Consider the following 144,179-nt stretch of genomic DNA (forward strand, 5'->3'; position numbering starts at 1 on the left):
GACATTCCGGGAGAGTGGTCTAGTATGAATAAAAGCTGGAGTTTTATAGAAATGTCCCACAACCCAGAATTTAAGTACATCACTTAATCACTTCAGGAATACACACAGAAAGTAGTGGACTAGCATGTATACACTAAACAATCATAATTTTAAATATCCATTAAGTAGTATATTTAAAAGTGGTGTTTTAATCTGTTGTGTGACTTTTACCATTAAGTTTCTCTATAAGTGTATATGTAAGCCAATGTGGTACACTCTTTGGTTAGTTTGATATAGAGCCATCACTGAGGAATTTTCTTAATGATGCCACTAGTTCCTATTACAATCAATTGTTACATTCTGCTGAATATATGATCAGCCCCCATTGAAGGCTTTTTGCTAGTTTTTAATGGGAAACGCATGAAGATTTCATGTGAAAACGGTGACTGCAGTCTGCAAAATTTTGCATGTTTTAATGGGAGAATCTGGACAGTTTGAGGGCATTAATAATTAACTGCATCTCGTATGATAATGAAATATGTGATGACCGTCCTGCTGCCCCTTCATACATGATTAACTCAAAACAAAAAGGCAAAAACAAGCAATATTAAGAGAACAATGCAAACTTTAAACAAATGAAGGTGTGTTAGCAGGCTGTACTTTGCAGTGATGAGTTTGCTGTTTCCACCATGCATATTTAGAATCTGCAAAGTTTCAATAGTATTCGTAGACTTATTTTAGGCCTTCTGAAAACCAGAAAGTGGTCATGCACCTGGTTATGTGTGAGGTGGACAGTTAGTATATACCATTCAGTGACGTACGCAGGGGGGGTTTCTGAGTCTCTTCCCCCCCCCCCCCCCCCTGCGCTAACTCAGTACCCACCATATCGGCACTGTCCTATACAGTAGCCGCGGCGCTGTCAAAGAAGCCGCGGACGCTTCTTTGGCAACGCTGCGGTTGCTGTATAGGACAGCGCTGCCGAAACGGAGCCCGCACATGCGCAGCAGCTCTCTCTCGTGGTTTGTTTTTCGTTCTTTTTTTGGGTCAGGGGGGGGGTTCCTATAGAGTAGATTCTACTTATATCCATGGATGTTGGCATTAAAATGTATTTAGTTTAACAGTTATGATGTGACTGATTGCTCTGGGCTCTGCTTGCTAAAGAGTCATGTGTTCATTGAAAATTGTAGTCATTTATATTTGACTTGCTAGTTGTGGTTTTGGAGATGGCTGACCACACATGGGAACCGGGTGGTGACTAGCGGGTATAGTACAGCTTGGAGACAGGCTTCACCTAGGTTTGCATGATTGTCTGCTACTTGTGTTTTCCGTTTCTTTTAATAATATCACTTGATGTTACAACAGTTAAAGTCTGTGGTTTAATAGCCAAACAAATTTCCTTCACCACCCACGATATACAGAAAAGTTCTGGTGTATTGTTATTTGTTTGTTTGCAATCAGGGATATACAGTTTAATAGCTATAAAACATGCATAGTCACAATGTGCTGTGATTTACTGAGTATTCTTTAGTTCTGTCGTGAGCTTAAAGCTTTGAATGCTTGAATGTTATTGGTTTGGGCATGTTGGTCCTAAGAGTTTACCACTCAGGGTAAAGCTGGGTACACACTACAGGTTTTTCGTCCAATAATTAGACAAATCAGCTGACATCCAACTGTTTGGTCAGGTATCATGTGAGTCTGTATACTTACATGATAAATGAAAGTCGTCCCAAAGTGCCGATCATCCTTTCATTTGGTTGATCGTACTGTTTGATTTTTGTCGTTCCAATGACTGCCCAGAGAGAGAGAGTTATCAGCATGTGACCGTGTCTGTGCAGCCTTTCCACCGCTTATCTATCCTAACAGGTATGCAGCCTGTCACTGTGTCCATCACACAACGTTCTGTTCAGCTGAATACCCCTTCCTTGCCGGAAGATCTTCACTCCCTCAAAGGTAATTTTAGGTAACTTAGGCCAGCAATGAATGGGTTAACCGAGCTCGGAGAGGTAGTGAGAACTGTCAGGAATTACTAAATTAACAGCTAAGGCAACAGGTATTTAGAGCAGTTGATCTGAGCAGAAAGGAAGTATATAGCGCATTAGGAGAAGTTACTGTAGCGCATAAATTATACTCTTGACACAGAGAATCTGGACACAAGTCACAAGTGCAGGCATGGTTATCAGTATAAGTGGTTAAAACAAATATGAGTATGGAGCTGATGTCTGACCTGCAGTCAGCCTTTGCTGAAACACTGTTGTCTTATGTAGCAGTGTGGAAATTAACATCTTGGCTTCTGAATCTTACAAAGTTCTTTGAGCATTTTGCTTTACCCACTGGCATCCAGGGCAGCTGTCACTTGTAACCGATGGTTATGGCAGATGAAGAGCAGAGATTTGAAGGTAATTGGGTATGGTGTGTACACCTGAATCGGCAGGCTGAACGGGACTTCAGTCGTTTATACAATTGTTCGAAACAACAAATTGGTCTAAAGTTTTTGTAGTGTGTACCCAGCATAAGAGTATTGACAAATGAAGGCAGAAGGTAAGGTGAAACAATCCAGAGTGAGGAGTCAAATCAGACATCAAAGTATAAAATTGGCAGGCAAAGTCGTAGTCAGAAGGAGCAAAGGATGAAGCCTGGCAAAGATCAAAGTTGAAGGTGCAGGCAAGATCTGTACATGTGCAGGCAAGATCTGTACACGTGCAGGCAACATCTGTACACATGAACCTAGAGATACATGTGGCCAGGTACCAGAAAATGAGTAACTGTCGGAGTGCTTATTAAACGGGTGGCATTTGCCTATCGGAGAGGCAGACCAAGTTATGCTACAGAGCGTTAAGATAAATGCACGCACACCCAACAAGTCTTCTGTACCCACACAGATGCAATGCTGACAAGGTGTTTGAGTAACGGATGGGGCATGCCTACAAAAGCTCTCCTTTCTTCTCCAGCCCCGCTAATAAATTATTTACATTTAAAAATGTTGTGATCATCTGTGTTTTGGTTGGGCAGCTTGTCTCTCTCTGCCCCATGTGCAGACATCCTCTCTGAAGATGGAAAGGTTGCCACTAGTTCCACGACCACAGAATACGACAATTGATTACATAAAGTATCCACCTCTTTTTGTAAGGTACACCTAAATAAGCCCTAGAGCAAATGGTTCCTTTTGTACAAGTGGCAGCCAGCTTTCAATATGCCAGATGGTTGGTCCAGAAAAATTCTACAAAGAAGGAACAGTGCGCCCAATAGTGTAGTATGTACAAATAATGTCCAATACCCATGGCGATATGATTATGCGTACCACACAAAATAGTAAATGACGCTCATCTATGTTAAGGTCCCAAGTGCTCACACTCCAATATTAAAGAGCTCCCAAACATATGACATAAAAACCAAATTAAACAACCAGAGATATTGTCTTATTTTCCGATGTAACAATATTACCACCTCCACCGAATGTGTAAACATACCAAATAGATAGATCAAGTTTATTTTCCAAGTACTTTTTCTTTGCCTCTTGACTTCACTGTATATCTCCAGTTAGAAAAGAAAAAACTGCATATGGTGTAGTATTTTCAAATACAACAAATTTAATATAACAAATCTACAATGTAAGTACTCACAAAACATAAAATATTGTGCTTATCTGGAGCCCAAATGGTTGCCCTTTCAGTATTGAAGATGCTGAAGTTTTCTGTCCAGTCCCACAGGGAAGATTCCTATATTGCCCAAAGAGATGAAATCAAAGGCTCCGGCGAACATTACTAGACACCGTCTGTTAAACAAGTCCAATATCTGTTTAGCTCAACGCATTTCGTCCCTATAAATGAAACTACATCAGGAGGAATAGAATAAGTCTCTTAAGTGATCAGAATTAAATAACATGCTTAGTCATCTTGCTCAATACAAGCATCGGACCTCTGCGCCTGCGTGTACCGGCGAATATCGCCATTCACTGTTCCAGGCAATGGCCTGGCTAATGCACATTTGCAGCAGTATATATGTATGTGTGTGTATATATAATATATATATATATATATATATATATATATATATATATATATATATATATATATATATATATATAATTAGATCATTGAAATCGCAAAATGGGATACGAGACTAAAACATATTTTTAGAAGTGTGATGTAAGAATTATGATATAAACAATCGTTGCCACACATTTACATCTAGTTTTTAATAATCATAACATGTTTGATCATACAAACATTCATAAAAGTCCGATATAACCATATCATTATTAATTCATTAGTTCATAACATATCCTACATGCCTAGACCTAAACCCCCCTCAAAGGATTGTATATAAAATCAAAAGTGATCAAATCTAATATTGGTTCATAACTTTTATGCCTTGAAGAGTCAAAGTCCCAAATTCATAAAACCAATACATTTCTGTTTGGGAAAGTTGTTTTTTTTGGTTTTTTTTTTTTGTAAGCTCATCTAAAATAGCTATATGTGTGAAAATAAATAAAATAAGATCACATAAAATATTTGTGTTGCTCACTGAGGGTCAGATCAGGATCTAAAAATTGTTTACAAGCTTTGATGCCCTTCTTGTGTGCAATTCATGTATACAGTGATTGCACACCATTCATGACCCACATATATGCTGGGTCCCATTTAAACTCTTTTACAATTTGTAAAACATTAGTGGTGTCCTTAAGATATGACGTTAACTTGGGCACATATTTCCTCAAGAAGATATCTACATATTCTGATATGTGAGACGTAAGTGATTCAATTCCGGCCCCTATTGGTCTGCCCGGGGGATTAATCAGAGTTTTAGGAATTTTTGTCAGGAAGTAAAAAAAATAGGTATAATCAGGATATTCATCATTAGGTACTGATACTCCTCTTTGTTGATGAGTTTTTCATATAATCCTTTGAGTAAAGTTTCTCCGAGGATGGATACAAAATTATTTGTGGGGTCACCTGACAGTGATGTCTATGAGGTACCATCACTCAGTAGTCTAATCCGTCCTGTTTTGTAACACTACTCCGTCCCCTTTCTCTGCCTGTTTAATAACTATTCCCTTATTATTTTGTAAATCCTTCAAGGATTTAGTTTCATTTTTATTAAAATTCTTGTTAGAAGGATTCTTTTATTCATAATTGCATAGATCCTGTACTAATAGTTCTTGAAAAATATCAATGTGACTACTTCTAGATTCTAAAGGATAGTACTTAGACAACATTTTGAGATCCGATTTTGCGTTATTTTCAGAATTAATGAAAATAGTCTGATCTTTCTTTGCAAAATGCCTCTTCAAAGTAAACTTTCCAGTGAATGCATTAATATGTGTATATAATTGGAACTTGTTTGTTTTTTGTGATGGGGCAAAGGATAACGCTTTACGGAGTACTGCAACTTCAGTTTGAGACAATGTGTGGTTAGAGAGATTAAAAATACAATTTTTTCGCAATATATCTTCCATTAAGGCAGGTACCTTCATTTGTGGGATGATTTCCCCCCCCCCCCCCACCTGTTTTCCTCGTCTTCTGTGTATCTGCATTTGAATGAGGAGCTTACTTTAATTCTCCCTTAGTGAGTGTTTTCGATGGATTATTCTCCATGTGGTGCCTGTCCCAGGAATAAAAAAATCCTCACTATCACTCGCCTGTACTTTTCTACGGCGAAAAATAAATACACCTGTCAGTGAGAGGTCGCGCAGTTGGTTAATGCATTTCCAAACAAGAGCTTCATTGTAAAGATAATGAAAAACCATTAAAAAAGAAACAAGGTTAATAAAACTTACCAATTGTTATGGGTATGCAATTTCAAAGACGTTTAACCTTACTGTAAATTTCATCATAAAGAAATGGAACAAATATCTTAATTTCAATCTTTCAAGTGCCCATTTGAAACCTCTTCACTGTAGCTTATCATACCACCCACCCCCCACCTGATACTACTGCTTCTGAGTGATCCCTCAGTTAGTCCCAATCTTCACTTTGGCTCCTATTGTCCTCTCCCTCTGGAGTGTAAGCTCTCTGAGCAAGGTCCTCTCTACACTCTATCTCACATCAACTTGTATGTACTTGTTATGTCTTTATGTATGATTAAATATACAGACTGTCCAGCTTTACCAATAAACGATGATGGAACATGAAACCTCTGTCTCAAAAATGCCTCTCTCCAAAACTGAGCATTCTTACAAAAATAAAAAACAATAATTGCCTGGCACTTTGCAAATCTGCTCTTTTTAGGAAGGTGGTAAAAAGCTAATCATTGTTGACGAAAACCTGCATTAAATCTCACCTATTGGTCCACTAATGTTTCTTGGTATCGAAGTGTACAGGTGGCTGTACAAATTGCAGTATAGGCAGAGATGAAATGCTGTTGCAGTGTGTTTGGCTTGTAAATGAGTGAGATGCCCCATAATGATAACAACTATTAATGGTTGGATAATTATTTAGATGCCCATAAATATGATGAGAAGATGACTTCCCATCTGCCCCCGTTCACTTTCAGACTGTACTTATAGGCTTCAATTCTGCAGAATCACAGTGTTTACTATGTCTGGATAGACCGATTACCACCAGTTTATGTAGAATTTGTTCCTTGGAACACCCCTTGTGTTTTTTGTAGAACTTCAAATGATCTTTTCAGCTTATATTTTCCTTGTATTCATATTATTTATGCAGATACTACTTTACTTTTTGCTTACTTCTTTCTTCTGGCATTTATTGTACTAGATTATCTATATATAACTTGTATGCTTTCTAACTATGCAATGACTGTATTTGATACATATACTTCTACAGTTACTTCTCTACACCCAAATCTTGCAAAAAGAGAACAATCCAGATCCTCTAGCAAATCCTAGACTTAATACATCACTAATTTCCGTATCCTAATCAACATTTACCTACATAGCGCCAGCAAGTTCTGTAGCGCTTTACAAATCACAAAGAGGTAAGAAGACCCTGCTTGCAATCTATGGGACTTCACTTTTGTGTTGCCGTTAATGTTCAAATGCTCGGGTTGGCTAGGTGTTGGCCTAGCTCCTTCCTTTTCAAACTTGCCTACAAACTGAAGTACTAAGTGCATTTCAATGACAACCTGTCTGTTTGTGTGAACTTGCTGTAAAGACTGTCAATTTCTGTGATGAAAGCAATTATTGTTATTTAGACAAATGCCATAACTATATAACGTTATACAAATGTCCCATTCATTTATGGTAAGCTAAGTTCTTTCTAAATTGTCTGTTTTTGAATTTGATTATACTTTTTGTGTAAACATACTGTTATTTTGTGTTGTGTCAGTTCTTACATATATGGGCCAGGGTGACAAGTATAAGCCACCTACACGGCCTACCTTCTTCATATACAGTCTATTTTAATGTCTCATTAAGTTTCAGAGGTGTTAATTCTCTGGGGGGTTTTATGTAATGTAACTGCAACTACTTTCACTTTTTATGTGGTAAAAGATATATATAAACTGACGGGTGGAGTCATTATACCATTTTTTTCAGGAAATGGTTGTTTCTGATCCTACCATGCATCATATTCAGCAACTGTGATGTTGTGGAAAGGAAACTGTGCAAGGTTACTTATTGCTCCAAGTACAGACATTCTGGTCTTGCAGAAACCACCTCTAAAAGGCTTTATTTCAAATAAGAAGAAAAAGCCTGCACCACTAGATAGCCGTCAGATGTTACTGTTTTTATTCTGCCCTAGATCACATGCAATGTTTCAGTCTTCAGGGGTCCTTTGTCAAGTCATAACTACCATGGTGATATTCATAGCCAACTGTCTGACCAATACGGTCACATTGTTTGTGAGGGAAGCAAGGAATGTGAGATTCTGAGGTTAAGGCAGTGGTATATTCAGCCTTCAGTGACGGTATTATTGATCATATAACACCAGCCCTATATACCCTTACCAAAGACTCACAATTAATTGTACAAACTTTTTTGTATTTCTTGGACTTTATATCTTCCAATATTTTTGAATAGTATATTGAAATCTATTGTGGAAGTGATGCCATTGTATTTGTTGGATACACCTATATTGTTAAGAAGGATTGATTCAATATAGATTGTTGCTATTTCCCTTGTTTTCATTTAATATAGTTAGTTTGTATACTTGTATTGTCCATGAATGGGTTTAAGAGCTACATTCAAGGTTGTATATGCTCTACAATAGATCATTGGTCCACTTTTATATTTCCTAATCTCTTCTCTTCTTTTTCCTGTAAGGTTTAATGTTTTGTTCTGCTTCCTAAACAGATTCTGTTACTGTAGTTACAAATGATAAATTTGTAACTACAGAAGAATTTCGTATAATAAAAACTGATTGGTTTATACAATTTTGTTTGTAATATTATGGAAATGTGATTTTTTTTGTATCTTTGATTTAAGTACTTTTGTATTTTGAATTCATTCAGAGGTGATTATTATGCTAATTAGGATTGTCAATTAGTGATGGTGTATGTATATATACGCAAACTACTTATAGCTGTGAGGACCACAACATTGCCTTTTCTTTGGGCCGATATACAGTGGTGCTGTCTTATTCCTCGTCCTGGACTGTGATTTAAGGGTAATGCAAATCTCCATATTGACACACTTTATTACTAAGTGCCTTATATGCACAGCTGTTAGAGTGCTACTGGACTGTATCTTCTTGATTATTTTGTGAAATATTTACTTAATACTAAACCACTGTCCTCTTATCCCAAGCAACAATACTAAAGCAGATCGTGGAGCTCTAAAGTGAACGGACCTGCCATGACATCAGATTTTCACAAATCTGCACTTGTCATTTGAGATAAATATTTTGCATATGTGGCTTGCTTTGCAAATCTGACACATGGCAGCACTCACAATTAGCATCACTTGACAAATACATCATTTATTGTGGATTTGCAGCACTTAAAGGGAAAATATGCAAAACATTTGCAAATACTTTATGATCATTTAGAAAACTGCTGGGCCACTTATTCTGGCTTTAAAACTGAGCAGTGCTTTCGGGATTTGTGTATTGTTAAGTTGTTGTCCACTGAATTTGTGGGGCCTTTCGACAGTTGTGACTTTAAGTTTGTTTTTGCTCAGATGAATCTTACAGACTTGGCTAATTAATCTTTCTTTACATACTAAAGAAATAGACCTGTCCATTTGATGGTGTAATTCTCTTATGCATAATGGTTTTACGGTATAACTGTAGAAAACACACAAATAAATTGTATCTTCTTACGTCACTTTGTCATGAGTATGAATATAGAGTTGTTTATATTTCAAGTCTGGCTCTCTTGATTGCATACATTATTTCCTACCTTATGAAACCCATGAGTTTTCTTCTCTTTTTGAGATCATATAAAAGGATTCAGATAGAAAGAAAGGATTGTCCACACATTTCCAGGTTCTCTCATACTTGCCTACTCTTGCCTCCAGAGTTTTTCAGACTCCCGGAAAAGCAGGCATCTTCCAGGGTCCTGGGGGAGGCGGGGCTTTAATTACAGGAATTATGTCATGACACCATGCCACCTCCCACACTTGCCGGTTGACCTCCCATCCGCGAGGGGAAGTCTGCCGGAGCTGAGCTACTACTAGTTGACAACTATGGTTTTTCTCGATAGAGCATGTAGGCGATTGTCTGTTACTCTCCTGATAGACAAAGGTAAATCGGGTCAAATTTAAAGAGGTAGAAGAGGCAACCTTATAAATCGTCTTGTAGTGGGCTAACTAGCCAAGGGGTCATCTGTTAGATATACTGTAACCAGAAGGCCTGGTATACACATCTGATCTACGTATGGCAACAGTTCACCATATAACAAGATCACTATAATTCACACATACCAATATCCATTTATAGGAACTATTATATGTTTACAGCTACTTCTATATGAAAATTTTTGTGAAAGAGCCTGAAACATTGTTTCATTATTTTTCACAAAAATTCTCACGTACAAATGTGTACGAGCCTGAACACAATCATCTCCGTGTGGATGTAGCCTATAAATGGCAACTGTACATAAAGCCTGATAACTAATGTTATCATAATATACACAATCAACCTTGGATGCCTGTAATCCATCATATTTCACAGTATACTTCACCATATTATGGAGGGAATTCAATTGGAAGCGATATGCCAGCAGACACACTGGTTGCACACATTAATAAGTATTACAGTGAGGAATCCTCTCATTTCCTGCGCACCTGTGTGGGGGACATAAAATTAGTGGACATATGTCGCTCCGGAGTTCCTTCGCGGAACGTTCCAGCGACACTCTGCAGCACATCGCTTATAATTGTATTCCCCCTTATGAGTCTAGTTTTTGTTAATTGCTATAGAACACGCATGATTTTAGACTTTTTTACTGTGAATGTGGTATTATCTGTATATATTGTACTTTATGCATAATGTAAAATATATATCTTAATGGTTATCTCTCTCTGCAGACATCAACAGTTCAGAACGACCGTCCTGCACAGATAAAAGATGACTATGCAAAAATGGGGACACTCTTTGGTGAAATCAACAAAATTCTACTTGACACTGGCTTCTCCAGGATGTATTTTGGTGAAAGGACTGTGGAACCTGTACTCCTGTTATTCTTTGGGATAATGCTTTGGTTCCTTGGCATACAAGCTCTTGGACTAGTGTCTATACTCTGCCTTGTTATTATTCATATACAGTAATTAAATATGGCATGTTTCTATGTATGAATGGATTGTTTTATGTAAATTAAAATATTTAAAAAAATTACCTTTTATCTCAAAGAAAATGGCACAAGCAATATTTTAAATCCTAGAAGTTGCCTGGTAACCTACCGTTATGTAAATGTTTTGCATTGAACAATTAAAACCTATTTTTCAAAAAATGCTTAAATATAAAGGGTATTTATTTATTTGCTATTCTTTTCAATTAAAGAGTTTACACATGCTTTAACTTACTGTTTTGTTGTCCAAATTGTCTTTTTAATCTTTTTCTAAAAACTTAAAATCAATGCCCATAACTTGGAAAACCATTTGCCGAAGATTTTTTATTTTTTTTTGTAAATGGTGCCTTTTCTGCACTATGCGGCTTAGTCTAGCTGTTAGCATTGCACAATGCTAATAGCTAGTCTTGACTGGTAGAAGGGGGCACGACTCCATTTATTTACCCATTAGATAAATCATGGGAAAGCTTTAAATTATGAGATTAGTGTGATATTTAAATACCCAGGGCCCACATGTTAAATGGTTTAAGCTCTCTTGATAAGTATCATAGAGCAAAATCATAATCATCAGCTATTTATTGAGCACCACTAGTTCCACAGCGCTGTGCAGAGAACTCGCTCACATAAGTCCCTGGCCCATTGGGGCTTACAGTCTAAATTCCCTAATACACACACACACAGAATAAGGTCTATTTAAAAGTAGCTAATTAACCTACTAGTATGTTTTTGGTGTGGGAAGAAACAAGGGCACCCAGAGGAAACCCAATCACAGCACTCCTTTTGTTGTTAGTGATGATAAAGGGACGTATGTGTAAAAATGTATGTATATGTGTGTGTGTGTGTGTGTATATGTATATATGTATATGTATATATATATATATATATATATATTAGTTCAGATCTAATAGCATGGTGGCTTAGAATAAACCCCAGAACAGAGGCATGAGTTACTAGTCAGGTCAGATGTCAGAAAGAATCTGCTGTGCCACAGTTGAGCAGGAAGTGTCACGGCTATGCTTCAGGAACCAGATGAGGGATGTGAAAATGCTACCAATGCTGTGCTGGAACAAATGCAGGATGTTGGATGAGAAGGAAGAAGTCACATGTTTGGTGCAAAGTATTCTACAGATTTTAAATATGTATACAGTTTAAAATTCCATTTCCAAACACAATCTGTAAATTACCTATTTTTTAAAAGAGCCTTTCTACATACTTTCACCCTCAAAAAAACATGTCAATTGTTTTACTATAAAAGTAGCTTGTAGTGCACTTTGCAAACATCAGCTAGGCTTGCAGGTGCTCATTGTTTTCAAAGAAAAACCACATCAAACTCAATTCCGTATGTCATTATCGGTGCCTTTTCAACACTTTATTTCTGGAAAAGTGTTTCCTGCCATCACTTAAGTCAGTTGAAGTCAATTTAAATATTACTTTCTATGGGGAAACTGCTGTCATTAAACACAATGCAGAGAGAACAATCCATGTTGGCTTTATTTTTTACATTTTTATAAAAAGTAACTTTTTTAAAAAGTGGCATTGCCTAAAGTGTCCTTTTGTCCAATGATCTTGCTTTTTTTTTTTATAGAAAACGAATGCTATGTTGAATTGTCTGCTGCTTTACTCTTGATTTACTTGTTTTAAATGTACTTTGCATGATTGGGTAAGAAGAATAGTCTGTTAACACGCAACTCCACTGGTGATTTTAATGATTTCCATAAACTAGGTGGATCAGACTTCCAGTGCTTTTAAATAGGCAAAATTAGATAGGTGATTTTAGGTGCCGTAAATGAAAAATATAATTGAAAGCTGAAACTTCACTAGTTCAAATCCTTTTTAATTAGATTAAATCTTTAACAACCTATTAGGGAATTGGTTAGAACCGTTGGTATAGATCATATATTCTGTGCCACAACAGCAAACTGAAATACACATGCTACCGAACATATGGCTGCAGGGTCACACAAGATTCATTTCATAATACTGTTGAACCATAGTGAATGTCAGTATACTATATACTACTGCTGTTTATCATAAATGCTGCATTCAATTTAGATTACATCAGACTTGGATTACAAGGATGCTCTAAATGTCATACAGACAAGGACAAGGTTACTATAGCCAGATAAATGGACATTAGTAAGAGTTACTTTGATGTATGAATTATCTATGTGGATGAAAATGTTTTTTTTGGGAATAGAACACATATTCTATTGAAATGTGTTTGGAAAGATAATCCCAATAATATTAGGTCTATGGAAACTTCTATCTTTGTCCAGTGTTCACAGCTAAATAACGAAGTAAGTTGGTCATATATTCCATGCGATGTGTCTGCCAGACTCTGTTAACTATGGCTTGGAGGGATGGGGGGACTGCTGTCACCAGTCTGCTGCAATTTGGCATGTCGCTGCCGACATGATATGTCTAGCCAGTTTATGCTGGTGGTGAGCTGCCAAAGGGGCTCCCTGTGGGAGAAGAAAAATTTGGGCCCCAATGGGATATCCAGCTGGAGGATAGATAGAATCAGGTGTTTGATACTAGCCCAGAAGCTGGTAAGTTTTGGGCAGGTCCACCATATTGAATTCATTTTAACACAATACACTTACCTAAGACATGGGTTTATAATTTGCATTTACGTCAACGGTGGTCAACAGGCAGCCCTCATAGTAGCCACAAGTACTGGCCTACTTGACTAAATTCACAACTTTCATCATCATCATCACCATTTATTTATATAGCGCCACTAATTCTGCAGCGCTGTACAGAGAACTCACTCACATCAGTCCCTTGGGGCTTACAGTCTAAATTCCCTAACACACACGCACACACAGATAGACAGACTAGGGTCAATTTGATAGCAGTCAATTAACCTACCAGTATATTTTTGGAGTATGGGAGGAAACCGGAGCACCCGGAGGAAACCCACGCAAACACGGGGAGAACATACAAACTCCTCACAGATAAGACCATGGTTGGGAATTGAACTCATGACCCCAGTGCTGTAAGGCAGAAGTGCTAACCACTATGCCACCAAGCTGCCTTTCATCCACTTCCTCATGATTACAGTATCACAGATTGAGGGGCAGTGAAATCTATGTTGAAGGTTAGTCCATAATGGAGGATAATTATTTTTTTTATTAATAATTTCACATTTTTTTACTAGTTCAGCTAGTCAGTCTTAACCAAACGTTTTGTCTGTGTGAATATTTGATGGTCATTTTGATGCTTCCTCACAAAGTTATTTTGTGTCCCCCTAGTGGAACCAAGGACCACCTATGAAGTCCATGAAAAATATGATGCACACCACTATAGACATAGCATGTATATGATTACTGCCTTTTCTGATGTCCTGAAATAAATACTCACTATTTTTGGGCCTCTTATGAGTGCTGGCTTCTTGTATTCTTGTAAGTTTCCAACATGCAATATTCTTATAAAAAAAGTAGTCTAAAAATAGATTAATCACAAATGACTGTATATTTTCTGTTTTCCAAAGTCCATGAACATACATAATTGATTCGATAGTTTGCCTTCTGTAGAAGATGTACAGTTGTTTATCCAGTTGGTACTTTGTAAATACAAATAACATACCATGGGCAAACTAAATAAAGTAAAATAAGGAAACCGGTAAAGAAAAATCTTATGTAGAAAGAAAATGCGGGAGCAAAATATTGGTGAAGTTCTTTTAACAAGGTCAGCGTTGTATACATTAGTTAATGTTTTATATGAGACAAGTGTGTGCAAACAAATAATAGTCTGTAGTATATGTTGTTCTTGAATAGGTACATGCAAAAAATGTTAACATCCGTGGAATGAATATTCATAGATTGGACAAAGTAAGGGAATAAGCCAGAAATATATTAAAACTCTTTTGTATATTAAAGAATAAGTTGTTTGGACACAATTTCCATAGTTAAACATATACAGTTTACTGTTTCATTTTTTTTATTATTTTTTTTTTATTTTATTTTTTTTAAAAGAGATTGAGGGTGGTAATTTTCTATTTTTCTTCACTCTAGGGCAGCGCAAAATCAGAGCTTGTGTGATTTACTTGTAGTCTGCTAGGTAACTAAATCATTGTACAGATTGGAGAAGTCTTACACATGAGTAGGGCAAGTGCTGTCACTAAGTATAACTGTCAAGTAGTATATTAACGATGGAGATTTTTGTACTATATATGATGCAGTTTGTTAATTGTCTAATAGTTACCGGGGGACTAATTGCCATTTCTGATGAATTTTTAGAGAGTTGCAGGGGAATGTCAAGATAAGGCTTAATATTGTATTTCATCTTCATATATGAAAAGTTCAGATGTGGTGTTTGGTTATCATTTAAGTCGCCACCAAAGTGTATGGCGAACTTTATGCCAAACAAGACAACCCAATTTTCCAAACCATTTTTTATCTATACAGAGAAACCATCATCTTAAATACTGATGAACTAAGAACTGCCTAAACTATAACAATTATTTTTAGACAAAAATATTCTCAAGTTCGTTTGTAGGACAAATTGGAAAACGAATATAGTTGAAGAAACAAATTTTCAGTTGTGCTAGATGTATCTATAGCACTATTGTCATATTTTGTTTATATTGCTATGTAAGTGGCAATTTATCCCACTTTCCATTTGAGATATTTTTGCTTTCGAGATATTTACCCTTGTCAAACTAAATACTAAATATCACTAAAATACAAGCATATTTTCATCAAATCCATGTGTTTAAATGTAACCTTTCAAACCATATACACTATAACACGATATCAGTGTGTGTGTGTGTGTGTGTGTGTGTATATAAATGATCCAGTGCTCATGCAATTACTTAAAGATGATATGAACCAAACTTACTTGTTAATTAATATAATAAATTATATTCTAGTGTTTCCAGGACAGCCATAGATACTTGCACCTGCATTGTTTTGATGTCATAGTAATATCTGGTATTACAGGAAGAGCGAGCTCTGCTAATATTTTTAACCTTCTATACAGGGCTGGTTAAAGCCAGCTGACATTTATTGGGTATTCATCAGATATCGTTCTAAACATTCCACAATTAACAAGAGCAAATAAAATCTGGCCAGTAATTAACCTTTGATCATAAAACAGATCCATGCTGCACAGAACATGGATGACTTACTAATCTAGTTTAATCAATAGTGACTGCTTTATACTTTTCCTGTTGGTGGGAGCAGAACAAGCATATTTATTTAATTTAACAAATATCACACAGGTTACTTGCTATTCTAGGTTACCCTTAAAATTGTGCACATGTGTTTGTACAGCCTTCACTAAGTCAAACAACTTGGGCACATTTAACCATGCATCCCATGTGGATTGACCAATAACACCCACTTATACAGGCTCGGGACCCCACCATTTTGGAGATGCCCATACCTTCCAATACACATATGTAGTAGTAAACTGGTATCCTATCACAGACGACTGGAGAGATGTTAATTTACACTCTTATAGTCAAGTGTCTGTCATAGTTGTGGGAATGACAGCAACACATTATAGCAGCTGGGAGGTGGGGGGGGGGGGGGGAATTCAGGCTCCCATCATTTTGATAATAGAGGTTTGTGGAGTGTAACAGTCAGACCTTCAGACTAGATCTTTATGGACTTATCCATTAGCTGATTAGCCTATAGTTGCACGTAAAAGAAAATTCTTACAAGGGACACCCTCAACCCAGAGCCGTAACTAGGGCTGTGCGATAGGGGCGAACGCCGACAGGGGGCGCAGTTTAGGAATATTTTTGGTTCATTTGGTTAAAATTGAGGGCTATGGGGGCAGCATTTGTCTTTCTCGGCCCGGGCGCTAGAATTATAAGTTACGGCTCTGCCTCAACCAAACCGTCCACAATCGTAGTAGCTTCTGCCTGGTGCACACAGTATTTAGTTACATGTGTGATAATAAAAGTGGACATTTATGGTTAAAATAGCTATACTGGTGTTGGAATTATGCAACATGTTAAGTATTTTCAGCACATGAAATAAGTGAATATATAGTAAAAAATAAATTACCTGCTCAAACCCCCAAAAAAGTATGCGGTAACCATACAAAAACAAGAGATACATGAAATTGTGGTAATAGGCCCAAGAAAAAAGGAGGGTTTACTAAACCAATCTAAAAAAAATAATCAATCAATCTTGATTCAATATAAAGTACAACTTTATATAAAAAAAAGGGCTAATTCAATCAATAAGTGCCACTATTAATTACATATAAACTACCAATATCAACTGAATATATAATGACTTCCAGTTGAAACCATTGACATCAAAACTCACAAGCAGTCAATATGACTCAAAATAAAATGGAGGTCTATATAGACTGATACCAGTCCAACATTATTGCCAGTTATTTATATAGCACTATCACACAGCTCTGTCCGGAAAACATTTAATAATTCACAACAGCCCTGTCCCATTGGATTTTAGAGTCTGAATTCTCTCCCACACAAACACATTCACACTAGGGTCCATCTTTGTCAGCAGCCAATATATTTTTGGAGTGTGCGAGGAAATCAATTCACCCAGAAGAAATAAGAATAGACTTTTATGAACCTCTCAGCATGTGGTCTTACACAGGGAGACCACACGATGGCTGGCTGTATTTTATATAGGCAAATATAATTGTATGTCCAAAATACCAATTACAATAAATATAATTAGTGATCCACCACATATTTATAAATAGTATGGTCGAGGGCAGCCCATATGTCAAACCTGACTTATGTCTCCTGGAAAGATTTGTTACATGAGGAAGCTCAAGATTCGATCAAAACGTAGCTCCAGAAAGTCCTGACTGAGCTAATGTATAAGCTTGAGGCCTACATGTGCTTCCCGGTATGCCAAAGGGGAACCCAGTGTATGTACTAATCTGTGTAGATAATGTTTATAATGCAATTCATGTTTATTGTGATGTACAGATTAAAGGAGGTAAAGTAGGTACAAAAACCAAGCACAACCCCCTAGTAATCACAAGAATGTTTGTATCTGTGTTATATAGATTTATTTTTTTTACCAGCTTTATATGAGCTTGTTACTATGGAGATGCCTGAGTGCTACGCCATCTTGTCTACACAGTGATTCTCCCTCCATAGAAGACTTAAGCTACAGCTACATCTCTTACACTTGTGCCCCAGTTAATTTACACCCACAGGGCAACGTTTTGGTTCAAAATGAATGGCAGCATGGTGGCTTAGTGGTTAGCACTTCTGCGTCACAGCACTGGGGTCAGAAGTTCAATTCCCGCCTTACCTGTGTGGAGTTTGTATGTTGTCACACAAGCTGGGGAAGCTGGCTGGTGTTTGTCTAGCTCGTGTTTAGGGTCACAACAAACGGTGTGGAATCTGTATGGTGTCAAATACCTTTACCACCCTGACATTAAAACTAACTAAAAAGCAAAAAGTTGTCCACGTGTGTTTCACCAGAAGTGTGTGTCTGCTCTTGTCCCAGTATTCTTGAACAAATAACCTTTTTTTTTTTTTATAGCTCTTGTGATTTCTTTGAGGCTTCTAAAAATTGAAAATAAACTGCATACGAACGCCAGAGTCATAGCTAAGTGTGCATGCCATCAGAAAAGATGAATTATTCATTGGAGGATGAGTTCCTAAGGGTTTTGTAAGTATTTATGATGTACAAAGGATAAGATGAGCCTATATTAAATATGTGAATGGTGGTTAATCCATACTAGATTGAAAGTTAGCAAATGAGAGGCTGAAAATGTGCCTCTAACTTGCTTCCTTCTTATATCTGTTATTAAAGTTCCATTAGTGTTGATAGGACTTTAAAAGATTGGTTATATATATTTTAGGGTAATATTTATATTTTAATGAAATATGTTAGTGGATTAATATAGTAGGCGAGTAGCAAAATATATACGGAGAATTAATTATATGCAAATGTCATATATATATATATATATATATATATATATATATTATATTCTTATATATATATTATATTATGGAGTCTTCCAACTCCATAATATCGCCCGCATCTGGCCCTTCCTTTCTCAGGATGCCACCAAAACCATCATCCATTCTCTCATCATCTCCCGTATTGACTACTGTAACCTTCTTCACACTGCCCTTCCCCTCTCCCACCTCACCCCCCTCAGGTCTGTACTTAACGAGGCTGCGAGACTCATCTTTCTCTCCCGCCGGTCCTCTTCTGCCTCGCCCTTTACTGGCTCCCCTTCCCCTACAGAATCCTTTTCAAACTCCTCACCCTCACCTACAAGGACCTCTCCCACTCCACTGCCTCTTTCCCCCGTTCCCTACAGTCAGCCAATGACCGTCGCCTCTCCTCCACCCTGATCACCTCAACCCACTCCAGAATCCAAGACTTCTGCCGAGCTGCCCCTCTCCATTATAATGACCTCCCGAGCTCTATCCGACAGTCCCCTAATTTGGGCTCCTTCGAACGGGCACTCAAAACTCATCTTTTCCTCAAAGCCTACCAGCCATCCACATAATCTTCTATCCATACTTGACTACCTTACCCACACTCTTCCCCCTCTCTTGCGCTCGATACCCTCCTCAAACTCCCTTTGTGCCTCCTGTCTGTTTTCCCTACCTCTAGGATGTAAGCACTTATGAGCAGGGCCTTCTTCCCTCTTGTTTCTCTTCCTATTCTTCAGCTCCTAGTCACTGTACAAGCTATGTTTGGAGTGTTTGAAGTCCTGGTAGTATTTGTTTAATGTTCGGTACTGTATCTACCTTGTATGGTCTTTTGTCTGTCTCTGTACGGCGCTGTAGACATTTTGTGGTGACCTATAAATAAAGGCTAATAATAATAATAATAATAATAATAATAATAATATACAAGGTAGCAGAGAAACCTTAGATCCGCAACTGCTGGATACTTAGCTGAGATTGATGCAGCTTCAATAGCCTCGATCCAACCACCTTTGTTATAAACATCATTTTATATTGAAATTATCACATTACCCTCTACAGAAATCGCTGATGGGCAATGAAATCCGTCAGAAAGCTTTGAAGTTTTATAACCTGACTGGTGCTTAATGTAAAGTATTCTTGGAAAGCATTTTAAACTTTTAATGGATTTATTCCTACAGTGAAGAGCAAGATAAAAACAATACTGTCCTAGACTCCAGAATACTCATTGGATCCCCCACTACAATCAGCTGAGGCTGGCACCAGACCTATACAATCTTTCAGAAAGGAGAGAGAGAGAGAGAAAAAAAACTAAAGTAATTTCTAAAAAGTGTTTCTTATCTGCTGTAATGATTGTGAAGTACAAACTGAATATTCCAAGGTAGAGGATCCGGTAACAAGATTAACATGTTATTTGTAGTTTCCCTTATCCAAATTTACAATAATATATTTGCAATTTTTTAGAGCATCTGTGAATTAAACTATAAAAAGTGAATTACATACTAATATTTATGAGCTACAGAATAACATTAGCTTTTATGAAGGATATATTGTGATTCCTTGTGTGAGGATAGAAAGAGCTGATGAGATTATACACCAGTTGATTAAGATTTCTGTGTATTAATGTTTGATTTTTATTCCAATATATTTTTCAACACGTTTATTTTTCCAAATATATTTTATTGATTTATTCATCCACTTGGCAAATCCTCTAGCTGTATACTTTCTTTTATTAGGTAATACAACTTTCTGGAAAAGCTCCTATAACTACAGATAGAACTTCAGCCTGAAAACACCTGTTAAAATAGAGAAACACACTGCTTCTTCCATCTATACAGCTAGGCTGTGTATAACTTTTCTTATCAGTATCCTTAACCATAGAAACATCAACAGTACTGTTTGTTTCATTGGTTGCAGGTGTTGCTAAGATGTATTAGTTTTTTTTAAAAAACTGTCAGGTCATTAACAATATGTCAGTTTTAAACTGGTGATTTCAGCATAAGTCCTATTTCAAGTCCCAGTGGTTATTTCAATAGACCATAGTATAGTGATTTTAATTAGGCAACATCATGCTTAAGTAGACATATTCTTTACCTACTTGTACTTGGGAAAATCTAATTTCTGTTACTGTTCTATATTTTTTTTTATTAACACACAATACTGTGATCACATCACACAAGTGAACAGAATGTGAAGAAAGTTAAGTTGGTTTTATACTCCTATAAGCATATTTACATGTTAATAAGATAGACATTGTCATACTTATTAAAGGAAATAATAAACATTTGGTGTAAATGATACTTTGGTTGTTAATATCTTTGTAAAGTGAAATAGTATAGTATATTGTAATATGCTTAAAAATTGATGATTGATGCTCATGTATCGACATTTTTTAACTGTTTTTTTGTGTGGCAGTAATGGAACTAAGGTCATTTAACAGTCTAAGTGCCTAACTGAATTACTGTAAACAAAGGCCCATTAAATGGAAAATGTCACAAAATACCAGGCACAAATAACACTAAAACAATCAGTCTCTGTGTCAGCATCAATTCACTAAGCATTGTGGGAAATGGCATTTCCTCATAAAAGAAAAAATATTATAATTCAAAAGCTACCCCATCTGAGGTAACGGCAAGGTGGGACAAGTGTGCTCATAATTCCTTTGAGCATACATTGTTTGCAAAATTTATGATTTATTACTGTCCCTAGAAAACGTGTATTTTTTAAGGTAAAAGATGTAATTATTACGTAGTCTCAAATACACAGTAGAATAAATAAAATGACTGAAATGTTTCTTAAACTGCCAAATTATTTACAAGCAATAGATCGACCACAAGAATATTTCAGAGGAGTGGCCAAATCATATCAGACATTTTCAGTACCACTAACTGGAGGTCAATTATGGCGCACAGAATAGCTTGAGCACAGTTCAAAACCATGTTTTCATTAAAATGCATAGGTTAGTGGAGCAAGATGACCGTGCCTGCAGAGGGGCAGAAGCTTCCACTGACCTGGCACTAAGAGTTGGTAGAAGTGAAGGCGTTCCATGAAGTAATAACACTGCTGCATCTAGCTCTGTGAGGTAGTACAAAAATAAGATTTCAGATGTTTAACTGGATTTCTTGCTGTGCGGGTGTGCGCAAAGCCACCACTGAATTCCACTTGAATTTTGCGCCTTTTCCAACTATTCACAGACTGTCACGAGCCGCGGCGGTACGCCGCATTCTGGCGTGATCTAGCAGCCGGGCGCATGCTCTAGTTTCTATTCTTTGGGATTATCCTTGTTGCATAGATGTAGGAGGGTGTAGGAACAACCTCCAACTCCAGGGGGAGCTCTCATATGATTTAAACTGGTTCATTTATATTTTTATACATGCTTCATGGTTATGTTATTACCTATGCCAGTTCTAGCTAGTAATTAATTAGCAGCCTCCTGAGGCTGATTGTCTGCCCTGTTCTCCTCTGTCCTGATTGGCTCTCAGTACTATTTAAGGCAGTGAGGTCTGAGCTTCACTGTCGGTTATAGCTTCCAGTTCTCTGACTGCTAACCTGCTCCTGTGCTGTTTGGTGTAAATCTTCTGGATTGAACTACTGTGTATGACCTTTGCCTGTTTCTGAACCTTGAACCTCTGCTTCTAACCCCGACCTATTGCTTGAACCTGGATTTTAAACCTATGCTTGTGACCCCGATCTTACGCCTGTCTCTGGACTCAGAACCTGTGCCTTTGGCCCCTGACCTTGGTTTGTTCCCTGGATACGTTGTCTGCTGTCGGCTGACCCTTGCCTGGACCCCATGCTGCTGTCTGCAATAGCACTCTCTTCCTGGGTTCTCCTTGGCCAGTACACATCTCACGACCCTCTGTTTGTCTGCAGCCAAGTCTGTCCCCACCACTAGGGGCAACAGTGAACACCAGACTACAGAGCAGACCGCGGGTTTTGCTGTACTGGCTGGAGGGGTTCCTAACATTATAACTGGCCTACATTCTTGGGATTTACTCCCATGGATCCTACTCCTCCTTCCCTTGCACAAGTGCTGGCTAATCAACTGCAGGCTCAATTTCAGATTGTTCAAGACATTTTTACCAGATTGTCCGTACAGGAACAAGCCTCCAGGATTACCTCTTCTCAGGAGGTTGAAGTTCAAGAACCCAAGCTTCATCTTCCAGACAGATTTTCTGGCAACCGAAGGGATTTCCACAACTTTAGGGAAAGTTGCAAATTATATTTCAAGTTACGTCCACTGTCTTCTGGTTCGGAACAGCAGCGAGTGGGTATTGTTATATCACTGTTGCAAGGAGATCCACAAACCTGGGCATTTGGATTGTGCCCTGACAGTCCGGAATTGTTATCTGTAGATTCCTTTTTCCAAGCCTTGGGTCTCCTGTATGACGATCCTGACAAAGTCGCTACTGCTGAGTCTAAACTTAGATCTTTGAAACAGGGGCGTCGTTCTGCTGAAGAATATTGTACTGAATTTCGCAGGTGGGCTTCAGATTGCGAATGGAATATTCCAGCTCTCTGCAGTCAGTTTCGTTTGGGCCTTACAGAACTAATAAAGGACATATTGGTGCAATATCCAGCTCCTGATTCTCTGGAGTTCTTTATGTGTTTGGCAATTCGCATTGATCGGCCAATAAATGAAAGAAGACTGGAAAAGGAATTTCATCCTCAGAACTTTTTCCCTATCTCCAACTCAGTTAATACCAGGGCTACTAGAAAAGTTCATCTAGGTGTTTACCTTGTACAGAATAAAAATTCCCTCCAGTTACCTGCCCAGATTTCCCTGGTCTCTGGGAGTGTTGATGTCCTAGCTTTCGTGGACAGCAGAGCAGCTGGAAATTTTCTGGATATTTCTCTGGCATGGCAGTTTGCTGTTTCTACCCAACCATTAAAAGTTCCAGTATCTGTTTGTGGTTTGTATGGCCACCTAATTAAGAGCAGAAGCATGCTAGAGAGTACCAGCTCTCTTACCCTGACAGTGGGAGCACTCCATAAGGAAATGCTGTCATTCTACCTTATCCATTCGCCCACATACCTTGTGGTTCTGGTGTACCCATGGCTTATCAAGCACAACCCAGTCCTTGATTGGTCCACAGGAGAACTGGTGGCATGGGGGGAAAAACTGCCAAGGGACATGCCTAGCAACACCTGTTAAGGTTGCTACTGCTTCAGTCAAATCAGGTCTCACACTCCCGTTGCAATATCAAGATTTTGCTGATGTTTTCACCAAGCAAGCTGCAGATACATTACCACCACATCGCCTGTATGATTGCACTATTGAAATTCAGCCTGGGAGTAAATTTCCCAAGACTCGTTTATATTCTCTTTCCGTGGAAGAGACCAAAGCCATGGAGAACTATATTTCTGAGGACCTGAAAAAAGGGTTCATTAGACCTTCTCGTTCACCCCTGGGTGCCGGATTTTTCTTTGTACAAAAGAAAGACGGAGATTTACGACCTTGCATTGATTACAGAGGTCTGAATCAGATCACCATTAAAAACAAATATCCTCTGCCACTGATTTCTCAGTTGTTCGACCAGTTAAGAGGTGCTTCTGTATTTTCTAAAATTGATTTACGTGGAGCATACAATTTGATACGCATACGGAAGGGCGATGAATGGAAGACCGCTTTTAACACTCATTCTGGACATTACGAGTATTGTGTTATGCCGTTTGGTCTTTCTAATGCGCCAGCCGTGTTCCAGGATTTGATCAATGATGTACTACGCGATTATCTGTGTAAATTTGTCATTGTGTATCTGGATGACATCTTGATCTATTCCTCATCCTTGCCCCAACACTGTGAACAAGTCCGTTTGGTACTACAGAAACTTAGAGACAATCATCTATTTGCCAAATTAGGGAAATGTGAGTTTGAAGTCTCCACTGTGGCATTCTTGGGGTATTTCATTTCTGCCAACGGATTTACGATGGATCCAGCCAAAGTCCGAGTCATCACTGATTGGAGCCTTCCCAGTAACCTAAAAGCCATCCAAAGGTTCCTCGGGTTTGCAAATTACTACAGGAGATTCATTCGCAATTTCTCAGTAATTGTGGCACCTATCACTCAATTAACTAAGAAAGGAGCTGATCCAGCAGTATGGCCACCAGAAGCTGTCAAAGCGTTTGATACCCTAAAGAAGGCCTTTGTTTCTGCTCCTATCCTCAAACATCCTGATACAGAGCTACCTTTCATTGTTGAAGTGGATGCTTCTGAGGTTGGGGTGGTGGCAGTTCTGCCACAAGTGTCCAGTGCTGATGAAAAGTTACACCCATGCACATTCTTATCTAAGAAATTCTCAGCAGCAGAGATAAATTATGATGTAGGAAATCGTGAGTTGCTGGCCATTAAATGGGCATTCGAAGAATGGAGACATTGGCTGGAGGGAGCTAAGCATAACATCACGGTGTACACGGATCACAAAAATCTGCCATAGCACTCTCTTCCTGGGTTCTCCTTGGCCAGTACACATCTCACGACCCTCTGTTTGTCTGCAGCCAAGTCTGTCCCCACCACTAGGGGCTCCAGTGAACACCAGACTTCAGAGCAGACTCCGGGTTTTGCTGTACTGGCTGGAGGGGTTCCTAACACAGGCTTTAACTTATACAAAGGGTATTTTCCTATAAACACTTCAGGGCAATATCCCTGAGTTTCTGGAGCCGATCAGACTTTGGCACCAATGCTGGAATAATGGAAGAATCTTAACCCTAGATATCCCTACCATGATATTCCAGGCCTTCAGATTTTCATGTGTTAGGCGGCCAGGTCCCCCATGTCTTCACTGCGTGTGGAACTTAGGAGTGAGTCACCGGACCGTAGATAGAAGGTGGCTGTAGGATGCCAAACTCTAGTGTGCTCCAACGCGTTTCATCCGGCTTGCAGACTTTGTCAAGTATAGGTTGAACAGTTTATGTAGGGCTGTATATAGTGCACCTTCACACCTGATTGGGCAACAGTTACATTATTGATTAAAATCTTTAAAAACATTAAAATTCAGTTAAAAAACAAAGTGCTCAGTGGCAATAATGTGTCTAGGGGAGTATAAATAGCAACTCAAAAAATGAATAAAAAATGTAAATAAATGAAAAGGAACAGATATAAAAGAATATGAATAAAAATAAATAAAAATAAGAAAGAAATAGGAATATAAATGTATATAAAGTAAAATGAAACTAATAATAATAAAAATAGCATTGAAGTAGCATAATAATATCGAATCCCTTCCTGCTAGTTAAACTAGTTAAACTAGAGAAGGCCTATATTGTGCAGATACTATTGGGAAATCCTATGTCCTTAGCTGAAGAACTTTTGACACGCTGGATATAAACAAACCTGTGGCCTCTTATAGGAACAGCAGAATGACAGCTCACTCCTCCTGTCCTCCTTTCCCAGCATTCTATGCACCTGCATCTGTAAGCCATCATGAAGGTCAGCCATCAGCAGATTCACTGGAGCCCACTCCCTATATTCAGCAAGGAGCATGAGTTGGTGGTGCATGATGGTGGTATTTATGGAAGAGCATAGGGTCGAGAGGAGGAGCTGAAAGAGATAAGTATGAAGTAGGTGCACTGATGCTTCTCATTGGGCAGAGCAGTGGAAAAATATGGATTTAATTTTGTGAAGTGAGAAATGAAATGAAATAGAGGGTTTATTTTTAGACTCTGCAGAGGGATGTAGGACTATTTTTTATTCACAAAATGACTTGATGTTTTGCACCAGCTCTAATCATGCCTATACCGTGCATCTCCAGTTATGGAGCTTTTCCCCGAAAGCGGAGAGAGTGGGTGCACACATTGATGTGTCGCTGGATGACCATCTATGCGCACTTTTGAAAAATCAAGGTGTTTTGGGGTACAAATCAATGCAACACGTAAACTATCTCCATTGTAAACTTGTTTTTAGTTGTAGTAATTGCTTGTCGACATCCCAGCAGGTAAATAAAACAGAGAAAAGTACAAACATATTACATTCAATTGTTGCTTTGAGTCATTTTTATTTGCTGTGTGAGGAGTTGCAAGTGTAGTTTATATCCTCTTTTAATGCTTGCAGGATGTCACTAAGTTGTTATTAAATCACCGGTTGTAATTTCTGAATTTTAACTGAGCTGTGTTTCATTTTTATTTTAATTTTATAGAAGCATTTGTGTTGCTACAGCGATCTGGAGGGAAAGAAGCACCAAAATCACCGCCAGTTATCGCTCCCAACGTTTTGTGCCGTGGGAGAGAGCCCCGAAATCAGAACTGTTCTGCCTAAAATGGGACAGTTGGGAGGTATGACCTCTTCTTGTCATCAGGCATTGGGCAGTGTAATAACAAAGCTGCCCCGTAGATACTATTTTCACTGCAACATGGTTTATCCATGAGCAATTTTTGGGGGCTTGCTCTAAATCAAGCCCTAACAAAAACATACTATACTTGCTATACCATAATATTTTGTAATTTTTATGTGGTACACCTACGTGTCTGCCAACTTTTTATTTTTCAACGGACACAAGCAAGTTACAAATGCTATAATTATACAATGGTAGAAAAGAATGCAAAGTACAAGGTCCACTTTTTTGTTCAAGCAATAAATAGGGGAGGGGGCAGCACGGTGGCGTAGTGGTTAGCACTTCTGCCTTACAGCACTGGGGTCATGAGTTCAATTCCCGACCATGGAATTCTCTGTGAGTAATTTGTATACTCTCCCCGTGTTTGCGTGGGTTTCCTCTGGGTGTACCGGTTTCCTCCCACACTCCATAAATATACTAGTAGGTTAATTGGCTGCTAACAAATTGACCCTAGTCTGTGTCTGTCTGTCTGTGTGTGTGTATGTTTAACGGCTAATCGGAATTAGTGGCGCTATATAAATAAATGGTGATGATGATGATGATGATAGAGTGGGTTTGGAACACAGGGAGAAGGAGATTGTGGATATTTAGTGAATGCAAATGGAAAGGCGGACCAGAAGAAGATACGCTAAGCAAACAAGCTTATGGCCTACTCTGCATCAGCCCCATTATATAGGAAGTAAATTTCCTGAGCTTCCAAAACACTAGGGTCCTCTTAAATTTACCATATAGAATACTAGTGCTCCAGGTGAGGATCCTAAGGGCCCTATTGCTAGTTGTATTTGGTGCCATGTATAATGTATTGCCTTGAACCTATGTGAAGCTGCGAAACTTATGCCATAGTTGCCAACATTAGCAACTTGTGTCCTGGCAGTTCCGGGAGGCATTTGGGGGCGAGGATCAAAGAATCGCTTTGTTAGCCCCGCGCCCCAAAGCCGTCATCCCTTTTTTGGCCAATAAAAATAGGGCGCGGGGCCACAGTGCCACGTACACGGCGCCACTAAGCACCATCCCCTCCGTTTAATTTGTAGAGCCTGCCGGGAATCAGAAGAATTGTCTGCTCTCCCGGGAGTCCGTGAGACCAACCCGGATTTTGCGAGTCTCCCGGGCATTCAGGGAGAGTTGGCAAGTATGACTTATGCCTTCTCTTGAGCTACATAGGGGAGTGGGAGGCCAACCACACAAATAACTAGAAACATGTTAATGATAGATAAGTGCAGGTATATGCAATTAAAATTAAAGTTAAAATTTTCAAACAGTGGTATGCAGAATGGTGTCGAAATACCACTTTTATAACCTCTGACAGAGGTCCCCAATATAGCAAACTGCTGCAAGCTGTCAGTGACACACTGACACACACACACACACACATCAGAAGAGCTTACAATCCTAAACAGCCAAGTCCAGCAGGCATATTCCTTCCCATGTTCAGATCAGGCTTTGATATATCCTCTGTGACCATCAAATACTTCATTAGCTGTTCTGGAACAAACAACTGTCGGGAGAAAAATCTGGGAACACCTTTAGCTGCACATATCATGACTGCAGATATGAAGTATGACCCATCTATGCCTAAAACGAATGAGTTTGGAAATGTGAGATTTTAGGTGGGCACCTGGTGGAGGAGACTGCGTGAAATGTGGTCGGCTCTCCACAGCAAATTCAATAGAAGAGGTTTCCATTATATATATATACATACACACATACATATACATTATATATATATATATATATATATATATATATATATATATATACACACACACACATATATACATTCAGTAGCCATTTCTCTAAAAAAACTCCAAAAGCTTGTTGCCCTCCACTTTCTCTGGCGGCCCCACTTAATGTACATTATTTAAATTGCAGCATTTGAGTGGAAATGTAATTTAACTCGCCTTTGTAAGAAACAATGGAGCCATCGATTGATGTGACTCTCCGTTCCAGCTCTCCAACATTTCCTGAACATCTGCTTTCAAAAGGAATTGGTTGATTTGTTATTTTTACCTCACCTGTATTCTCTGTGACATGTTATTCTGAGGCAATGATGGCTTGTTATATCATTATTGAGAGTTAATTTCTCTCCATAGAGGCATCGGAGTTGACAGCAGGGACCTTTTATCTGAATGCTATATATAAATGGATGGACAGTACTAATTATTAGTATGAGTGATTTTTTTTTTCTTTTAACAATCTCAGTAGTATTGCTTATTATTATATTTTAAAATTGAGACAGAAAGTGACTTTTATTATTAATACCATTGTTTTAAAGGATATGCAAAGATTTATAGAAAGGTGTATACCTCCATCTGTTGGTCACCATGTAACCTAGTTAAACAGTGATAAAATTGTAATAGAGCATGGTTTCCACCAATCTTCACCTGTGCCAAAGTACAAAAACACAATAGATTACTGACATAAAAATGTCTTAGATTTTCCTTTGGCAAATATACTTTCCTGCAGCTGGTATCATGACTTTGGTACCACTTTGCTGGTCAATTGCTGATAGGGCAAAAGATACTGAGCATATAGACAGTGACACACTTCAACAGACACTCAATAATACATAACACAACTGGGGTATAACTAGCCTGAATCTAATTTTATTTTTCAGGTTGCAGTTTACAAAACAAAATAAATTAAAAATAAAATACTATGCTTCTGGTGTTGTACTATAAAAATAGGGGTTCACTCTTTACTGAGGTGGGCATAGGGCCCAGACCACACAAACAATAATCACTTTTGTCAAACTCACAATTAAGCATTTTCTCACAGACAATATTGCATTTCCATATTTCTCCCAGGCAGTTGTGACGCCTCTGATTGGCAGTCTCATTATTTTTAACAGCTGGATCGTGACAACCAGACTACTAACTGGACCAGGTACCCTAAAGCTAGGAGTAGCCTAATGGAATGGAGGTCCCACCCAAAATCCTTCATTCAATAAATGGACCCTATAAACCAGATTTTACTTAAAGCTAGATAAAGTGGACACCTTTCCACTGACACACTAAATTTCCCTGGAGTTTAAAATAAATATGCAGAGCATGAACCAGAAGACAACACCTTCAATCCATTTTCCAATATTTCTTCTGGAAAAGGATAAATATAGTGGGGGTATGAAGATCCAGTTAATTATGAAAATAAATGTGAACACTAATGGGGTGGCTAAAATGAGCTACAGACATAAAAATGAACAGAGCCATAAATGGAGGGTACTGTATATAAATGGACTGAGGCACAGGTTAAGTAACAATCCCAAATTGCAGATTCTTCAGATCATCTTGAGAAATTAATTATTCCAGTAATTGCCCAATACTCTAATAAACAAAAAACATTAATTAATGCCTTTCAGTTCAAGTTTGAATGTTGGGCAGACTGGCCGACTTCCAGCATATTTAATTTTCTCAGCTATCATCATTGAAATGATGCTTGGTTTGCTCGACTTATGGGGAGAATGCAGGAATTCCAATCCTGCTCTAGGACTTTAGTTATTTGCATGGGGGGGGGGGGGGGGGGGGGAAGAGACAGTTCCTCCTGTGTTGTTTTCCAGCTGGTCCAGGGTCCCAGGTTTCTAAATAAATGGAATAGATTTTGCTGTTAGTTATTAATAACTAATTGTGCTGCCTTACATGCACATTGAACCTTAGCAAAAAATTGGGATAAAAGTGAGGCTATATGAAAAAAAAAAAAAAATTATATATATATAAATATATATATATAAATATATATATATATATATATATATGTATATATATATATATATAAATATATATATATAAATATATATATATATCACATACAAGTTAACCCGTGCATGATACTCATGCATTCTAGTCAAATCAAGCTACTTAAGGTGTTAAAAAGGCTCTTGTCATGCATTTGGGCCATAGCCCAGGCCTCAACCACCAACCACTCCCCACTGTCACCCCTGGCAACCACCCACTCCCAACTGTCACTTCTCCTTCAAGAAATATATATATATATTTTTTTAAAATTTTTATAAACACTTTTAACAATTAACAAATTAAATTAACAAATTAAAAACATCTTAGTATACCAAATTTCAGCCCTTTTTTAAAAAAAAATTTCCACACACACTAAGAATTTAGTAGGTCAGTGTATAACTCCGCCCAGCAGGTGGCGCTGCAGCTTGGTTTTATTTTTTACACACACACACACACACACACACACACACACACACACAGACTAACACACGCCACTAGATATTTATATTCTAGATAAATAGAAATAAATAAATATATATATATATATATATATATATATATATATATATATATATATATATATATATATATATTTCTAACTACCCTACATTTTATGTGTTTTTCTATGCCTGCATGTACTCTCTCTGCATTTTATCTATATACAGCAGCAGGGTGTGATTCACTTGATCGATGTTTATATGGACGACACCATAACAGACAGGATTGGAAAGTTGACAATAATAATATTGACCGCATTGTTAGGTCGACAGGACTGTTAAGTCTGCAATACAAATGCAGACAGTATTATTAGGTCACCAATAATATTGCTATCCCTAACCATATAATACTGTCTACATTTTAACTGCCGACCTCACAATACTGTGGACCTTGTGAAATGTCTATCTAATAATATGGTTGACATTTGAATTGTTGACCTAATGTAATCTACTTTCAGAATGTCGACCAAATGAATGTCTAGCAGCAGACTGCATACCTCTGCAGTATAATATATGTTCCTGCATTTATTACTCTGCCTGCATTCTATGTATATACTGCACTATATAATACAATGTACTTATTCCTGAAATCAACTTCTAAATCTACAATATCTGTTAACCCTGTACTATAAGTCAAAGGCATTTGTATCATTACTATTGCGTAACACAGTTTCTTACTACAAGTGTCAAAACACCCAAACTGCTTTAATTGTGATCTTCAATAGTCAAGATGACCCATTTTTTTTGTTTCGGTGGACTAGGGATTGAGTGTTTTATAGTAGCAGGTTGATTGTGTACTAACTTGAGAATTTTTAGGAAGTGCAATATTTCTGTTTAAATGGATATGTGTTTATCTTCTGTAGAGTACAATACTCTGTAATTTTGTTCTATATTTTAGGATAACAACATATTGACCCTGCATAGCACAGAATCCATTAAAGGTTCCTCATCAGAAACTTATCTTCGAAAGTTGTCTAGCAGGTATGTGCTTCCGCGATGCTTTGGAACTGTGAGTGGACAGCGTGTGCTGGTTACCCAGGTAAAGCCAATGTTCGCTATTTTGGCTAGGAAAACTCAGGTCTACAAGACGAGTCCATTGTCTCCATTTCCACGCAAAAGTCAGAGGATGTATTCACACAAGTCGCTAACCCAGTCAAAAAAGATCAAACAGGTAGCTATGATCTTCGTTAACATCACTAAACTCGCAGAAGGTATGTTCAATCCTGTCATACCAACTATTTATACATCTGTAGAAAATGTATAGGCACAACTCCCTGATGTACAATCATGACAAATGTTTTTTTTTATAAAGTGGGGTGTGTTTAAAAAAACCAAAAACATAAGACTCCAAATGTTGGTTACATTAGTCTAGGTTTATGAGGGCAAAAGGACTAAGAAAGTTAACATAATAAATGGGATGGCTTCTACTGAACACCTTATAGCACAATTACAACAGCAATTAGAGGTTGAGACAAAATTATTATGCAGGGTTTAATAACGAATCTCTCAAATTCAATTAGCGCTATCTAAATATAATCTTCGGGTGGAGATAGCTGGGTACCAAGCAGATTTACCTGGCTTGCAATTCAATGCACCACCACATGATCAGCAGTAAGATCCCCTGTGAGTTACCCAGTGCTACGTGCAAGGCAGGGGCGGATCTAGACTTTATGTTTAGGCGGGGCGATTTTGCATAATCACGCCCCTCCTTTGCTCTGATTGGCTGGCCTGCGTTAACCCCGCCTTCCGCCCGCGATTGTCCCCGCCCCCTCCAGTTGTGGTCACCAGCTGGGACCACTCTGATTGGCTGGCCCACATTTAGCCCCGCCCCCCGCTCGCACTTAGCCCCGCCCCTCCCGTTTTAATCGGCGGCTTGGACCTAGCTTTTTGCTGCTAGGGGGGGCGAATGCCCCGATCGCCCCCCCCTGGATCCGCCACTGATGCAAGGAGGAATCCCATTTTTGGAATCCCACCCAGAGACACAAAATTTATCAAAAGATAGTAGAAAACTTTTATTAGTGCTCTCGGCAGCTTAGAGGAAAAGTGTGCTCCAGGTATGGGTACAGAACACTCCCCCGACTCCTTTGTTGGTTCGGAAAACATTTTTCCATGTATTTCGTATGAACTGGGTGGAGGCCTCCTTACTAAAGAAAAACCACACAAACGTTATCCAATACCTGGAAAGGCTTCATTGATACCCTCTCAAACACAAACAAGCCAGTGGATGCTTTCCTAAAACCATATGGTATGAAACCCGCTTATGTTCTAATGATGCACCGATTCATTTACAATTAAAAGAGAGTATGATTACAGTTCTAGGGGTGGCTCCCACGTGCTTCACGATAAGTGACAATGTCCTGAAATACACTTTAATATTTTAACCAATGATTAAAATCATAAAAGGCACTTGTTTGTTTACTTGAACTATTACATGGTATGTTAGAAAAGGTTTTCCGTTATTTTAACATTGTAACCAACTATAGTAACAGGCACTGATCAGTTAATGTAGACTATTATCTTGTATGTTGAACAATTATTTTGACAGATAGGTTTGTAAACTTTGACATGCTTTAATTTTTATAAGCTATTGATTGCTCTCTGTAACATGTACCTGTGAACTCCCTCTCCTCCCTAAAGCCCCAACCATTCTTGAGTAGAAATTACATTTTCATATTGGTTTTTTTTTTTTTGTTTGTTTCTTTAATAAATAAAACGTTTATAAAAAAACATTGGCCTGAGTCATGAAGGAGAGCAAAGCATAAAAAAGGAGTAACTTTGAACCTGGGCAAAACTATGTTGCACTGGAGGGTGAGGTACATTTAAAATGTGGTGACAGATTTATAGTTGGGGTAGGGGGTGTATCAGATCAACTTTAAATTTCAGTGTAAAAATAAAGCTATCAAGTATTTGTGTGCTAGATGAAAAAACAGCCTGTATTTAATTTACCGGTATGTTCAAAATAATAAACTCATTTACATCCCTTGCATTTTAACATGGTTTGTTCCAGAGAACATTTACCCCTTTTTTTTTTGCCTTACTTTCCTTAATGACTCAGGCCCAGGATGCCTTGTACATTCCATGGGGATCTATGCTGGTGTGAAAGCTCTATGTGCTGCAACCAGATAAATAAAAGAAAAGGGACTTATGGGACTCACTTTTTTGAAGCCTCTAGATCTCATTTTTTTTATACAGTCTGTGGGTGTGTATTAGCTAATCATTGATTCATTTAAGTTCTTAAAGCTGGTTATTGAGTTGCACATGAAGGAATCCTTAATTACTGGAAGGCACAATAATTTGCAAAAGTAATTTCCAGGACACCATAAACGCTTTACTACAGCCCAGTTTATACAGATGCAGAATAAGAGCAGGTTGAGAATTGCACATGGCACACAAAAAGAAAGTGGGACTAAAAAAATGAGCTTTATTAAAATGGTGGGGGGGGCATCAAGCTCTCTTTTTTAAAGGTTGCAATTGGTCCTCCTGCTCCTCACTTTTAAAACAGACTAAATTGGTTCTAAACAAATGACCTATGTGCTGTGTGTAATTCTCAGTCCTCACCTGTTCACACACCCACACAAGCTTCTCCTGGCTCTCATGCCTGAAGTAGTATCAATGCCGGGTGCTAGAGATCTGAGCAGCTCCTGGGATCCCAGAATAGTTTGCTGGGAGGGAGTTGTCTACTTGACAAAACGTATTATTTTCATGGTGTCTGCCTTTAAAATCAACGCTCATGGAAATTCTATTAGTCAAAGGCAGAAAACAAACTACAAAGGGGGCTCTGTTCAGCAGGGCTCAAAGTATGTTAAGAGAAATTAGTTCATGGTCCCATTATAATTTTGTTTATTAAATTCTAAGATGATCAGTACACTTTTCATGATTTAGCCTTTATAATTCCTTTAAAAGGTTTCCAGAAGCACTCTTTTCTGTAGCCCAATAGTCAAAAGTTGTTTGAAAACAAAAGAAAACAGGTTCACCATGAAAATAAACATAAACCATGCCTCTATGTGACCTTGTTATGGGTGTCTTTTTAATTGCAATTTGAAATGTGGGTAGAGGCTGGATAAGTTGTCATTTTATAGAGAATACTTGCACCCAGCGCCAATACTTTCCTGACATGGGTGGACTGGCCGTTAAACTCAGAGACTCAATATGAGTTTTCTGGAGAGTCTGGCAGATCTGATTACATATTATCTTGTAAAGGAAGCTGTGCTGTGATGACCCAAGTAGAGTGACTGGTTCTGCAGTGCAAGGAATTGTGTGTGCTTGAAGGTATTCATTTAATGTGTAACTGTATTAATGTAATGTCGGGTTGGTAGTACCTATTATGTGTAGCAGGGGCTATTAATGCAATGTGATGTTTTTGTACTAAGATCTCATTAGTGGAAATAAACTTATTCATTAATGTGAATGCTATGAATTTGATGTATGGGCTGATTGGGGGCGATAGATATATTTGTTAAATGTGAAGGTTATCAGTTTAATGTTGGGCAATGTTTAATGTTTAATTAAGTCGACCTATTAATTAAATGTTAAAGTAGTCATTTAATGTTGGGGCTGATATGGGAAATAGGTCTATTTATTAAATGTGTATGCTATTAATTTAATTTAATGCAGGGAATTAGAATGAGAAGACAGCCTATTAAATGTGAATGCTATTGATTGGTCCCAACATTCTGGGATTCAGACATAGAGAAACTGATCTTAAGACACTAGTAGCAGTAGGTATGAAAGCTGCAAAAACAGGTAGGAAACAGATGGTCTCCCAACTGTCCCATTTCAGTGGGACAATCTCAATTATGCGTTATTGTCCTGGGCAAGCAGGACTTTGTTCCAACTGCAGGAACAGCCAGAAAATTTAACCCACATCTCACTGCCTTGCTGGTGAGGGGTGCGAGCCTCATGCATGTAACAAAGATGTGTGTTACATTACCGATACTTTTAAAGAGGAAGGAGCTAGAGGGCGGTCTAACACGGTCTACAGCTACAGTCACATCCCTTGTATACTGCCCATGCCTAGTGGCATGGTGGCACATGCATTGCCCCATCTCTTGTTGATTTGATCCCATCTACTTAGAATTTGGCCCTGCCTGTTACATGAGGCCACGTTCAAGCTATTTTCAAAGACCACTTTAAAATTCCTCATCCCCTGCTTCCAGTGCTGGAAGGGATATCGGGAACAACAACATAGCTGTAGGGGGAGACAAGGTTGGTTTCCTGTATACCTGTTGCCCTACAGTTCAATCATCCTTTCCCAAAGATGATTAGGGTCAAGCCCCTAAACAATGTAGATGTTTGGGGTCCTCCTTCAATCTCTCAGTGCTCCCCACCACACATTTAAATAAGCCATGCCCTCCCACAGTAATTAACTTAACAGTCCTCCCACTCATTGATTACACCATCAACACTAAATCACACTACCCATTCAACCTGGCACTCCATCAGTGCTCATAAACATGAAGCCCACCTCCTAATAAATCCCTCCCATTGTTCTTCATCTACTAAAAGGGACACAAAAAAAAGTCCTCACTCAGGAGCACCATGGAGTTCAGTACCGAACACTAATATAAATCCCCATTTCATAACACAAAACTCCACTCAGAGCTCCTAATTATGCTGATTATCCTTACCTGTCCTAAGGGGCACTCTTCTACACTTAAATTATTACCTCCCATACACATGTACACAAATAAATAGCCTCCACTGCCCCTACTACCCAAAGGTCATGTCACAGTTTCCACCTATCTTGTGGTGGACATTTCACCTTCCCCTGGCATCAATTTGACCTCATCACCTTGCTTTGTACAAGACCTGCAACACAACATGGATCAATAAGTAAATGGATACAGAAATAGTACTGCTACTGGCTGTGCTGAACAACATACCAGGGAGAGCTAGGCCTAGACATACCTGACTGGCCCTAAATGAGAGCATGGCTTCCTTGTGGGTAACTTGCTCTGTCATTTCTCAAATCTACATGTGCAGAACAAAAATGACCATTCCATCTAGTTAATAAGCCATTAGAAGCTCAGCAATTGCCTTAATGATATGAATATAACCTAGAATTACTCCTTGGAAGCTGGCATCTAAATAAATGCTACAAAAATAAATATCACATGACAATCACATCATCTTTATGGTTTATTGTAATATCTGTACGTATGACTCGAAATGATCTATTTTACAAAATTATGTAAAACATGAAAAATGATTTTGAATAAAAAAGAAAAATTAAACTATTCTCCCTCAGGCAATTGCTCAATCGGCAGCTTCAATCGTAGAGGATTTCTCAGACGTCTCAAGCTTCCTTCAATCTGGGAGAAAAGAGAAAAAAATGATGTGAAACTACATCAGCAAACATTGACTGCATACGGTGTGAGGCAAAAAGAGGACTGTACAACACTACTGAACATGTTCATCATGGCAAAGCTGCATGTTATGAGCTTGCAAGAAAGTAGCTTTTTTTTTTTTATCATAAAACTTAAGTAAAATACATTCCCATTACTTCATAGCATGAAATAGTACAATCTTCATGCATCATTCTTGAGCTTAGGGCTAAAAGGAAGTACCGACCCCATAGGCAAACCAAGAGGGGTGGGGGGGGGGTGTTTCCTAGTGCCTGGAAACCCCCCTCCAAGCCTGGGGCACTATATAATTGAGGTGGCTGGACCCTGCACCCGCTTCACACAGCTCTGCTTGAAAAGGGAGAGCTGTGTGCACCTAACAGTAGTGCACGCAGCATTGCCCATGTATATTATAGGGATAGGAAGAGTTGGAGAGCAGCTAAGCACTGTCTAATATTATAGCAATGCCCCTATGCATGCTGGTCACGCCCCCTGGTGGCGTGATGTGGAAACCCCCCCTCTACAAATCCTGCGTTTGCCCTTGCACCCATATATTACAACACATTCTAGCTATGCTGATCAGTAAACAAATCAGTATTTCAAGTAAGTGTGATTAGTTTCCTGCAGTCCCCAGCAAACACCGACAAACATTGTTCCACAAGAATTAACAGAATTTGAGGAGCTCCATTTTATCCACAGATGATCTCTTGGCTTTAGAAGAAAAGTACGGATGATGTAGTTTACAAACCTTTCGATAAAGGTGGTAATTAGAGATTCCCTCTGAGGATTAATATAGTAAAGAAGCCTTGAAATAACCAAGATACGTCAATTATTATGAATGACTGGATTACAATCCAAGGTGAATCACAAAAACGTGATCTGAAGAATATTCTGGACATCTGGAGAGCCACAGGTTGGCCAGGCCTGAGGTTTTAATCTTTACATATTCCCATGGTAAAGGTTGAAGACAATAAATCATTCTTGGGAAGGCGCCTGAGGATAAGCGAGGAGAGACAAGGACGGCGACAGGCTGAGGTGTGACAGCTCCCTCCACCTTCACCCTCAGTAGCACTCGTTCATGCCTCTATTCTGTTATACAGTTTTGATTGTAATGAAAAGGAAATAAGTGACAAAGATTCCAGTGACCCTTTTAATAAACCAAGTGCAGTTTCAAAAACACAGGAACATAAATATAGGGAGCTGAATTTAAAATTAAAGGACGACCTTGTTTTTACCTTTTACATATTAGTCTGGCCTGGAAAACAAGGAGCGCTATGAGCCAATTAGCCTATGGTGGCCGGAACCCGTATTTAGACCCTGCTGGGAGCCATCCTGATGTCTGTGTATTATTACACTATGTAAGTGCACATCCTTCTCCTGTGAAGAACAGTCTCCCTGTGTGACACTGTGGTTAATATCCATCTGCTGCACATGGTTGGCATTTCAGCAGCAAAATGTTTAGAAGCAAAAAATTGATTGTGTGTGTATTAGAGCCTATAATACAATAGAAAATAATCAATCTGTGGGCCCCACAAAAGTAAAGATTAACTCAGCATAACAACAATAAATGTGGGTTTTTTTTAAATTACAATCCACATGCAAATGATCACATTTCTATTACCTTCTGTTTAAGCTGGTGTCACACAGGTGCTTTGAATGCTAATGTTATCCCAATTATAAAAGCGCTGGCATTCAAAGGGGGAATTCAATTCCCCACAGAGTGAAGGCATTCTGTGGCAAAGAATCCGCAGACTGTAGTAAGCACCCACATTTAATAAATAGAGGTGTGCAGGAAAATGAGCGATGCTCGGTTACTATAGTGTCCAGAAATGAGCAATGCCGGACTTCGCTGTGATAACTGACAGCACATATCAGGGAATGGGGCTCAAATCTCTCTGCTGACCCGCTTAGGTCAATGCTTGCTCTCCCTGTCACATGGGAGTGGCTAAGTTCTGAAAATGTTGCATGTAAGACAGCTACAGTAATTTGGTTACTACATGAACATAAGCTTTGTGCAAGTTTCAGTGTAAAGTAGTTATAATGTATTGCAATAATATGTTCGTTCAAATGCATTATAATTTTTATTCAGCAGCAGCATCATCATATGGTTTTGTTTCCCTGCAACATGAATATAGAGGGAACGAAGAAGCTTCCATATAAAGTAATAGTAAGTGTAAATTTCAGGCTGGCAATACCTCAGCAACTTCATTTCTCAATTTATTGTACTTCTCTACATCAAAACGCTGCTTCTTGGCTCTTTTGTAGAAGATATGTAGGAACTGGCGGTCTTGAATATCTGGATACACATAGTCCTGCAACAGAGGCATGTAGGTTATTGGTTAGAATGCTCATGCAGTCATTAATTCGAGATTGTAAAACATTTGAAAAATGAAATTATGATGAAACAGATATGGATGCTTTGACTTTAATTTAACTGACAGAAAGAAAGGTGTACACAAATTCTTACATGCAGGGCTGGACTGGCCAGCTGGCACTTCTGGCAAATGCCAGAAGTGCCAGATGGCCGATCCAGCCGTCCGCATGCCCGCCCGAGCAGCAGCACCTCCCTGTGCACTGCTTGGTGGACGGAGAGTCAGTGACGTGTGGCCTATGCAAGTAATCACATGGCGCCTGTAATGTGGTGCGCGTCTCATGTGATTACTTGCATTGGACGCAAGTCACTGAATTCCCTGTCCACCGAGCAGCACGCAGGGAGGAGGTGCTGCTCGGATGGGCATGTGGACGGCTGGATAATGAAGTGAAGCAGACTGTGCGCGCACGTATGTAACAAGGTGTGTGTACGGTATTTTAATATAGTGTGTGCGCATGTGTGTGTGCAGTATGTTAATATAGTGTGGTGTGTGTGTGGGCACAGTCTGTTAATATAGTGTGTGTGTGTGGGTGCAGTATTTTAATATAATATGTGAGGGAAGGGAGGATCTTAATATAGTGTGGGAGGTAGGCTCTTTAATGGTGGAGTGTAGGTGGGGGCTAATTATTTAAGATGAGGTGATGGAACCTTTAATTTAATACTGGGGTGGTTTGGGGCTATTATTTGAACATGGGGCTGATTTTGGGGAGGAGGGCTATTTATTAAATGTGAATATGAATTATTTAATGTCAGGGATGGTTATGGAAAATGATTATATTTATTAATCGCAAATGCTATTTAATTTATTGCTGGGACTGTTTGGATGGAGGGAAATAGTATACCAATTTAATCAAAACCTGTTAATTTAATGTTGGGGCTGGTTGGAGGGAAAAAGGTTTACTTATTAAATGTGAATATTATGATTGTTGGGTATGGAGGGATGCCTAATTATAAAACGTAAGTGCTATTTATTTAACACCGGGGCTGGTTGGCGTTTTCCAAATCTCATGTACCCATATTTTTTTTTCAAAATAGGGCATCCAAAATTCCAGGATCAAGACAAGAAGAAACTGAGCTAAAGGAACCAGCTGCCACAAGTAGTGAAAGTGACAAGACAGGTAGGAGAGAGCAGGAAAGTCTGCCAACTGTCCTGAATATGGTGGGGCAGTCCTGAATTTGGGTGACTGTCTCGCTTAGTCAGGATTTGGTCTAACTACAAGGACAGATGGGAGGTATGTTGGGCAGCACGGTGGCTAAGGGGTTAGCACATCTTACAGCACTGGGGTCACGAGTTTAATTCCTGACCATGGCCTTATCTGTGTGGAGTTTGTATGTTCTCTTGTGTTTGTGTGGGTTTCCTCCGGGTGATCCGGTTTCCTCCCACACGCCAAAAACATACTGGTAGATTAATTGGCTGCTAATAAATTGACTCTAGTCTGTGTGTGCTGCAGAATCAGTGGCGCTATATAAAATAGATGATGATATGTCCCGCTGCACAGCGTAGTGATTGTGAAGGCAGAGCTTTGTACAACAGTAGTACACACAGTATTGCCTGTGTATTTGTCTAACAATTTTCTAAAATAATAACCATGTTACATAATAGGGGCCCTGCTGTCTTAAATACCCTGCCCCCCCCCCCCCCCAGAGTCTTAATCCATCACTGGTTAGCAGGAGGGAGCTGATAGCTGGTCCCGGTCCTTAGACAGGACACAGCCTTGGACAGGACACAGGAGCTCTAAGTATCACAAGATTTGGTAATCTTGTGAGACTAAGAGCTTCCCTGCTCACTCTACAGAAAGTTCCCACCCTGATGGATGTCAGCAGCACCAGGAGCATAGATAAGTACAGTGGGCTGGGGGTGTCAATGTGGCTGGAAGGGCGTAATAAATGTAATGTTTATTTGCTGCTTGTGTGTGGAGGGGGCCCCAAAAGTTCACTGTACCCAGGCCCCAAGTTTCTCTTGCCGGTCCTGTACATACCATTATCTGATACTGGTAAGCCCTATGCTGCAAATAGAGAGTGAAATTGCTCGTAACACATTTGTATCTCACGGGACACCGTATAACAATTACCTTTGCAAGAAGCACTGTAATATTATTATTATCTGGAACAGAGGTGGGCCTGTGTGTTTTAAATACCAATGCTGATTTTTAGTCCCAGTCCAGCCCTGCTTCCATGAATGTATTACCCACTCATTTACCAACTTGCCTCATATTTATATAAAAAAAAAAAAAGAATTGGAGATTATTGGAGATAAAGTTATAATGGGGAACACACATCAAACTAACTGTCTATAACCCTATTGAAGACCACTGCAGATATCAGCTATTTCAGGCTCACAGAGGTTAACATATAAATAACTTGTCTTCAGCTGTAAAACAAATGTAGACACAATGCAAGACATCAAGTGCTTTACACATATATATTTGTGAACGTTATTAGTAGCTCTATGAAGTAATGAAACTTGGATTCTTGGTGTAGCTTGTCCTTTCATTCTGATGCTTTAGCATAAGCATGACTGCACAGTGACTATATTTAGAAAGAAGTGACTTTAGTAGTCTTACACATTTTATGTTCCGATTGTTTTCAACACAAACTGATTTTTGTGACACATTCTAGTGCACTTAGGGGGGAATTCAATTAGCCACGATGTTCCTCAGAACACCACGGCTGCACACTACTGTAAATATCTCTGCTCCGTTTTCCTCGCACCTCTATGGGGCGTGAGGGAAAAATGAGCAGAGACTTCTGTTTAAATCTCCGCTGTGAAGTGTCCCCCCCTTAGTTTCTTACCAACATGCTAAACATTCATTGCGGGCTTTCCTGCATATTACTGTAATAAGCTATTGTTTGCAATCTATTTGAGGTATATTTTCCTTTTTTTTATGAATTCCTTTTAGCCAAGACCTTTCTAATTGTGTAATAAGCATGTTGTGAAATAAAATGGACTCACCACTTGGGTTAGAAGGAAGTATGTGTAGAAGGCAATGGCACTTCCATATGTAATGAAATATGTAACAGGTTCCATGATATCCCAGGAGTAGACCCACCAGGTCAGCCAGGCCAGAGCCCCGCCCTGTGTAGACAGATATGCTAGACCAATCCATTTGAGATGCTTAGTTCTGGCATCTGACATTGCCATTATATTCATCTTCACCTAGAGGAAAGTTAATGGAAAGACACTTTGATGGCATGTAATCAATATAGTCATTTTTCTACCAGATTCACCATTTGATAATAGAAGCTAGCTTGTATTGCAACAGGTTTATCAATTGATCCTTTTTTTTTTGTTAAACTTTGTTTATTGAAAGCATATAGCTAAAGATCTAGCAATGTAACAATATAATGCATAGATTACAAGGCTTTCCATTTTCAATACAAAGGTACAAAAGAACAAAAACAAGAGGATAAATATATGGTAAAAGAAGAACTAAAAAGAAGAGGGTAGAAAAAGGGGCAGGGGTGGGGGGATATGGGATGATGTAGGGAGGAGGACCACAAACGTCTCACATACGGTCAATACCCTTGAAGATTGGAGGCATCAGTAAAGAGAGATGAAGAAAAATAGGGTGATGATATGGCAACCCAACACCAACATTTTCCAATAAATATTCAATCATGGGACTCCATCTGCTGCGAACATGTCGGAGCCTTGCATGAGACTCTACAGGGTGTCAGGGCGTTAAAACATCTCAGATGTGAGAGTAAAAATGAGGGTTGGTTTAGATACCGTAATTCTGGGAAACGGGATTTCACTCAGATTTCAATTTCCCCATACAATAGGGTCTTTGAGAGATTTAAAATAGAAGTATTGTAACTTGTGTAGCATTCTTTGACAGTTTGCATTAAAAACAAACAAGTAACAATGAAATTAAAATTAGCTGCACAGTGTCTTATTATGTCTGTAATGAGTAGTAGAAAAGATTTCACACACCTCTGGTATACACCGATAATCCACAACATTAAAACCACTGACAAGTGAAGTGAAAAAAAACATTAATTATCTCATTACAATGGCACCTGTCAAGGGATGGGATATATTAGACAGCGAAGTGAACAGTCAGTTATTGAAGTTGATGTGTTGGAAGCAGGAAAAGTGGGCAAGCGTAAGGATCTGAGCAACTTTGACAAGGGCCAAATTGTGATTGCTAGATGACTAGGTCAGGACATCTCCAAAACGGCAGGTCTTGTGGGATGTTCCCAGTATGCAGTGGATAGTAGCTACTAGAAGTGGGTCCAAGAAAGGATAACCTGTAAACAGGTGACAGGGTCAAGGGCGCAACAAGGCTCATTGATGCGTGTGGGGAGCAAAGGCTAGTCCGTCTGGTACAATTCCACAGAAGAGCTACTTTAGCCGCAGACCGGACAGAACGCTCAGGCTGACCCTTGTCTACCGACGAAAGCGTTTACAATGGGCAAGTGAGTGCTAGAACTGAACCATGAAGCAATGGAAGAAGGCAGCCTGGTCAGATGAATCACGGTCTCGTTTACATCATGTGGATGGCCGGGTGCATCGTTTACTTGCGGAAGTGATGGTATAATAAATCACTATGGGAAAAGGGCAAGTCGGCAGAGGCAGTGTGATGCTCTGGGCAATGTTCTGTTGCGAAACCTTGGGTCCTGGCATTCAAGTAGATGTTACTTTGACATATGCCACCTGCATGCCTTCATGGCAACGGTATTCCCTGATGCAGTGGCCTCTTTCAGCAGGATAATGCACACTAATAATGCAGGATAATGCACTGCAAAAATTGCTCAGGAATGGTTTGAGGAACATGACAAAGAGTTCAAGGGGTTGACTTGGTCTCAAACATTTCCCACATCTCAAGCTAATCGAGCATCTGTGGGATGTGCTGGAAAAACAAGTCTGAGCCATGGAGGCCCCACCTCACAACTTACAGGACTTAAAGGATCTGCTGCTAATGTCTTGGTGCAAGATACTGCAGGACACCTTCAGAGGTCTTGTGGAGTCCCTGCCTTGCCGGGCCAGAGCTGTTTTCATGGCACAAGGGGACCTACACAATATTAGGCAGGTGATTTTAATGTTGTGGCCGATCAGTGTATACGGCTTAAATAAAATAAATAATTGTTGGATGCTAATCCATGTGTTGAAATTTCCCCCTTTCCCTCTCGGCATTTATGTACCCCCATGTTAATATTCACCAATAAAAACATGTTTAAAGAAACAAAAAACAAAACTTTATTGTAATAGTAGATGATTAGTAGTGATGTATTAGATTGTCTTTTAGGAGAAATAACTACATGCGGCTCACTCCTTTCATAAACAGCACAACAGACGCCCAGACATTAACACCTGACCATTAGCTGACCTGTTGTAGGGGCTGCAACTCCTCCTTCACGGTTTCCAACCTCTGTAGTAGCGCCTGCTCTTTCTTGAGCAAATATTGTTCCGAGTGCAAAGCTGAATAAAAGCTGTGAACCAAGGATTTAATGGTGTCCATTTGATCAGATTCTTTAGTCTGCAGTGTTTCTGAAACGAAAGCAGTGGAAAATAGTTCACCGTATGCTTAATTTCTAGCATATTGTTTAATGTAAATAAATTGGTTCTATAGGGTTAAGTCAATGGATATTCTCTGTGATTTCAACAATACTTCTGTAGCATTAGGCTAGTAAATATGATTTTTTAATGCACAGGGAATCGTTTAATGCAAAATTGAACATCTAATTTTGTTTCTGTGGTGCAGCCCTTTCAGGTTTAAATATCAATCAGCTATGAAAAAGAAACTTGACACAATATTTTTTAAAAAATAATTAATTCCTCCAGCTGATAAGATAATATATACATTGGTGTTATTAATGTTTCTGTTGCCTTCTAAATAAGGTTGTCTAGTCTACTTGTGAGCTAGAATCTGACCTTACGTAATAATACTGTATCTTCTTACCTCGGGGAGGTGATTGAACTTGATGTGTTGTGTTGTTTAGGACTAGCTGGAAATCATTCGTTAGCAACGTATTCATCAGAGTTGAAGCAGAGAACTTGGTACCATCTGAATGGGGGGGGGGGGGGGAGAGGGTTTTAGAACATGAATACAAAATGTAAATGATTATGTAAATAAAAGTATATTTTGTCCAACCAATAATCAGTGAACCACATATACTAAAAATACAAATTCATTATGAAAGGGCATACTGTAACAATGGCAAACCATAGTGTAACTAGAAGCCCAATGACCTCAGTGCAAACTTTGGGCAAGTAATTTACATTAGGTCCATTCTTCCAAAAGAAGAAACAACATATTTGGAATTACTGTGGAAAGGGGAGCTTCACTCTGTGCTTGAGAGAACTGAACAAACCAGCACCTGCTGATATGGCAGCAACTCTATCAATGCCTTGGTCCTCCTTCTGGATATCCTGTAAGAATTTTCCCACTGTCGTCGTCAATGGTTTGATGGTGAACTGGCAACGCTCATTCCGAGAGGGCAAGGTGAGTGTGATCACAGGGAGCCCATGCCTGTAATTAACAGTCACATCTGAAAGCACAAAAAACAAATTAGAATAAAAAATGTAATAGTCCAGCGATCATATAGGACTGAGAGAGTGAGAGAGTCTCATTGTATAATCAAAGTGAATTATTGGCATGTATTCCAGACCCGGGTAAATTGTTCTCCCTTGACTATAATATATATATATATATATTTATTCTATACATCTGTAATCACACAATCTAGCTATAATGAATCTTCACGAATCAACTCTCTTCTAAGCACCACCAATGAAATTGTTTTCTACCCTAACATAATAAGACAATGCTAAATCAATAGTCAGAATTCAGAAACACATTACATTAGACAGTAGCAGTAATGGTAAAATAATTCAATAATCATGCTAGACATTTTGCATAAGAGAGTTGTATACAAGCTGCAATAGACGAAGCGGTTAAATTCCTCTGTTGCAGATATTTCTTTCCTCCTAAATTATTTAGTGTGGTTGAGCTGATGTTTTGTTTTAGGAAATGAAGTTCAAAAACTACACTAAACAATTCTGGTGAAACTTTTCTTTATTCCCAGAACCTGTAGCTACAAAATGCAAGATCATACAAAATACAGGTTACTGTAATTCATTCCTAAATCTAATACTAGCAACCAGGACCATTGAAGTGTTCTATCGTGTGGCCTATCGTGATTAGTAAACACAATGTACTGCATACATTTAATGGATCAGACTATGAAAGAGAAGAGATGAGGCGATGTCTTGATGACAGCTAGTTCAAAAGGCGATATTTTTCTGTAATACAGGCAATTCAATTAGTGATACTCCAAATATTCCTGTATCCCCCTACAACCTCTAGAGCAGTGATGGGTGACCTAATAGGCTTCGGGACCAGCATGCTGTGTAAAGGGCCGTCTGCTGCCCACTACTGCTTTAGAGCCAGTAATTATTACTTTTTTCCACAACAATCTAGCCTATGTATTTGTGGGCAGCACGGTGGCTTAGTGGTTAGCACTTCTGCCTCACAGCGCTGGGGTCGTGAGTTCAATTCCCGACCATGGCCTTATCTGTGTGGAGTTTGTATGTTCTCCCCGTGTTTGCGTGGGTTTCCTCCGGGTGCTCCGGTTTCCTCACACACTCCAAAAAAAACATACTGGTAGGTAAATTGGCTGCTAACAAAATTGACCCTAGTCTCTCTCTCTTTGTATGTGTATATTAGGGAATTTAGACTGTAAGCTCCTATGGGGCAGGGACTGATGTGAAGGAGTTCTCTGTACAGCGCTGCGGAATCAGTGGCGCTATATAAATAAATGGTGATGATGATAAGCAACACAAAACAATGTGGTATCATTTATAACATTAACAACAACTTACCACTAGAGGGCGGTTGCGTGCTGCAAAAAACCACAGTGCTCAGCTGGAATGTTTGTCTTAAATTTCTAAACTAAAAAAAAAACAGAAAAAAGAAAATAAATTGAAGATATGACATAGAGGGACTTAAGTGAAGAAAACAACAACATCATCATCAACATACTACTACAAAACACTCCTGTTGATGTTCAAGTTTATAGGTCAATACTTTCAGTGGCTATTCAAAATGAGAAAATATTTCTAGAACAAGAAGATATATGAACAGCTTTGTTTAAACACACACTTGCTACAGGATTCATAGAATTTGAAGGGGAAATGCTCTTTCATATGTAAGGATAAGCGCTCCTTAATTTTTTTATATCAAAATCTGAACACGGACACACAAAGAAACATAGTAAGTAAAATATGTCAAATTAAGACAAAAATACACTTACACTAAAATCAAAGTAAAGTAGGTGTGCTGTGTAAAACAAAACTAACCCAAAGTATCACATGCTGTTCTTTTTGTTTAATGGGTTTTTTTTTCCTAATGGCATAACAGATCTCTACCATAGTTCATTGATAACCAAGCCATTTCGTACCATGGTTTCATTCCATTTTGCTTTGGCTGATTAAGCAACTCGGCAGCCCCCGTTCATATGAAGAAATCCAAATGTACAGATTAAATAAATATTTTCCTTTATGACAATTTATTAAGTATGTTTGCTCATAAGTGAATAAAATTTGTAATTTATCTTGTACCCGAAATACATTTTAAGGTACTCTATTCTCAAGTAGCAAATGTTTTTCCAGAACACTGCGCTGTGTTAATCTACTTTATCCGATCGTGACAAAAGCTGCAGGGTTTTACAAAAGTGCCAAATGGTCACTTTAAGTAGGTCATTTGCAACAATCTATTTACCAGTCCCTTAACTTCATACTAGCTAGAAGGAGAACTTTGAAGTTCCTTGAAAACAAAACACTTTTTCCTGGCTCCTAGTACATTACAGCATTACAGGTCAGTGTACCAGTACCATAAATTACACTTTTGCATTTGAATGGATACTCACTAAGACACCCCAAGTAAAAATCCTTCTGTTATCTACTCAGCTAAATTTAAAGACCAGCAATGGCTTATTGAAAAGGTGTCATGAATAGCTATCTCATTCTATATATATGACTTGGGTGGGTTATTTGGAACGGAGGAAACTGGCATACAACAACCATTGCAAATCTCATGAAAATTAATAATAGAGCAGACCACACTCTACTGGGGCTGTCAAAGAAAGCACTGCAGCCATGTAAGCAATCACGGGCAGGGCCTGATCAACCACTAGGCTGACCAGGCTGCAGCCTGGGGCGCTGGGTCCCGGGGGGCGCGGCACTGTGGGTATTTTTTTATTTTTTATTTTATTTTTTTTTCTTCATTCATTTTTTTTTTCGGGGTGGGGGAGGGGGGGGGGTCACCGCTGGGGGTCGCCGGGGGGGGGGGGGGTCGCTGCGGGGGGGTGGAGGGCTCGACGATCAAAAGCATTGGTGGTCAGTGGTTAGCAACACACAGCCAATCGCCAGGCTGCCTGTTGCTGTGCAGCAGACAGGAAGCAGGACGTCTTCACTTCCTATCTGCTGATCTGAGGAGAGGAGCGACGCTGGCACAACTACAGGTAAGTGAAGGGGGGAACTGCCCTGCATATCTATAGGGAGGGGGGGGGGGAACTGCCCTGCGTATCTATAGGGAGGGGGGGGGGGAACTGCCCTGCATATCTATAGGGAAAGGGGGGGGAACTGCCCTGCATATCTATAGGGAAAGGGGGGGGGAACTGCCCTGCATATCTATAGGGAAAGGGGGGGGGGACTGCCCTGCATATCTATAGGGAGGGGGGGGGAACTGCCCTGCATATCTATAGGGAGGGGGGGGGAACTGCCCTGCATATCTATAGGGAAAGGGGGGGGGGAACTGCCCTGCATATCTATAGGGAGGGGGGGGGGGAACTGCCCTGCATATCTATAGGGAGGGGGGGGGGAACTGCCCTGCATATCTATAGGGAGGTGGGGGGGAACTGCCCTGCATATCTATAGGGAGGGGGGGGGGGAACTGCCCTGCATATCTATAGGGAGGGGGGGGGGGAACTGCCCTGCATATCTATAGGGAGGGGGGGGGAACTGCCCTGCATATCTATAGGGAGGGGGGGGGACTGCCCTGCATATCTATAGGGAGGGGGGGGGGGGAACTGCCCTGCATATCTATAGGGAGGGGGGGGGGAACTGCCCTGCATATCTATAGGGAGGGGGGGGGAACTGCCCTGCATATCTATAGGGAGGGGGGGAACTGCCCTGCATATCTATAGGGAGGGGGGGAACTGCCCTGCATATCTATAGGGAGGGGGGGGGGGAACTGCCCTGCATATCTATAGGGAGGGGGGGGGGGAACTGCCCTGCATATCTATAGGGAGGGGGGGGGAACTGCCCTGCATATCTATAGGGAGGGGGGGGAACTGCCCTGCATATCTATAGGGAGGGGGGGGGGAACTGCCCTGCATATCTATAAGGAGGAGGGGAACTGCCCTGCATATCTATAGGGAGGGGGAGAACTGCCCTGCATATCTATAGGGAGGGGGAACTGCCCTGCATATCTATAGGAAGGGGGGGGGACTACCCTGCATATCTATAGGGAGGGGGGGAACTACCCTGCATATCTATAGGGAGGGGGAACTGCCCTGCATATCTATAGGAAGGGGGGGGGGACTACCCTGCATATCTATAGGGAGGGGGGGGGGAACTACCCTGCATATCTATAGGGAGGGGGGGGGGAACTACCCTGCATATCTATAGGGGGGGGGACTACCCTGCATATCTATAGGGAGGGAGAGGGGGGACTGTCATGCATATGTATAGGGAGGGAGAGGGGGACTGTCATACAAATCTATAGGGTGGGAGGGGGGGGGGGGCTGCCATGAAAATCTATAGGGAGGTAGAGAGGTTGATATGTATGAAGGAGGGCAGAGGAGGGGGGCTGATATATGTGACTGGGGGAGTTTTGATGTGATGGGGGGGATAGCTAGCTAGCAGAGTGGAGGTAAGGAAAATAGCTGCAAGGGGGATGGATGCAGGGTGGGAGGTAAAGAAAATGGCTGCAGCAGGGGTTAAGGAAAATGGCTGTGGGGGGGGGGTTGTGGTTAAGGAAAATGGCTGTGGGGGGGGGGTTGTGGTTAAGGAAAATGGCTGCAGGGGGTATTTAAAAAAAAGAGCAGCTTTGGGGGGCAGAATCTCATGATTGTGTGGTGGTCACATGGGTGGTCTCAGCAATCACTAGAATACTAAATATTAGTGAGATGGGGCTGGTAGAGGTTTGTATTTGATTGACAACAAATATTCAGATATTGCTTATATATGCCTGTCCAATGGGATACTTTTAGCTGGCCATAATGGAGTGTTTTGTTTTAACTAAAGGGCCTAATCATTCAGGGTTTGCATTATAATACATTTTTGCATTTTCAAAAAAGGACGCCAACTTTCCAGAAGCCAGCGAGAGGATAACAAAGTTGCAAGAGAGAAGAGCAAGAACAGGTAAGAGACAATGGCACAATCTGTCTAAATTTGAATGCTGGAGAATACACCTGAACATTCATATTCAGGAGTGTTCCTATACACCTATATATTCGGAGGGGGGGGGGGGAGCGCTGCGGCCGTATTAGCCTAGGGCGGCCAGAACCCTTAATCAGGCCCTGATCACGGGTAAGAACTGTAGATTACTACAGTGTGTTGATAATGCTGAAATTTACATTTTTTTTTACTCCCTGTATTTTCAAAATGCTTATATTAAAATAAGACAACTATAAAAGCATTACAGGACCCATGACACCTATTTTTATTTCTAGTATGAGCATCTTGTTGAGGTTTAATATATTATTGAACTGGATACTGCAAGAGAATACACCTTATAAAGACCTACAGGTGATATATATGCATAGGTAAGATACAGAATGACACGTGATGTATAATATAATTATACTACAGGATTGAAGTGTGAAGACTTTCCTTTTTCTTATGAACAACAGAGTTGCTATATAAACAGAGTTTTGGAGGGTTCCTCTCTCAACTTCTAGTTATATTGAGGCCACAATGAATGCAGAACTTAAGAGTTTGTTTGTAAGTACATAATAATGCAATAAATATATTCTAAATTATATTCACAATTTCATAAGATCACAGCAAACCTATATTTAGGAATGGTTTCAACAGGAAACCTCTGAATGCAAATCTCACTTTAGGAGCAATCCAGTCACATTGAGAAGGATGTGTTGAGGAAGTGCCAGTAACATGGTGGCTAATTCAGATGATTTATAAGTTTCTGGAACCTATTGGTTCCACTCAGGACTGGCAGAACATGGCAATCTCGGTGAGCGCAGCAGGAGGTCACCTCAAACAGGCGCTGGCACTGGTCCCACTGATAGCCGAGCGCTCCGTCAAATAAATCACAGCACAGCACCACAATCCCAGCCTGATGCAGCACAGCGCCAACCTACCACCACTCCACACACAGCGCCTAAGGGAGGGTGTGCCTAGGACACCCAGAGGACTATAGGTTTCCCCCTCCAGAGATTTGAAATGATGGAAGTATGTGTATGTAAAAATCAAAAACTACCCCTTGAAATTTTAATACACTATATAGATAAAATTAATCGGACACTTGACCATTACACCAACAGGGACTGTAATGACATTGTATTCAAATACATATATACTTAAAAAAGGAGTTGGTTCCCCTTTTGCAGTGATAACACCTTCCACTCTTCTTGGAAGGCTTTCCACAAGATGTTCAGGTGTTTCTGTGGGAATTTGTGCCCAGTCATTTTATAAAACAATTATGGAGGTCAGGCACTGATGTTGGACGAGAAGGCCTGGCTCACAATCTCTGTTCCAGTTTTTCCACACCAAAAACTCATCAACCCATGTCTTTGTAGTCCTTGCTTTGTGCACAGTCATGTTGGAACAGAAAAGGGCCTTCTCCAAACTGTTGCCACAAAGTTGGAATCATAGCATTGTCCAAAATGACTTGGTATGCTGAAGCATTAAGATTGCCCTTCACATGAAATTTGAAAAACAGGCTCTTATCATTATCCCTCCTCCACCAAACTTCACAGTTGGCATAATGTCGTCAAGCAGGTAACGTTCTTTCGGCATCTGCCAAACTCGCCCATCAGGCTGCCAAACAGAGAAGGATCATTCGTCACTCCATAGAACACGTTTACACTGCTCCACAGTTCAATGTCGGTGTGCTTTACACCACTCCATTCGATGCTTGCCATTGGTCTTGGTGATGTGAACCTTGCATGCAGCTGCTCAGTCATGAAAACCCATTCCATTAAGCTCCTGCCGCACAGTTTTTTTGCTTACATTAATGCCAGTGGAAATTCTGAACTCTCAAACTTTGGAATCAGCAGAGCGTTGGCGACTTTTATGCACCATGCACTAAGCAGTCGTTGACCTCGCTCTGTGATTTTACGTAGTCTTTCGCTTCGTAGCGGAGTTGCTGTTGTTCCTAAAAGCTTCCACTTTCTTATAATATCACTTACAGTTGATCCTAGAATATCCAGCAGGGATGAAATTTCATGCATTATCTTATTTCAAAGGTAACATCCTATCACAGTATCACATTTGAAGTCACAGATTTTCAGAACCGATTTTGTATCACAAATGTTTGCAAATGGTGACTGGATGGCTAGGTGCTTGATTTTATACACCTCTGGCAACGGGTCTGATTGAAACATCTCAATTCAATAATTAACAGGTGTGGTCAAATACTTTTGTCCATATAGAGTATATAAAGACTAAACTGTTGATCCAGTTTGATCTCAAACTGGAGCACACGCAGCAGTCTGATGTTAACAAACATTAAACTGCAAGAACCTCTCTGCCCTTTCTCCCGCCACTAGCCCAACCTGTTTTTGTATGTGTAACCGATGTGGAGTACATACAACTGCTCAGCTCCCCAATTTGTCAGACACATTAAGCAATTATTAGAGTACCGTGCATTGTATGCGACATCTGGGTAGGTAACACATGGCACTCTGCCAAAGACAGTGTATCCCAGCGAGTTTCTGTATATCTATGCAATACTGGAGTGCATGGTTTATTTAATTCCAGCATCCTCAGGACACAGCCTCTATTAGAAGCTATTTATCAAATTCACAGATGTTCAACCCAAAGCACATTCAGCTAAACTGAAACTACAGATACAGCTTCATTAGCTTAAGAAACGGCACACTCAGACACAACAAATAACAGAGGAGAAATCAATAGCAACCTGAAACACAATTTCCTTTGGCTATGACTTATCGTAGAATAAAAAAAATTGTCAGCTATTTTCTTAGCATGACAGAACAATATGCAGCAGGCTCGGGGCATGTCAATGTTTACCATGGGCAACGCTATAATAAATATGTGGTCTATAACCTGTATAGAACGAAAGTACAAAACTCCCCTGTTACTGCTAGTGGCTGAGGGATACAAGTGACTGAGCTGGATACAATCTGTGTATCAGAGAGATTTCTAACCCAAATCATAGACAGGTTTCTGCCACCAACATTTATTTAAAAATAACTGCAGCAAATCATGTGATCTGTAGAGATTTTGATATATTTAACACGATTTCAACATTGTGGTTTTAAAATCTCAGAGCTTTTCTCATTTATTTGAATGAAGTTTCCAGCATTATCACTAGATGTAGAAACTACACTGAGATGGATGGGAACAGCTCCGTCTTTTTACTAGCCTAGTGGGTTCAGCTATGGAATATTGTGACATTTTGTTCCCCTGATGAAATTGCCAGGTGTATTCCAAATGATCCTGCATTTGTTCCATGTGCCTGGAGCTCCCAGGTAGTATTAAATGAGTATTTATCATATACATAGAGATCTGCAAGTCTTTAATTATTAAACTTCCTTGGTTCCTCTCCCACATAAACATTGACCCCCATGATGAAAATAAGATGTCCCAAAGACTCCCCTTCCCCACCAACCAATCACAAATGGCCAGTGTAAAAGAACACTTATGATTGGCTGCCAGCGATGTGAAGTTCCAGGCACTCCCCAATTTGATTATTTAACAGCAGTCAGCGATAGTGCGGAGATTGGTGGAAGTTTTTTAATTGAGAATAGTTCAGGGTTGCACTCCCAATTAGGACTACGGAGGATCGAGAGCAAAGAAAGAACAGATTTCCAACTTGGACTAGGAGAGGTCAAGAATGAAGATTTTGAGTGTTTTGGGGAGTCTTAAATAATTCATGTTTATTTTAATATTGCGTGTACTTATTTTTTCTCTTCTGGTATCACTTGCAGCAATCTAAGGGTCCTATGTCCATTATACTGAGACCAGTGGGGTAGCAAAGTTGCCAGTTGTACCAATCTTGTTCATTACCACAGCCGCCACAGCTCAAAGGGTCGGAATAAGCCAAATGCCCATTTATTTGCAGCTACTCCCAGAGGAACCAGTCCTGCTCTGACCAAACTGGAGCTTGATATAGCAGAGGGATCCCACACAAGAGGTCCCCCTGTCAGGGCTGCCATCAGAAACTGTAGGGCCTAGTAATAATTAATCTGGCAGGGCCCCCCTCCCTTTTAACCATACATGCGCCCCCTATCCCTCAATACAGTACATTCCTCCCCCCCCCCACCAATCACAGTTAAGGTCCCTCTCTCCCCCCCACAAAAAATGAATACCCAATTAATTTACCTTCTCCTGCTGCAGCTCTCGGTCACTGATACACTAGGAGCGCAGCGATGTCACCGCGCAGCGCTCCCAGCATATCAGAGTCTGGGAGGAGGAGCTGCAGCATCGTGGAGAAGGTAGGAAGAAGAAGGGGCAGCACGGTCGGTCATACTGAGGGGACCGGACAGTCCAGGGAGCCCGGACAGAAGGAGAGGTCTGCCCGTACCCCCCTGATGGCGGCCCTGCCCCCTGTTATAGGGGAAACAAGTACAAGGCTGTATAGCGTTTAGACTGAATGAGAATTTGGGGGCACGCTTCCTGTTTATTACTTCAAACTACGCTAGCTTGTAAAATGGACTGCGGTTTTCACTTTCACTTCAATATTTGTGGATACATAAAAAGAGTTTTCCCCTACATCTCACAATATTGAAACAAGTGAGAACATTTTTGGTGATTACAGCAGAGATTTACCTTTCATATATCCATTTGCCCTGTTCAATTTTTAACATTGAGAAATTTGTGATTTCAGCGATTTTTCAGTGTGATTTTTGTCGTTGAGGTTTAGAAAACTGGCGATATATAGATTGGGGATTAGCAAATCAACCTTTAAGTTACTTAAAAAAAAAAAAAAAAAAGATTACAAAAAATAAAATATTTTTATCATTCCAAAGTGACAATGATTTATCATTAGAATAAAATTTATCCTGGTACAATTAGTAATAAAGGAATACAGGCTGAATGATTTCAGTTAGACATGGGAAACAATAGGGCCTCATTTAGAATTAGTAAATCCAGCCAAAAAGCACACATTTGTACCTCGAAAATTCATGTTGGGTTGCAAGCGTTGCAAAAGCATTTTTTGCTGGTAGGGAAAATACTGACTGATTATCCATGTAGCAACAAACAGTGGGCAGCTTTATTTTTACATTGCAATTTGGAGTTGAGCTAGAATGCATACCATCCTCAATTCTACATCTGTCTGCACTTTTTACATTTGTCCCCCTTCCTCTCCCCAGTGTCACTTGCACTTTATAGCTGTATTTAAATAAAGCCCAATGAGGTTTGAATACCTGCAATGATGAGAGTCTCAGAGGGTCATTTGCGAAAATGCAAAGTACAGTGCATAAGCTGTTTTGTTAAGTCATATGCTTGCTGTGGCACAAATGCCCATATTTTTACAGGCAAGTCATACTTGCCAACTCTCCCTGAATGTCAGGGAGACTCCCTGAAATAGGAGTGATCTCCCTCACTCCCTGAAGAGTCTGGCATCCTCCCTGATGCTGAGCCAGTACAAGACATGGTTGGCTTCGTCATCTGTGGCATGATGACACAGGAACATAAAGGGAATCAATTGATGGTAGACATCAACTGAAAAAGGTAGTGTGTGGGGCACTCCTGTCCATAAGGGTTTTATAAAATCAACTTTATTAATACATTTTATTAAAAATTAGGCAAATATCGGATATCAGACTAGGCGAATTTATTAAAATAAAGAGGTGATGAAAAATAAAGACAAGTGATAAAGATGGTTAAAAATACCCTTCCGGGAAGCCGGTGGTCACAAAGTTGTGACACTTATAATTAACTGGGGAAAATACCCATAAATATAGACATTGTATCAGTTAGGTTCAAAATAGCACAGTTTATTAAGATTAAATTTCATACGTTCATTGATACATTGTGTTTCACATATAGCCAGCAAATGTGTCCACTCTGAATTAAGTAACAGCAGTTCTTATAGAAATGCGCTTCTAAGGGTTATAATTATTAAAACCACTAGGGTGTTATAGTCTAACACAGATATTCAGGGAAACTTAGGTCTGTATATATATAGTTCCAAAAGTCAGGATTAATAGCCTGACTAATGTAGATTCTTAGAAAATTAGGGATCTATACATATAGTCCCAACGATTTGACGCATGATGACAGTTAAGAAATTGTGTCCTATTTCCATGTATTGATGCCTATGAAGGTGGCCATTTTCATGGAGACCAAGATTTAATCGAAGACTGATAGGTAAGATAACATGACTTCAGTAATGGAGACAGAAATGTAAAAGACACTCCAGTCTCTAGAGATTCATTACCTGCTTTTCTTTAATGCAACGCATTTCTGGGAGACCTCCCGGGCTCCCAGGAGAGCAGGGCAACCTTCCGGTTCTCGCCGCCGCAATAGATGGGGGCGTGGCTTACTGAAGCAAGTATTGCGTCATCTTAGCCCCACCCCCTGCTGTAATTGGCCAAAATTGTAAGCCAAATCGTTGGTATTTGACGAGGGCAAAAGATTTGTCTGATGGATAAGTGAGGCCGATCTGAAGTGCGATCTGAAGTGCGATCTGAAGTGCAAACTGCGGGTTAGGCACACATTTTGCGGCAAGTAAAAAAAAATTATTTTTTATAACAATCTTACACTCCAAACATATTACAGTTCAACATAGATGATGCAATATCTGTGTGTAGGTAACTTACTAATCTCTTCCTGTGTCTTCCATACAGTTCATATCACCATGTGTTTATGTACAATGCCCATGCTGCTTAGTGTCATTTCAGCATTACAATCTCAGCTCACTTTTCCAAATCATAAAACTCAGCATGTACTCACAGCACTAGCTTAATACGACAATTTAGCAGTGCAATATAACAATACAGTGCAACATTATCTTAGCATTCTATTCACCACACATCTTTCCATAGATCATTCCCAATGTTTTCCTTTATTATAATATCCAAGTCCCAGTATAATCTTGCTCAATAATGCAATCACTTTCCATATAATCATATATTCTTGGCTGACGTACAATGTCACTGCTGACAATAATATTGCTTATAATATGCTCCCAAATAGGAAGAAGTAGGGAAAGATGGAACGGGGGTGGTATTTGCGTTTCCAGGGGTTGCAGTCTGAGCAAGTGAGAATACAGTCCAGCGATCCCATCATAAATGTGATGGCAGCATTAAACACATTGGTACACGTGCACAGATTTATATATGGTATGTGCACGCACAACATGCACAGATGGCAGTCTGCACTTTTTAGGTGCCAGCGACAAGCTGCACAGGTGCTGAGTCCGCAGTGAATGCTCATGTGCCGGCACAAAGTTGTTGCAGATAGAAGCAGGACCACTCCTTCAGTTTCCACCCAGTGCATATTCCTGAGCATCTATCAACCCATAAACCTAGACGCAGACCGATATTCCAGGGACACTTCCAAGAAGCATGAAATTAGTCTGCACCTTGGAATGCGCTAGACGGACACTTGGGCACAGAAAGCAACATTTTGGCTGCCCTATTTTCCAATGGCCATTATTGTCTAACTTTATATGGATAAGAGTTACTGCCAATGAAGCATAAATCTTAAATACAATGTTACTGAAAAAAACGTCAGTTCATCTTGTATATTTGTTTTATATGGATTATCAACTGTGTAAGATTTATTTAATGGCCATCAGTAGTTATATACTACATGCAACAGTTTGCCTGACCCTGTGGATTCATTAGCCCCAGAATGGGGAATGCTAGTTAGATAAATGGCATTTCACAAACCATCTATTGCTCAATAATTAAGTACAGAATGCTGCCAAGCATGAAGGCTTTAGCTCACTCCTTTGACAGTACTTGAAAAGGACCAGACAAATCGATAATGTTAATATATGTTGCTTTCAAAGCTTGCATGTATAAATCAGCCCAATGTCACAGCACTCCTGAATTATTATAATACAAGTAGGCATCCACAAACCACTAGTACCAGAGGCATTTCATTTACAATGTGCTCAATTCCAACCCATACAGTAGGTGAAAGACATGCTTAATGATAATTGTTATGTTGCTGAAATACTCATGTTCTAAAAGCAGGAAAGTCAGAGGTACTTAGCAGAAATCCAAAGCAGTTTCATTAACGCTTTTAGAGAACTAAATGTACCTGCCTGTTGGAGGCAAAGGAGACTGCCAATAATTTAATGAAGGTTTCTTCTTTTTTTCAACCAAACCTTGCAGTGTGTCACAAGTACTACTTGGGTATGTGTGACAGGAGGTGGGTGAAAGGGTTAATCAAAGCAAAAACCACCTGGTTTGTCTAAAAAGTACTATAATTCCTTAAAGATGTATCTCACAGTCATTATTACCAGTAAGATTTCATTCAAGAGCTGACACTTTTCGAAAGTCTTCAGTCACTACCTGACTAGTCCCAAGAAAGAATTACAACATAATTACAGTAATTCTGTAATTACTATATAAAAATCTGTTTTATAATATCTTCTAATCAGTAATAAGACACCAATAAATAATGCAGCATTGAAAATTAAAGGATATCTTAATTTAAAAATAAACATAATCATAGTCAATTACAATCATTATGCTTGGTATTACAATTCCAGCAACTACTTATACTTCAAATAGGGCTTTGACCTGAAAATTACCAGTTGGAAAAATAGAACCACCATAACAGAGCAACAGTCATATTTCAAGTTCAAGTAGTACCCAACGTAACAACTTGAGGATTTTAATTAGATAAAGGCATTCCTGCATGGAAATAGCCTTAAAGAGCGGACAATCTACAAGCTACAAAGACCTAAGGCAAAAAGATACCAGTGGTCCTGTCAAACAAGAATAAAACCAATAATAACACACAATATATAATATATATATATATATATATATATATATATATATATATATATACACACACACACACACACATACATATACCCACATACATACACACACACACATACATATACCCACATACATACACACACACACATACTCTAATTGACCATTTTCATCATATCACTTGTCTCTTCTAGAAAACATGTCTGGTTATACAGTGCAATGCTATTATACAGCATCTTGGAAGGCCATCTCAAAGTATCTTTAATTATTATGACCACTGTTTTTGGTGATAGGGCATACAAGATATATCGAACGATACCACCAGCTGGTGTTTGTGTACAGAACAGAGGGGTGAAAATAAACATCAATGATTACATTTTCTGAGCAAGGAATTTTGAGTTGTCTGTCTAGTCAGCCAGAGAGAGAGAGGAATGGGTGTAGGCACATAGAAAGCAGTCACATAGAGCTCAGCTGGGGTACATGGACTGTGAAAGACAAGAAGCATGCAGGTCCAAGCGTGAGGAAAAGGCAGTGTCATAGATAAAGAACTCCAAAGTGTGATTTTGTATTTTTAATAACTTCTACACACATACATGCACACACAATGGCCACTGCCATAGTAAACAAAAACTGGATGCTATATATTTGGAAATCAAAAAAAGTCTTAATGAGAATCTAGATCAAAAGGCAAAGGAAAAACATACAACCAACTGTTGTTAGTTTTGTCATCTTCTTAGCAATTTGATTAAAAAAAAATGTGAAATGGCTACTTATGGGAAGCTACAGCAAAAATGCATACCTTGTTCTTAAAAGTTTATTTGACATAACTTGAAATGTGCAATCAGAGATGTTCTTTGGGGGTATTCAATTGTTAGCGAGTTTGGAAGTTCGAGCGTGCAAAGTCATTTTTTTGCTATTTTACCTTATTTTCGAGCGCAAAAACTTCTCACGCAATTCTAATCTTTTTTTTTTTTTTTTTTACCGAAACGGTGTTATCGCGCTCCAAGCGTTTGTCAATGTTAAAGTATAGGCTGACTGCGAACCCTTAGCGGAAAAAGCTATTCACTTGTTTTTTAACGCAGAGTGTGAAAAAGGCAAATATGCTGTTTTATCTCGCACCTCCATGGTCTGCTCAAAGAAATTTTTTTTTTATTAAGTTAAGAAAAATATACATTAAACTGAGAAAATAGGTGTAAAAGTTCATAAAAGTAACCTAAAAAAATAAAAGTACTAAAATAAGTGTATAATAATAATTAATTTTTGGAAATTTCCCCCTTTAGAAAAAACCATAGTGGTGCATGTATTTAAACTTTTTTATATTATTTTTTTGTAACCAGCACTAGGCAAACCAGCCGGGGTGATAGGCACTATAGCCAGGGGGGGGGGGGGGAAGGGAAACGCAGTTTGGGTCCCACGGCCATAATGACTAAACACCCACAGACTGTTCAGCGCTGGCCTGGATTCCCTAGGGATTGTGGTCCGCTGAAAAATGTAAGCGGGCCACCCCCTTAGGGACACCCAGCCCAGTGCCGATAGCACTAGGGCTCTTCCTACTACCCCTGGGCTGTGGGTAGTAGGGTAATAAATGGGGATTTTGTATGAAAAAAAACAAAAAAAAAATAATAATTTTGATTTGTGGAACTACATGTCCCAGCCAGCCATGTTGGCCTAAATAGTGTGGGCATGCTGCTACTTGTCTAACTACAAGCACCAGCCTACCCATAGCACCCAGGGCATGTTTGCACTTGTAGTAGAACCACAAGTGCCAACATGCTCTTACACCCACGGCTGGCTGTGATCTGTAGTTCCACAAAGCAAAATGTTAAATAAAAGCACAACACCCTCATTCCAACCACAAATCTTTATTAAAAATAATAAAACCCCAAGAAATACAGTAAACACCCTCATGTACACCATAGATTTTAATTAAAAAAAAAAATAAAAAAATACTCACCATGGACGAAATCCTCAGTTTTATGATGCTTTACTTACACACACTCATTTACGCAAAGTCCCAACAAAAATTTTTACCTTCGAAGAAAGGTCCGGCTTGCCCACTGTCCCACAAATATTTGTACCTTACAAATGTCCATGCTTGGCCAGTGTTCAAATGTTTGTAAATTTCAAAAAATGTACCTCCTTGTAAAATCTTTAATTCTGCTGTACAGGGGGGGCCATTGTTGCTTGCAGTGCTGGGGCCCTTCTTGATTGCAGTGTAGGGGCCCAATCTCCTTTGCAGTGCTGGGGCCATTCTTGATTGCATTAATTTACTTTTATTTTTTTATAGTAAAATGAGTGCCTTAACCATTTCAAACTCGCTAGGACCAATAATAGAGCGCGAGGGGGTGCATGCAAAAAAACAATTGAATTGAGGGGTGTTTTTTTTTTTTTAAACGCGCGCTCGAACAGGAAAAAACGAGCGCGGTTTTTTGGGTTTTTTTTCGAGCACGAAATTTTAACGCATCTCGCTAACAATTGAATACCCCCCTTAAAGAGAGAATTGCCTTTTTCTGAAACAAAGGTTGGTAAAAAAAATACAATATCCCCCATTACACTTTTTATACAACAGACAGAAGCATCAAATAACGTTTTTATTTTGTTTTGTTCAAAATTGTTACAAATGTTGGTATTGCAGAAATATGACAAAATTGTGACCATCAATACATTTCTGGGAAATTGTGAGTGCTCTATCCCAAAATGTTTAGTGCATTTTAAATGCAAGTTAATAAATAAGTTAATAACACAAGTTTTCCCTATTTTCTTGAACTTTATGTGAAGCTGTTCTAATTGAATCAGAGTTAAAATCTAAAAAAATGAATTGTTGTAACTCACTATGGACAAGTACAGAAGAGATTAATTTAATTTTAATCAACTTCATTTGCCCTGCTTTATCTAAGCTGGTCTTAGCACATCAAATTAAACTTTTGATAAACTCATATCTGAGAAGGTCTCTAAACATATTTAGAATTAGTGAACAAGGAACATCACATATATGTTATCTGCAAGCCTATGGAGAGGACAAAGAAAGGAAGATTGCTCCAAATAATAATATTTCATGATCTTATTTTATATGTATCTGTGGGTAATTTATGCGCCTGTTGATTGAATGTTTCATCATTTTTCAATGATGTTCTGGTTAAAAAAAAAATAAAAAATTTCACCATTAACAATTCCATACTAAACCTGTGTGAGTAGGGGCTGTCATAAAAGTTGCTGTTAACTGCAATCAGCATAAACACATAGCCCTCCTCTAGTTACGTCCAAGGACAGGAGCTCTGAGCCAGAAACATGCTTTAAAGGTCACTGTGTATGATTAATTAGTGTTCATTTACCTGGGTACCAGTATAAATTGGGGTTATATGATCCATATTCTGGCAATCTCCTGCAGATAGGAGAAGAAATTTTATGTTTCCCTCTCAGTATTTTCTCCCTTTTATTTTCTGTAACTGTTTGCATAATATTACTGTAGGTCTTCTTGTTATCTTATTTTTGTGTACTGGGCATTGTATTTTCTCATATTAAATTTCATTTAATTTGTTTCTGTCTTCGTGTTCTTATCAGTCTCGGTCAGAAGGCATGGCTATTGTAGCTGCTGCACAACTGTAAGACAGGCTATTATTTGGGTTAATGATAAATGTGGGTGACTTAAAGTTTAATTGTAATGGCATACAGTGGGTGAAATAAGTATTGAACACATCAACATTTTTCTCAGTAAATATATATTTCATGTGGCTATTGTAATGAAATTTACACCAAATGTCAGCAATAACCCTTGCAATCCACACATACAAAGAAATCAAACCACAGATGTCCACAATTTAAGTTTTGTGTAATAATGTGAAATGACACAGGGAAAAAGTATTGACCAAGGTTCCTGAAATGTATTCAATACTTTGTACAAAAGCCTTTGTTGGTAATGACAGCTTCAAGACGCCTCCTGTATGGAGAAACTAGTCGCATGCGTTGCTCAGGTGTGATTTTGCCCCATTCTTCAATGCAAATAGACTTCAAGTCTTGAAGGTTTCGTGAGCTTCTTCTATGGACTCTGATCTTTAGCTCTTTCCATAGCCACATGAAATATATATTTACTGACAAAAATGTTGATGTGGTCAATACTTATTTCACCCGCTGTATACTTCGTGATGGTAGTTAGAGTGAGAGGAGTAACCTAGTGTTAGGAAATCACAGAGGTTATGAGGTATGTTGTACTTACAAAACAATATGGAGTTTATTGTTGAGTTCATTCGTAGACAGGAAATCAACACAATTTCTGAAGTAATGCTGGAATAATAAATAAGGCACAAGGTAACACTGTAATCATTCAGTATATGACAGTCCGAGGTAATGTAAAAGATGAACTAGAACCTTGAAGATATTTGTGGTGAAAGGTTAGAAAGTCAAAATATTAATAGTAATGTGGCATATAAAATCATTGCTAGATAGTCCAGGTGGGATTGCTGTGATTAACCCTTTGTGACAGGCTCAGGTGAGTGAGTGTTCTTGACATGATGTAACTTTAATCCTTTTTAAATAATTTGTGTTATAGTATATATTTAACATATATTGTGAACTATTTAAACCCTCCCCATATATTAAGGTTTATTCCACTTCCTGACCAGACCACTTTTTTATGAGTTGCCATAAAGTAGTAACAATTTTTTTTTTTAGTTAAGTGACACAAATAGTAAACACATTGTTTAAACTAGTTATTTTAAATATAGAGCAGTCAATGTTATTTACTTTATGCAAGACAGTACATGATACCAACCATTCATACTTTACACAAGGGTGGGGTGCAGAAACATGAGGAGCACATACATGCTCATCATTACTACTTATATGTTTTCAGTGGCAGTAATAAAGTGGTTAAAATATGCATGCTGAACAACAAGAGCAACCATGTACTTAACTTAGACAGAAAGTAAACATTATTTACATACATTTGCATGAAACCCTAGATAAAGAACAAATGCAAATACTGTGTAGATAACAGAGGATATTATTTGATCCTGCTCACAGAGTTGATTACAATTCTGTCATGAACAATGATCGACACAAAGGAATGTTAGTGTTCGCTTGTCTGGGTGAAATTTTTAGAATAATTAAAGCCACCTAATGAAATACAGATCATATCGGACTAGAATAATTTTTATTGGGATAGCAAATCCCGCTCCCCTCCAAAAAAAAATACATGCACTAAATTTATTCAAACCTGCAGATACTCAACTGCATTACAAAGGGAATAGAATATGTTATTGCTACCCCATGATTGCATTATTAACAAAGCAGCAAGGTCAGAACTATTAATTGATATTTATAGCAGTCAGATGTATTAAATGAATAAATTGATCATCTTCTGTGCAAAAGGGTTCCTGCATCTTATAAATCAGACCATTATTTATGACAAATTATACCAATTACTTATTGAGCCTGAAAGCTCCTGGCAAGGATAAGGAAGAGCTTGGCCACACTGTTAGGAAATGAGCCAAAACAACAATCATGCAAACACTAACATTTACTGGTTAGAACGGTCATATTATAAATGTGATCCTTACTAGGGAAAGGACTTGAAATGGATCTAAACCCAAAAATGTAAAAAGCAATGTAAAGCCAGGTTTACATTTAGGAAATACTGTGTATTACAGAGCTGAACAATATCATTTATAGAATATGTCCATCAACTATGTGGTCACATTAGGCGTTATTCCAAGTTACTGCTGCTAATAGTGGTTCTACAAGGTACTGAGCCATCGGGGGCTGACTTTTCCATATGTAGCTTCTCCACATTGCCTTAATTTTGTTAAATAACGAATGGCACAATAAAATCTGTTATAGGATATTTGTCACATGAGATTGGATTACTTGTTGAGAACTAGAATGACTGTTAATCATGTTTGGGTATGTAAAAATATAGATTTGGAAGAGTTTATTTTCTTTTTTACCTAATATAAATCAAACAAGCCTGCTGATCAGATTCCATTCACAACACACTAAAAGAAAGCCGAAGATTAATAGAACTTCTGCCCCACCTCCTCATGTGCATCCTCCTATCTCCAGTAAGTCATCAGGACTACATAACTAATAGTAAGCTCTAGGGAACAGATGAGAGAAAGCAGCAGAAGATAATGGTCTCTGGACAGCAATATGATCGACAGGAACATTTGTATGAGCACTTTCATGTTTGCATATTGTAGATATATTTCTTTGCTCTAAGTTTTTTTCTTTTTTTTCTTCCAAAAGTGACAAGAACGAAGACCACAAAACAAGAAACTAGCAGGGGGTATTCAGGTGATGTACACAAAATGCTACAAGCATTTATGAGAAAAATCAAAGTGCAGCACAGTATTATTATTTATTTATAAGGCGCCACAAATACCGTAATGTAATAATTCAATAGATTATTAAATAATTCAAAGTACACAAATATATACTAGAACTGCTTAGTTAGAAAACAATCCTGATGCAATTATTCATGTAAAGCCATGTTGGATATAGGAAGCCTCGCTACTATATTTAGATGATCGCTTTATGGTACTTAACATGCATTAAAAAGCTGCCAAAGGGGAGGGGGATTATTCACAAAATGTAAAGGTTATATTTGTCTAAAGGACAAACACTGTTCATTTCATAAGAGATCTTATAAATCTAATGCATGGGTTTTAGCACACATACAAAAAAAAAGCTTTGCAATTTGAGTATATTTACCATCATTTATACAGTTCTACAGCCACCCAAACAAGTATACTATATTTTTGATGAAAGTTTAAAGTACCTCAAAATAAACCTCTGCTTGCAAAGATTTTCTGCGAGACCAAAGTGGAGGAATCTTAATGCAGATCACCATATTTGGCAAAAACCAAAACGGAGTATCATCACAAGAACCTAATACCAACTGTGATGCAGAGGTGATAATTTGGAATTGTCTGTATTCCATTTTTTTTTAGTCACTTTGGATTAGTTTCACCAAATTTTAGGAATTTGCGAGGACTGTGTGACTCAATTTCATCCTTATATGTAAAAAAAAAAACACAGATTTCAAAGACGTTGATCACCTCCCAGAATATTATAATATAATCAAGGGTTGGCTCAAGAGGCAAATGCCTAAGCCTCCACATTTGGAAGAGCCTTTCTGAACATAAAATAACCGGTCACCCTTGTATAGAATTAAGAAGCTCTTGTCTAAAAGCAGAATCCTTTAAATAATTACCTTCACCAAATATTCAATCACACAGCCCTGGATATAAGAATTACATTTTTTATAAGTTCAGAAAATGAACATTACATTGGGTCAATTTTGAAAAATAAGTATATATCCAGAAACAAACCTTCCAATGCATAAAACTTGGGACTATCTTTGGAACTTAAGGGCAGTTGGAAACAATTTCCAAATCAGTAAAGAATAGATCATTTCACAGGCATTTCCCTTAAGAAATACATTTGTCTGTTTATCATTAGAACCCTGTTTGGATGAAAAGTATGATTTTTTTTATAGCCACATATAGATACAGAAAATTAATGTATAATGTAGTGTCGTAATTTAAAAAAAAAATTCTTGCACAAGTACCCGAGCGCTATTCAGCGACGATACTATATTCCGTTATACTGGCCTGGAGCTTCGCCAGTTCCACCAACCTTTAAAAATAATAAATAAATATATAAAAGATAGATGATAAAAATGTGATTTGTTATTGCCATCCTGAAATACTTGTTAAATCTTACCGCCAGAGATTATAATGCTATCGCCGGCATGTGCCCTTTTTATATTGAAACATGGGATAACAAGTGCCATCATCTAGGGCTTTTTGTAACAACCAAAAATGATCAGTAAGCAATACATAAACAGGGGTACTCCCCTCTTTCTATGTGCCTGGGATGGAGGCTCTAACAGAGCAGTCCCCTATCCTTGGAATTATCCATTGACTTCAACAGACTGTGCACGTACATGGCGTGCACGCATGTTTCTAATACAGGAAATATTCCAGTATCAGTATATTCACAGATAATGGTGGGAAATGATCTGTGGGTTCTTAACCCCTTAAATGCTAAAGATGAGTTGCACTCGCCCTTAGCACTTTAGGGGGTCATGTATAGGAAGAGTCTCATTAACCTTAGCACTCAAAGGGTTTAAAATGCTGAAACATTCGCTTTCACAACGTCTATCATGTATCTGTACTACATCTACTGAAGTTGGAGACACACGTTTTGGATTAAAAACGCAGATGTTAATGTTTAGTGTGACCCTTATGACTGGTTAATTGGCCACACCCACATGACAAATTGACAATGTCACAAAAATTGGCCAGACCACACCCTAACCCCACCCATATGACATCATAAGTAGTCTCAGGGTATAAAAGTGGGGGCTGGGAGCCCACAAGTCATCTGCTCCTGGCTGAAGGCAAATAGGCTACAACAATGGCCTATCAAAGAAAACAAAAGAAGGGCAACCTGCCCAAAACTCGGGCAGTGACTTCCCGGAAGAGGAGACGGTACACAAGGCAGAAGAAGCATGTGACCACTACTAAAGGCACACGGAGAGGTAAATATATATGTTCCAGCTAATGTATAAATTACAGTCTAGACCAAATTCTGTCTACCATGAAAAAGTGAATCTTTAACTTAATAAGCTGTTATTTTTCATTGTTACAGGTTACAGACGTAATCGTCTGACGTTTTAGAGGCATAAGACGTGACGATGACGGTGACCTGCTCCACCTGCCGGAGTCACTTCATCCTAAAGAGCATTCAGAAAATGCAAAAAAAAAAAGAAAAAAAGAAGAAAAGGAAAAACAAATAAGTTAGGTTTAGACAAGGTGCAAGGTTTAGACACACTGACAATGGTAATGGTCCCATGCAGAAGAATTAAGGTTAATCTAAGTGCCAAATTGTAATGGTCCCATGCAGAAGAATTAAGGTTAATCTAAGTGCAAAATGGTAATGGTCCCATGCAGAAGAATTAAGGTTAATCTAAGTGCAAAATGGTAATGGTCCCAATGCAGAAGAATTAAGGTTAATCTAAGTGTAATTAAGAAGCATGGAATAAAAAAATAAGACGAATTTGGTCTCCTGTGATCTTTTAAGTATTAAGGGGATGAATGTACATGTTACATGCACGCTGCACAAATGGTGCAGAATTAACACACCTTTAAAAGCCTTAAGGCAAGAAGACTAAAGTTTAAAGATAAATAAGGAATACATAAAATATATAATTATACTGCCTGGCCAATAAATTTTAAAGGAGCGTCACAAAGCCAGATCAGTTTGTAATCTGAAAGAGAGCAGAGGAAACTTTTCCTGGTATACTTGGGAAGATCTAATGACTGCCGGTAAGGGTTCAATAACCAGAGTGAAGATCATGGACGACAGCCGACATCTTTGTCTAGTATCGTTTCGGATAATAACCCTATTGGATGGTGTCCCATTGATCACTATCATTGCTGATGGGTCTGAATAGAGAGCAAATAAAATACACAAACAAACGTGATGAAAAACATTTAGAGAACGAACTGTTCCACAGGCTCTAAAGGAACATTGCTGGGCTGATTAAGCACACAGGGTGAATGCTAATGAGTTTTCAACTTCATTCAGAAGAAGCTTTTGACATTTTGAAACCCAAAATGTTACAATTTAATGTCTGTAACACAAAACAATTACTACACATAAGGCATTACAGTTTTAAGATTTAAAAACAACACATATTTCTAGAGCAGTAGTTACATCTCTGAAGAGAAACCCGAAAAGGGCACATGCTATGAAAATCTCAAGTAAAGAAAATATTATACTAGCATTACTGCTTTCTATAGAAGAAAGCCTGTCTGTGATAATTTGTCCAATATGTTCCAGATTAGTTAATTTACCCCAACAGATTCATCAATATTGCTCTCACTAATACTTGATAATCAATTAACCCTGCACTCTGTGGGCTCCTTCACATAGTCATACTATCATTACCAGAACACTGATGCATTTACATGGGTAGTACGTTCAGTAAAGAACAACCCTGTTTTCTTAAAATTCTCAACTGGCATGATTTCTGATAGAACAGCAGTGTGTATGTAAATGTGGGCATTGCATTTAAAAAGAGATACAAGGATAAGGCAGTTTTGTAAAACTTTCGCCAAATTCAGCCTACAAATTTAGTTGAGATTTACAACTTGACACATGTTTGTAATATTGCATCCCCTACTCATGCAGATTAAATCTTCTTTTGCCCTTTTGAAAAGCTAGTGTGGCATACAATAGTGGTGCCCAGAATTAATATATATTTCAAGACCTGCTGAGGGCACATTTATTTATAATGATCAAGCCCATAATCAATACTGTTGGAGCTTAGAAGACAAATTATTTTAACACTCTGCTTCCTGCCTCAGGAACACACAAATTGATTAATTTCATGCTCTGAAGTATTTTTCTAATCATGATCTTAATGCAGTTTGCCATTTGTGTATTAACCCATGTGCTAACTACAGCACACTGAGAAGCAAGAGACTGATCACAAAAAACAATCCCAATACTTTTGTGGGCAAAGGTACAAGAGATAAAAAGAACCAGCAATCTCTGTGGGTAAACATGTGTAATGGTCCAACAGGACCGGCAGAGAGTGAGGCAGCCATCTTGGGCGTGCTCAGCTGCTATTCTATGGAATCATTAACATCAGTCCCTGCCCCAATGGAGCTTACACACTAAATTCCCAAACACACACATCCATTATTTTCAGAAGCCAATTAACTTACCGGTATGTTTCTGGACTATGTAGTGGGAAATTGAAGCATCAGGAGGACACCCACGCAAAAACGGGGAGAACATGCAAACCTCACACAAATAGGCTTGATTGCTATCATGGCTCTATCATCACCCAAGCTCTGTGAGGTAGCAAAGCCAACTACTGAGCTGCATTATTAAAAGGATATACTATGATTATGCTTTCTGCTGCATTTTACCTGAGGCTAAAGCAAATTATTGAGTAAAATTAAAAGTAGCATGAATAATAACAGAAAGCTGTTCCCATCTCTGGTATCCCAAAAAGAAAGTAAAAATTGCATGTATTAACCAATATATTTGTAACTTAAAGAAAAACCACACAAATAACATTAATTGGTTCCAAGCTTATTTCTGGGGCATTATCTAGCTTAATTTCCAAAAAGCTATACCCTATCCTCACCCTTCTGACCTCACAGAGTTAGGACCTCAGGAGAGCTGGTCTCCAAGCTCATGAGCATGCTCTCTGGTGTATTGTTTTCACATCAGATTATCAGTCAGTAGGTAGGTGTTATAGAAGTAGTATAAAGAGGATCAGTGAAGACAAGCTACTAATCCGCAGGACCGGTTAATTATTGACAGTCAGACATACGGTTCACAGGAAAAGGATAACGGGCACATCCGATTGTACCCATCTACATATGGTAATTTTTTCCAGTGTGAAACTTTACACAGCAATGTCAAGTTCTCGGGCATGGCAATGCACATTTGGATACAATTGTATAGTGGTGATGTTATGCAATAATTATCTTTGCTATACATAAACAGGAATATGCTAAAAAAATATGTATGATGTACATGCCACATAATGTTACATTATATGTGCACTCAAGAATTAGAAACAGATAGACTGCTATGATGGTTCTTAGAAGCAGAGCAGCTGGTGGACATAAATAGATAAAGGTTACATTTACACATGAGTTTTCATCTAGAGGCTGAAAGTGGTGGGTCAATTACTATACCCCAATTATCTCAGTCAAATTTTTTTTGGATTGAGTTTCATACATGTACACAGAGCGTGAGGTAATCTACATAAGAGACAGCAACATTTTAACAATAATTTCTGGAAACTACCTGTCATTTAAAGTTGCCATCTACTTTACAATTTTGCTGTGGGAGTAACTGCTCTTATATTACATCATTACATTAACATACGCTACAGAATTTCTTGACGACTCATACTTTGACCAAGCCACAAAACTTATAGTTCAGAAATCTACATTGCATAGGCTTAGGGTTGAACACATTGTTAGCATGTCATGCACAGACTTTGAGGAACATTTACTATTTTATTGGTTTACTGCTGCTAACTGGCAATCACCACTAGAATTGCTGTTACAATAATATTATACTATGTTTCTATGATAAGACCTGTTGGTTAATTAAGTGTTTGCTGTTCAAGCAGAATGATAAAGCAATCAATTTGCGGCACCCACCCAATCGACATGATATTGGATCACCATGCCGGACCTCCACAGGTTTTCTTGGTTCTTCCTGATTCCTATTGAAATGTAACTAATAAATATGTTATTGGTGACCTTGTAGTCTTGTTAATATTTTTTTTATCCCTTCTGGAATGAAATGGTATTTAGACAAAGCAAATACTACCAAAAACGGATAAAAATACACAAACCCAAACTAGTTCTCAAAACACAATAAAGCAATCCATCCTCCAAGTGTCCCCATATCTAACTCCTAGAGGAGAAGACCATCCACCCATACTTGCTGACTGGTTGCTCCCTCCACCACAAATGCGATGAGAGAAATGTCTCTTATTATTATGCCCATATTGGAACAAAAGCCTAGGTAAATACAAGCTTCCGTAGCCTCTGTACAAACATCTATAGCCTCCAGCCTAGATATAATAAGCGTTTGAACAGCCTTGAACAAGGGGTTAGTGATACTGAAGATTCCCATACCAAGGCCCAAAATATTATACTTTCTCGATAAAGTCGATGACGTAGAAAACAGTCACAGACTGAATAACCTAAAGTTTATTTTTACAAGCTGAGCTACCAGAAGCATTGGGCATTAATAAGACCAATACCATAATTGTCAAAAGAGCTCATTGGTTGGGCCCTGACCGGGATTAAAGCCAGTGATAAGCCCAGGGTGGTAATTGCCAAATTCCTGATTTTGAGAGATAAATGGAGTATGTTACAATCCTACAGAAAGAGGAATAACGTTGTGGCCTGGAGCCATAAAAACTTTTGATTTTCAAGGATTTCTCTATGTAAGTCTCGCAGAAATGAAGTGTTTCCCTATTATGTAAATTCTTACATGAGAGTCACATACGCTTTGCTCTGGACAAAGTTAAGATCACACGAGGGTTAAAATGTATATTTTGATGATGTGAGAAAACCTAGAGATTTTACCCAACGCCTAAATCCAGATGACGGATAAATTAGGTCACCAATTCCACTGGTATTATGGGTTCTATAACCTTATGTTCTTTGTTGTGTTTATTGTATTTATATTTTATTCAACTACTCCGGTTCCCTCTTAAAATACCAGGAGGAAATTTTGAAAATATGTTTGTTCTGAATAATATTATGTATATTTTTTGGGTATATCTTATTGCAAATCGTGTTTACAAATTTATATTCGGACGAGATTCTTGGGAGTTCCAGGAATGGCCACATAGGAAAACTGACTATAACCAGCTCCTACGACAGCAATCATGGGTGTCTCCGATGCATCCATCATGTTCAGCAAATGTATAGGATGACTGCACACCCACATTCTTCCCATACTATGAAAAAAACATTTATCAGCTTCTAATCTTTGCATAGCCTCCTAGAAAGTAGGAGGTCTAAATAGCCGAATTAAAAGGAGAAAAATATCTACATATTTTAAATCTCTCAAGCCTGACGTCAGGATTATCCTGGAAACTCACTGGAGCATTTCACAAGATGTAGTCATTAGGGATTGTTGGATCAATGAATGCATTTCAGCACCCTGCGCACACGAAAAAAAAAATGTAGCCATCTTGAGGACCCCAGTGGTAGATTTCTCCTATTAGCTGTTCAGATTGACATAAAAAAATGTACCTTTTGAATGTTTAGGCTCCAAATTGAGACTTTTATGCCTCACTTTCTAGACTTCTGCTCCAAAGATACACACCAAATCTAATTATAGAAGGCAATTTCAATACTGTTGATAACCACAAACTAGACAAATCACATCCACCACATAACTTTACTTGCTCCCAATGGGAAAATATACATCTCCTGAAAATAGACATAACCTTACAGACATTTGGAAGATATGTAACCCCACTGGCAGGACATATACATTTCACTCCCATGTTCATACTACCTACTCAAGAATCAGTAATTTCCTGGTTGATATCTACCCGATTCCCAGGCTCAATTCTACTAATATTAATAGCATACCGATATCTGATCGTGCTCCTATCTACATTACAGTTCAAACTCAAACGCATTCTCCTGGCCAGATTACCTGTAGATTTCCTTCTTATGTATACCAATCAAGATTTTTCACAAATTCTTAAACTTCAAATGACTTAAGTGCGTTCATGACAAATTTAGTTCATTGGGATAATACCAATCTATTAAGGTACACTGCTAAGACAGTTATGAGAGGTCACGTCATATAGTACCTGGCCAACAGAAAAAGAGAATATCACGAAAAATTGACAACTTACATGAAGCCATGACTACTGCTTTCACATACTCTAATATTACAGCTGGGGCAATAAGGTGGGTAAACTTCTATCAAATATGGTCAAAACACAAGAAGAATGTCAATGGATATTGTCCATAAAGAATCCAATTACAGGTTCTAGAGATATACAATAGATGATATTGCATTAGCATTTAAAAACTATTAAGAACACCTTTATACAACCACACCAGCTGATCCTGCTGTACATCTTAAAATGCTAAATGAGGCTAGACTACCGCCACTCATCTCAGCTCAGAGAGTTGCTAAACTCTGATATCGCTGAAGATGATGTAAAACGTACTATTTCCTCATTACAAAATAATAAATCTCCGGGACCAGATGGGTTCAGTGCTGAATTTTACAAAATCCTATGTACAAATACAACCCCATTTCCAAAAACTTTATATCAAATCTGCATAAAGAACGCCCCTCTTATCCCGCCTTTAACGAGGCCCATACAATCTTTATATTAAAACCTAAGAAGAATCCATAGATTATATTCTCATACAGACCAATTACCTTACTTTAAAATTTAAAATCATGGCTAAATTATAGCTAATAGGATTATAATCCTTTTTACCTAGTCTCCTGACTATTCACCTTCACACATGGCAGATATTCTGTAACAGCTAGTTAGAACAGTTATAGCCCCTATTGCAGCAGGACCTCAGAACAAATCCCGCTTCTCTATAGAAACGTTAAGGCTTCACGCTGAAAAAGCGCCCTACAAGGTCTCATGGATGCACTTCCAGAAAATATTTGAACGCCGCGCCTTTGGCCATATGTTGTCACGGTTTGTACGATTTATGTACACCATAAATTCATAACATGCTTACATTTTAATATCATTGGCATAAAGGCATAAAAAGCTTTCCATACACTGCGAGCAGAGGAACGTTTCAAGATTGCCCACTATCACCATTACTACTTAACTTAGCATTAGATCCCTTACTTAGAATTTTGGACTCTCCGGCTGCCAGCCAGGCAGCTGCAATAAGTCAGCAACACGGAACAGCTGCAGATTTGGTTGGATTTACTTGGACCAAGAGCTGCCTCATATGAGAGGGCAGCAATACTGGGAACAGCGCTGGGTAGACCGCTCAAGGTACCTGCAATGGCATCAGTTTCAGTTTTGGAAGGAAGACAGAAGCTGCGATTGGGATATCACGATGTACCACGCTTTGTGGAATCAGCCACGGATATTTACACTCAGTTATTTGATTCCATGATGGCAATGCATCATATACCTGTGGCGGAGTGGTCAAAATATTTGATACCTAGTTTGATGTTCTGAGCCCAGGAGGCATACCATGCCCTGAGCCCAGAGCAAGGAAAAGACTACCAGGAGATTCGGAAAGTATTGTTGGCTCGATATGCGGTCATCCCTGCAGTTCAGAACTATGGCAAGAAGCAGTGACTTTTCTTATATGGAATTTAGCAGTTTATTGCAAATAAACTGTAATCGGTGGCTGCAAGGGAAGCAAGCCCCAACCATAATGGACATTAAAAACATTTTTATATAGGAGCAGCTAATGAATAAAATGGCTCCAGAAATTAGAGAGTGGGTGTTGGACAGAAATCCCACTACCCCAGAGAAAGCAGCAGCATTAGCCAATGAATTCCTGGCAAACCGTCCCCAATGGAGGGGACCTAGCGGAGGTGAATGGGCGACTATTCAAAAGGACCCCAACTGATCGAGATACACCACCGGCTACATCAGGCCCCATGTCGCCACATACCCCAGCTGCACACTCTAATGCGCCCAGACCCCGTGGCCCAGCAATATCCGACCCTAGGAGGTGCTACACCTCCCACAGGGAGGAAGATCGTTCTCTCGATTGAGACCAGCTGTGACCCGAGTTTCATTGTGCCAAGGAACATTAATTGAGGGTGGGGAGGGGTACTACGATCCTGATGCGCCAGAGGCGGAGGAAGTAGTCTATCAGGTGGAGGTTGTAGGGGCAATCGGGAAGGCTACTCCTTCAAATATGAAGGGACACCTGCAGTGTGTAAAAGTGAATGACCAGGAACTGCAGGGACTCCGATATGGCCCAGTTTAGTCCCACCTAATCAATGACTAAAGAATCGGAAAATCAAAATTTCGATAGCGGGAGTCCAGATTACAGTTATCCCCATGACCAGAGTTAATTTGGATTGGGGACAGGGTTCGGGGGAGGTGAATGTGGGACTTTTGGATGGATTACCTACCCACGTTATTCTGGAGAATGATCTGGGGGGTGGATTGGCCAGTTACTTTGTGGGAGCTATCACACGTAGTCGAGCATGGGCTTTGGAGACAGCTCCCGAGGACCCACCCTTATCAGCACCAGAAGTTCCTGTTGAATCAGCTGCCACAACGCCTGATCCACTGTCGGTTAGTAATGCTGTACCAGACTTACCTGACATTGACATGAATCTGGGGGAGGTAGATAAAACTGCAATTAGGGAAGCCCAACAGATTGACCCACCTTTAGATGGTCTCCTCCATGCAGTGGAAAGGACAGATTGGGGACCTCAGGAGGATAGGACCACAATAGGCTCATGACCATATTTTGGGGGCACAGGAACTGCAGCGCCATTATTACAACCAAGGGAATCGAGAAAAGGAGTTAGAAGTTGGCCAGAAAGTGATGGTGCTAGTACCTGCCAGAAAGCACAAAAGTTACATGCGACCTGGGCAGGGCCCTATACCGTAGTGGACAGACAGGGCCAGGTAATTATGTTATTGCACTAGATCGAACCGGGAGGGTACCTATCACATTAGTAGGTTAAAGCAGTACATCACCAGCGAAATAGGGACCGTGGCACTCTGCCCACCTATGGACGACCCAGAGACTGACCCCATACCCGACATTCTCGCAGCAATCAAAAAGGACCTAGGGGTGGAGGCGGTGCCTATAAGCCAGCAGTTAACAGGAGCCCAGACTCAACAGATGAAGGGAGTATCGGAGGTAGAGCGGCCTCAGTTCACCAGCAGGCCTGGGCGAATTCATGCAGTGGCCCATCATGCTGACACCGTGGAGGCTCGGCCTATTCAAGAACTCACGTATCGAGTGAGTCCTGAGGTGCCTGACATGATCAAAAAATAGGTCAATGAAATGCTGGAACTGGGGGTCATTATACCATCCAATAGTCCCTGGGCGGCCAGTGTGGTGTTAGTGCCCAAGAAAGACCGGAGTACACGCTTCTGCGTGGATTATAGGAAACTGAACAAAGGGACGGTGACAGTAGCGTATCCCATGCCCCGGGTAGATGAGCTGTTAGACAAGCTGGGGGTGGCTCGCTATGTGTCCACGCTGGACCTTAGTAAGTGGGTATTGGAAGATACCCCTTACCAGGGAGGCACAAGAGCGGCCCGCATTCACCACTCCGTTTGGACTATTTTGAGTTTATTGCCATGCCTTTCGGAATGAAGAATGCCCCGGCCACCTTTCAGCGTACAGTAGACCATTTGCTGACAGGGTGTGAGGAGTTTCCCCAGGTATACCTGGACGATATAGCAATTTTTAGTGAGACCTGGGAGGACCACCTGCAACATGTGGCCCAAGTATTAGCCAGGCAGAATTGACAATCAAACCAGACAAATGTCAGATGGGGATGGCAGAGGTGTTGTACAGGATTGGTGGAGAAAATATTCGACCTGAGCTGTCAAAAATTGATGCCTTCCTGAATTGGCCTCACCCCACCAACCAAAAACAGGTACGCGCCTTCCTTGGGACGGCGGCATACTATCGCAAGTTCGTGCCCCAATACAGCACCATTGCCAAGCTGCTGACTGATTTGACGATTTGTGAGCAAGCATTTTCCCAGCTTAAGGATATCTTGACCCGGTCCCCAGTATCAGAAGCCCCTGACTTCTGACGGCGGTTCATTGTGCAAACAGATGCCTCGGGCTTTGGAATAGGAGCTGTCTTGAGCCAAGTAGGCAAGGATGGTTGTGAACACCCAGTGGCCTACCTTTTCCTGTGCCTGGCCATAAAACGGGCCCTCAAAAAGTTGCAGCCGTACTTATATGGGCGCGAGTTTCCGGTGGTCACAGATCATAATCCCCTTAGTTAACTACAACGCACCGCAGGGGACAATGGACGGTTGCTGAGATTGAGCTTGGCCCTACAACTGTATAACTTTTCCATCTCTCACAAAAAGGGTAAAGATCACGGGAATGTGGATGGCCTGTCCCGTCAGTAGGAATCAGACTCCAAGCCTTGTCACGCCCCTGGAGCTGTCCAGCCAGCCTCTCTCATCACGAGGTACACGGACTAAAAAGTGGGGGGAGGAATGTAAAAAAAACGGGCATGGTGTATGGAACCAGTGTTACAACCCCTTAATCTAATCCATACCCGGACTGCACATTTTAGCCATGTTGTTATCAGGAAGTATCAGTGATGGAACTATAACATCTCCTTAAAAAAAGTACTTCAGATGTTAAATTCCACCTCCACAGGGAACACTCAGAAGTTGAGTGAATTAAGCTACCATTATTATTTCAGTTTGCTCGCTATTGTCCACTAGTGAGCTCTACAGACAGCCAGGAGCCGGACCAAGCAGGGGACACCTGAGGGAAGACACCTGGGGAGATAGGGGCGGGGGCTGGATAGTGTGAGAAGCCCACCAATCGAGACCCTGGGAAGGCAGTTCCATAGATGGGATTATGAGGTGATAAAAGAGGCTACCTTGGGAGCTGGACACGTGTGTGACTGACTTTGGCCAAGTGATGCTCTGACTGAGATGCGCTAATTTGATTTATTTGAATTGATTTCCTCACTTGTTGGATCTGGTATTTTTTTTATTTTTTTTTTAAAGTTTTATTTTTGCAAGATCATGAAAACAACAGAGAACGATTGACAGAGTGAGTACTGTTAGCAATAATAGTCCGACAATAACACAGTCAATGACCAGCGTAGAACATATAAGACGAACTTTCAAATTTAGTAGTAACGAGTGACCCAAAGTTTTTATAAGAAGGACAGAGAGTGTATAGAGGAAGAAAGGAGTGTGAAATGAAGGAGAAAAGGAAAGAAGGGAAGGAGTGACTAGATCCATTGTTAATTGGAGAGAAGTCCAAGAAAGAAATGAGATTTTAGAACTGGGTTAAGTAAAGGGTGGGCACGTCTGAAAGAAGGATAACCATGGGTCCCAAACCTTGGTGAAAGCTCTCGAGGAATTCCGGATAATACTGGTCATATACTCCATCCGCTGAGTCTGCCAGACTGTATGGAAGAAGGGGATTGTGAACGCCAATCTGTCACTATTTGGCAGGTAGCTGCCGAGACAATGTGCCTAAGCAGTTTATTCTGGTGTTGGGATGCCGAGGGAGCCCCCATAGGGAGTAGAAAAAATTTGGGCTCCAAGGGAATGTCCACCTGGAGGATTGAATTAATCAGGCTTCTAATCTGAACCCAGAAGCCTGACAGTTTTGGGCACGACCACCATATGTGGAGGAAGCACCAATCAGTTGAGTCAGGAAGAATTTTGCAGAGACGCGAAGGCACATAGTACCATCGATATAGCACCTTATAAAAACTTTCTACTTAATTCTTACGCAGATGGAGCTAGAGGCAGCGTTCTCGTGTATCTCAGACCATTCCTTGTCTAGTAGCTCCTCACCAAGGTCCCGTTCCCAGGCTAGTTCATGGGGGGCTCTAAGAGATGAAGAGGAGGGAGCAAGTTCATAGTAAAGTGTTGATATTAGACCTTTAGTTGAAGAGTGCCGTAGACAGAGGGCATTGAAGGTGGAAAGAGGTCGGGAAAACAGGCGATCTTTAACAGTACTATTAAAGTGGCAAAGTTGTAAAAACTGGTAAAAGTGCTTTGAGGAGATGTGGATATGTGATTGAATTTCGGAAAACTGAGGAAAAGTTGCAGAGGTGGATAGATGATTGGATCTCGTATTGTTAAGGGGGCCGTGCTGTACATATTCCACTGGATTTATCTGAACTGAATTCCTTACTTGTTGGACCTGCTATCGTTAAGGGGGTCGTGCTGAATTAAATCGAGTATTGGAGGAAATGCACAGCTGAAACAAACTTCCATTGCCATATTTAGGCCAGATTAACTTGTTGAAAATGATTAGCTTCCTAAAACTCATACCCCTTTCAAATTTTACCTATAACCCTAACAACTGCTGAAGAGAAACTTATTAGTAGCAAGTTTTGCAAAATTTATATGGCAAAACAAGCTCCCATGCATTTGTCTAGTCATACGTCAGCAGAGTCAATCAAAAGGGGAAGCCAATCTCCCACATCTTAAATTATTCAATTATGCTAGTACTCTAAGAGTCATTAGGGACTCCATGGCATTCTACACCAATACTCCGTGGACTGTTCTTTTCTATCTGAGATGGATCTAATTTCTTTTGTATACACACATATATCAAAACTATCCCAGGACATTTTAGAAAATCCATTATTGATGTTTTCATGAATAACATGGAAATCAGTTTGGGAAAAAATTATCTCAGTAGCTACCAATCATTCTTTTTGGCATTAATAAAAAACTTTAAATTTTACAAAGTTACCTATCCTTTGTACTCCTGGAACAGAATAGGAATAAACAATATACGATCTCTAGTGGACAACATCTCTAACAGCAGTTCAGTTAGTGGAAAAATATAGACTAAGGCTAGGTACACACTGAAGAATTCTCCAACCGATTTGTTATCTCAAACAATTGTACCTACGACAGAGTCCAATCAGTCTGGCAATTTATGCATACACACTGACACGATTTACCTTCAGATCTGTGCTCTTCATCTGGTCCTCTAATTGTTTAGAGAATGACAGCACAATATTCATTCATTCATTATTGTCACACTGATTAAAACCACCTTGTTACAGCTATCTACATGTCCGAAGGAATTTTGTTAGCTTCTGTGACTCTCAAACAAAACATTCTGTCTCAGAACGAACAAATTAATTATTCTTTTAACAGCACTCTACATTTATTCACCGGGACTTGTTAAACCTGCTATCGTTAAGGGGATCGTGCTGAATTAAATCCTGTTCTGCAGAATAAATCATTTTTCCTCTAATACCATGTCTGAGTGATTTGGGAACCATGTATCTTCACACTATTAATGAGGTTACTCATAAGAGTATTGGAGGAAATGCACAGCTGAAACATACTTCCATTGCCCTATTTAGCCAGATTAACTTGTTGAATATAATTAGCTTCCTAAAGGGCACAGCTGAAACAAGAGGAGTAAATGTGTTTCACAGTGGAGATTGTCAATTGTTATTCTGGGAATGTCCCTGAATAAAACATTTTTGGAGACAGGTTCAGCTTTATACCTTAAACAATCTACTAAATTTCGTTTTACTTTCTCCTGAATCTAAAAAGGTGGTAGCAAACTACTGTTGTTTGGGCAGTGCCTCAGAAATGTATCTTACAATCATGGATACAAGAACCACCACCTGATATAAATTTATTCAAGAACACACTTTTCTTTATTTTTTTGGAAGGATCGGTTGACGGCATCACTGAATAAAAAGAAATAAATCACACACTAAAACACTTTTTGAAACATGGGAAAGTTTCAGTGAATCGCAACATTTTTATAATTGCTTTAAAACAAACTACACGATATGGGATGAAACTATTACTGGAAGATCCCCCAATCTTGATGGAAAAATAGGAATAGTGTGGAGATTACTATGCAAGACAGCTAAAATAATGGTCATCTTAATATTAGACATATACCCCTTATACAAATTATAGTCTCAAGCTTATTATTTACTATATATACATTTTAGAAGGTTATTTGTGTTATCAAATTTTGGCCACGCCTGTAAAAAAAAAAACAACAACCTATTCAATCTAACACAATGCCGACCAATTATATTTTAAAGTCTATTTAATCTATTAATATTTTGAATATGGTTGATAATGTTGTGTTCATCCATTTATTTTGGACATTGTTTATAGTTGCTTCTTCATTAATGCTTTGTAATGCACCCAGATTCATCATCTGTCTTTTTACTATAAGATATGTTTTAAGATTTGTATTCTGATAAAAAGTTTTGTTTTTTGCTCTTTTTTTTTTTTTTTTTTATATATAAAGAGACAAAAACATGTTCTGAAAAGACAACACAAGATACCTATAACCAATGTCACCTTGGACTGCTTATACAATAGCAGTAATGCAAGAGTTACCTGCAAACGCATTATTAGGCAAGAATGTGTCTAGACTTCAATGCTACATTACGGAGGCCAATTCCACTACCGAATCTTGTGCCCACTTTGGAGCCAGCGATAACAAGTCACTAAAAAAAAAAGTAACAGAATGGCACAAGCAGTGTAGTATTCTTGAAACTCTGATAAATGGACGACATGTCCAGACTGACAATGCTAGAACAGAAACATCAAGTAACTATAGCAGCAAGCAAATGGAGATTGCAGATGTGAAGGCAGAAGAAGCAGCTTTGCATAGAGAGGGATAAAGATTAAGGTTAGCAAGTGATGACGCAATAAGGCTGAGGAACAGATATATCAGATACTAGCAGAAGAAGAAATTGTGACACTGACCGAAAAGCATAAGCACCAATATGATAAAATAGTTGAAGCAGATGCAGAATTTGGTCAATTGAAAGTAAGAGCATGAAATCTACTTCTACAACGACTTTAAATAGGAAATGATCTAACAAACTAAATAAAAAAATGTCATGATTGGAAAGCAAGAAGAAAAATAAAAAAAAGTTTAAAGTCGAAAATGTGTTTAAAAAGAATACGATGCACAAGTTAGCTCACACTATTTTCACAGACTCTCCAAACCATTCTACATAGAAAATATAGAGCATTTTTCATCTTAATCTAGAAAAACAAAGCTAACAAAGATGCCTAAAGTCAAATACACAATCTTTGAAGACTCCACCAAAGTATGAAGCATACATTTAAAATACACCCACAAGACTCCGCAAAGAAAAGAGGATTTAGAATTTGACTTATATAGTCAGGAATGTACTGTAATTACCAATCCTAACCCTTTAAGATAGCTCCAACTAGTGTCTTGGGATAATGGAAGGTTACTGTGCTGAAGTTTGGCTCTACAGCAATATACATTTACTACTTAACTCTGCGATGTTTCACCCAATAACAGGGGTGTGGCCCCATATAAAATATATGGGAGTGAGGGGTGACGTATAGGTGAGCATGTGGACACGGAGTACATTTTACCTAAATTATGTAGTGCAAGGCAAAGTGTTTACTGTATTACTATAATTATGATTTATTTATACAGTACCTGCATACTCCACACCGCTTTACAATAGGGAATAAAACAGTAATAAAAGAAGACATAGTATAACAAAGAGAAAAATAGGTACGAGGACCCTGCTCTCAAGATATATAATAAAAAAAAGAAAATAAAGATAACCAACATTAAAAAATAAAAAATTAGAATTGATATATGAAGCTAACTGTCACATATTGCATATTGGTCCAGCCACATTGTAATGGAAAAGGTGCTTGATGGGACTATATGATCCAGTCACAAAGCAATGTTGGTTTGGGGGGTCAGTAAGTTGTGTAAATACAGAAAGAGAAGAAATGCAAGTTTTGAGTGAACTATGGTAAGGGTGGCAATCAGGTAGAGTAGTCTAGGGAGATTAAGAAAATTGTCTGTGAATTTTATAAACTTGAATGAAGAGGTGTGTTTTCAGGGAATGGTTGGAGGGTAGGGAAAAGGTCAAATATATGAGGGAGGGAATTCTACAGGGTGGGTGCAGGCCAAAAAACAAAGTCCCGCAACCAGGAATCGTGTAAGTAAAGACAAGAGTAATTGTTTTAATAGTGTGTATTAGTGTGATGTGTTGCTGTGGTTATAATTCTCTGTATCGTGACTGCAGAGCTTATTATACTGGAGGGCCATCATGTGTTCTGATACAGGGTGTCGGAGACATAGCCCTTCTGGAGGGGTGTCAGCTATAGCAACTCTGCAGTTAAGCGGCTGGAGAAGGCTGCTCAGAGCAACGCTTCAGAGATGGATGGTACGTCTGAAGCACCTGTGAAACAATAAAGTAGATCTATTCCTTCAGAGACCCTCAGCCTCTGTTTAATGCCTAGAGACCCTACTAGTGACTATCAAGTTTTGGATCCCATCTAAGGCTGGGTACTCAATACAGGTTTTTCAGCCAACTATCAGGCCAAATATCCAATAAACGACTGTTCAGGCCAATATCGCAATAGTGTGTGTACTTGCACAATGAACGACAGTCGTTTCAAAGTACTAATCGTTGTTTCATTTGATTGTTCAGCAGAACTTAAAATCTCGTTCCAACCGCCTTCTGATCCTGCAGTGTGTATGCACTCACACAACTGTAGGCCAAGAGAGAGAGTAGGAACCTGTCACGGTGTTTGTGTTAAATGTAGAGTGCGCTGTAGGTGGAATAATTTGTCCGTTCGTTCTGAGACTGAATATTTTGTTTCATAGTCACAGAAGCTATCAAAATTTATAATGACATTGTAGAAAAATCAAAGTTTATTTTGTGTGTAAATCAGAGTGACAGGAATGAACAACTACACTGCTTTTGGACCAGATGAAGAGCACAGATCTGAATGTAAATCATGTATAGTGTGTACACATGAATTGTCAGACTGATTGGAGCTTCAGTCATTATAAAAATGTTAGTGATAACAAATTGGTCGAAAGATTTTGTAGTGTGTATCCAGCCTAAAGAGGTCATCAGATTGTTCATAAATTACAAGTTATTTGTTTTGCAAGGCCTTCTTACCTCCCAGTCTTGTGTGACTGTGTTTGCTCCCCAGTCTGTGTTAGCTGGTGCTATATAAATGTTAATAATCATGTACCCATAGACACCACATCAGAAGAGAAATTGTAGGCACTAATCTAAAATTACTGCAATTAACCAGTAAACTGAAGTGTTGGTAAAGTCTAGTACATTAAAATTTAAAAGTTATTCAGGAATAGATACTGTGACGCAATGTAGTATATCTAATGACTCATTGCTATTTTCTGTTGAATTTATGTATCACACTGTGAATATTTTATGCAACCTTTCAAAGTGTATTTGGTTAACTGACCTGAGTCGGACCTAGGCAAGTATCAATGGACTTTTGAAAGTAGCCAGGCCCAGAGACAGATAAACTCTGAGTAGTTTGTGTATGCAGAGGAGTTAGACTTAGCCAGGTAGAAAGAGCAGAGGTGATTCCCCGAGGTGCCCAAACATATATCCTAGTGATAGATAATTTACTTCAGGGGAAAGGGGGGGGGGGGGGGAACTACGTGTAATTTTGGTAATCAATCTGAATTAATTAAAAGCAAAATCCCTAAGGGGGGGGGGGTGAAGAAATAACAAGAAATGGTTTAAAATCCCTTGTATCTGTAGTACAGTGTTTATTTCTTTGAGGAGATCTATCAAGACTAAAAAAGTGCCATTCTACTCAATGTGTACTCCTCACATGCCAATTCCTGAACTTGTAAGTACGGACTCTGGTTATTATTTCCTATTTTATTTTCTGAAACTCATTTGTGCAACATATTGTATGTCTTTGTTATTATTTTTTGTAAATAAGCCTTGGAAACATTTTTCAGATTAAATAAATATAACCTAGTGTGCTCTCCATGATTCTTTGTGAACTTATGAAGCCCAGGGAGGCTCATGCTACAAGTGTGTGCGATTTAGGTGTGAAACAGTAATAAGTGATTCTGGTGAACGCAAGGACACCATAATAAATCCTTTGTGGTGGCAGAAAAGGTTTATTCATTGTTAATTAACAAAGGTAACACCAGTCATGACCAGTTGTTCAGATTGCTGTATCAAAAACTGGCTGGGGTGTTCGTGACAGATACATTTTCTCAATGCACTATGGAGCTGTAGTAAAACGAACATGGTGATTAGTTAGGCTAGGTACACGGTGAAGAATTTTCCGACTGACGTGTTATCTCAAATGATTGTACCTACGACTGAATATCCGATCAGTCTGACGATTCATGCGTACACACCGACACGATTTACCTTTAGATCTGTGCTCTTCATCTGGTCCTCTTGCCTTCAGATAATGACAGCACAGTATTCATTCATTATTGTCTCACCAATTAAAACCACCTTGTTATAGCTACCCACATGTTCTAACAAATTTTGTTAGCTTCTGTGACTCTCAAACGAAACATTCGGTCTCAGAACGAACAAATTAATTATTCCTTCTTCAGCGCACTCTACATTTATTCACCGGAACATTCATTGCTAGAATCGGCTGAAAAGAGCCAGACTCTGTAAACTCTGTGGAGATCATGAGAATGAGTGCACACACACCACATGGTAGGTCGGTGATTGGTCGGAAAATATTAAACAGTACGACCAACCAAATGAAACGATGATCGACACTTTGGGACGACTTTTGACCTTCGTGTCACTATACATACTAACCCGAATTGTGACCAAACGGTCGTATGTCGACTGATTTACTCGATTATTGGACGAAAACGCTCAAGTGTGTATCTAGCCTAAGCTCTGTAGACTAACAAATGCAAACTTGTATTTGATTACAAGCATTTTAATGGAATCTGTTAAGTACCTGTTTGCCCAGTAAGAGACAACAGATGTAGATTGGGAACATGTGGATTAAATGCTTCATAAAACTTCTAGGGTTAATTCAAAGTCAAATTAAAGTAAACTTAAATTTAGCTGTGAACAGTCTTTCAGCTTCAATTTAATTAGAAATCTATCATGACACATAGTACACCGTATTTTAAAATATATAAATCTATTTCTGTATATTATGCATTCAAGGGGTTTTGACCAGACTATTACACAGGTGGGGCCTTTCCCTGGGACCTGTGCCATTTTTGTTAAATTGAATTAGGTAGCTGTATGGAGGCAGAACCGCTTGGGAGCAACGTGTCTGTAAAAGTCAGGACTCCAAGCACCGTTACAAATGACAGCTGGCTCCTGAATACATGGCTGCTGCTCATGTAGTCAGGAGCCTGCTGTGCTTCAAATCTTGGCACTTACAGAAGCACTCCATGCAGCAACACAACTCATAATGGTTTGTGAAAACAATGGGAAGGGACCCTAATTTGTGTGGGGGATGTTGACACCGCCAGGTCTGCATACTGTTCATGTACTTTCAAAAAAAAATAAAAAAAAATTACGGCATGAGAACTGAAAAAAATAAATAAAAAAATAATCTAAAAATGGTTATTTTATAATGGTATTGGAATGCACACGTTTTGCACTGTGAATGAAATGTATAATTACACATACTGCAATTTAAAGTGTTACTTATTTTAGGCACCAAGATAAATAATGCTTAAAAAGATATAAAAATACAGCCATATTAAAGAAGTATTTATCAGCTGTTCTGATTTGCTGGCAGAACATTTCCATTGCATAATTTTAGAGACTTTAGTCCAAGGTTACTATATCAATTGGGTGTGTGTGCAATAAAGTTTTCTATGTTCATACATACACAAATTCATTTGTCAATTAAGAAATAAAATCTTCTACTATCAAGTAACCCCTATTTTGCCAAATAGACAAACTAAATATCACCAGGAAGCAATCTTTGACAGGGTCCATTTGACAATGGTAGATAACTATTGAAGATACCTCAATCCACACATGCTCAATGCGATCCTTAAGATGAAAACCCCAGGGAGACAACAAGTGCAACAAGTTAAAGCCATTCCAAGACATTACAGGATGCACATATTTGTAGAAAACATCACATCACTACTTGTATTGCCAATGCCTGACAGAAAAAAAATATATAAATTTATTCATTTTACTTTTGCCATATAATAGCATCAAAAAATAGCAAGGGTTTGTGTTTCCGACCCCACTACACTTTACAGCTTGTTCTTAGCTGGCAGAAGTGGAATGTGGATTGGTCATCAGCTGCCAAGCACAATAAGCTTTAAACTCTGATTTTGTGTGTGTTTTCCTATACTTGTGGGGACATTAACCTGTTTACACACCCACACTGTGGGATCTTCAGCCATAGTAGGGACACAAAATGAAGTCCCCATGAAAAGGACTATGCCGGTCAACGCAAGAGGCCTTGCTAATCTACCCAGCATGAAAATGTGGCACGTCACACCCAAGTCACTTTGTTCGGACAAAAAGTGTGTGTATCAAAACAGTAGAAATGGGAGAAATTGCGCTTCCTAATAAGGGGGTATGCAGGCAGGGGAAAATAAGGATACTTGGAGGAGAAAGGGCCCAATCTCCGCAGTGTAAAGACATGAATATAAATGTATTGGTAAAGTAATATTATAATAGCAAAATGCAGTATATATAATGCACAAGCAAATCTTAATGAGTGATCACTCAGGTTTAAAACAAAGCATAAAAAAACATGACAAAATTCAACCACAAAACAAAATATGTGATCGCATTGAAGCTTGACACTCTAATTATGCAAGAGATATAGATCCTAAGTAGGAAGGTATATGAAGTCCACTTGCATGTCCTAGTATGTAAATAATCCAACGACACCTTGTGTAAAAGCACAGAGTCCTTATTTCCAGAAAGAACAAAGTGGTAGTCTGGTCTCTCTGAAGTACAGAATGAAAGTCTGAACCACAGCCCACAAATAGTGTAATAAGTGGCGTCTCTCCGCGGTCTGAGAGGTGGGTCAAAAACTTACCCCTATCTTCCAGATCGGTAAATTCCACGGAAACTATGGTCATCAGATCCTCCCTGTGCTGGACTACAGCGACGTCTTGCCTTGCTCGATGTTGCTTAAAGTTCCCGGCTGTGCAAGATGATCTGTGCGCATACACATGCGTATGACGGACGTCTGCCTTTCTTGATTCCGTCGGCCGGCTTAATGGGAGTCCGTGCTGATCAATATCCATAGCAATAAAGTCCGTAATGAATATGAAATATAATGAACGCGTTTTGCCCCAAAGGGGCTTCCTCAGGGATATAAAGCAACAATATGCAGGACTGGTCTCATCTGTCCCTAGATATAGGAGTTCTGATTTGCATATCTCCCTTGTGATTGGTGCACTCTCTGAGTGATAAATGAGGGAAGCCAACTCCTGAATGACCTTAAGTCAGAGTAAGATCAGTAGAGGGGCAGCCCACAAAGTCATTGACCCATTGAAAGAGGTCCTGAGAACAATATTATATCTATATAGATAAACAGTGTAAACATGTTGCCACTATTAAAAAACAATTGACAGTTTCTATCAATCTGTAAAAGAAGGGATATTGAATGGAAGGCATGGTAAGAAAAACAACAACATTAATGGTATATAATGTAAATGGATTATCACGAACAATATAAGCTGAATGTGCAGGTACTACCCTAAACTAGTTAAATGAGACTGAATGTTTCAAGTATCAAAAAAAAATGTTCAAAGGGGTCTCAATGTAGATTTTGATCTGGGGGTAAATGTATCATACTCCGGTTTCTCCAACCTGCGGGAGTTCGGCGAGATGACAGCTAAAATTTAAATCGGCGCTGCCTTGTAAAGGCAAGTTTCCCTTTACAAGGCAGCGCCGCTTTAAATTTTAGCTGTCATCTCGCCGAACTCCCGCAGGTTGGAGAAACCGGAGTATGATACATTTACCCCCTGGTGTCAGGGTTTTGAAGGTGTACATGAACCTAGTCTCTTCTTGTGAGATAAGTCTCACATAACCCTCCCCCCTCCACTCCATGATTTTACCACCTTATGTATCCCAATAAATTTGAGCAGAGTTGGGTCATGAGTATGGTAAATTGAAAAGTGTTCTGGAACGCTGTGCGATTTAACCGTATTTCTGATATTTCTTTGACAACTTTCTACTAGTCCTCCCCACATACTGTTTTCCGCATGAGCATTCCAATACATACATTATGCCTACTGTGTCACAGGTCAGTCTTTTGATCTCATACTTCTCCCCGGTAACAGATGAAGTGAAGGACGTCACTGCTCTGGTATCATGAGCTTAACTAGTTTTGCAAGCTGAACATCTATTGCAATAATAGAAATCTGCTGTTTTTTTCATTCAGCCATGTACCTCCTTTATTTGCTTTTTCAGGGGGAATTGTACTTTTAACTAGTCTAGATTTGAGATTCCCAGACTTCTTGTACACAAATTTAGGTCTTGGAGGAAGAATCTTACTCAGCTGTAAAATGTGTGTGTATGTTTATGACCTGGATGGGGAACGTGTGTGCACTCCACCACCAGCTGTCAGTGGAACTGCAGGCACATACACACATTTGATTGTGGATCCTCTGCCATGTTATAGAACTACCAGGGTCCTCATTCCACCGGAAGAAAAGGGGATTGCCTCTTCTTTTTACACGTAACGGGAATCAGCTAGAGAGACAGTCACAGCATTCTTTTGCCAAAAGAAAGGAACAGTGGGCTATGACATAGCTGGTTGGTAGTGGCTCTGATTATAGCTTGGAGAGCAGTGGAGACAAGTATGTGCCTGACCTTTCAGAGTAGAATGGTTCAAACACCAGCAATTATATACCATTGCAAGGTAGCAGAACAATAAAGAAATAACAGACTCTCTACCGATGTCTGCCCAAACATTCCATAAAAAGCAATGGATCCAGAGAGTACAACAAAAAGCAGTAGTGTCTGTACTGTGAGAAACTGGTCTCAAAAATAGCCGCCCAGTACATCAAGCATGTTCACTGTAATGAGACTGAAGTTACATGAGCACTTACATATCCCAAACAGTCAAAGGAAAGGCACATGCAATTTGAACATCTCCGGAATAGAGGCCACTTTGCACACAACTCTTGAGATAATAAGGACAGGACACAGTGTCCCGATTCCATGCAAACCACCAGAAAAATATATGGTTCCCAAAGGTTTCATGCACTCTGCTGCTTGCCAAGGCTTGTTTGCAAGAAAATACAATTATTCTTGTGTCGAAAAAGGTAAGCTAAACCAAAGTATATTTTATTTACCATTAAAAAGAACAGATGCATCATGCAGATGTGGCAGCATCTCTACAACAGGGATGGTTCAAATGTTAGCAAACAGGAGTATATCCGTCAGAAACTTTGAGACATGGGAAGACTATTGTTACATGCCAGAAGAGCTACCCCTATGAAGAAGATGGAAGACTTTACCATTCCATCAAATTTTCTGCATGTAGTACTGAAGCCGGTAGCCTGCTACAACGATAAAACCAGTACATTCAAGCCCTCTTGCTGGCAATGAGGGTCGGCCATGGAGTGCAAAAGATAGGGAGCATTGTGGAGTGCCGAGCAAAGTTGGAGGGATTTACTGCTATTGTGGAGAATGCAGGTAACTTTAGGAAGATCAATGAGGCATGATCTCATTGGCTGTTTTGAAAACTCTTAAGGAGTCAAAGTGGATCATGCCTCAGCTCTTACCGTTCATGAAGATGTGAAAATATATCAAGACTGCTGATCCTGAATTCATCCAATCGGAAAGCAGTCTGCTCATGACAGCATCTGACCATATATGCGGCCATCTTCCATACCTGGCAGACAATTAGTCTGTGGTACTTCAATAAAGTTTTCAAGGGAGAAGTCCATATAGCTTATAAACAAATGGTCAACAACCTGGATCTTTAAAAGTAAGGTCATACAATAGATTGGACATATACAGAGAGGCAGTGGGCCATTATGAAGGCTGTGCAAGTCATCAGGCCTTATCTATATACATATCTATACAGACCATTTTAGGGGAAAATTGTATTAGTAAATGAGAGGACTTAACAATTTTAAATTTTTCCTTTACTTCTGTAAGTGTCCATTGCAAACACATCGTTCAGCCACCCCGTTCCAGTTCACATTGGCACTTCCTGTCATAATAGTACATGCATCTATAATAGACACTTAAAGAATAGGAGAGACTGCTGATGTTCTGAGCCTGCCAAGTACCTGTTTTGCCTATAAAATTTACATGTGTCAATGATATACAGCATGTTCATAAAGAACACACTGTTATTCACAAGAAATACATTCTGCAGCAGCAAACAGTCTCTTAAATGTCAAAATAAGAAAATATGTTACATGTATAACCATAAATTACAGCAAATTATCACAGATAAAGAGGTATTAAGATCTAAGGTTTATGTATATTACTCAATTGTTGTTTTTTTGTTATGTTAACACTCATGGTAGTTTAAAGTAAGTTTAGTCTAAGATGGTTGTGTTGTGCACCTCTCTTCAAAAATCTTCCTTCCTTTTCCTTCTCCTTTCCTCTTCATGTAGCATATCATTATTTTACTTTTTTTTTTAGAAAGGGAGGCCTTTTTAAAATTGTTCGTTGTTATCCATTTATATGTTTTTTTCAATAAATAAACAAAACAAACAAACAGGAAAACATGTATGGGATCTACTGTTTGGTGTACTTCAGACTAGTTTTATGGATAAATGTTTTTTCTTTAAATTTAGAGAACCATGCCTAAAATTATCCTTAGGTACTGCAAAAAAAAATATATACTGTTTATCAGTGCTCCTCACAGTGATTATGGGAAGGAGTACTTTATGATCAAAATTTGCTTTGTATGGGTCTACAGTGGTCCCATTTGGAGAGGCAGCGTTTAACTTCTTTTTCCTTTTAGATATCTTGATCTGCCTAGAAAATTTATCAAAGTTTTTTTTAATTATTAATTTTTTGATTATTGTTTTAGCACCCAGTTTTCTTTTTGCCGCTTGTGGTTCCCATGGCTTTATGTGAAATCCTACCCTTTTAATTGTATTTGCTGTGTCCACCCCGGTATCCAGTGTGAAAATAATTCTGTCAGTTTCTGTCGGGTCTACCACCAAGCACGATTATGCCCCAGGTTGCAGCAAAGAAATTGCAGTTTCAATGGTTTTGCAAGTTAGGATTAAAATTGTCCAGTTAACAAAAATCTTGTCTGCAAAACCCCTAAAACAATTCAACCTTTAGCCGGGAGGTTTTAAGCTACCTTGGATACATTTTCAATAAAAAAATTGTAAGTGCTTCTAAAGAATGTTTCCAATTATCCAAGTATTTGCACTGCGGATTGCTTAAAAACACAGAGGCTTGTATTGTTTTTGTCAACTGTTTAAAAATGATTTCACATTACAAAAAAATATTTGAACAAAATATTCCATAGGTCATTTACTCGTGGGAGGTTAATCATCCATCTGAGCTCCGTGCTACAGAATTCTATAGCAAGTTTAAATGGAGCGCTATGTAGAGATTGCACCTGGAGGAATTATCAACTCTCATATAATAAAACATAAGTGCATACCATGGTAGACTAATCCTGAACACCGTGTCACCTTCTCTGTGAGTACACTGCAGATTGTAGTAGGGATCATTAATCCCTCTTTAAATTGGGTCAGCTCTCCATGCGTCATGCTATAAATAGAGTAACATTGTACAGGCAGATGACTAAATGCCCATGCTTACATACCCAACCCTCAAGAATGTAAAACACCAGTGAAGTCCTATAGATGCAAATAGCTACACTTATATGGTCACAGAAGCCAGATATGGCTTGTCAACCATTCACTATGTCACATTACAATTAGAATGTTCTATTTTTCTCACTTTGAGAATACAGACATACAAAACAAAATGTAATGATTTAAACACTCACACAAAATCAAAGAACCATAATTAAACTGTATGACTATTTTCTACATCTTCCGCCACAAAAAAAAGCATCTGGTGGGTATTTTGTTTAGTTCTTGGACTTTCTCCAGTCACAGTGTGTGCTCCTTGTCTGGTTTTCTAAAATAATAGCTGTCTAGATGGAAGCACTTGACAATTCTAAATCAACAGTGTATGAAAAACCTATAACTAAATGCCTTACCTGCTGGGAGACACTTCTAGCATATAATGTATTCTTGTCATACTTGCTTGAACACCCTCTGTTATCTCACACTTCCAGTTATTGTATATAAACATGCAATATGTCATATACCCAAAAATCTATTTTTCTTAGTTTGCAACATATGCATCTAAACACGTCAAGACTCGTGGTGTTTAGATGGACTTGAAGGTTGAAGTACTGATACCCCCCTTTCATGATAGTCTCTGATCTTGTTATAATGAAATTCTATTATATTACATTTTAAGTATTTCTGAAATTGAATTAGCCACGATATTTCCCAGAACTGCACATTTTTACTGTTACTATGGTAAAATATAAATTTTCCCTCGCACTTCTATGGGGCGCGAAGAAATATTAGCAGAGATTTCTGTAAAAATCTTGCAACCACGATGTTCTGAGGAACATCGGGCTAATTGAATCTGCCCTCTATATGTAATAAATATTAATTTATGAAGGATAGATTAGAACACATGCGCATTAACATGATCAGTACTGCACATATTTTCAATGATGGAAAATAGGGATAACGCCAGGGTCAAAACTGTCCATGGAAATAAGAGGCAGTAAGCAGCAATGCTGAAACTTTGTAAAATAGTCTTCCATGTGAGGCCAGAACAAAGGTAGGTAACAACTACAGGAACTTGCTGCAGAGGTGATTTCTGTTCCGATATTACCAATGACTGAAAATGCAGATGAGCATACAGATTTATGTACACACCTATGTGATTTACCTTCAAATCTGTGCTCTTCATCTCTCAACTATCTGTTGAAAAGATTGTGACTCTCTATAGAGATCTGCCTACATTGCTGGTCGGGAGTACGTACACACTTCTACATTTGCCCGATATCGATCAATCGTTGATCGTGATTTTTAGGAAGATTATAAAATCTAACAATACGAAGTGCTTTGGTACAATAAAATATAATCGTTGGCGCATATACACTAGTGCAATATCTGACCAAACGGTCGTTAATCCTGTGACTGGCACAATGATTAGATGAAAAACCTGTATTGTGTACCAAATGCATTCCAGTAACACTAAAGAGTTGACTTAAGAATTCATATGCCAATGGAGGTCATCGGCAAGCCCAGTTTTCCATCCTGCTCAATAAAAGCAGATTTCAGTGGTTATACACTTCAAAAAAATCTGACCTGTGCGGATAGCGTTATTCAGGTCAAATATGATATTATGTGGACATTTTAAATGAAAATTATAAAGATGGTGATATGAACATTACTCTATAATCAGTATTTTTAAACTCAATTGGTCATTAGAAGCTAGCACATAGTCTCAAAATCTATCCCACTGGGTGTGAAAAATAGAATTACTGGTTTAATGAATAGTGTACTGCTTTCAAATTGCTCTCTCACTTGAATAGATACCAGGGGTCCCCCAGTTCCTGCTTGAGGTGTTCACTAGGGCCAGGTAACTCTCTTTAAAATCTGTTTTAAAGAATCTTAACATGGTCACCAAAAGAGTGATTCCCACTAGATGGAGATCCTTCTCTCCTCTAACAGTGTTGGACTTGTTCTCCAAATTGGAATTTTATATGGCCTACCTAGGTTGAGATTTGGTGACTAAGGAGGCCACAACATATGGATAACATCAGTATGATGCTCTATGTGTGGGGGCATTGTGACTCTAGAGCACACCCCTCCTGCTGTAACATGTATAGAGATGATCATTCATTACCAAATTCTTCCCACAATATTGTGGAACTGCCAGAACTCGATGCCAAACTATCATGGCTGTAGAGTTGCCTGACCAAACCTTTTCCCCCACCTACTTGTCATTAGCCCAGTCCAGATCTCTGATCTCCGATAAAGTGATTGCTGATATAGTATGCCAAGACACAGGCAGACTATTTCTCATCTTAATTTGCCTCATTTTCCAAACATCTATGAATCAATGACTGTAAATATTCCCAATGAAAAATGTTTGATATGGTGCATGAGTACTGGCTTGGCTTCTCATTCCCACACAACTTTGAGTGTTTGTGTAGTGTGGGTTATTTGACAATTTTGGATGCAGAGTGTGAGGAAAAAGTGGGTAGGAATATGTTGCAGAAAAGTAAAGTGTGTAATGGGAAAGCATATAGTACATTTATAAACTTTAAAAACAAACAAACCAATAGAACTATACCACCCTCTTCTTACCACTCAACCGGTTTCAAAACATGGAATGGGCGACAATGCCACTCCCTCATGAACTTTCCACTTCTATCCATAATCATCATCAGCTATTTATATAGCGCAACCAATTTTGCAGCACTGTACTCACTTGCATTATTCCCTGCCCCATTGGAGCTTAGTCTAAATTCCCTAACATACATACACACACACACCGAGAGACTAAGGTCAATTTAATAGCAGACAATTAACCTATTAGTATGTTTTTGGAGTGTGGGAGGAAACTGGAGCACCCAGAAGAAACCCACGCAAACACGGGGAGAACATACAAACTCCACACAGATAAGGTCATGGTCAGGAATTGAACTCATGACCCCAGTGCTGTGAGACATAAGTGCTAACCACTAAGCCAACGTGCTGTCCATTGCAGACCAACCAGCGAGAGGTGAGAAATGAGCAGTGTAGAGCGTGTATACAGCTACGGGGGACTGGTGACTTGTAAATCGTTCAACTCCTTGAACCCCATCATAAATTAATTTATTATTATTTAGTGGAGCTCTTTAAATTTATGGAGAGAAAGAAGAATGAATTCAGTACATGGAATACAAGACTACAAAACAGAGGTTCTTAAAAAAATAAATAACAAAAATAAAGAAATTAGTCACAGTTTTACATAACTGCATATGAAAGGTGTGTTTTACTAAGCTAAATAATATCTGTTTAAATGTGTAACTAAATGTGTTTATCTTGCGGTCATTTCACACCCTTCAGCAAGTTGAGTATGAGTGACAGACTTGCTCTGCGAGGATTGGTAATATGTTCAGTAAAGTGCTGTGACTTTGTCTGTGTAATAATGAACAATGTATTTTACCATCCTGCTTTCGGTTTTGAGGTCTAGTGACTTCCTTTTATTTTAGGGATTTTGTTTTGATTAATTGTTTAAAAGAAAGCTATATGCCCTCTCCTCTTACCTCTTTGTCTGTTTTACCCAGTATTGATTATTTATTGTTAGTCCCCAATTATAAAGTGCTACCGAATCTGCCGGCGCTATATAAATAAATGTTGATTATGATATTGTAATTACAAATATAATGACAAGAAAAAGCACAATTATTGACCCAATTCATAATTCATACATTATATTCCTGCATATTCAGGTATGTTATACGTAAAAAATATAAATTCCAAAGAGCTGCACAATCAGCTAAAGAAATCCCCATCATCCCCATTGCAGAGGCGGAAAGATATTTTTAGATACTTTTTATATTATACCATATATATTACAGGCTAGTAAGAGGAACATAGCAGAGCGTTTTTCTCAGCAAACGCCGCTCATCACTAAACATTGGACTTAAATTTTCAACTGATTATATTGAAGAATGGAGTCTCACTGTCGCTTTAATAGCTCTTACTTTCCGCTAAGATAAGTTCCAGCATTCATAACTCTCAGATCTCCACATGCTGTCACAATAAAGAGAACAGAGAACATTCATCCCGTCACCGGGCAGCGCCTACACACAGAAAACGTTGCATGCAGTGTCTTCAGTGCCTCCGTGTGACAATGGATAAGCATTCCCCATTCACTTCAAGGAGCAATTTAAGTTGAGAGACAACACTCTGCCAAACTAAGAAATAAATAGGTTTTTAAAAGTTGCCAAACCACCTGCTAATTAGGGAGTGGCCAACCCAAAAACCTAGAAAATGCACAAGAGGTCAGGCACAAATAAAGATAAGCAGACTGTAATCAAAAGTAAACACAAATCAGAGTAAAGAGTTATATCAACCAATTCATTTATAGATCTTGGGGAACCCCCTGGTATCTTAGGTATGTGATTGACAACCTACTGCAGTTTTCGTTTTAAAAAAAGTGTTTGCTATATCTGCACATCAAAATCCTATTAGGTATAAGTAGTGCCTGAAAACAAATAGATCACTGCTTCACAACAAAGCTGGAGTTATTAGTCCCAAATGTAATGTGTTCAAAATGTATCTAGTCCAAATACAATGTAAAAGCACTCCTCGTTACCCTTACAGTGCACGTGTCCACGACCATACGCGTTTTGCTGAGGATCGACTTTTTTAGGGGCACTTCAACTCAAGCTCTATCCCAGTACTTTCTAGCTGGATAAACAGTAGTATTTAAAGTGCCTGTATGACACCACCCTTGGAAAACTACCCCAGCAGAGAGTAGCTACTTAGTAAAGTTAATGTTACAGATATAATATTTATTCTATGTTTATCTCCCCTGTTCCCCAACTCTGCTGCCTAGGTGTCATCCTCGACTCCTCTCTCTCCTTTGCCCCTCACATTCACTCTCTCACAAAATCCTGCCGTTTCCAGCTTCGCAACATTGCCCGCATTCGGCCCTTCCTCTCCCAGGATGCCACCAAATCTCTCGTCCACTCTCTGATTATCTCCGGCTCGGACTACTGCAACCTTCTTCTTATCGGCCTCCCCCTCTCTCATCTCGCTCCCCTTAGATCTGTACTTAACGCCGCTGCTAGGCTTATTTTCCTCTCTCGCCGTTCCACCTCTGTATCCCCACTCTACCAAGCCCTTCACTGGCTCCCCTTCCCCTACAGAATCCTTTTCAAGCTCCTCACTCTGACTTACAAGGCCCTCGCCAACTCCACTGCTCCCTACATCTCTAACCTTATCTCTATTCACACTCCCTCCCGCTCACTGCGATCGTCTAACGATCGTCGCCTCTCTTCCCCTCTGATTACCTCCTCTCACGCACGTATCCAAGACTTCTCCCGTGCCGCTCCCCTCCATTGGAACAAGCTCCCCCGCTCCATCAGAACTTCCCCTAATCTGTCCTCTTTCAAACGAACATTAAAAACCCACCTTTTCCTTAAAGCCTTCCAGTCTCATGCCTAAACTCCCACCGGTCAGCTACCTCTCTTTCTCATCCCTTCTCCCCCTTCCTCGACTCAGTCTCGGTTTCTCCCGTCTCTCCTTCTCATCCATGTGTCTGTCTGTCTTCCCCTCCCTTTAGATTGTTCGCTCCTTTGAGCAGGGCTCTCCTACCTTCTGTTTCCATCACTTTAACTGCGCTCTCCAGCTACTCAGCTCACCTCCTCTCAGTCCCTCTGACCTCTGTCTCCTCTCGCTTCTCTCCGCTCACCTCAGTGACTCTCAACCTGTCATCCGTGCCCACCCTCTTGGGCCATAGTTACCTGCCTATACTCACTTTTCCCCTCCCTCCCTCTCTTTCATGCTGTGCCTGAGCCCCCAGAGTTATAGTGCTTACTGTTACTTGTACTGTGCTGTTTCACCTTGTACTGTGCCATTGTTTGTCCTTGTACGGCGCTACAGATACTTTGTGGCGCCCTATAAATAAAAATTAATAATAATAATATCTCATGTTCTGGCAGAATCTACTGTTTTTGAGGCACTTCCTCTATGTGGCTGATCTTTTTGCGACAATCTGCAAGAAGTTTTATCTTATATCATGCTTAGATTATTTTCTCAATACTGTCATTTGTGTTAATAGTACTACACTGGAATTAAACTTTACTTAGGCTATTCTATTTAAGTTAGATTCTCTAATCTCACAAGACAGGTACACTTTCACAATGGAAGCTTCTAAAAGTCATCAGTAGCTTGTTTTGCCAGAGGGTGAATAAGCTAAGTTTACACACCCAACCCTGGCCTGCGAGAAGGATTAACCGTGAATTGCCACATAACTGTAATTTACCGTATGTTTTTCAAAAATTCTAGCAATACAAATTGGCAAAAAGTTATCATATACATGGCTACAACAGGTCTTTGCATATCTAGAGATTAGTTTTATTAGCTTATCTGGAATTTAAACCCCACAAAGTATAACAATAAATTTCACTAGAATTTCTACCTGAAACACTGTACATAATAGGTCTGAAATAATCATTCATGGATTATTCAGAAGAGAATGTATAGGCTGTATAATACTCACAAATTCAAAACAAACCCACACTTGTAATTATGGAAAATCCAGCTTCTGAATCTCCTGCCAATATCTTCCCATTGCAGAGAATGTTGTAGCAACAATGTCAAATATATTATTAACTGAGCAAAAAGTCACTGGTGTTATATATAAACAGGACAATAATAAAAACAATCACATTATTGGCAAAATCCAAGGACTGAAAGTAGTACAAAATGGTTATAGCTAAATGCCTCTGGCCGCTACTTGGGAATGCTCTTTCATCCAAATGCTGACAACACTTGATGAGTGCTCAACCATTAAGCAACTATACAAGTGGATTCCAAATTCTTTCATTTCAAGGCACCCTTAGGGCCTCCATAATTTTTTCACGGCACCCCTAAACCAAGATAATTACCAAGTAGTTCCCCGCCTTGCTTACCACTAGCCGAGGCACCCCTGTGTGATCGCCGAGGCACCCCAGGGAGCCTAGGCACAGAGTTTGGGGGTCACTGAACTATACATTTTATTGCTCTATTTTCTACCTGAACTTACTACATGTGTTTCTATGCTTAACTATGATCAATACTTATCAGTATGTATGCTAGATATAGATGTATTTTATGGCCGGGTACAAGCTATGCACAATCTTAGGGACTTGTGTCTATCTTCCCTTTACATTCCTTCTGTCTTAGGTTTGGTGTGGCCAAAATCCAAATTGTGTGTCACACACCTGTTATCATAAGGGTCTATTTATTGTAAGATAATTTACACATTAGACTGAGAGGAAGGGTTTGGTGGATGACAAAGGGGTTTCAACAAACAATGTCTCTCTCTCCTTTTATATTACACAAATACAAAGGAGAAGAGAGATTAAAAACTCATGACCTCATGCAATTACTACAGTTGTCATAATTGTGCATGACTCAGCTACGAAGACTCTAAGCAGGGGCAAACGCAGGATTTCTGGAGGGGGGTTTCTGAATGTTTGCATGGTTGTGCCTAATTAACAAGTATCACAGCGGTACTCATGCTGCCGTAATACCTGCTCTGCTATTGCCATTTACTTATTTAACCCTTTATTTATTTCCACATTAGTGGAACTGAAAGCCAAAATCTAGACCTTAAGTTCCACTGTGCATGCGCACACCTGCAAAAACAAGTGCTGACAAACGAAAAAAATCAGTGTGTGCCAAGCAGGCATATTTTAAATGAAACTTCTTTGCCTTTTGTGATGGCTTGTCACTGAGTGCCAGCAGAGAAGTTGCACTTCACAAAATTGTGCACTGCTACAGATAAATCTACTGGTCTTATACATGTCATAATATCTGAACCACAGACCCAAACACCACATTCCAAACACCACATTCCAAACACCACATTCCAAATTTCTCTGGCTGTGCAGTCAATTTTATTAATTTACAGCATCCACATTCCACCTACAACCTACTAAGTGGCAGCATACCACTTAGAGCAATTACTCTACATACAATTAGATTAACGTCAGTACACAACAGTTTGCACTACCCAGGTGCCTAGGGCTCGTGTCTGATATATATGGCTCTTATTTGTATTGTTTATAGTTCTGATGCAGTATGTTTCAAGCTCTTGCTTTGCTGTATTATTATTGGCCTGTTTGAAAACCAACTCTATACTGAGACTCTTTGTTAATTTGGTGTGTGCTAATGTTTGTTTGTGTTCAGTATGTGTGTGAATGGTGTTAATATAAGGGGTTGCGGTCCTTTATTTCTGTGTGCTGCTGGCTAATTAGTGCGGGTGAATGGAATAGGTTTGTTGTGCTCTGATAAGAGCAGTTTTCTTACCTGTTTTGCCTTGTTGTTGGGCGCGAGGGCGTCTTGTAGACTTTATCCGGTCTTCCTTGTTGTTTGGAAGGCACTGTGCGTTCCAAAAGCCCGAACTTCCTGTTTCGGTTCAGAGTGTGGAACACATCGTCGAAGACCGGATAAACCCTACAAGACGCCCTCGCACAACAGGCTGGGTGTTTGCAGGCAGAATCGTTTCTCTTTGAGGGGCGATTAGGTGGAGAGCGATGTGTTCACTGCTTCTGATAGGCAGTGGTGAACCGAGTACAAGGAGGGGTTTCTGGAGAACTGGAAACCCCCCTGCGTGCGCGCCTGCTAAGGAGTAGAATCCATAAGCATTCAACATACTACATGTTTTACTGTAACTGAACCATCCTACTCAGACAACTGAACAGCTGAGAATTCTACTGAAGAGCAAATATCAGTCACATTTACATCCAACTAAAGATTAATTATATAGAAAGTAACAATATTGTTTTAGTTTTAGAACAGAAAATGTATACTAACAGTTTTAACAGCTTTTTTTTTTAATAAAGGAATTTAATACTCCCTTTTTTCAAAATAAAATCACTGGTGTAAAATGTCAATTGTGGATTAACTTGATGAAAAATAAAAAAAATAAAACAGGTTCAGCAACATTTCAACAACAAAAAAAGTCCTGCACAGTTTAATGAAATAATGGCTGTGTGTATCCTCCACACCTGCCGGCAATTGCACCACAGAGTTCAAAAGAAAAAAAATGAGAACTATAGTTGGAACATCCTTGAGTAAATATTGTAATATAAACAATGTAATCTAATTACAAATAGCAACAGCTGCAGTTTATAACCCACTGATTCCAATTCTTTCGTCCTCTAAGCATGCTGGACTGTCTGTTTAGTAAACTTTCACACACTTTAAAAATGTAGAATTAATTTTACAAGATTACAACATGGTGGCAGCCAAGGAACCAGTAGTAGTACAAGTGTATCCACAAGCTACTTACACTGTAATTACGTTCTGCTAGCTCTGTGCCCACTACTCCTGTGATGGCATTGTATTACTTCCATTTGTACAGCATGATTTATATCATATATACTGGTTAAATATAATGTGACATTGTGCCCATCTGTCTCATTATCATTTTTCTGGAAAACACTGTAGCCAAATATATAATTGTACGCTCTCTTTATTCCACATGTCCTGACATACCAGACAACTAAATTGGCTTGGCCATGTTCAAGAGTCATGGTGCGATTGTCATTACACCACTGAAAGTAAAGACTAGTCCAACTGAAAAGGAGCATTGGAAAGTATCTCCACCCAACTTTCCTATTGTGAAGCGCTACGGAATTTGCTGGCGCTACATAAAAAAATGTTGATTGTGATGATGAACTTTCCAGCTTGGTCTCTATGAAAACTTTGCTGGTGACTAAGCAAGAGCTTCAGTAAAATCATAGACTTCATATTCTCAACTGGAATTCCCACCTCCAAAATGTTGAAATCAAATTTTAACAGCACTCAATACATTAAACATGAATGTCCTTACTTGAGAACGAATCTAAATACAGCCTAATAGGGGAAACAAGCACATGTATACTTTATAATACAATTCCCAATATGACCTCGACAATATTTTAGAACAGGAAAATCCGTTTGCAATTCGGCAAAAAGTCATATTCATTACTATTATCAACATCAATATTATTATTATTATTAATATAACCTGCTGGAGGTTATATCCATATTTCTTCATCAGCATGCTCACGCCACATTCTACATTCTCAGCAGCTGCAGTAGCAGTGGCTAGATTCCACAACTTAGATTTAATTGTTTAATAAAACTATATTTGATAATGAGAAAAATATCAGTTTTATTAGATCTCTCCAATGTCTTCCAGACAATTTGGGAAGCCTGGATCACTTAGTAAAATTATTCCTTTCAGAAACTATAGCTTTCAAGCAGACGGTATATAAAGGTTTATATATTTCCTCTCACCTGAAAAATGAGCTGAGATTTCTACCGTAGCATCAGAAGAAGTGTGTGGCTGCGATGTCTGACACATGCATAACGCATTGATACATCAAGGTAAAGCATGGTGACCAGATAGCCATGACTCTTAGGGTATATTTACTAAACTGCGGGTTTGAAAAAGTGGGGATGTTGCCTATAGCAACCAATCAGATTCTAACTGTCATTTTGTAGAATGTACTAAATAAATGATACCTGGAATCTGATTGTAAATATACCCCTAGGGCTCTTTTCTTACAGTTGTGTTTGTGCTCCGGAATCATATGTAGGTAACAACTCTGGGACGTAATGGTGCAATGGAAACTTTAGATCAAATTAGCAGAAACTTGCTAGACTACTGCAAGACAAAACTATAAAAGTACCTCATCAAATAATACGGAATAGTAGGTTGCTGGTATTTCAAAGCAAGTAGAGGTTTTTACTCTATGGGGGGTGTTTAACGGTGCCACCAAACATTGCAGCTGCGCACATTTCCAGGCACTGCAGTACCCCAACATCGAGGACTTTATTATGCAGGAGAAATCTGTGATGTAACATCGCTGCGGAGTGCCCTTACTACCGATCCGGAGGCACTCTACGGACAATTGCATTTACCCCTATATAGGCATAGATTTTATTAATACATAGTAATCATACAATACAGAGATCAGCGATTTCTAATTGGACACAAGACCAGATAAATGAGCTAGCAATTACTACTTGTGTTTAAATAGACGCACCCCTGTGGTAGCACCTGTCTGCAGTCATTGGATTTTATAGCCATGGTGCATAGCAACAAGCCATTTTCATCATTTAATTATTGAATTTGTGATACAAAGAGGATATAAAGTATTTTTAGACTCAATATTTGGCAGTTCAAAGTAGAATTACTCATAATTTTAAAATCACATGATGATTCATCAGCCCATCTGAGGGAAATCTAATTAGGAACAGCTAGTATACATTCCTTGCCCAAGCTTTTAGTCCCCTCTGCTTTCTGATGCAGCTGTCCTTTTACAAGACAGAGAGTACACAGCTTGAGACCTAGGTCCCGGGGATATTATTCAGTGTCTCCACAAACTGCAAGAATACATCTCAGCCTCCTGTAGATGCAAAGGTCACTTTGAATGTTGATGTATTGCTTCATTTTATAAACAAACTTAAAGATACTGTAATGTAAAGATCTCTCTATCTCCACACACAAAGGGGCATATTTAATTAGCTTGGCGGTCCTCGATTACGCGCCGGAACGGGCAGCAACAGTAATATGCGGTACCGCAATAAAGCGGATTCTCCTTCGCACCCCATAGGGTTGCAAAGGGAAATCCGCGGCATTGAGCAAAGCACAGCGGCTGCGTAATCGCGGACCGTCCAGCTAATTGAATATGCCCCAAAAAGTTAAATCCAGTATCTTGATTAGGTACTTTATTACCATAAATAAATAACTAAAATTCCTTGGATCACAGTTATAGCAACACAAGCATTTAAGAAGTTTGCTATAAATCTGCCTGATTAGACTACTTACATGCAGAGAGAGTATTGGAGTAGAGAACTTCAACCTGTAGGATACAAGGTTATATTTGTTGTGTCCTAAAAAAAAAATCTAGAATTATATGTTCACACAATGATTCAAACATTTTATTTGTTTTGAATGAACCCCAAATATTTCTTTGTGTTTGCACGTGCTGGTTCTTTGACTACCAAACACATCTGCAGCTAACAATAAAGTCTAAATATAAATCAGAATACTTGCTTCAAAGCACTGTTCATTATTTTTAGCTTCATGAACTGTATACCTATCTACAGGTAGTAGACAAAAAATAGAAACATCAATATAAAGTTACTTAACAGTGCATTGGGACACATTATTTGGCTAGTGCAGACTGTATGTGTTGGAGCACGGACTCTACCAATGTCTGGAACTGAGCAGGAGAGATGCAGCACTGCATGGTCATCCCACAGGAAAGTCACTCAATAGACATCTATGTCTCAGGTGTCATTTCACAATGTCTTATAAATGCTTGATTACAGTCACAATAGGATACTGAGGAGGTAATGACATGAGCATGACACCGATCTTATCCATATCAAACCAGTGGGAAAACACCTGTGTTCTGTGGACGGGAGCATAATCATCCTGGAAAACAATTCTCCCTTCAGGAAAGAAACACGGGGTGAAATGTATCACACTGTACCATTAAGCAGCTATCAGCATTAACCTTCTCATTTAGAGAAATGGCTGCTAAAAAACCATGAGAAGAAAATGTGCCCCATAACAATATAGAACCACCAAAACTATTCAATGTTTAAAGCAAGAACTCAGGACTGCTGAGTACATGTGTGGCGCCAACCTAAAGAACTCATCTGCTTGTCGAGAAGTTGGTGGAGGATGATTCATCTTGCCAAGCCACCTTGTGTTATTTTGTTTTGTTCTTTAACAAACTGACTGCTCAAGCCACAGGATGTAAGCCACAGCTGTAAGCCACAAGCTGTAAGCCACAGGATGTAAGCCACAAGCTGCTCTTCTGTTTTGTCTTGCAGTAAGAATTCTTGGGAATCACATTATTGGATATTGCGCTCCCACCAGAGCTGGATTAAGGCTTTGGGGGGCCCGGGGCACTTAAGACAGGGGGGGCCCCTAGGATCTCAAATTAAGAGCATAGTGTCTTCATTGGGTATAAGGCTGTAAGTATTGACATATCCTGCATTACAACACCTATAGCCAGCAGTACAACATTTACAGATCTCACCAGAGGGCTCGCCTAGGTTGTCTGCACAAGAAAGTCATTACTTACACAAACTAAAATACTTTACATTAAAACAATCATCAAAACCCCACATTAAAATGGGCATTGACACCACACATTAAAACCAGCAATGATACCACTGATAACGCACATTAAAACTAGCAATGATACTGCACATTAAAAATGCCATTGATAACACACGCTATCTATCTATTTATATAGTGCCACTAATTCCGCAGCGATGTACAGAGAATCCCCATTGGAGCTTACAGTCTAAATTCCCTAACACACACACACACACACACAGACAGACACACAAACAGAGAGACTAGGGTCAATTTAATAGCAGCCAATTAACCTACCAGAATGTTATTGGTGTGTGGGAGGAAACCCACGCAAACACGGGGAGAACATACAAACTCCGCACAGATAAGGCCTTGATAGGGAATCTAAATCATGACCCCAGTGCTGTGAGACAGAAGTGCTAACCACTAAGCCACCATGCTGCCCATAAAACCAAGATGTTTTTTTGTTCCCATTTACATAAGGCAGTGTAAATAAATCCTTCACTGCTATGGAGAGTAGCACTGAATAAAAAAGGAAAAGACAAAACTCTGCATACGCCACCATCTTTAAAAATATCACAAAAAACCCTGCTTCTTATTCCTGTCAAATATATATATATTTGTGCACTGTTGTAACAATAATATCAAAACTAGGCTCTCTGAATTCTAAGTGATATTAAAGGTTCGATGGAACTGACTATTCTCACTGACAAGGCAGGAATGGTTAGGTAAGCAAATGACAACAGACAAATCCTTGTTCCACCTAAGGCCTGTTAACCAATGGTGTAAAAAAAACGCAGGTTTAAAATGCATATAAACGATATGCATCATCATTCAGTTCACATTTTGCATATTAAGGGTTTTCTTGATATCTACTTATATATGATTTATTTGTTTTTCCACAGTTTAAATATGTGCCCAGCAGGGCCGGACTGGGAGTAAAAATCAGCCCTGGCATTTCAAGCATACAGGCCCATCTCTGTTGATGAGCAGGACAAAATCGTGTGCCGCTGGGCAGCAAATCCTGACTAAGCGGGACAGTCACCCACCAAATTCAGGACAGTTGGCAGACTGTCCTCGTCTCTCCTACCTGTCTTGTCATTGTCCGCACTTGTGGCTGCTGGTGTCTTTAGATCAGTTGCTGCTTGTCTGGATCCTAGAATGTTGGAGGCCCTATTAGGAAAAAAAAAAATGGGTACATGAAATTTAGAAAACTCCAACCAGCACCGGTGTTCAATCAATATAGCACCCACGTTTTAAATTTAGGCCTCACTCCAGCCCCAACATTAAAATAATAGTATTCACATTTGATAAATACATCTATTTCCCTCCAACTAGCCCTGACATTAAATAGTATATACATTTAATAAATATACCTATTTCCCTACAACCAGCCCCAAACATTAAATTAATAGTATTCCCATTTAATAAGTTAACCTATTTCCCTCCCTCCAAACAACCCCAGCAAGAAATTAAATAGCATTTATGTTTAATAAAAATAACCATTTCCCACAACCATCTCAGGCATTAAATAATTCATAATCACATTCAATAAATATACCTCATTTTCCCCAAACAGCCCCACATTCACTTAATAGTACACATTACAGTCATATACTGTCCCCCACACACATTACAGTCATATACTGTCCCCCACACACATTACAGTCATATACTGTCCCCCACACACATTACACAGTCGTATACTGTCCCCCCACACACATTACAGTCATATACTGTCCCCCCACACACATTACAGTCATATACTGTCCCCCACACACATTACAGTCATATATTGTCCCCCACACACATTACAATCATATACTGTCCCCCACACACATTACAGTCATATACTGTCCCCCACACACATTACAGTCATATACTGTCCCCCACACACATTACACAGTCGTATACTGTCCCCCCACACACATTACAGTCATATACTGTCCCCAACACACATTACAGTCATATACTGTGTCCCCCCCCCCCCGCACATTGGCCATTTTTATTGTCCCCCTCCTACAGTCATTGCCCCTGCATACATTGTCACTCACTCCCCTTTCCCATGCATACATTGTCACCCACTCCCCCCCCCCCTTCCCCCTGCAGACATTTTCCTCCCCCTGCAGACATCACTTCTCACGTGCAGTAATTTTTAGTTATTGCCACCCCAGCCCCTGTCACTATCCCCTGGACGGATTAGAAAAAAAAACAGCGCACCAACTTACCGAAGGCGGCTGCGTCGGCGCGATGTGACGTCATCGCGTGGCCGCGCGGAAGTTTAAAAAAAAAAGAGAGAAACTATGACGACTCACCTGCTTACTTTCTTGGTGCTTAGGAGGAGCTGCTGCACATGCGCAGCAGCTCAATTTCGGACATTTTTGACAGTACAGCAGCTGCGGTGCTGCTGTACTACTGGCAAATGTTTTTCGAGATCATCCAAGGGTTAAGGAGTGCTCGCATTTGTCAGGGGGCCCCCGCAGTCGTATTTCCCAGCAACTGGCAGGTGAGGTGATGCGGGGGGCCCTCGGAGAGAGGGGGGCCCGGGGCACGTGCCCCCTGTGCCCCCCCCCCTTAATCCGGCTATGGCTCCCACCCACTAATGCCCTCTTCCCCTCAGAGTTCTATGCTAACATCACCTTAAACACCGGTGCTTGTGAAACATTACCAAGTTGAGCTGTCTTGGTCACTGAAGCTTCTGCTAAACATGCCCCAACATTCACACTGCTTTCAAAGCCACTAAGTTCTCCTAAAGCTGTGTTAGCCATTGTGACAGGATGGACGCCTATGCCACCCTGTCTGTTGTTGCTGGCAACCAGCTCATCTTACTTTGCTACCGTCCCATTTTGTTATTCCTAATACGCCCCTCCTGCCGCAGTAGGAGGAGCCTGCTGCCACCACTGGACTCCTTTATTGCCCACAGAACCACGTTCCTTCTGGGTAACTGTTGCTGCTAGTGTATTCCCATGCTGGTACACTTGGGCTGGTACCCCTGACTGCTTACTATGGATCAGGGTGCTGTGGATGGATTCCCTCTGGCCTATCACACTGGCCAGAGCTGCTGGGTAGCGGCAGAGCGATGGTACTGGAGAGCTGAGTCCAAACTTCAGAAACAGCCGTAGGACGGATTAGATTTAGTGTCTAACCTGTAGGTCACAGGATTACAGCAATATTGAATAAGTTGTCAAGCAGGGTCTAGAAGCAAAGAGTGATGTTTATTTCGCTCAAGTGCCCTGACAAGGACAGTTCCACTGATTAAAGGTATCAGTGGTCAGGTCAGATGGAACATCAGAATGATACATTTCCGTTTATAAGGGCTCCCGCTTTTTATACTATTTTAGACACAGCCTTACAGGCTATTTTTAGAATCAGGATGTAACCTGTTTACCAAAACATAGAATTACATGCATTGCAAAGCTAACAATATTTACGCTTATCTGTGATATCTTAAAACCTAAAGTCTAATCTCCCTATGTCTTCAGGTGCTAGACCCTCAAACATCAAAAGGTCCAATTAGCATGGGTCCTTTCTTCAAACAGTTGCAGAATACACATTTACTCAAAAGAAAAGAATTCCCAAGAAAAGTTGAAAACCCAAGCAAGGCATTTCCTTACACCAAGATATACAAAAGGCTTTCTAGACAAAGGCTTATTGTGTCAGATATATACATCAAAGTAAGGCATTTCCTCCTGCAAGGTTAAACAGAAAAAACTAATTTTCTCCCCTGGTCTCAGAAATAAAGATTTCCTATATCAAAATATTCACAATATCAAAAATAAGTACATTGGCAATTGTCTAAATTAGCACCCTGCGCTATTTCATTTAAATAAATGTATACCATAAGTTATTTATAAGTGATCCAGTCACAGCCATAATAATAGACAACCATGGCAGGAGTGACTAATGTAAAATGCTCTGGCAATTATTATTATATTATGTTTCAGGTGGAATGAAAGAACATGTACTTGGTGGAGTTAAGGATTGGTGGGGATATGGCAACAGAACAAACCTGGAAGGCTGCCTATTATCCAAACCACCAAATAACAGTGTTATTTCAGCAAAAAAAGAAAATTTAAAGCTGATGTAGTGATTACTATCTTTATGGGAAACACCTGTAGTGAATAGCTGCTATCAACTTGATTTATATGGATATTTAATTACGGCGATCAATGCTTTACTTTTAATGTTCTACTGAATTGATTCAGATCATTCAAGGCAGTAAAGTCTTACAAAACGCAAATTCAGGCATTACCATCATAATCTCAAACAGAAAACCTGTGTATAGCTTGAAAGGGTTGCAGGCTGTGTCACACAGTGAAAAGGAACTAGGCATATATAATTAACTAACACACTTGTCTAGTCAAAAATCAATCGTATCACCAATCTAGGGGTTATTTACAAAGGCCCGCAACCCCTGGTCAGTTCTAAAATATATAGCTCAGATAATATGAAGAAAAGGAAAGTTGTTAGATAACTGCACTGCAGAAAACATTGCACTGGCTCCTCTTTGCAGGGCAGTGTGTACATTCATTTTTCCAGGACACGGTACAAAAAATACCAATCCTGTCTTAGAAATTATCTTCCTTTACCCACCTGTTCATTGTAAGCTGCCAATATTGTGGCTTTAGGATTGTTAAATATGCTGTATCCCTTTCATTGCCTCTAACACGAAATTGTAACAGATTGAACATTAAGTGTGGTGTAACAAAGGTGTTTTTCCAGCTGGAAAAGTGCGGTGTTCAATATCTCCCACGATGATAGCTTGTGATGCAACTAAAGCTGGTCTTTTATCAGTAGTGACTGACCGGATCTCTGTCACAATTAATCACACATGTACCCAAGAAAAGCCACAGTGACGTTGACAATGACCACATCTACTGACATCTAATAGATTCTGATGGTCAACCTTTTGGCAGATACACACGGTAATTTACAGCCAATTACGTTGAAGACTGCCTAATTAATTGCCAAAATCATTTCATGAATGGGCAGATTTATAGCAAAGAAAACTGAATAATAATAATAATACTGATGATAATAATAATAATCTCTGCTTGTTTATTTTTTAAAGTGTGACATGTAAAACCAGGAAAGAGGTAACAGAAAAAAATAAATAGAAATTATCAATGACAAGAGCATTTACTTAAGGAAATTTTACCTTCTGTGGAGTTTATGTTGAGGAAATTAAAAAAAAAAAAAAATCAAAAGGGAAGGAAAAGCCAATCGGGTTCCCGGAGACAGTAGGAAGTAACTTAGAGGCAAAAATACATTAGTTAGGAACTAAGGAAACTCAGAAGAATGAAGTTAAAGTAGCAAATCTGGTTAGGCAGAGAGAGGCTAAGAAAGTAATCAGAAGTGCAAAGGTTCAGGCTGAGGAAAAGACTGCAGAGTCAGCAAATAAAACATTTTTTACATTTCTCTATATCAAAAGACTAAAGATAGAGTGAAAAATGGGTATAACAAACAGAATTAATTATTTCTGTTCAGTATTTACACTAGAAGGAACAGGACCTCAGTTAAGTGTTAAATTTACTGATGCAAAAATGAGTCCATTTACAGAGAAGGGAATACTGACAGAATTCTTAAAACTGAAAGTAGACAAGATAAGAGGGCCGGATGAGATACTAAAAGATTATACAGGAGCTGGTTATGCCATTAACTCAATTATTCAACCAGTCACTATTAACGGAAGTAGCCAAGAAGACTGTTAAAATCAAGCGTAGTCCTGTTTCACAAAAGTAGAAGTAAAGAAGTGTTTGGCAACTACAGACCAGTGAGCTCTACACTGGCAATAAAGAAATTAGTAGAAACACTACTGGAGGAACAAAAACAAAACTTTACTATATCTGAATCCAGCAAGAACCCTAGTAGCATGGATTTACTGGTGGAGAGCACGTCAAACAAATGTGATTGGGCAACTAAGATAACAGATCAAGAAAAAGCAGTAGATGCAGGTTACCTACTATTAAGAGATCATTCCAGTGAAGGGGCAGCCCAGGAGAAATCTTGAATTCTGGCGTGGCATGTGGTGATCAGAGTGGAAAGGCGACGGTCATTCAGGGAACGGGTGAGAATGTGAATGGAGAGGAGGTTGGAGGTATACGGGGCAGTGGAGTGGGAGAGGAGAGGGCCTTGTGGGTGCGGGTGAGGAGTTTGAATAGGATTGTGTTGGGGAAGGGGAACCAGTGAATGACAAGGTAGAGAGGGGAGGCAGAGGAAGAGCGGCATGAAAGGAAGATAAGTCTCACAGCCACGTTGAGTACTGAACAAAGGGTGGTAAGGTGGGAACAGTAGAGGCCAGTTAGGAGAAGGTTACAGTAATCAAGATGGGAAATGATGAATGATGGTTCTGGTGGCGTCCTGAGAGAGGAAGGGTCGGATGTAGGCGATGCTGCATAGTTGGAAATGACAGGATTGAGCAAGAGATTGGATGTGTAGGGTAAAAGAGAGGGAGGAGCCAAGGGTGACACCTAGACAGTGCTAGAACTTAATATGGACTGACAGTGCCCCACTTTGAAGATTGAAATATATTGAATATATTAATTGAAAGACAGACGTTGAGTTTTAGTGAATAAAATGGGTTCGGAAGAGGGAGAGTTTAACTGTGTAGTGACCCAGGTATTTGTACTTGTATCTCTTTAATTCTTTTTTTGCAGACGAACCAAAGATGTAACAGCTTAGATAGACTGAGGAGGGACAAAATGATGATTTAGGAAGATTAGAGAAATGGACAATAGTGTGGAAACTGCAGTTCAATGCCTAAAAATGCAAGATTATGCAATGGCTGGCTGTAGTAGCAAAGACAACTATATCAAATAGGACATAAATAAATTAAGGATCTTACTAGGTATAACAGCTTGGAGCACAGAAGAGAGAAGTGGATATGAAAGTAGTTTTAAAATATATCAAGAACCCTAACATGGTACAGGAAGAAAGCATTCTTCAGAAAGAGAGAAGAATTAGGACAAGACTTGATATCAGTTTATTTTATTTTGCGATGCTTCTAACAGTATGTGCATGTGAAAAATGATATATTTTCATAGGAAGATTGCCTGTATATGCTCTCCTCTGCCAAAACCTGCCCCCCCCCCCCCCACCCCCCACCAGTGCTGAATCATCTTGTTCAGCGTCAGCGGTTTAAAAAATTCCCAGTACAAATAGCTTTTAGCGCTGAGGATTTCATAACCATTGATGCTGGCAGATGATGCAGTAGTTGGAGCTAAATGGACAATCCTTGATATACACAAAAATCGTTCACACAGTAAAAATGTATTGGAATTCAAGAAGTTGAGTTTGCAAAATGTTTGCATGCTGAACTTTAATTCACCCCATTAGCAAATATATAGAAATATATATTGAAAGGGAAATGTCTATAGACTGTCACATGGGAATGATTAAGTTCTGTAGATGGTGGAAAAAAACGCTAGTATTTTCCGCAGATGTTTACGACCACCCTTAGAACTCATACACATAAGAGTTAAAATCAGGCAATCAACAAAACCTTGAAAATGCTTTCTGAGGCTAGTTTAAAAAAAAGGTAAGCAAATTAACCCATATATAATCGCTTTCACACAAGCATCTGCTTCAATTTCACAGTGGCCTGCAGCATTCACATTTGCTAATGCTCAGTAGAATATAAAGGAGTTGTATGGGAACGGCAGTCACAGCACTATGTATAGGGACATAATAATTATGCTGCAGATCAACCTTCAAAGCCATTAATGTCCTGTTTCAACAAGTGGTTTTTCCCCAGGATTGTGTTCACAAAATCATACACACAAAAAGGAATGTGTATATTTTACTCTATTTTAATTAATATACAGTACTGAATATTTACAAAAATATTAACTATTAAAAATCAAATATTTTAACTCACACAAGAAAAACAGACCATTAACTCTACAACGACATCTTGGCAATGTGATGCTGAAGAAAATGTACAGTTGACAGAGATATGTTTTCCAGAGTCTCTGGTTCTCTCTCTCTTTGAACAACACTGGTTCTCTATGAAAAAATAATCACTTTTCTCTTCACTGCTGCCAAGAGATTAAATCCTACTCAAAAGATACTAGCAGGTAGCTGAAAAGCTGCAAATCTGTTTATGGAGTTTAGTTATATCAAAGCAGTTGATCCCCAGTCCTTAAGGTTACATACCCACTGGCATGGGGGGCTGGCTGGCAAATGTTAGCCTGGGGGCAAGACGCGGCTCAACAGACTATTAGGACCATTTTAAAATGGAAAAAAATGCTGGTAGCCCAGTGAGCCAGTCAAAGGTAGCACACTATGGGACTGGCCAAGGTGGCCCGCTGGCATATTATATGCATTTTTAGCACTGGTAAAAAATGCCAAATGATATGCCTTTTGTTTTGTTTTTTTACTAGAGTCTGTATGTTTTCCAATGTCTTGAAAAACATAAATAGACGGAATTTACTCTACGACAGCGTAAATGGGTATAGTACATGTAGGTTGATTCCTACGGTCACATGCTATTACTTGCATTTAACAAGCATTAGAAACAAATTTGTATAAAACCAAGATATATATACTGCATTTTGCAATGGTACGTACTTGTTTATGGAATAGACTTATTTTTCACATATTCAGTTCCCCGTTTCTGTTGCAATGACCCATTTTAATGGAGATCAGAAAGATGCAAATTTGCAGTTAAAAAAAAAAGCCAACCATTGACAGAACAGCATTAATATAGCCGCAGTCAACTGGATTAGTCATATAATAGGGCTGCTGGGAGAAATCAACAACAGATTATAGGGATGGCACAGAGTGGACTGTGACAGCAATGGAAGGAATATAAAGAGACATTCTTCATACATAGGGAATAGAGAGGAATAAGTAACGAAGAAATGAATCTAGGTACTACAGGGAGATTAAACAGGGCTAAAGAGCTGGTGCATGACACAAAAAGAAAGTTAGAACACAAACAAAAAAGTCTGTGTGAACCTGAAGGGACTTTACTATGCTTCCTGCAAGTCTCATACGTCTCTCACCTGGGAGCCAGCAACCAGAGGAAGTCTCCTCCACAGCTCTGCAAACACAGTCATCCTTCAGACACAAGACAGCTTCTTCACCGACCTTTGCACGATCCCCCCGCTGCTCATAGCACGAGTTCAGGCCAGCTTCCCCTCAACCTCAACTCACAGATCCCCGGGTGCCGCTCGTGAACGTCTGTGCCTGAGAATCTCTTCACTTCCTCCCTGCCGCCTCCCTCACCACTCACAGCTGCGCGGCACATTCTGCCCACTAGAGGGAGAAACAACATACGCTGTGTTTACACGTTTATAACATGTGTCTTGAAAGTTTTACTGTTAGTGCAATACATAAAATATGTCAGGAGTGTGCTGATCCTGAGAAGAATGTTACAAAGGACAGAAAAATGTAGGCATATCGTTCTTGTAGCCATAGTCAAGTGGATGGTAATTTTGTCAGTGCTGAAATACTAATCTACAAGTTCTTGCAGGCTTTTTTTCTGAATTTACACTAATAAGTGTAGAGTCTAATATACACCCAAAGAGAAGAGCTGCGTTGGTAATTTTGTAATTGCTAAAATACTAATCTACAAGTCCTTGCAGGCTTTTTTCCTGAATGTGCACCAGTAAGTGTACGGTGTTATCAAATTGGATTCATAGCAGTACACAGAAGAGCAGGAACAGCAAGCAGCTGCTGCCACCAGTCCAGATTATAGTTATCCTTGTACGTCATCTGGTAAAGCCTATGTAAAAGTACATAATCTTTTGAAGTCAGGGAAAAAAAACACCTTTTACCATGTTGAAGAAAAAAAGAGCTGTAATCCAGGAAAAATTAACTGCCGCTAAAAAATTTTTGGGCAACATGCCATTCTACACACGCAGATCTAAAATTGTTACTGAGGCTTCTTCTTGTAAGGTCACTCGTGACCAAGCAATACCAAGTAATTCGGAGTCCAAAAGTGGTGCACAACTACTGTTACGTGTAAAAGCCGAGCTGGGAGAAAACAGTAAGGCATTAGAGGAAAATGTATGCTCAGATTCAGAAATGACACCAATCCCTGAGGAGAGTCCATACACGAGTGCTATGTGTAATCGTGACCATTCTGATAGTGTACCCATAAAGAAGGCCCCTTTCAGAATTTCTGCAGATGTGTGCCTGAACAGCCCAAGTATAGCCGGTAATACAACAATTGAGGGTGCCACTTTGGAATTGGAAGAGGATGAGGGGGATATTTGTGTAGTCGACGAGGGCGCTAATGAGGATGTTGATGAGGATGATGTTGTTTGTGTAAGTCCTGCACCAGTGGAAGCAGTTCTGGCACGTGATAAGAAGAAGGCCATTGTCATGCCTGTACATAAGACCAAAAAAGCCACTACTTATGTGGGGAATTATTTCTACCCAAATCCTGACAACAGTTGTCTAGCCATTTGTAATGTATGTAAACCCACAGTCAGTCGAGGGAGGGACCTTAAGAATCTTGGAACCACATCCTTGTTACGCCATTTGACGCAAGTACATGGCAAGGTGTTGGGAACAGCTGAAAGTTATGGTAAAAAAATAACAACAAGCACTCTATCATCAGCTAGGACCCTTCTCTCACCTACATCCCGATGCCTGCAATCTACACCCACACCACCGTCCTCATCAATATCCTCAGTAGAGATCGGAGTTAGCCCTGCATCCAAGTTGCTAAAGCTAGATGACTCTTGCACTATCCTTGATTCCTCTGAAGAATTCTTGAGCGTTAGTCCCACTGCTGCTGCTGTTGCTGCTGCTGGGGGTGAATCTTCCTCCCATAAGCAGACCAAGAAGAAGACCACTAGTACTTTACAACAATTAACTGTGAAACAATCTATTGCTAGAGGTATGACAGCAGTCACCCAGTCGCAAAGTGGATCACAGACGCCATGGCGACTATGCTAGTGCTAGATCTGCGTCCAATATCCACTATAAACGCAGCTGGTTTATCACAGTTAAATGAGGTTTTGTGTCCCCGTTACAAAATTCCATCGCAACACCATTTTTCAAGAAAAGCTGTTGCTCAACTGTACCAGAACGTTCGTAAAATAATAATTGGGCTCAAAAACGCCATTCTACCCACTGTACACTTAACCACAGATATGTGGACAAGTGGAAGTGGGCAAACAAAAGATTATATGACTGTGACAGCCCACTGGGTTGGACATTCGCCTTCACCAGCAGGAACAGCAGCAGCATGTACACCACTACGTAACATTTCTCACAGGCAGGCCACTCTTTATATCACCGGCTTCACTAACAGGCATACAGCTGATAATTTGTTACGAAAACGAAGGGATATCATTGATACATGGCTTATACCACTTGGACTCTCCCCAGGATATGTCATTTCTGATAACGCCACCAATATTGTGCTAGCATTACAGCTGGGTGAATTCCCTCATATTCCCTATTTTGCTCACACAATAAACTTGGTGGTGCAGAGCTTTTTGAAAAATAACCGTGAGGTGGAGGAGATGCTTTCGGTGGCCCGTAAAATTTCGGGACATTTCTGGCATTCTGCCACAGCATGTAGGAGATTACAGCAGCTCCAAGAACAATTTAATTTGCCCTGCCACCAACTTAAGCAAGATGTGTTAACAAGATGGAATTCCACCCTGTACATGCTTCAGAGGATGGAGGAACAGCGCAAAGCCATACAAGCTTATTGCACAAGCCATGACATTGGGAAAGGAGGTGAAATGTATTTCAGTATTACACAGTGGGAAATCCTTTCTGTGCTGTGCAAGGTGCTGAAACCATTTGAAGTTGTGACGTGTGAAGTGAGTTCAGACTCTGCTAGCTTGAGCCAAGTCATTCCCTTAATTCGACTTTTGGAAAAGCAGCTTGACAAACTGAAGGAGGAGATGAAAGAAAGCAATTCCGCAAAGTATGTTGGCCTTGTAGATCAAGTACTTAATTCGCTTTGCAATGATTCAAGAGTTATTAAAATCTTGAAGTCGGATCACTATGTTTTGGCGACTATGCTTGATCCCAGATTTAAGACCAAAGTAGATTCTTTGCTTCCAACTGACTGAGATCTGAAGAGATGCAAGGAGCTCCTGGTTAGCAAGTTGACCGCTGAACTGGTCCTTGGCTTGACGATGTCTCCTCCAGTTTCTCAGGTAGCTGGTGCTCGTACGGAATTGCACTTTCCAAAGAGAAGCAGGGATGACGCAGGTGGCAGACCACAACAGTTTGACATCTGGGGGTAAATGTATGAAAGTCCGTTTTTTTCAACTCGCCGGAAATCGGCGACTTTGCAGCTAAAATTTAAAGCGGCGCTGGCTTGTAAAGGCAAACTTGCCTTTACAAGCCAGCGCCGCTTTAAATTTTAGCTGTAAACTCTTTGATTTCTGGCGAGTTGAAAAAAAACGGACTTTCATACATTTACCCCCTGGTCTGGTTTGAAAGAATTTAGCAAAGAAGGTGTGACCTCGGCCATAACTCCATCCGATCCTACTATTAACATGCAAAGGATGGTGGAGGATTATTTTCAAGAGTTTATTGAAATCGAAATGTCAGACAGTCCCTTTCCATACTGGGAGGAAACACAAGCTATTTGGAAACCCATGTACAAACTCGCTTTGCAATACCTAAGCTGCCCACCCTCCAGTGTGTACTCAGAAAGAGTTTTCAGCACAGGCGGGAACTTTGTCAGTGATCGACGAAGGAGGTTACTTCCTAAAAATGTGGAAAAGATGATGTTCATCAAAATGAACTACATCTTCCACAACGAAGGTCTTTACCGGCAAATACATCCAAGTACTGACACTTCTGTAATGGCAGATTTCAGCGGAGAGGAATTAATAGTCTGTGATGATGATGTACACACTGATGAGGGTGAGGATGGTGCTGAAGATGATGACGACAACATCTTGACAGTGTAGAATTCATTTGACAGCACTGTTGGTCTAACCTGCCTTTAGGGCATTGATAGCTGGTTTAGTGGGGGCCCAAACAAACCAAGCACTTCATCCACAAAAATGGCAGCTCTTGTCGCTGAAGTGCTTGGTTTGTTAAAGTGTGCATGTCCTTTGTAAGATCCAACATATGGGTGGCTGGGAGGGCCCAAGGACAATTCCATCTTGCACCATTAATCTTTCCTGGCACTGATGTGTGTTTCTGCCATTACTCTAACAAGCCCATTGTTAGCTTGTTAGGAAGGGCCATGTTGGACTTGCATTTCAGCCACAAAAGTGGCACTCCTTGTGGATGAACTGCTTGGCTTGATAAATTGTACATGCTACCTCTCCTAATTGTGGGTGACATTGTTATCTTGTTTATTGAGGGCCGAAAGAAAATAAGCACTTCAGCCACAAAAGTGGCATTCCTTGTGGATGAACTGCTTGGCTTGTTATAGTGTGTATGTCCTTTTTAAGATCCAACATAAGGGTGGGTGGGAGGTCACAAGGACAATTCCATCTTGTATTACTTTTCTATTGTGAGTTTGTGACAGTGGTGTGTGCCAATGTTTTCTAGATGTGATATAAACTGAAGTGTGTTTGTGTCGTTGCTCTGTCGCTTAACATCCAGCCAGTTCGCTGCAGTATTTGGTTGAAAGTGTATGAAAAGCTTATTGTGACCTGTGAGATGGTAAAAATTAAATCGAAATCACTGGAAGTTAGTGTTAGTGAAGTTAATCATAATGTAGGTACAAAATAATACCTAAATTATGTGATTTTAGGCCAAAAAATTGAATTTTGTAAAAAAATAGCTAAACAAAACCAAAACACGCAAGGGCGGTTTTGGCAAAACCAAAACCCGAAGCTTATCCAGATCCAAAACCAAAACACGGGGTCAGTGAGCATCTCTAATTAGAATGGAATGTTATCTACACACATTCAAGTTTCTTTTAGAGGCTTTCAGGACTTTTGCTTTAACAATCAGACGACAGAGCCATAACTAGGCAGGTGCGGGAGGGGCCGTCGCCCAGGGCGCAAGCCCAAGGGTGCGCAGCGGCCGCCCGCTACCTGCCTTTTTTACGTACAGCTAACAGACCTCAGAATCATACTGCCGACCACCTGGCGCATTCAGAATGGCTGCCGGCACCCAGCTCCTCCCTTATGAATTAACTGTGGGGCTGAGTTTGGGGAGGAGGGCTATTTATTAAATGTGAATATAAATTATTTAATTCCGGGGATGGTTGTGGGAAATGGTTATATTTATTAAACGTAAATGTTATTTAATTTATTGCTGGGGCTGTTTGGAGGGAGGAAAATAGGTTTATTTATTAAATAGGAATACTATTATTTTAATGTTGGGGCTAATTATTAGTTTTCTAAATTGCATGCACCAATTTTTTTTTCAAAATAGGGCCCCCATCATTCCAGTATCCAGATACTTCCTATCCACTGAAGCATGCTGTGCTGTCCCTGGACATCTTAGGGTAAGTAATTTTTCAGAAACTACAGTTACACACACTGAGCACGCACACACAGGTGTTTGACCACGCCCACTCGACAATTGCCACTCCCACTTAGATGGGGCGCCAATGCCCTGTCTCGCCCAGGGCACTAAAATGTCTAGTTACAGCACTGTCAGACTAAGTTCCAGTATAACAGCTGCTTTTTGCTTTGTTTTTTTTTTAGTCAGAAATAGCATTTTCAAGAATAAAATAAATAAGTGAATTATATAATAAATGCTTCTTTACTTATCAAAAAGAGCCAAGGTCTGGGCCTCCTCCAGATCCCTGGACTGGGTGTGGTTCACTGTGGGTAAAAATCTCGTTCCTGCTGATGTTTTATCTTTAATTGTATGGGACGGTTGTCCCTGAACGTGTTGTACATGGTGTTCTTAGTATTATTTTGATGCTGTTAGTGCCTTTCCTACTTCCCTCTCCCCCTCCTCCCCTGATCCTTCTACCCTCCCCACTTCCCATAGATATAACACACAAAACTTAGAGAAAACATCTTATATATTAATAATGTTTTTCTGTGTACTGTGCTGTTTGCATTCTCTATGTTGTTTCCTCTTTAAATAAAGAATTTAATATATATTAAAAAAGGAGGTAAGGTCTAGAGCAACCTGCGGCCCCCCAGATGTTGTGAAACTACAAGTGCCAGCATGCCCTTCCAGCTATCAACTGGTTGTCTACTGGCAAAGCATGCTGGGGCTTGTAGTTTCACAACATCTGGGGGGCCGCAGGTTGGACAGGCCTGGTCTAGAGGGTATTGGCCACAAAACCATTTATACACTTTATCCCTCATGAATATATGCAATCATTTACAGAAAGCAAATAAATGCAAGTTAGTGATAAGGGTTACATATTCTTTTTGTAGCGGTGCATGAACAGTGCTAAAAGTACCATTGGTTAACATAAATATCAGCACCAGGTGAGTAATGTGTAATTCTATTTAATTCACTTTTTATGCACAGGTTTTATATGTGAGATCATGAATACACTAAAGAGAAGAACAGAACAAAAGAAGTCTCATCTCTCAGACTCCACTCCTTATCCTTCTGTATTTTCCCTTGCCCTTCGCTTTGTTGTCTGCACAATAACATTTTTGAGTCTGTATATAAATTACTTCATCATGTTAAATCAACAGAGCAACTAGCTTTCGCTACACTTTAAAGTCATATAACATTCACAATTCAGAGTACAGACACAATAAAACTATACAATTTTATTGCTACTGTGTTTAGACATTTACAATATGGGATTCAACAATAAGTTGCACTGCAGTTTGTATTTTCATTGTAAATTATGTTTCCAAGTCTTGAGCATTGTACATTTTAAATAATAGACTTTTTTTTAGGACTGGAGCTGGCTGCACATGAGGAGATCTGGTAGTTTGGCCTGAATGCAGAAGAATCAGATCCGTGGCCAATTTAGTGATGGACCAAACTGCTTAAATATGGCAGGGACAATGTGCATGCCCACAAACACCTTGATTTAGATTACGTTTTTAGTTTTGGGTGGGGGCGGGCCCGCGCTCCACACATGCAGTGATTAGGTCTAAAAGTTAAAAATATTTTGTTTTTAAGTAACAGAATGTTGACAAACTTAATAAAGTTTTCAATAAGACAAGAAAAAAGTTTAGATTCTTGTTTTTTCATCAGATCAGACCCGTCTCCAGTTATGTATGTGCTGGATGTTCATTCATTTTTGGAGAGCGTGACCTTGTAATTTTATCTTTGGGGGGAGATGAAGGTAAATAATCACTACATGCCCAATAAAAAGTGTTTTTTATTAGCTTAAAGCAATTTTATGCTGGGGGTGAGGGTGTGTTCCTTTCCCTTCGTGTACATGTTTAGTACAAAACTTTCAATAAAAAGAATTTTAAAAAGGGGCGTGGCTTGGCTGACAAAATGGAAGTTCAGCTTTTCTAACTGCTCCGTCCTGAGCCATGTGTTTTCCTACGACATCCAGCTTGCATTTGTCCTTGGCTAAATACCACCAGTGGAAAGACGGTGCCTTATTCTACACATAGCTGTCGTTATTTCCAGGTTCGCTGCTCCTAGAGGCCCGCAATCTACTTTATATCGCTGCCCAGGGAATTTTGCCCACAAATAGTTGGCAGGGTGTGCTGCCCCGGAGGATTGGGCTGGAGCTCATCAGGCTACCCTGAACCTACAGACCCTCAATATAACTAATGTGTGTGCAGAGACCCGGAGGAGCGTGGAGGCAGGGGTTAAGCATGCTGTCTGAATTCTGTGATTGCGGTGGTCCTCTGAGGCGCTTGTTACTCGCTAGATTTCCACACTGCGTCTTACTTGTCATAGCTGTGGAGCTCGAGTGAGACACAGCTCTGCTGCCTGATATCTGGACGCTGTACCTGTTGCTCCCCTGCCAGTCGGACCTCACAGCCTTGTTTATCATCGGGGACGACAGCCTGTCGGGGCTGCGGAAGACTTACCACCCAATACCCTGCTCCTGCACCGCTCCTGCCTCTTTGGATCTGCAGATCTGCTCCCCCTCCGTGTGCTGCTTGATGAGAATCTGGTCACTACTTATCAAGTAAGCACACATTTGCATCGGTCCCACCTGCTGGACACCGTGGGGGTGAAGAGCTCTGGGTCTAAACTATCAAGGTGAGAGTTTTCCGGCGGGTTTGAAAAGTGGAGATGTTACCTATTGCAACCAATCAGATTCTAGCTATCATTTTGTAAAATGTACTAAATAAATGATAGCTAGAAGCTTGATTACATTTACCCCCTGGTCTCTGAGCACCACTAACTAGTGTTAGCAGGTTGGATGCTAAAAACTCCTGCTTTACCTACATTCTTTAAAACTAGCTGGACAGCTCATTGCTGATTTCTGTCACCACTTCTGCTCGTTGGCACCCCTAGGGGTTTATCACCATTTAGCTCCTTCCCAGTATCTATACAGTTAAGGGCTAAGACCAACATAAATCTTTCTCGAATACCTCTCACTCCTGTGCACAAGGAACCCAGGCTTGGTGTGTAAATCTCTGCTCATGGATTGCCTCTCATAGGCAGTTACATACTGTATGTGTATTACCCATCTACATAAGAGAATATATCTTATGTAAAACTGTCATTGGCTGTGCACCCAAATCATCACTAGATGGTGCCTCAATCCTAAGACATATATTCAGCTTCCAACTTGTCATAACATATTCACACACCTGTGCACTGAATACTCTTACAAATTTTCCTATCGTGGACAATCTCCTTCAGCCCTCATGTTGGTCCCCTGATACTGCCATTACCTCGTAAGCTTGTATTCCTGACTTATCTGCTTTTGGTTGTTCGAATAAGTACGATGTGGTACTTCATATAGCCCAGTGCGTGGACCACTCTTTATTGGAACACTCTTTATTGGAACATCATGTGTGCGCCTAACTGGTCGTGTATACTCCTAATTTCTCCCCACTTCTTATGAGAATGCCCCAAAATAAGAAATCAGGCTCTCAATCACTTGTGAAATACCTTACCCTGAGCCACAATGCTTTGTCCAGACAGACGTCCTCACCATCTTTACATGATGCATTACTATTTTGTCTATTTTATGCTTTGGTCCTCTCAAGCACCATGGACCTGTGAGGTTTCCACACCTCTGTATTCCATCTGGCGGATGTCAGAGCCACACTACCCCCCTCTGGTCCTTAGGACCAGCCTCGGACATCTTCGGTTACTAAGCCGTCTTCTTTCCCAGGTCCGATCTCTCGACTACTCATTTTCGTGACCCTAGCCCTCACTTTCTTACCTTACCTTCTTCTACCCTTTCCTGACCCTGTTTCGCCCCTTCCCTTGAGACCGTCATTCTGGGCTCCCGGTGGCCCAATCACCTTTCATTTCTTTCTTTAAGCTTTAGCAGTTTAACTCCATACCCATGGCTATCAAAATCTTAATGCTTAATGTAAAAGGGCTGAACTGCCCATGGAAGAGGTCCACCTTGTTTAATACTTATAAGACAACTGAAGGGCGACAGAGTTCTTACAAGAGACCGAATTCTCTGGCGCCCGCCATCCTGAACTCAAATCCAGACACTATCCCTGCTCTTTTCATGCTTGTGATCTTGTTCGAAAGAAGAAGGGGGTCGCTATTCTTATAGCTAAACATCTTACATTCACAGTCTCTAAGGAGATTAGGTGTCCAGAGGGGCGCTCTATTCTCTTGATAGGTGACCTTAACAATATCCCTTACACACTCCTAAATGTTTATGCTCCCAACACGATCGAAGCTCAATTCTTCCGTTCCATAAGTGATCTCTTATCCCTGCACCGAGCGGGTAGAGTAGTCCTGGCGGGTAACATAATATTACCCTAGACAACAATCTGGACAGATCCTCAACTCCCCCCCCAATCAATGCGCCGTACCATTGATACTAACTCTAAGGCCCTGGGTCCTCTTTTTTCTCAACACCCTTTATTTAATGCATGGAGAGTCAGGGAGCCCACCGCAAAAAATGTTACTTTCTTTTCACCAGTTCATGACGTGCACACGCACTTGGACATAGTCTTCCTGTGCGTGGATTTAGCTCAACATATACTTGATGTTGATATTTTCCCTAGCACTTGGTTGGACCATGGCCAGCCGACGGTGGACGTCGTCAGCCCTCAGATGGGACGGAAACAGTTTTTGTGGTGCCTCAAATCACAAATAGGCACAGAAATCCGCCACTACTATGAGACAAATGTTGACACTTCTCTCTCTCCCCCCCTCCTCTGGGAAGCCCACAAGGTTGTAATCCGGGGTAGTCTGATTCAAACAGCTGTGTAGCAAGGACCCAGAAATTCCTGGAGGTTGCTAGACGTGTAGCCAGCCTTGTTAGGTTCATAAAACTTTGGGCCTGTCAGAGGACCACCATACTAAACTTGTATCAGCTAGAGGAGAGCTAAATATTTAATTCTCCACCAGAGCAAAGAATTCTCTTAAAAGCCTAAATCAAACCTTTTATGAAAAAGGTGATATAGCGGATAGATTAACTGTATCTAGGCGAAGATCTAAACTTTCCCAAAGCAATGTACTTCATATAAAACCTCGCTCAGGTAGAAGTACTCAGGATCCAAAACAATAGAGGAGTTTAGGAGATTCTATAGTAAACTTTATAACATCTCACTGTCACATGGCCCCTCTCCAACCTCAGCAGAGGCCTCTAAGCATTTTCTTTCCCAATGCTGCCTGCCCAGACTTCTACCAGAGGCAATCCAGCAATTAGAGGCTGACTTTACAATACAAGAAATCTCTGGTGTTATCAAAAACATGAAATCTAACAAAGCGCCAGGTCCTGATGGTTTCACAGCTACTTATTATAAAACCTATAATAAGCTTCTTTTCGCCTTATCTTGCTTACTTGTTTAACAGTGTACTAAAGGGTGGCTCGTTTTCAAAGGAAGCTCTTGAAGCACGTATCATTGTCATCCCAAGAGGGCAAAGATCCGTCGGATTGTGCCAATTACAGACCCATATCACTCGAACACAGACATCAAGATATACACGAAAATCCTTGTTGATCGCCTTAATGCGGTAGTACCACTTCTGATACACAAAGATCAGGTGGGCTTCATACCAGGCCGTCAGGCAGGTGATAACACCAGAAGAATTGTGAGTCTCATTCACTACATTACCAAAACCCTGGCTGTAGTGCTTTCTCTGGACGCAGAGAAAGCCTTCGACCGAATCAGCTAGCCCGTCATGTTGGAAACCCTTAGGACATTTGGTTTTGAGGGCACTTTTCTTCAAGGTATCCAAGCTCTATACTCAAACCCATCTGCTAGGATTTCAGTAAATGGGGTGGTCTCATCCCCGAATTCAATTACCAATAGCACTCGTCAAGGGTGCCCTCTCTCCCCTCTGATCTTTACTCTTCTGATTGGCAGCCATGGTCCGCTTTTCCACAGATATCAAAGAGGTTACGGTCGGTTCCAAGGAATATAAACTTAGCCTATTTGCGGACAACATCCTTGTTACGTTAACTTCTCCCCACAGCTCGCTCCCAAATCTGTTTTCCACTCTTGCAGCTTATGGCTCTGCTTCTGGTTATAAAATTAACCTATCCAAAACGGAGTCCTTCGCTCTCCATGTATCATCTCCCACCCTGGGTCTTCTTAAAAATAGCTTTAACTTTTCTTGGCAGCATACAAAACTAAAATACCTTGGGGTCTATATTACTGCCCAATATGAATCCTTATATGCAGAAAACTTCCCCTCTAAAATTAAAGCAATTAGATTAGATCTGCTTAGGTGGCAAAAAATAAGATTTTTACTCACCGTAAAATCCATTTCTCTGACTCCATTGGGGGACACTGCGAGACATTGGGGTATAGTAGTGGGCTCAGGAGTTCTTGTCACTAACTGTTAAGTCTTTGGACTCCTTCCCTGCTATGCCCCTCCTCTCCAGAGAGATCCTCAGTTTTGACTAACAAAGAGTGAACTTAAGGAGGTAACATAACCTAGACAGGTCTTAATAATAAAGAACCATAATCAAAACTTCCACACACAGAACTATATACAGAGCAAGGGAGGGTGCGCAGTGTCCACCAATGGAGTCAGAGAAATGGATTTTACGGTGAGTAAAAATCTTATTTTCTCTTCCCTGCCATTGGGGGACACTGCGAGACATTGGGGATATACCAAAGCTTCCTCAAGGGTGGGAATGCTCTGGACCAGCTGCACGCATAATCCTGCGACCAAAGCTTGCATCAGCCGATGCAAGGCCCTGCAGTCTATAAAATCTAGTGAATGTGTGGACGGAAGACCAAGTCGCCGCTCTACACAACTGTTCTGTCGACGCGCCGTGCCTAGCCGCCCAGGAGGCACCTACTGCCCTAGTAGAATGTGCCCTTAAAGTCTGCGGAACGGCTAAAGAAGCTGAAACATAAGCCTCACGAATCGTGGATGTAATCCACCGAGCAATTGACTGCTTTGAAGCAGACCAGCCTCTTTTATTGGCGTCATATAAAACGAAAAGATCTCTGGTCTTTCTAACCTGCGCTGTACGATCTACATAAATCTATAGAGCTCGCACCACATCCAAGTACTGCGTAGACCCTACTGAAGAGTCCCTCCTTGCTTTAATAGCAGGGCAACAATTTCCTGATTTAGGTGGAATCTAGAAACCACTTTAGGAACAAAAGACGACTTGGTCCGAAGGACTGCCCTGTCTGCGTGAAAAATAAGAAAAGGAGGGTCACAGCGAAGTGCCCCAAGCTCAGTATTTTTGTTGGCTATAACTTTAGCATGAAGAGTGTCTGTCTTCCACATAAGATACCGCAAGTCAACAGACTGTAAAGGCTCAAACGGAGGTTTAGAAAGAGCACGAAGAACCAAATTGAGGTCCCAGGGCTCGACAGGATGACAAAAAGGAGGTTGTATGCGCAAAACTCCTTGCAAAAATGTCTTGATATCTGCATATTCAGCAATCTTTTTCTGAAAATAGACAGAAAGGGCGGATATCTGACCCCTGAGGGAACTAAGCCGCAAACCCTTCTGAACACCTTCCTGAAGAAAATCCAGGACACGGGAAATCTTAAATCTAGAAGAATGAAATCCCTTAGACTCACACCACACAATATATGTCTTCCACACTCTGTAATAAATGGAAGATGACGTAGGCTTTCTGGCCCTAATCATGGTGTTTATGACCTCTTGAGAGAAACCCTTAGCTTTAAGTATTAGGGTTTCAATAGCCAGGCCGTCAAAACCAGCTGATCCAAACCTTGGTAAAGGAATGGACCCTGAACCAGAAGATCTGCCTGCATGGGAAGCCGGAATGGAGGAGCTCCTGCTAACAACAGCAGATCTGAGAACCACGCTCTGCGTGGCCAAAAAGGAGCTATTAGAATAGCGGGAACCCTCTCCCTCTTCACCTTCTTTAGCACCCGCGCAATCATTGGAATGGGCGGGAAAATGTACACCATCCGGTACTGCCAAGGGGCCGACATGGCGTCTACTATTTCTGCAGCTGGGTCTCGAGCTCTTGCGCCGTAGCGCGGCACCTGATGGTTGAGACTGGACGCCATCAGGTCTATCTTCGGACGGCCCCAACGCTCCACCAGTAGGGAGAATACCTGACTGTTTAGAGCCCATTCCCCAGGATGAATGGTGTGTCTGCTGAGGAAGTCTGCTTCCCAATTCTTCACCCCCGGAATGTGAATGGCTGAAATCCTGGGGACCTGATGTTCTGCCCACGCTAGTATGCGTCTGGCCTCTCACATAGCAGCCGCGCTGCGAGTGCCCCCCTGATGATTTATGTACGCTACCGTGGTGGCGTTGTCGGACTGAATCTGAAGAGGTTTTCCTCTTAAAAATTTCTGTGCTCCTATCAGAGTATTGTACACTGCTCTGAGCTCCAGAATGTTTATTGGAAGACGTGATTCCTGAGGGGACCAGATACCCTGAAGCCTCAGGGTTCCTGTTACTCCCCCCATCCCAACAGACTGGCGTCTGTTGTGACTAGAGTCCAAGACCATACCTGTAAGGATTGGCCTCTCTCCAAGTTGGATCGGGACGTCCACCAGACAAGAGATAGCCTTGTGGCTGTGGACAGACAAACCATCTGTTTGTCCAAATTCGTCTGAGACCCTGACCACTTCCGCAGGCTCTCTACCTGAAGTGGACGGGAGTGAAATTGAGCAAAAGGAACTGCCTCGAATACCGAGACCATTGTCCCCAGGAGCTTCATGCAACTGAGAACCGAGACACTCCTTTTCCTCAGCATGGCTCTGGTCTTTGTCTGCAAAGCTAAGACTTTTTCTGCTGGAAGATAAACTCTCAGAGACTGAGTATCGAAAAGCAGACCCAAGAAGCGCATCTGCTGAGTCGGCACCAGCGATGACTTGGGTAAATTCAACACCCAACCGTGACTCTGAAGAAACTGCATAACAGTCTGAATCTGTTGGGATAGAAGGACCGCAGACGGTGCCTTCAACAGAAGGTCGTCTAGGTAAGGGACAATTGTTATGCCCTTCTGGCGCAAAAGACTGGCCATGACTGCCATGATCTTGGTAAAGACTCTGGGAGCGGTAGCCAGGCTGAAGGGGAGTGCCCTGAACTGAAAGTGCGCCTTTCCTACTGCGAACCGAAGGAGACTCTGGTGTCCTTCCCAGATAGGTATATGCAGGTATGCATCCTTGATGTCTAATGATGCCAAAAACTCCCCTTTTTCTATCCCTGCTATCACAGAGCGAAGGGATTCCATGCAAAATTTCTGAATCTTCAGCTGCTTGTTTAGAGACCAAAGATTCAGGATGGGCTGGAAGGATGCGTCTGGTTTTGGCACCAGGAAGAGGTTCGAATAAAAACCCCGCCCCCTTTCTAGAGGAGGAACCTGAACTATTACTTGAGCCGAAAGGAGCTTTTGCATGGCTTCCATTAGTGCTACACGTCTGAGGGGGCAAGAGGAGAGAGGAGTGACGAAGAACCTGTGAGGAGGGGAGTGGGCTAGATCTATGACATAGCCCCGGGACACAACTCCTCGAACCCAGAGATCCATCGTGAATTTCCACCACTGATCCCTGAATTTAAGAAGTCGTGCCCCCACCTGATGCTCCCCCTGAGGAACTATGTCACGCGGAGGGCTTGTCTGCTGGACGAGCAGAACCTCTCCTTGCTGTACCTCTACCTCCTCTGCCTCTAATAGCCGATGATCTAGACGCTGAGGAATGCCCTCTATTAAAGGCACCTCCCCCTCAGGAAAAACTCAGAAAGGAATGAAATCTACCCTGACGGGGTCTGTTTGAAACCATGGGTAGAGCGTCTCTTTCCTCCCGTGGTCTCCTGGATAACCCTTTCAAGCTCCGCCCCGAATAGAGTTAGTCCGTCAAAGGGTAAATTCTCTAAAGCTCTCTTAGAGTCTGCGTCCACTGACCAAGTCCGTAACCATAGGTTACGACGAGCTGCTACAATAAGAGCCGAGGCCTTAGCATTTACCGAAATTGCATCCATGGCAGCATTCGCTACATACTCCGAAGTCTCTAGTACATGTTCTGCTAGATTTACTAGCTCTGTACGCCGAGTGTAATCTCTAAGGCCCTTAATCAAAGCCTCCATCCATAACTGCACCGCCTTGTTGGCCCATGCTACAGCCATATTAGGCCTAAACAAACTTCCCACAGCGGTATACGCTGAGCGAAGAGCCAGATCACACTTCTTATCAGTGTAGTCCTTAAGGGTTATCCACTCCTGGACCAGGATAGCCGAAGATGAAGCTAAATGGGCTACCAGAGTGTCCACTCTAGGTAAAGTCTCCCATTTTACAGAGTCCTCAGGGGGCAGAGGATAAAGGGACTTGAATTTTCCCGGCATCATAAACTGCTTATTTGGCTTGTGCCATGATTCAGAAATAATCTCCAACATTTCTGGATAATGCGGTAATATTGCTAACTGAGCCTTCGGTCTTTTAAATAAGGAGATACCCTTAGGAGCAGCCGGCTCCGGATCAGCTAACCCTAAGGCATGTCCGATTCCCAAAATAAGACTATCCACGCTCGTGGAGCCAGAGTCAGGATCATAGAGAGCCTTCCCCTCTGGGTCTATATCTACCTCACCTTCCTCTGCTGAGGAGAGATCAGAGAGTTGACCTATGTCCAGGCCTACCTCAGTAATGGCCCTCTTGCCCTTCCGGGAAATAGATACTATCCTATCTTCCCTGTGGGTAGACCCTGCCTGTGATGCGGAAGCATTTTTCGTCAGACTGGCTGCCTGCAAGTGTAAGTGGGGTAGTGTTCTCACGTACCTCTATTACCCGCAGCATCACGTTCGTCTGCTTCTCCATAGATGAAGAAAAGGCCTGCATCCAGGGCGGTTCTACCATTGTAGAAGATCCCTCCTGGGCTGCGCTGTCTCGCCTCTGAGCGTCTGCAGTACAAGCTGCGCAAAGGGCGTTTCGGTCTATGTGGCCAACAGAAAGTTTTGTGTTACATTTTGAACAGGTATAATACATTGCAGCAGGCACAGAATTACCCTTGCCTTTAGCTGTCCCCTTCTCCGCCATTGTTCTGCTTCTTAAAATAATTATTAAAAGAAATGCAGACAATTTAAGATGACAAAATAGAAGAGTCCTGTGCTAGGAAGTCTCTGAAAGAGCACCACTCCAAATAATACCAAAAGTCCGTTATAGTACCGTCTGTGAAAATTCCCTTTACATGAAATAACTCACAAGACCATAAAAACACAAATATATACACTCCCCAAATGCTTTCTAACGATACAAGCCTGTAGCGATTAGGGCATCTTAGGATATGCCAGGGAGGAGAGGCAGAGCATAGGTTTAGCTGTCCCCTAATCTCCAGGCAGAGCTGCACGCTTTCAGCAGTGGCTTTTCTCCGTTGCCCACTCGGGAAGAACCGAGGCAGGAAGCTGCGCTGTCACTGCTCCCCTTCCTGGCGCTGCCTGCTCTGCCTCCTGAACACTCGCTGGCGTCATCCCCCAATGGCCGCCTAGGAGTGAATGTAAGCGCGCTATTTGAAAGTGCCCAGCGCCGCGCTAGTACATAGAGCAGCCGCTCACCTCACCGAGTGTGAGCGCTGCTTCTGTCCCTCCAATGTGCTCGTTGCCTAGGGAGAGCGGGGACCTGCAGGCAATAGATCGCTGCAAGGGGAGGAGAGGCTGATGCAGCTTCACTCCCCTGTCGTTGCTGCACAGTCTCACTGTCATACAAAGTACTGTTTAATGGCCCCTGATTAATAAATGCCGGCAGAGGTGCTAGTAAAATGAGCGCTAGGCTTCACTTACCTGCGCTGGGATCCAGAGTGAGCAAAGCCAGATCCTACTCACTCTCCTGGGTCTTGCCTAGGATCCCGCGCTTCACCTATAAAAGGATAAAAATAAAAACATTTAATCTATTTGCTAAACAGAGTATAGGCAGGAGCCTATACTCCAGTGACCGAACTCCAAGTCACTTACAAAAAACTGAGGATCTCTCTGGAGAGGAGGGGCATAGCAGGGAAGGAGTCCAAAGACTTAACAGTTAAAGTGACAAGAACTCCTGAGCCCACTACTATACCCCAATGTCTCGCAGTGTCCCCCAATGGCAGGGAAGAGAAATGAATCATCTCCTGGCTGGGTCGGATAGTAGCTCTCAAGATGAATATCCTCCCACGTTTGCTTTATCTTTTCCAAACTCTCCAAGTGCAAGCACCTAGATCCATCCTAATCCAATTGCATCGCTGGTTCTCTCAATTCGAGTGCCACCATAACCCCCCACGCATTAGTTTCACTACTCTGCGTAGAGCAACAGTTAGCGGCGGCAGGGGATTTCCGGACATCTGCTTATATTATATGGCTGCCCACCTGAGCCAGGCTGTGGCGTGGTTTACAAAATGCCAAAGTCCTCGATGGATTGATCTGGAGGCCTCCTGTTGCCGTTATGGTCCTTAGGTTCATCTCTGGGGGTTCCAATGGGCGCCAGATCTCTCTGGCTGAAATCTCACCCTGTGGCCCTTTACAAATGTCAGATCTGGGATTATTGCAAATTCCACTTTGAGCTCACCTCCACTCATATCTCTATAACACCTCTCTGGGTCAATCCCACTTTTACCCCAGGACAATGCTCCTCCCGTTTCAAGGCCTGGCAAGACAGAGATATCAGGATGGTGGGGGACGTTTTACAAGCAAACCAATGTATTCCACTACCGTTGCTGCGGGAGAAATTTGACTTCCCCAATGTCAGCCCGTTTGCTTTTCTCCAAATAAAACACTATGTTGACTCCTTCTAAACCTGATATAACAAGACCTTTAACCCCCTGCAATCCCTGTGTGTACACACGCCTCTGCAAAGGGGGATTATTTCCACACTATATGGCCTCCTACAAACAAACCAACACCCCCCATCCATGAACTCAGGTAGGAGGCTGACTTGGGCAACAATTAGAGAGTCTCTAAGACATCCATCTCATCCCTTGTCAAGGAAAACGCATATAGAATTTATTATCATTGGTACCTGGTCCCACTAGATTGAAAAGAATATATGGTTCCACCTCTGACTCATGCTGGAGAGGTTGTGGGGAACAGGGGTCCTTTCTCCATGTCTGGTGGTCTTGCCCACGTATTGCCTCTTTCTGGGATGATGTTACTACCGTCCAGGTCTCCAAGTGCACATGGTCATTTCTCCTCGGCTCCTCTATAGAAGCCCTAGATAAACATACAAATTGTCCGTTCAGACCCTCAATGCTGTCAGATGTCTAGCTGCAAAGCATTGGAAAAATCCTGATCCCCCCCCCTCTAGATAGCAACTACTCAATAAAATCTGGTACCTGGCTTCTATGTCTGCATATCTAAATAAGAAAACCCATAATCTCTCAAATTTGGGGTGATTGGTTCATTTATAATGGTGCCTCTGGGTTTGCATACTCACCTGACCTTCCTCAGTGTTTCTGCCCTCTTCCTGTGATTGATATATTTAGTAGATTACATATGACATATTGTACCTCGGCCACCGGGAGTCCCGGTTCCGGTCTCACCATTCCCTTACACCCCCCCCCCCCCCCCCCAACCTCTTTCCTACCTCTCCCTTTATATACATCGTCACACTGTTATACTCCTTTCCTGGGTCTATTTTCAGTTCTGCGTTACTGTTCCTATTACATATGTTCATACTGGGCTATCATTCTAATCATATTTGGTCTCCTCATCTTGCCTTTACTGATTTACCTTTTGACCATGTCGGTTGTCTATAATTTTTGTGACAAAACTTAATAAAGTCTTTAATAAAAAAAAAAAAAAAAAAAAAAAGAAGGTATTATTGCCAGGAACAGTGTGGTGAAAGACCAGTATTTTTTTTCTTTTTTATTTCGTGGCCAAAAATATTGTCACTCATGCTTAGAGGAAAGTTTGACTTAATTGAAAAAAAAAAAAAAGTGCAGAACTTGAAATTAATTAACAATATATGGCCTCCACAATCGACTATTAGGTCATTTATTCTGAATTTAATACTGCATACATTTTAAATCAGTAAAGTAAAAGATTGGCAAAATTATTGACACGTAGACTTAACAACTGGAATCAATTACTTCCTATAGCCAGATAAGCACCTGTCGCCTGGAAGTTTGGTCCACTCTGCTCATATCTGAAGGGTGCCTTTTCCGAACTGCTGTTTTCAGATGTCTCCACAGGTGCTCTATTGTTTTTAGATCTGGACTCATTGTCGGCCACTTCAGAACAGTCCAGCTTCTTGCCTTGAGCCATTCCTGGGTACTTTTTAAAGTGTGTTTGGGGTCACTGTCCTCATGATATCTCTAATGACCTTCAACAGAGACACGGCTTTCTGACACTGGGCTCACCATTGCGCTCCAAAATGGCCCAGTAATCTCCAGATTACCAGGCCATCTTCTCTGTTTAAGTTTGTGTAATGAGTGACTTTTATATTGCAGGCATCTGCTACTCACAGGCGAGTTCAGTTCCAAAGTGAAATTGAATGACCTACTTGAAATCTAATTCTAACTACTTCTAAAAAGTGCCAGTAGTTTGGCCCACGTAAGGGTTTGTGTGTGGTATTAGCTACAACTTTTTATTTTCCCTTTTATGCCACTGCAAACCAAAGAAACACATGCGGAAACAAAAATATTTTTTAAATTTCAACAATTTTATGGAAGAAATGGTGGATTTAAGAAAACAAACTGCATGGGTGTCGATATTTTTGACTATGAATATCGAATACTGCTTTTAAATAACTTAGAATCCTGCCTTTATAAGTTGTAATGATTGTAAGACATCAATAGAGCAAGAAGAGATTTAAGGTTGGGTAGTGCCTTTAAGAAGTCCAGTAAGACCCCAACTGTTTCCTCATCTGAGGGCGGGGAGTCTTTTTTGCATACATTCTGTGGGAATATATTGCTGTACATGGTGTAGGCGCACAGGGGACTATATGGGGGGCACAGGTTGGTATAGTACATGGTGGACATAATCGGATGTGTGTGTATGAGCACATGGCTGGTGCAGTGTGTGGGGGCACTGGTTAGTACAATCTAGGCACAAGAACCATATAAGGGAACAGACTGGTAACTTATGTTTTACATGTGGTTGACACAATGTGTGGTACAATAATCTGTGGTCACATCTCTGATATATCAGGTTTGGTAATAACATGATTACCTGAATTCACCAAAAACCAAAAAATAAAATAAGGAACAAAAAAACAAAACACACGCATGCATGTTTCTTCGTTTGAAGTTTAACTAATCAGCCTCACAGATCAAGAAACCAATGTTTAGTATTTCAATGCTTACTATCTCTCTGAAATTTTAAAATGGGCCTGTCACCTGTATCTGAATAAACATATAAACAAGCATTTGTTAGATTTATTTTTTCTTCTAACATCTGCATGTAGTTATCTTCTGGCAGGTATTAATGAAGGTGTGAACATCCTATGTGCTGGGATGTACACAAGGGCCCTGATTGGCTCTGACCAATCACATACGATGACACCAGCCCACAGGACAGGAGTCACAAACTAATTTTCAAATTTTAAATACTATGAAGAAGACAGAGAGGTGAGAGCATAGTTGTGTTATTTTCTCAAAAATGCCCTGTGCTAATAACTGTATATTGGAACGGTGTTTAGGCAGCTTATAACAACCAGAAAAAGGAAGTGACACAATAAGTTAGATGTCAATATCAGTGACTCAGAAACTGGGCTTGCCAGTAAACACAGAAAGTCATGTTGAAGTTTGAACATTTTACTTAAAGTATTCAGAAAAATAAGAGTTAAAAACATTTACAATAAAGAGTCTAGAACTTTAAGTTGGTCTCTAAAATAGGTAGTAATTGCATATATAATTAATTGCAAGTATAAAAACACATGATCAAGCAAAAAATGTTTAATTAATTAGTCGGTCGGTCATAAATAAATCCACAGAAATGGTTTAACACAAAGGAAAAGATCTGTGTTTCTGGGATAAATGTTGCACATCTGTAGTGATCAGACCTCACTCATTCGTAGAACGGCTCTACATTCACCAACATTTCACACTTGAGTAAGTCAACTTTTTTTAGTTACATTTTTACACTTACTTTACAAATGCAATTCTATATACATTATATATTTTATTTCTATAGAGATATATGCAAATTCTCATCTTCCAGGTCAAGAATGCCAAATGCCACAAAGCGGTCTTGTAAAATGTAGAAAATACAAATGTGAGTGAAACATTGGTCCATGGCATCTCTTCATATCCGGAAGAAATATAGATTTAGGAAAAAAAATAGTTGCCATCATCAGGAAAACTGAAAAACCTGAATAAGCCATCCATCACATAAAATAAGCACAGCACCAGAATGCCACACGACCGAACACACACATCTGCCTAAAATATAGAGTGTTGCTCCTTCGGAAAAGCTTTGAAATTCTACAATAAGTACTTTGGTGTCCATCGTCTCTTGTTTCTTCTTAAGACCACGAGCCAGAGGGCAGCACTCTATTAACTGAAACACTTTCTAGATCAGGGGTAGGCAACCTGCGGCTCTCCAGGTGTTGTGAAACTACAAATCCCAGCATGCCATGCCACCTATCTGCTGGTTATCTACTGGCAAAGCATGCTGAGACTTGTAGTTTCACAACACCTGGAGAGTCGCAGGTTGCCTACCCCTGTTCTAGATAAAGGCTGCTTGCACACCTTTGTCACTTGCATATTTGCTGTTGAATGTGAAGCAAAAACTCATAGTAGGAGAAGGCGGCCTCTGAACGGTCTTCAATTAAATGCTGGAAAAATTCAGTCTTTCCAACACTATCATCTCTGAAACGACACAAAATGTTACCTCCATAAGATACATAAGAAGTTTCTTGCAATAAATGATCGATACCTCCTAGGTTCTTTGAGTTACACGAGACAATGGCTTGAGAATTATTAAAAAAGTCTGCATATGACATAATGCATTCAAATTAATTTAAACTGTATGTGGAAGTTGTCTGTGGGGTAAACCAGATAGAAGTTCTGTTTTCATGAAATACTTCAATCCAATTATGAGTGAAAAACATCCAATATTATCAAAAGTGACATATTAACTAAAACAATACAAATGTACAACACAGAAAACAGCAGGAACATGAATAATAACTTAAAAACAAACTAATATTAGTGAAAATCTAAATGTGCTGCTCCAAAAATTGCAACACATACAACAGTCACTTAAAATTTGTTGTTGTCCAGTTATAGGTCATAAGTAAATGAACAGACTCCAATATAAATATGTAAAATGCAGTGTGCAGGTAGTATTGCATCCAGTCATCAGTTTATTAACTAGTGTAGGATATGGTCAATACTCATAAGGCGGTCAAGTACATCATGAAGAAATAAGGTTATTATCAAATAAGTGCAACTACTCTGGACTGCTACAAACTAGAACCAAGTGCTATTTTCAGATATTCTTATCTGAAAGCCCAGGATCAGTGCTTTCTTCACCCAAGTGCTCCAAGTGCATAAAAACACTAAAAATGGAATGAGGGTGCGTAACTTCAAACCTTCCTCGAAAGAGCAAGGGCTCCTTTATCCCCAATACCATGGAACCAAATGGTCCATCAGGGGTCAAGGTTCTTCAGACCCTCCTTCACTGCAAGGCCCCTAGGTTCCTTTTACCCAGGGTTCTCCAGGGCACCAAATCATCCACCCCCTTCCATGGCAAAGGGGTGGAAACTTCAGGGTCACATCCTTCCAAGATCGTGTGGAATAGCCCATAAGGGTCTCCGCATACCAGCGACAGGTGACATAAAGGTGAATAAATAGATACAGTCAGAGTACAGAGTGAATACAGCCCTAGCCTAATGGCCAGGCTATTATAAAATTTTCTCTTGTTCGCCTCCCTTGCCATTGGCTTTTGGCTGAAGTGCAGCAAAAGAAAATTTGGAAAAAAAATGTGTGCCGTGCCTCTGTCATCTCCCAGTGATTTTCAGGCACCCCTGGCTTGTCACACCAGGAGCACATAGATCCTGGGTTTCCTGAGCTGTCTCGGCCACTGGTCAAAGGACCAAGGTAGCCTGTCCATGATCAGAGGGCCCTGCCTTACCCTTATAGGACAGAACTAGACCGGACCTTTGCTTTGATTTGATTTAATTTGATGTCACACATTTTATCGATTTGGAAGAAAACCCTTTTAAACGTCAAGTCTTTTTATCGATTTAAAAAAAAAAGAAAAAGGGGAGGGGCAAGGCAAGGACAGAATAAACAGAGGAAATAAGTGGGGTGCATAGTGGGTTAGGAACACAGCAATATATCAGCACCCATTCACCATAACATGGAGAGCTAGTACACTGTATTATCAAAAAAACTCCATAGTTATTGAAAAACCTAGGGACCTCTGGTTGTGTAGATTGATGGTACACTATTAGTAGAAATGTTTGGACTGGGGAGATGGATATGAGGTCAGCACGTGGTGCACCTTTTACCTCTGACATATACATGCCAGTTGTGACACTTCATAGGTGATGTTGCAGTAGAGTATGGCATGCCCACTGTTTCCATCTCAAAGCTGTATTGAATTTTGGCTACTACTTTTTGAAGAGACGGCGGATTTGGAGATTTCCAAGCTTGCGCTATGGAGACTCATGTAGCTATCAGTATATGACTAAAAACGTATTTAGCGTGCGTGCAGGGGAAAATGTGGGGGATAGTGGGGTAAGTGGGCTACTTCAGGTTCTGGGGGAAGGAACCTGTGCCGTAACTTTATTAGCTAAAGTAAAGACTTGGGCCCATAGTGGTTGGATACGTGGGCAGCTTCAAAAAAAATACGTAAAGTCACCAACTGTATCGCATCAGCGGTTCACACACTTAGACATACGAAATGAGTTCAAGAATATATCTTCCCACTGGTCGGTACAGAGATCTATATGTAGATCCCCTTCCCACTGCAACTGTACCCTAGCTTTACTAGGAAGAGAAGACATAGTGTTAAAGCTATACCAGAAATATATAGCGGATGAAACCCCTTTTAAGCATCTGAAGAGTTTAAGTTAAACTAGTCAGACTGAAATATTTTGGAACACTACAATTGTATCTGGGACCCCAATATAATTCCACAAACTTTATTTGAAGAAAAATATCACATATATAAGGATATAAAGCAAAGGGGTTTCCTACTGTTGACTATATATACACTGAAAATATACCACAAAAATGATGTAAATTTTGTAACGTTGTTAAATCAAACTGCACTCACAGTATGGCATTTTGTGCTTGGGCTGAAGGGTTAACACCACCACTAAGGCCAACATCTCCAAACATTCTCATATACCTTACTCCAAATTTACTTTACAATAAATCAAAGGTGAATCAGCAGTGTCATCAGTGATAAAATTAGAATGTACATATTAAAGGAGATATCGTATTCCCTAGGCCATTGTTTCAAATACAATGCAAATTTGTTGCAATGCATGCAGTATATGAATATACCCAAGATACTTACTTCAACACATATAAAACAGGGTTTAAAGGACTATCCTGTTTAAGCCATGAAATTAAATTTCTTGTTCTTTCTGATGCAACAGTGTCTAGCTCAGGAAGTTGAATCTACAAGCAGAAAAACTGGGTTAGTAAAATAAAATAAGCAGTTTTCAGAAGCAAACACATTATCTGTAACGTGTCTGTATGCTGCATTAAGAATAGTCAATTTCACATAGAAAGGGCCAAGTGGCAGATATAGTATATGCAAATTTCATGATTGAAACAGTGACTATCTCAAACTTGTGAGGTTAGTTACTGGAGAACCACAGTTAGCCATTTCACCAAAACACTATAACAACAACTGCATCAATGTTGGATATAAATAAAAATGTTATCTGCTCTGAATGTCCGATTTTTTTTTTTTATTACTAAAATTTGAAGAAAAAAAAATAAATTAAAAAAAAAAATAGAAAAGAGCTGGGAAATTCAAATCCTCCAATGCAGTTGCTGTGAGCATGATCATTATGCAGTACTGCCATCCATGATTTCTACAAAACATTTATCTTGTTCACAGCCAGACAGAATTAGAGAAGAAAAGGAGCATACAAAACAAGCTGGCTTTTCAAACTTGTATACATTTTGCCCTTCACGTCATTGTACTGCATACGTGGTAGAGGGCAAAATGTGATGTGCCGATATGATAATGCAATGTCAGAAAAAAAATTTGATACACAAACAAATCCTGAAAGTTCAGCTTACTTACTGTAAGTATACTGGTTTTTACTTCGTTTTGAACAAGAGATTAGATCAGCATTTTTTTCATAAAAATGTTATTGCTCTTCAACAAACAATTACTTTGAGAATAAATTGGTCATATACAGAATCAGTATTAAATTATACTGTAAAGTTAACTAGCATTTCTTTCATTATAGACCCAAAAGATATTGAAAGAAAAGAATTATAAGTATCAACGGACTTTGATGCCAACTGGTTTCAGATTTGCGGAGAAACATTATTCCCCATGATGGCATAACAACTTGAAACTCTAAGGACATCCAGATTAGCCTTTTATCATTTTATATACACTAATTGCAATGATTTTAAAATTACCGTACTAACAGTAATAATGTGCATATATTATCGTATAGTAAAAGTGAGCGCCCAGCATTGTTCTTTAGAATTGAATTCTCCCTTAACGTCTGGAAACTCCTCAACATATAGAGTCCTAAATTAAGTAAAAGTGTGAAGTTTGTCTCTATATTTGAAACAAAGTTAAATTATACAACTTTTAATAGTTTTTGGCTTCCATTTGTTTTATATGGCTGGACACATATGATGCTGTGTTTACAAAATAAATCCACCCAACACATAAAATGTACCATACATAATGAGTTTTACCTTTTGCCAGGACCACCAAGTCTACAATTGTGCCATGTATTGTGTATTACTGCTGCTGGTTAGACTAAAACAGGCCGAGTTGCTCTCTATGTGTACTTCTTAGTGCATGCTAATGAGAAGTACGTAGTGATCTTGACAACACTGCCTGTATGAAAAATGCAAGAGGTTCTGGAGTATAGAAAACCAGTGTGGGTTCATCAATAGAACATGGCAGACATATAGCTGTGAACACATTGCAAGCATTCTCAATGACCGTCCCAATAAATTTCGTGCGATTTGGGATCCTTGGCTCGCCTCCTATGGTTCAGAACAACCAAGACCTGATTAGAATGGAAACTATTGAATATAGAGTTAGAAGATGTGCAACATATGGTAGATACACGTAATACATCTAGATGCCAGGTGCCCCTTTTCCTTCCCCCTCTTACCACACTAACATTTCCTCCTTTCCTCTCCCTCTTTCTTTCCCTCCCCCCCTGTTCCCTGCTTTCTCTCTTTTCTTTCCCTTTCTATGTTTTTACTTTGATTGACAAAGTTCACATTGTTCTTTTCATTTGCAAGGTACTTGTTGTTTGATCAATGTAACTTAACCTTTACACTGTTTTGAAAATTGAAAAATCTCCTTAATAAAATATGTTTAAAAAAAAAGAAAAGAAAACCAGTGTGGGCTTAGGGATACACAACAGATTTGACAAAGAGCGCAGAGAAAAGTAAAACTCAGAATTTAATGTGAAATTGGTTAACATCTACCATTTGGTGGAGTTATGCATTGGGTGGAGTTCTTTGGTACTGCAATTTGAGTTTTTGCAGCATTTTAACTACAGGTAATGGAGATTTAGAAAGATGATTTACAGTTTAAATGAGAATAATGACTTTGAATGTATCACTAAAATAAAATAATTGCTGTTCATTTATTTTCATTAGTAGCGACAGTCACAAATTATCCGGTGACATGACAAGCATTGATCACTGCCAGACTTGCATACATAAATGTTTGGTCATCAGGTCCCAGATGAAACGTTGTTGATATATATTTTATCCTAGAAATGGTTGGCTATAGATACTCCAATACATCTATACACTTGCATTTGGGTACTAGTAATATATTCACAAGTGTTCATAGTGACTGTACCATATTTACATGAATAAAAGAATAAGGCATTTCTCTCCTCTAAGGGGCAGATTCAACTGGCAGTGTGGTGGCGCCGATTATCGCTGCAGCTGTGCACACTGCCGACCGATACGGTAAGAAATATCCACTCATTTTCTCCTTGCATTTCTATGGTAAAGATTGAGTTGATGTGCCTCCGGAACAGTCTGCAGAAACACATCTCTTCATATCGCACCAAATTGAATCTGCCCCTAAGTGTTCGCTTGGTCTTTTCACAATAAACACCACTTACACTGTTCATCAACTCTCTTTACTGCGGTGGTAGTCATTAAAACGATGACCATCTTGCCGATACCAGGTATACCGACAGGAGTACACCGAAGGTGTAGTCCCCGGCGCGCTGGTAATTCTGACAGCTTTAAACAGTGTCCGGAAACCATGACGATGTATGAAGACAACGGCAGGTAAGGATGACGTCACTTTCATGCCGCACATTATGTTTGCTGTTCTTAAGCTGGTATTTTAAGGAGCAACTGCCTGTACAATGTTATTTAGAAAGACTAATACATTGTACAGGTGGCGCTTCCTTTAAATACCACCTTAATAACAGCAAAGATAAAGTGCGGCATGAAAGTGACGTCATCCTTACCTGCCGTCTTCTTCATATGTCGCCATGGTTTCCGGTCACTATTACCAGTGCGCTGGGGAATACACCTTCGGTGTATTCCTGTCGGTGTATCTGGTATCGGCGAGAAGGGCATCGTAAAAAGGTACCCCACCCCTTTACTGTATACAAGCAAACTATCATTAATTCTTTAGGCAAAAGCACATGCATTATCAACTCCGTAAGGAAAACAAACAAACTGAATGGCAACAATTTTTAACTGCTGACTAACAAAACACATGAAGACCCAATTCTGAAACAGAAACCTGTCCATTATTTCAACATGAGATTTATAGACAATCCTGTGTCTATTCTAGAAATGCGTTGTTTGCTTATGACTACACACACAGAAGAGTAGACACATTTTTGAGCTGATATATTTCCCACCTTGACAAGCCAAAGCAAATTCTCATTATTC

The 144,179-nt window shown here is 40.0% G+C and overlaps 2 protein-coding genes and 1 long non-coding RNA gene across 7 annotated transcripts in view; 1 reads left to right on the top strand and 2 right to left on the bottom strand.

Annotated features, from left to right (window-relative positions):
- Positions 1–37,242: 37,242 nt before the first annotated feature.
- MCUB (mitochondrial calcium uniporter dominant negative subunit beta) lies at positions 37,243–116,044 on the bottom strand. Its single transcript, XM_075200667.1, has 8 exons — positions 115,809–116,044; positions 47,655–47,724; positions 46,151–46,321; positions 45,733–45,837; positions 45,160–45,320; positions 42,783–42,986; positions 39,654–39,770; positions 37,243–37,428 (listed from the first exon to the last, which is right to left on the bottom strand). The coding sequence occupies exons 1-8, from the start codon at positions 115,860–115,862 to the stop codon at positions 37,351–37,353; spliced, it is 960 nt and encodes a 319-aa protein (XP_075056768.1). The 5' UTR covers positions 115,863–116,044; the 3' UTR covers positions 37,243–37,350.
- On the top strand, positions 68,286–69,004 carry LOC142106024 (uncharacterized). The gene is made up of 2 exons (XR_012679731.1): positions 68,286–68,486; positions 68,597–69,004. It is a non-coding gene; the product is annotated as an uncharacterized LOC142106024 (long non-coding RNA).
- A 20,974-nt stretch (positions 116,045–137,018) lies between the features above and the next one.
- SEC24B (SEC24 homolog B, COPII component) overlaps positions 137,019–144,179 on the bottom strand; it is a 65,857-nt gene continuing 58,696 nt past the window's right edge. For all 5 annotated transcript variants that reach the window (XM_075200690.1, XM_075200681.1, XM_075200677.1 and 2 more), the window contains 3 exons: positions 140,611–140,714; positions 137,804–137,948; positions 137,019–137,647 (listed from right to left, as the gene is read on the bottom strand). In XM_075200690.1, coding sequence (XP_075056791.1) covers positions 137,834–137,948; positions 140,611–140,714 — 219 coding nt within the window. In that variant the 3' untranslated portion in view covers positions 137,019–137,647; positions 137,804–137,833. The remainder of the gene's footprint in view (positions 137,648–137,803; positions 137,949–140,610; positions 140,715–144,179) is intronic.

This window comes from Mixophyes fleayi, chromosome 1 (genome assembly GCF_038048845.1).
Source record: "Mixophyes fleayi isolate aMixFle1 chromosome 1, aMixFle1.hap1, whole genome shotgun sequence".
Lineage (NCBI taxonomy): Eukaryota > Metazoa > Chordata > Amphibia > Anura > Limnodynastidae > Mixophyes > Mixophyes fleayi.

What these genes read in the sequence shown, in the direction of transcription:
- MCUB (XM_075200667.1), bottom strand. Translation starts at nt 115,862, where the DNA reads ATGACTGTGTTTGCAGAGCTGTGGAGGAGACTTCCTCTGGTTGCTGGC. An exon ending in AGTTCAATCACCTCCCCGAG is followed by an intron (nt 45,321 to 45,732) that starts GTAAGAAGATAC and finishes CTTTCGTTTCAG; the next exon opens with AAACACTGCAGACTAAAGAA. An exon ending in AGTTGCAGCCCCTACAACAG is followed by an intron (nt 42,987 to 45,159) that starts GTCAGCTAATGG and finishes ACTTTCCTCTAG; the next exon opens with GTGAAGATGAATATAATGGC.